The sequence below is a fragment of the Eucyclogobius newberryi genome, unplaced genomic scaffold (genome assembly GCF_026437365.1).
Source record: "Eucyclogobius newberryi isolate DKJ021-1_F unplaced genomic scaffold, fEucNew1.0.hap1 SCAF_21, whole genome shotgun sequence".
Classification (NCBI taxonomy): Eukaryota; Metazoa; Chordata; class Actinopteri; order Gobiiformes; family Gobiidae; genus Eucyclogobius; species Eucyclogobius newberryi.
The window spans coordinates 16,186,381-16,330,559 of NW_027315846.1; the positions used below are offsets into that span (position 1 = coordinate 16,186,381).

The 144,179-nt window shown below is 40.6% G+C and overlaps 3 protein-coding genes across 4 annotated transcripts in view; all 3 read left to right on the plus strand.

Moving 5' to 3' along the window:
• kiaa1109 (KIAA1109 ortholog) overlaps positions 1–8,853 on the plus strand; it is a 47,326-nt gene extending 38,473 nt beyond the window's left edge. Inside the window, exons 78-91 of the mRNA XM_072457556.1 lie at positions 1–192; positions 268–444; positions 575–712; positions 947–1,183; positions 1,617–1,770; positions 3,002–3,159; positions 3,977–4,166; positions 4,250–4,467; positions 5,102–5,353; positions 5,579–5,782; positions 5,868–6,062; positions 6,544–6,678; positions 7,272–7,437; positions 7,911–8,853. The exon at positions 1–192 is cut by the window's left edge and continues 9 nt beyond it. Coding sequence (XP_072313657.1) covers positions 1–192; positions 268–444; positions 575–712; positions 947–1,183; positions 1,617–1,770; positions 3,002–3,159; positions 3,977–4,166; positions 4,250–4,467; positions 5,102–5,353; positions 5,579–5,782; positions 5,868–6,062; positions 6,544–6,678; positions 7,272–7,437; positions 7,911–8,130 — 2,636 coding nt within the window. The 3' untranslated portion in view covers positions 8,131–8,853. The remainder of the gene's footprint in view (positions 193–267; positions 445–574; positions 713–946; positions 1,184–1,616; positions 1,771–3,001; positions 3,160–3,976; positions 4,167–4,249; positions 4,468–5,101; positions 5,354–5,578; positions 5,783–5,867; positions 6,063–6,543; positions 6,679–7,271; positions 7,438–7,910) is intronic.
• A 14,115-nt stretch (positions 8,854–22,968) lies between these two features.
• sntg2 (syntrophin, gamma 2) lies at positions 22,969–99,494 on the plus strand. Of its 2 annotated transcripts, none has more exons than XM_072457562.1 (17): positions 22,969–23,200; positions 49,635–49,772; positions 49,891–49,947; positions 50,094–50,151; positions 52,630–52,673; positions 53,240–53,281; positions 56,225–56,312; positions 58,266–58,351; positions 70,459–70,583; positions 81,168–81,297; positions 82,695–82,733; positions 83,679–83,795; positions 89,911–89,982; positions 90,198–90,404; positions 97,060–97,152; positions 98,885–98,995; positions 99,076–99,494. In XM_072457562.1, exons 1-17 carry the CDS (start codon positions 23,135–23,137, stop codon positions 99,202–99,204), a joined length of 1,602 nt encoding a protein of 533 aa, XP_072313663.1. In that variant the 5' UTR covers positions 22,969–23,134; the 3' UTR covers positions 99,205–99,494. The 2 variants fall into 2 exon arrangements, with proteins under 2 accessions (XP_072313663.1, XP_072313664.1); XM_072457563.1 differs by having other exon boundaries at positions 22,988–23,200; positions 49,896–49,947.
• Positions 99,495–105,572: 6,078 nt separating this feature from the next.
• On the plus strand, positions 105,573–118,501 carry tpo (thyroid peroxidase). Its single transcript, XM_072458293.1, has 8 exons — positions 105,573–105,709; positions 106,817–106,946; positions 107,702–107,881; positions 108,467–108,934; positions 115,713–115,971; positions 117,519–117,689; positions 117,943–118,180; positions 118,259–118,501. The coding sequence occupies exons 1-8, from the start codon at positions 105,573–105,575 to the stop codon at positions 118,467–118,469; spliced, it is 1,794 nt and encodes a 597-aa protein (XP_072314394.1). The 3' UTR covers positions 118,470–118,501.
• Positions 118,502–144,179: the final 25,678 nt, after the last annotated feature.

The window sequence follows — 144,179 nt, forward strand, 5'->3', positions numbered from 1 at the left end:
AGCTGGGAAGCCCTCTGGGCAGGAACCGCCACAGCAGCAGCCAGTCCGACCTCACTGGCCCCCCCAGTAACTCCTCAGGCCTCAGCTTCACCGCCTGCATGTCTGACTTCTCCCTGTACGTCTTCCACCCCTACGGTGCTGGGAAACAGAAATCTGCTGTCACAGGGTTGCCTCCAGGCCCCGGACCCCTCGGTATGGAACAGAGAAATAAATTTTGTAATACACTGGTTCACAAGTATCTGATAATGCTGTAATTTGGGCTTACAGGCACGGTGGATGAGGAGCCCTCTTCAGTCACTGGAAGAAAAGACTCCTTGAGCATCAATCTGGAGTTTGTCAAAGTCAGTTTATCCAGGATGAGGCGCACCGGGGGCCCCGTGCTGATCGAGAGCTTCATCCCAGTCAAGGGGGGCAAGATAGACACTACTCTCATCAATATTTCAGGTACTTTCAGGCTCCAATTCTAAGAGTGACATTTGTTGCGACAGGGGTTCTTTGACATGAACATCTTAAAAAGCTCATTAAATGTTGAAAAGGTGAACCTGACATCGTGTTACTTCCTTCTGTATTCTAGCAGTGTGCGACATCGGCTCTGCTTCCTTCAAATACGACATGCGGCGGCTGAGCGAGATTCTGGCCTTTCCAAAAGCCTGGTATCGCAGAAGTATTGCCAGGCGTCTATTTTTAGGGGACCAGACTATAAACCTGCCAGGTGACCTGTTTTTGTATTAACCTTGATTTGTTTTGTGTTACACAAATATCACACTCCACAAAAACAGCCGCTCTTGTCTCTTTCCATCGTCCGGCCTCAGTCTCAGTGGAATTGTCCTGTGTTCATTTTTAATATCTCATCATGTTGGCGCTCCTTGAGCCAACATGATCCCTTTCTGTTGTGTGTTGACATTTCAGAGGCTGTCCTTTTACTTACATCTCTATTCTGCTCCAGCCTCTGGCCCCGCGACCCCTGACTCGGCTGAAACGCATCATTTGTCACCTGAGTCCAGTCGGAAGGCTTACTGGAGAACGTGGGATGGCAGCAGCGGGGCGCAGCATGGGCATCAGTCCCCAAATGTGTTTTCGGAGCATTCCACTGGAAGTAACATGTCTCCTTCCCTCAGTCATCTCAAGTCACCAGGGCCCGGACGGACGAGGAGTGTGTCCGACTCCTCTGCACCAAGGAGAGGTAGGAACATAACTGCTTTGAAGGCTCTTTTGTTTTTACAAACAACATGGAAATGAATAGTTAAGAACAAAAAAAAATACAATTTTATTTTTGATATTCATTTCTGATCAATTTAGCTTTCACACTGTATGACACCAAACATGGCCATGTTTGAATGATCAAAAACTAAGTATTTTACCAGAAAGGTGATTTATCTTCTCACATCCTAAAATCATTCCAGCTCCTCTGGTCTGTGACTGACAGAAGTAATTGGCTGTTTAATAAAAACAACATTTCTTGTCACAGCAGGATGTTTTTGCATAAGTTTTAATCATCTAAAATTATTATTGTAGAAATAAAGTGCTAAAGTACTAAATTAACAGACAGGGTAACAGGTTGTAATTGGATATAAAAAGCATCTTTCTTAACCATATTTTTAATGTGTTGTTTTCAGATTCAGTGTCAAAAACGTCGACACCATCCTTCGTCAAAAACGGAAAGGTCACCGGGCCACAGGGGTCACCATGGGAAACTCTTGTGGTGTTTGCCATCAACTTGAAGCAGCTCACTGTGCAAATGAACATGAGCAATGTCATGGGCAACAACACGTAAGGACACATTAAAATAGTTAATAGTTAGTTTTCTTCTCGGCGTAATGTAATGTTTTGATAAAATGTCTCCCTTTATAATCAGGTTTTTAAGTCCAGCTGGAGTTAATCACTGTTCTTTGTTTACTTTCATTACAATAAGAAGTTATTGCAGATTTTTCCGCTAGGGTGACTTTTTTCTAATCCTTATTATTTTACCATCAGTTCTAATCAGATTTCCGACCCTCAAAGGCCTCGTATCGCCCCCCACAGTCCACTCCATTCATCTGTTATAATGACTGCTTATGCAGGTGACTACAGAAATTACAGCGACGTACAACTTCTATCCCTCCATTTAAGGTGGCTTTGCAAAAAATCTGCTGAATCATTGACAAACGGGGAGCTTTCATAACAAAGTTTTATGAGCGCTGGGTCCAAGAAAGTCAGAAAGGAATTGTGTGGGCGCATCTTCTCAGTTGTTTACAGCAAGTACCTACAACACTGATGCCTGCTGTTTAAATAATGAAACAATTTGGAATATTTATAAGGGGGAAATGCATTTTGCTTGGTATTTCTGATACATTGTTTACAGCTCTATTCCTTCTTATTTGCACCATATAATCTTGCACCATGAAGTAAAGAGACGTATTATGCAAAATCAATTTTAATCAGTTTTATCACTGTGTTTTCTCATCATTAGTTTACACAAAGTTGTATTTTGAAGTAGGATTCGTGCATGTTTGAGTGATCATGTGTTATCCTTCATCTGAGTCTCGAGATAAAATTCCTGTTTTCACTTACCCCCCAACCCCGCCCACAACCCTATACTTAGTTATACTGAGTGTCACATGTAGGATTTTAAAATGTCACCATCTGCAGCCAATGGACCTGTTTCTATTGCTAAACTGTTTTGGATCAATAATGTGGTTTGCAATGAAAACAATTTAAAATTATTATTTACTTACTAATAATTGTGTACTGTATTTGGATTTCTGATGTGCAAGTATACCTCTAGTTTATAACAGGAAAACATGTTTTGTTACAGTTCCAAATGCAGCACACTAACAGGTGCATTCTGTTTTTGCAGCAAATCCAAGTCGAGCTGTCAATCACTTCTTTGGCCAAGTTTTATTTTTCACTTCAGTTAGCCGTGTTTACGCCGGCACAAGTCCTTGCGAGAGTCATTTATGTTTCATAGAAAGCGCTGTTCCATTATTCAGGGCCCTTTCATTGTGCGTTTTGGCCCCTGCAGCTGGACGACCAGTGGACTGAAGAGCCAGGGCCGTTTGTCCGTGGGAAGTAACCGGGACCGCGAGATCAGCATGAGCGTCGGCCTCGGACGATCCAAGCTGGACTCCAAGGGCGGAGTGGTGGGTGGCAACATCGACGTCAACACTCTGGAGATGGTTTGTAAGTGAACACAACTCGAGTACATGTTGTTTTTCGAATCTTGTTAGCCGCTCGGACTTCTCCTCACATGAGCCACATTTCTCACTCACACGCAAACACATCCAAGGTTGTGGTGTTTTCAGTTGGCCAAGAAGGACAAGTGAAACAATGCGATATGTTTTGGTTGTATTTTGGTGAAACTTGGCATGAGCAATTCAGGGGGGGAAATAAGAACTTTGTGTAATAATTAATTTCATTTTGCATTCATTTTACAGTGTTTCCCATAGATTCTGCTGGGACTGTGGTGGAAAAGGCGAACCCATTTCTATTTCATACAAATGCTGGATTATAAATGTCACTTATTTCCTCTATTCAATCTTTAAACATACATTTTTGACCTGTGTAGTATCTTTTAATACATCAAGCCAAACGTATTATTCGTCAGACTAGTTGATTGTTTAGTTTGTTTTAGACTATGGGGGACACAAGTAGACATTAGAATTGAAGTAGAATTATACTCTCTAACAGTTGTAAAAGGTTGGTAAAGGAATGATTGAGCGGAATTATTTTTTACTCTAAGCAAGGGCAAGTGTAGCTCAAGGGAGATAAATAGTTTGCACAAGGACGGTGAATGTACCTCATTCTGTATTCTACTCAATCTCCGAGTATTTTAAGGTGTTTATTTGAATGTGTTTGAGATTTGTTGCTTGCAATACATTTCACGTACACAAAGAAGTGATAAGTGGTTATGTCTGCTAGTTAAAGCCAAATTTTGATATCTGTTTTTGTGTGTGTTTATTACTTCAGTGCAACTAAAAGCGTTTTTTTTTTTCCGTAGCTCACATCTCTGAACACCCAAACCAGCAGCCAAGCCATAAAATCCAGATCACCATGGGGTCGACTGAGGCGCGAGTGGATTATATGGGCACCAGCATTCTAATGGGTGTTTTCAGCAACGCCGATTTACAACTGCAGGACGAATGGAAGGTCAACCTCTGCACCGTGGACACCAGCATTTCGGAGAAAAGGTGTGAAATTTGAATATAGATGTGCGCTTGAAAGTGTCGGATTACTGTACGTCCGCTCATCTTGCTCCCTTCGCTTCTTCCAGTGAGATTTTCATCCACGGAGACCTGCACTGGGACATTTTCCAGGTGATCATTTCACGCTCCACCACTCCGGACCTCATCAAGATTGGCATGAAGCTGCAGGAGTTTTTCACTCAGCAGTTTGACACCAGCAAACGGGCTCTGTCCACCTGGGGCCCCGGACCGTACCTGCCTCCAAAAACCCCCGTCATCAACAATGAGAAAGGCACCGCCGAGCTCTGTAAGCATGCTTTACCTGCTAATGCTTTGGACAGAACTGTAGCATCAGCAAGTGCGCCTTGGAGACTGTAGCGTAAATGAGCAGGGATAAGTTACAGTTTTGTCTAGTAAGTAATAACGCCTATAGAATAAAGTTGGATAAAAATGGCAGCTCGAAACGCTAAAGGTGTTAGTTCAAAGCGAAGTGCACACTGGTTAGATACATAGAGTATATAATATTAAATCAGGTCGTCATTTAGTCATTTAATCGGTTGACAAAAATGTGTGTTATTAGACTCCTTAGTTTTCGTTTGATTATGAGGATTTATTAGGAACAACAGCGAAAAGGAAAACACATGGAATGAGCTTTTCTTTTACAAATAAATACCGTTTCCCGAATCCACTTTTCTGCATAAACAGTAAAATATTTTGCAACTGTAGTGTTCTGAGTGCAGTTTGGATCAGGTACATAGAGATTTTGCCGCGCCCCCTTTTTAGTCGACTAATTGTAATCTTTAGTCGGCTACAGCCCTATATTAAATCACAGAGGAGTAATTATTGTCACTAGATTCCTTGAAAAACAATTTCTTTACTGCTCAGTTGAAGCTGATTTCTCTGTGTGATTTTTGCTCTCTGTCTCATTTTGTGCGCCACAGATCTGGATGCGGCTCACCACCGCCACTGGCCCGAGGTGCTCAAGGTGATTGCGGGCTGCCACATTTCGCTGTTCCAGATGCCCCTGCCCGAGGACGCGGTCCAGCTCGGGGGGTCCATGAGTCTCCACGGCAACCACATGACCCTGGCCTGCTTCCACGGACCCAATTTCCGCTCTAAATCCTGGGCTCTGTTCCACCTGGAGGAGCCCAACATCACTTTCTGGACTGAGGCGCAGAAGTTCTGGGAGGATGGTGAGAGGAGGAACAGCTATAAATGTGCAGAATAAACTTTTCTTTGTTTTTGTTTCGTTATAATTCTTCCATGAGTGGTGCGTGTAGATAAATAACCACGAAACAACCTTCAGCGCATGTTGTGCTGTATTTGATTTGAAGCATTTCAGACATTCTTAAGTGTAGACATACAGTATTTTTTTATTTTCAACTTCAAATGACCAATGTCAATCTTTTTACCTCCAGGTTCTAAAGATGATTCTAGCTACATAGTTCAAACACTGGATTTCCACCTCGGTCACAACACTATGGTCACAAAACCCTGTGGAGCACTTGAAAGCCCGATGGCTACAATCACCAAAATCACCAGACTACGGCACGAAAACCCACCACACGGCGTCGCCACTGTGAAAGAATGGTTCAACTACGTCACTGCCATGAGGAATGAAGGTAAAAGACCTACATAAGACATTTGAGTTAGTTTAAAATGACTTTGGGAACAGTGCATAGTCTTAAGTGTAAGCTTCTCTTGCAGAGTTAAACCTGTTAAGGAACGTAGAGGCCAACAATCAGGAGAACGGAGCCACCGCCAAAAGCTCCAGTCTTCTGAGCAGCTTCCGTGGCTCCTCCAGCTACAACCACGAGACAGAGACCATCTTTGCTCTTCCCAGAATGCAACTGGACTTCAAATCGATACATTTGCAGGACCCAGAGGAGCCAACTTTAGCAGGTACAAGAATAAGTCACACATTTCAGAAAGAACAATGAATCATGCCGTTATATATACGGGACGAAACAGGTTTGAACCAGCTGTACATCCCGAACGGGTCCTGACTAGAACCAGTTTGTGCTCAAGTGTTAAACCTTTAGTCCTGAAGTGTTAGTGCCATATGAACCATCTCGGACTCAGGACCTCAGGGGCCGGACTCCTGCTGGTGCCAGAGTCGTCTTCCTGAGGTCGCAAGTCTAGGCTTAAAACAATTCTGGGGAAATGTTATCAACATTTTACTCTTTAAAGATTTTAATGTGATTGTTTATGCTTTATTTTTGCATTGTGATTTTAATGTATGTGTGAATGTCTGTAAAGGACTTTTTGTACAAATTGTTCTCTACAACAACAAAAAAACCTGATTGACTGATTGATAATCCTGAACACCAGTCAAAGTGTGCATTCTATAGTCAATTACACCCTGGTTTCTTCTCTTTCCCAGATGCCAACAGCAAGCCCAAAGTGGAGTGCAGCGTGGTGACAGAATTCACCGATCACATTTGTGTCACGATGGACGCTGAGCTCATCATGTTCCTCCACGACCTGGTCTCCGCTTACCTCAAGGAGAAAGAAAAAGGTTGCAAAAGTCTTTCTTGAAGCTCAATCCCAGTATTTTAGCTCAGCACAACAGCAGGTCTATTAATAAAACAGCATCTTTGAGGGAATTGCGGTAGTGGTAATGCTTTTTATAGGATTGTACTTGGCAACAAACCCGGGCACATCTATACGACATCTATGCCATTAAAGTTGTTTGTTACTCTGCAAGTATTGGCAGCAGAATTTGAATGCCTTTGCTCTATGTTACAAAAAGATACTTCTGCAGTCAGTCATGCAACCCACTGTTTTACATGACAAATAAAAGCACTTGTTTCTATTGATTTTATTTATTTAGTTTTTCTAGCTGAAGAGAATAGAAAGGAGTGAACCTGTTGAGCTTTTCATCTGTGTTTTTATTATTTCTGATTAATTAAGCTGTGGACTGAATGCAAATGGATTTATAGTTTCAAGGTGACAGCTCTCAAGGCAAATACTCATTGTACTTCTCAGTTGGGAGCTGCTGCTTTTATTTTCAACACTTGTTTTGTCGAGTTTAAATGAAAACATCAATTCACCGAAGCGTGGAAAAAACAAAAACCTCATTGTTTTTCTTCTTGGGTCTTATTTGTTTAGCGCTTTTTGCCCCGCGGATGTTTGCAACGCGGCCCGGACAGAAGAGCCCGACTGCCCTCCATGACGAGAGCTCCTCAGATAAAGACAAGGACGACAGCTCCAACTACACCACCGTGGACTGGAGAGAGTTCATGTGCAACACATGGCACCTGGAGCCCACGCTCAGGTGAGCTGCACGGACGCACCAGCGTTTATGTGACAGAGTCACAACACGTCAAAGGCTGGAGCTGCCAAGTGTGGAAATGAACACAGAAGTTTCTTACAACAACATTTCTCGGGCAAACTTTAGAGCACAATATGTTATTTTAAACTAATGCAATGCTTAGGGATTTTTCATGTATTTGCTTCTCCCTAGATGCTTGATGCAACTTTAGTTTTTTTGACAGCCAATATATTATCAAATATGGGAAAGATGTTCAGACTTTTCTGGTTTAACTTAAATGGTTAATTTGAACTCTGGATCTAATCCATAATGTTGCTGATAACAAATGTTGAGAAAGAATGTTTCTAAAGGCAGAATATGAATTCATTACTCTACTGACAGAAGTATATTGCTCTCTCTACATACCTGAATTGTAGCGTGCTTTCTTGCCACATGCAGTGGTGGTTCTGCTCTCACTCACATCTCTCTTGTTGCAGACTCATTTCCTGGACAGGGCGCAAAATTGACCCGGTTGGTGTGGACTACATTCTACAGAAGCTGGGCTTTCATCATGCTAGGACTACTATTCCCAAGTGGCTACAGAGAGGAGTGATGGATCCTCTGGACAAGGTGCTGTCTGTGCTCATCAAGAAGCTGGGCACAGCTCTGCAGGACGAGAGGGAGAAGAAAGGTCAGCGAGACAAGGAGGAGCACTAGCATAACCACTGCACTGGAATGTTCTCAAACAGTCACACACTGGACCTCCCGGAGCCACTTAGTGAGGAAAGTAAGGATTCCAACACCCTGCGATTTTGTAAGTTTTCCCACTTATGGAGGGCTCTGAAATGTTTGCAGGATGTTCAAACATTTACTTTCCTCACTGTGAGGACAATATTAATCATGTGAATTTTAACTTGGTTCATTATGGGGCATGCCACTACAGCTCTGACTGAACATTTTGCACCTACTGTATGTTTTTGTGTATATTTGGAACAAAGTAGCAGATGGTAGTATTATTTCACTGCTTTAATGGTGAGACCCACCTCTTGTAAATGACCTTAATGAATTGCTCAAGGCTTGCGACTATTTCATCCGAGATGATTTTTAAACCATTGCCTTTTCTTTGTTTCCCATGGAACACATGCTTAGATGTGTGTTATGTACTGTATAGTGTAGGTTTAGCCTATTTAAGAATACTTTGATTATGTTACAATGAAAGATGTTCTGGAAGCACATCATCCAAATGAGGATGCCGTGACGACCTGTAATCATTATTTAAATCCGGTTCTTTATTTAAGGGTAGGTGAAGTGCAATGTTAACATGTATGTATGTATTTAAAAGCTTGGCGTGACAAGCTTATGTTTGTCTTTTTTAATCTAAACAGTAGAACCAGTGTACATATTGTAATTTCCTAACTCAATAAAAATACCATTTGATTTTACGTGCTTTTGAAGTGTGTTGTCGAATGAATGAATGAATGAATTACTCTGTGTTTTATCACATCTTGTTTGAAAAACGGCTTAAAAAACATTCATTCTTGAAACATCAGTTCGCTTCTGTTGTGCTCTTTAGGCCCTTAATGAGCTGGAGCATAAGCCTACATGAAGCCTTTAGTAATTCATAACCGCTTCCAGCGGCCTGCTCTCATGTATGTCGACCCATCTCATAATAACCCTGCTGTGTTCACCGTGGGGTACAGAATATAATGTAGTCGGGCTGAGAGAAGCCATCCACTGCTCTGTTTCCACTGCACAGTTGTTTTTTTGCATTTTTGATGGGGCTGGAGTGCGAGGAGGACTGGAGCTCCGGTTAACTCTGTGATGCCTGCCGACAGATCACAGCACTTCTAGCCTCAGGAATCCCTCCACCGTCTGAGAACAAAGTTTCAGCTCCTGCGTGGCTGGTCTGCACATTATTTTGAATGTTACTCTAATGTAAAACTCCCTTTGAACTTGATTTGGATATTGTTGTGTCTTTTGTCAATGTTTCATGGCCAGTAGGGGGAGTCAAAAGTCAGACGACCAGCTCAATCCTCCTCCTCCCTGTTGGTGCTGTCCAACACTAAATTATGAACTACAAACATGAAGAAAAAAATGAGGATGAGTAAGTCTATATAAGCCCACAGAGGAATTGTTTGAGATTGTATTACTTCGCATGGTAAAGAGAAAAGAAAATCTTCCAGGGAGTTATGCAGAAGAGAGTTTTTTATCTAACATTTTCAGATGTTTTAACAGAACAGGCTTGTGTTTTGAAGTGGGCTAGAGAACTCGTGCTTTTGACAAGTACCTTTAGACTTTTATTCATTTTTTTCTTAAGTTTGGTACAGAAGTGAACTGGCAGAATAGATAAGAATGTGTAAATATGTTTTGTACTGTTACTGTGATGGTCTTTAAGGCTTTAAATCACTGAAAAGCTGTGAATGTTTATTTCTAGAAGTTCTAAATGTATTTCTTGTTTCTTTTTCTGTTTGTAAGTTAAATTCCTACTCTTTTTTTTTTGGTCATAATGCACTATGCCCTTGAGCAAGACAGTCAAACAAACAAACAAACTTAAGAGTAACATTTTAAATAATCATAATTCTATAACTACTCTGGGTTCATCTTAAATAAAGCAGAAGCCATTCCCACTACTATGTCATAAATTGGTAGTACAATGGATGTTACTCAGCCCACTTCTTCTACACAACGCTACTACTACACCAAATGTATTGCTTTGCCTGGATTGTGCCACCTTTTAGTATTAAACTTCTCTATCTTCATGTACACAATCAGGTCACGTCAGATCATATTTATAAAGAGTTTATACGTACAAAACTTTTACATATGTGCTAAATACAATACAAAAAATTATTTAAAACAATTATCCCAGAATCCGCATTTTTTTTAGGTTTATAATTTCACATCCTGTTTGTAATTGATGACATCGAACTAGGAAATTACCCTGGGAAAAAAACTCATCTAATGGCACAATTTATTTTATTTGACAAATGAAAATACACAATAGCGCCTTTATTTTGTTGAATTATGTTTAGAATGTCCGAAAAGTCATTTATTTTGCATAAAATTTGTCTGTGTGCCTAGTGTGATGTCACTTCCTGTCATTTTCTACAGATTTTTTGACTGCTCCACAAATAAAACATAATTTATATGTACAACAGGCATAAATACACCATATAAAGTCAAAATGATAAAATCCTGAAAGCCTGTCATACACACTTTAAGTTTGTGATCTATTAAAGGAGAACTCGGTGTGGTAATGAGCGGTCGGGTCCAATTATGGTGAACTTTGCGCACTTTCAGAGATGAGGCTGAAGGCGATCTGAGCCCAGGCAGAACTAAGGCGAGTTTGAGAAGGTTTATGGACATTTGTTTTTCTGTACAATCACCTTTAGTTAGAGCTCCATGTAAAGTTTTATAAATGAGACCCCAGATCAGTGAAAAGGTGTTTTTCAAGGTATTTTTGAGCAATAAAAACAGCTGTAATTGAATAAATATATATAGATAAGATTAATGTTTAACTGTGGAACATTTTATAAGCAGGTGGCGGACCTTTCCTCCAGAAAATGACACAGTGCGCCTTTTAGGTTTACTTTATTTGCTTGATGGACATATTTTTTCTATCAAATCAATGCCCGATAGTGGTCCAATAAAGACCGGGGTGCTGCAAATGGGAAAGCACCGTGCGTTGCTATGACGCACAGCAATTAAAGTGACTTAATAGTAATGAGCAAATGAAGGTTTCGGCTCCTTTCTGATTGAGTCTCTAATTGCCTGTTCCACTTCATTGGCTTTACTTCGATTTAATAATTCGCCTTCACAATATGGTGCTGAATGGGGCGATGTAGTTAGCATAAATCAAATGTTGCGTGCTTTAGCGGGACTCCAGAGAAATGCAATGTAGTCCACAGTTGGCAGTGTGTGTGAATCCTGGATGTGCGCTGTCTGTAGTGAGGCCAATGTGGCAGGTTCAGGCTTTGTGCTGATGTGAAGGCTGTCTGGGCTCAAAGGCAAAAAGACCACCATTCAACTTTTATAAATGCTGGCATCATTTGGTTTTGTTTTATTTTAGAAGGCACATCTGACGAGCATTAACTGTATCGTGGTGATTTACTGGAGAAACATACAATCCAACGTCAAATTTTGGATATTTTATTATTTATATTTTTGAATAGATCAACTTAAACGCTAAACATTAACATAAGATGATTAAATGGAAAACTGTGAATTTGAATAGTTGTATTTTTGTGTGTATCTTCATTGTGGCTCAAAGAAAGAAAGAAAAAAGAAGATCTGATGAAGGCTATTTGATGATAAGTAATAAAAAATAAAGTGTTAAGCGTTCATTCATTTTATCTATGCAGGGAAAGCCTAATAATTCTGTCATATGTGCAATTGCTGTTGGAATTCATGTGCAATTCATGTGCAACCTATGTGCTGTCGTGACACATATTCATGTGCAATTACTGTCGTGATCACATGCAATGGTATTTATGTATTTATTTATTTATTTGTCTATGGGAGTTTTTATTTATAGGAGATCTTCTACTGAAAGTGTTTTTCAGACTTCCTATAAGTGATCTGTTCTTCTGTATCTACCTCTGCATCTACCTGCGTTGCACCAATGAAATTTCCCCATGTGGGACAATAAAGGAATATCTTATCTTATCTTATCTTATCTTATAAGAAAAGATGACAATACTAGAATAAACACTTTAAAATACTTTCGAATAAACAAAAAAACAAACACAAGACATCTGCTCCTCGAGTGTGCGATGTTTAGTTTTTTCAATTTTTTTTTAAGTCACTGTTCCTTGTATTTGCACTAATCCAAATATTGGTGTGCGTGATTGTTTCATTTGACAGATGCTCCAGGATAACACACAATATTCATGTCTTCTTAACAAAACGTGACTCATTTCTAAAATTCCAAACCTTTTTGAGCATTGAGAATAAAGTCCAACCGCAGACATAATATACTAAAGAGATAACCAGTCATAAAAGCGACTTACATGTGAGTATCTGGACACACTTGGGTTCAAATGACACTCCTGCTGTAGACGTGAGCGTGTTCCCTAGGCAAAGTCTGACCGCATCTCTCTCCAGCTCGTCTGTCCTTTCTGTGTCCAGTCCCAGCCCACTGAACGTCCACCATGGCCAGGACCAGAGGGCATGTCACGCCAACGACTGGACTCACATGGGTCCAACTTGTGCAAGAAAAAGTCTCACCCAAACACAGACGATTCGCCCACTGGACAAACACTGGACAAACACTGGACAAACACCGGACATACATTGTTTTGTTCAGCTTTTAACTTTTTAGATGAATTATTATTATCAACCAATCCATCTACATCACACTAATTTAACATTTCAAACATTAGCCGCAGATTTTGGCGCCCGGGGCTGTTTTTGTCGTGGTGTTTGAGTCTGATTACTTTATCCAGGCTTGTGTAGCCATGGGCCCCATGTGAACTTTGTGTCTGTTACCTCACAACGTGTCCACATTATTCAGATGTATGTAAACAAGCCACAGCAGAAGGAGCTCGGATATTCAAATTTCTCTTTTAATCTTGCGGGCATACTTTTCTAATGTCACTATAGACGCAGGTCGGATTCAGGATGATGAGTTGTTTCTATACAATGTTTGCAGTAGTTTACGCAGTAGTTTACGCAGTTTAGTCTATTTGGAAGTACTGGATGGAAATACTTGGTAATGAGAGAAGCCGTTTCAGTAGTAGGTAGTGGATGGTCGGATCTGATTTTTTCAAGCCGATACCGATATCAGATATTATGCAATGTTGGGAAATGGGATATATCAAAAATACATATTCAGAATACTTTAGAGTAACTGTTTTCCGGTACAGTAACTCTTTCATTTGGCGGTTTTCAGAATTCTCGCTCCTAAAATCAGAGGAATACGGTTTGGTATTGAATTATGAAAATTTGGCTTTGAACTGCACAGAATTAATGACAAAAATAGAAAATGCAGCTCTTGTAGTGAAAGCATATGCAAATTTTCCTTTTCCAATTTGTGATAAAAGTTCTTAACAAATAAAAAAACAAAATTCCTGCATCATGTTTTTTCTCAATGCTTTCACGTTGTTATTCTAAGTATTCAGAATACACAAATTAACCAGAATACATTTCAAAATACATTTTGATTCTGATATTCTATACCCACTTTAAATAAAGTATTCTTCCCAACACTGGATTTACTATGTCTTACTGTTGTGCTCTTTGACTGATATTTGCAGATATTGATAATAACACCACAAAATTCACAAATTAACTTTTCAAAAAGATTATCAAATTGTGTTCTGGAATATAAACCCATGTGTTGTAGTAGGCAGTAGGGATTGCAATTGTATGCAAATATATTAGCAGCCATTTTTTTTTTTTTTTTTAGTATTGGTTTCCTTTTTGCTCCTCTGACATCTAATTACACTGCAGTACTCAAACTGTGTGTTTTGGATTTGAATATAAAAACTGAACTATTATTGCTGCAATAGCAAATAGCATTGTCTCTTCAGTAGTGTTATACTGGGGAGTCCCACAGGGCTCACTTTTGGTGCCTCTGTTTTTTGGAATAGGACGTGTTCGCGTGACATCACAACCTTCTAGTTTCCCCATAGTTTAGAGTTGAGCTGGAATTTGATGTTGCTGATTTAGGCCTAGGCCCGACTAGGCCTATCCACATGAAACAAAAACTGGCACACATTTCAACATTTGCATCTGTTAGCAAAAATATCAAAACAGCTCCAGAAAGCCCAAATATGTGATTGTTTTTACATTATTGTTGAGTCATTGGATCATAACTTTGCATGTTTTTAGTTTCTGAAATTACAGTATGACAATCAAATGATATACGTGAATGGAACGTAAACATCACTGTGCATTTCACAGACATGAGCGTTGTAGTTTTGAAAGTTTATCTTGAGCTTTCCGTTCCTTGGTGAGCGCCTGATGGAAATACAGTGACATTGTTGCATGAGCCTGAGCCGTGCAGACCATATGTGCTGCCAAACTCCCATCAATAATGGAGCTGATTGGAGATGATTGCACCCCGTCCCATCAGCAGACAGCAGACCCCCCCCCCACAAAGTATTTATCTGAAAAAGGTGGGTAGTGTGCTGCCCGGTGGTCGAGTGGTTAGGCACAGCACACGTACGCCAGGCTCCAAATGCAGCCGTGTCGTGTTTTTACTATTTACTGCATGTCCTCCCTTCTCTCTCACCCCCCTTTTCAAAACTGTCCTCTCCTGTCTAATAAAACCTATGACAAAAAAAAAAAAGCTTTGTCAAAGTATTCCTTGTAATATTTCTTTTACCCCACTTTGACATATTTTCTAAATGATCTAATTGATTCAGCTTCCTTCCTGCTGAACAGAACATCATGTCTAGTATCATTTATTTTCTATTGCGTATCATTAATATGCTACTGCTGTCTGAAGGCCACGTATTATATCCCATTGAGGATAACCTTGATTTTAGTCAGAATAACTATAGAATTAACATAGAAATGAAACCCGCCACTTTCTTTGTTCCATTTAGAATATGATTACATTTTATAAGGTACTTCATATTATGGAACACTTTTAATGGATAATAGATGTTTTATTGGGCTCACGTTTGGGTCCCACTTTCATCACTGAACTGCAGGAGAATTGGCTTATTGTGTTTTGTGTACTTGAAACCCTAGAATAAACAGGGAGAACATGCAAACTCTTCACAGGGAGAGTATCTTAACACTTCACAGGGAGAGTATCTTAACACTTCACAGGGAGAACATAAAAATGCGTCACAAAAAAGGTTTCCATCTACTCAAGTTCCTGCCCACAAATGGAGAAACACTGTTTAGCCCTTCACTTGAACTTGGCTGAACCTTGACCAACTCAGTGTCTTTTTAAAATAACTTTATGATGAGCTTTTTGTCTGGGGGGGAAAGGATTTTGGGAAAGAACAAGATATGAGCTCAACCAATTTCCAGATGATTTTCTCAAAGCTAAGCAAGATTTATGGGGGCACAAAGGCTGTGGCGTGATAGAGACAGGTTCTTGTGGATGTTTGACCTAAAATCCCCTTTATTTATCATTTGACCCCAATAGTTATTGCAATCTAATTTAATACAGTAATGAGTTAACATAAAGCTGATTCACTGTAAACCCAGAAGGCTGTAATATGCAAAACACAAGCTTAAAAGGAGCACGTTTTTGATTGGAATCAAAGAAGGGAAGTTACTTTGAAGCTTTTAACATACGTTTTTCAAAGTTCCGTCAGAACTTTTGCTCATAGGCTCAGCATAAACTTAAAAACAAGCATTTAAAGCACACATAACTTTCCTCTCTGAACTGTGGAGCTCTACACTATCTTGTAAAGCGTGTTTAATATTAAACAAAATCTGGAGGTTTTGGGAAATATTAAACTGGATGTTGAAGAATGAAATTAGTTTTTAAAACAATTTAATTGTGGCAAGGTTAAGGTTAAGAAGATTAGTGCAGTAAATTGCTTAAAAAGGCCAAAACTCCATCTCTCAATTCTGAACATAATGATTCACCAGATTCACCAGTTCAGGGTAAAAGCGTGAATCAAAAAGCTTTTATTTACAAAAACAAAACTAGTTTGCACACAAAATATACAATGTACCATATTTGGAAGTTATCTGGACAATATAATATTATAGAACTGCAGTGCAAAAGTTCAGCCCTCAAATATGCAAGTGCACTTTAAACTACCCATTACACCAGTGCCGCTGATCCCATTATGCACATTACACACATTGCGTAGGGCATCAAGAGCCGCACCACCAGCTTGACCAGGCAGTTTGGAGTGAATGTCATGGGCTATTTGTGCAGCAACTGCACTGTTCCTTTTGCATTTAAACAGTGAGCCTACAGTAGGCAGTCTATCTTTAGTTCTTTATCAAACTAGGACTCAAGTGTTGCCTCTCTCTCCAGCGAGATGATGATGATGTTTAGATGATGTAAATTGGCCCCATATTCAATTTGAAACTGTGAAAAATAGGGATTTAAACACGACATTCGTCAGCTGGTGCCATGAACCGTGGAAATGACACTACTGCGTGCGTAAAGTCAAAGTGGTTCAACTTCTTACGAATATCTAAATCATGTCTTTCATAAATGCAACAGAGAGCGTTGATAGTTTGCAGCCTATAGTGTTTTCTAGAGCCTTGATCTGATCTGCAGAAGAGCAGGAGAAGAGTTCTGGGTGTTCTGGGGCAGGGGCGGCGCAAGAAAATGTAGGGACTGAGTAAGGAGTTGCTAATAATATTGCATCTAAAATGCACCAGAATACAGAGCATGAAATGAGTTTTGTTGAAAACTTCTTGTTTGAGGACCCCCAGAGCCCAGTTAGGATTGTGAATTATGCAACAATTACAAAATAAAAGTCATTAAAACTAAAATGATGTTTGTAATATAACTTTAAGGTTGTATTACAGACATCGAGCCCATACATAATGTTTAAGATCAAAGTGGGTTGGGGGGGGGGATTTCATCTCAGGGCACACAAATGGCTAACAGTGGCCCTGCATTGCACTCATATGAACATTTCTTAATTGTATGCACCGTAAGTGTAAACTCTAACTTATTAAACATTTATAACATCCAAATTCACTTGAGCATCTTTCAAAGTAAAGCTTTACACTTAAATATTTTATCAGGCATCGTACAGCTTACTGAAATGTGAAAGAAACTTAAGTCAGTTAGTTCTACCGTATATGAAGATAAGTTTGTTATCTTAAGTTCGGGAGCAGGACCACGCCCCTTCCTGCGGCTACACTACTCAATCATCCAGATCACACACACCTGTGTTCGTGGTTTTCGTGTGATACAACGTTCTATCAGCCGGTTTGGGGGTTCTTTAAGACCAATGCTATAAGGATTGCTGTCTTCCTGTCGGGCCATTCATGTTCATGGCCGTCCAGTCCGATGACCCTGTATCATCAACAAATACATTCAGAACATTTACTACCGAGGTGGAACATCATCGACCCCAGTTCCTCCAACCTCAGCTACCACGTTTCACACATAAGCTCCGCTTCAGGTGCTTCAGTCCTCCTAGACCATCCAGCTCAGTTAACGTTCCTTCCATCATGGCTTCATTCTACCCTCACCACGTTTAACAGTCTTATTCTTATCTAACTAATTACTTCCCATTCACCTTCGACTACCAGTCACATTGCAAGTACTCAAACCTACCCGAGTGGCATCGACGTCTCTTCAGGCGCGTTCCCCTGCTCAGAGGCCGTCTTGTCCACAATAGTTCTCCTCACCCCGGCATCAAGGACCTCCAACCAACGCTTAAGTCTTCCCCTAAAACAGCAGGACTACTGTGGTAACACAATCTATTCCGAGCCCCTTTGCAATCCGTCCAGACCTTGTGCACTGGTCGTCAAGTGGCACTTCCCATCAGGACTCAGGATCTGGTTCATCCTTTACTTAAAGTCTGGTCCCCACATTTCCTACCAAACTTTTCCCACATTGGCGCTGCCACATCTGCCTCCAGTTAAGGAGTCGTTGACCGCCTCATTATATCGTGGAGCACTGGTTCTCCATGACTTTCCAGGTCTACACACACCATTACCTCCTCGTCCTCCATTCTGCCAATCCGCACTGCCTCGTTAAGCTTCTTTTGGGGGTATCGAGGCCCGGGAGCCTTCAGCCCTCATCGCAAGAAGAGCCAAAACGGCATCAACTTCTTACATTCGTGTTGTTCATGTTTCTCCCCTGCCAATAAACACCTTGCATCGTATCTGGGGTTGTGGTCCTTGCTAGTGAAATGAAGATAAGTTTGTTATCTTAAGTTCGGGAGCAGGACCACGCCCCTTCCTGCGGCTACACTACTTAATCATCCAGATCACACACCTGTGTTCGTGATTTTCGTGCCCCTCCCTCCCACCCTCTTTAAACTGTTCTAATTCTAATTCATCTCCTAGATGGGGGTATCGAGGCCCGGGAGCCTTCAGCCCTCATCGCAAGAAGACCCAAAACGGCATCAACTTCGTACATTCGTGTTGTTCATGTTTCTCCCCTGCCAATAAACACCTCGCATTGTATCTGGGGTTGTGGTCCTTGCTAGTGAAATACCTTAAGGAGATGTGTATATCCAGTATATTATATGTTGTTCATTGTAGATCTAAAACAGCTTCATGAGAATTCATAAATGTGCAAAGATATGAGGTCATTGTTTCTGAGCGCTCAAGCCTCTAATGCAGGACATGACAGAAATACTCAAACATGCATGAATCATCAAAATACAGCTCGCAGTAAGTTTATGATGAGGGACTTTACATAATATGTCCCCTTTAATAAAAGTTCTCTGCACATTACCAAAGCAATGATCCCAGGGCATTAGAGTTAAATAGAATCAATAGACCATTTTCTCATATTTTTATAGACTAAATTGTCCCTGCTGTAAGGAAATTTGTCCTTTACATTATACAACCAGCGCAGTGTGCGAGTGTAAAGCCCATGTCCAGATCTTTAACTACATTACACAGTTTTACAGTCATTCTGGCAGTAAAACATACTGGGCTTCTGTGATCAATATTATGGTCAAGCGTAAGCTCAACTGTTGCTTTTAAATATAATCAAATCAAATATAAATTTTATAATTATTTACCGTAAAAGCTAGTTATTTTCTTTTAAAAAGGTCAAGATTTAAAACAACATTTAAAGAACATGGCATTTTATCAAAACAAAGGAAAATGTTAAATTCACCATATTATGTATTGTTAAAAATACATTGTTGCTTCTATAATTTGCAGTACATCGATTTGATTGCCAAATTTAAACCGTAAAAAATGCAACTTAATTTTTTTAACTTCTGACAACCCAGCTACCCATTTTGTACTGTAACATATACAGAGAAAAACTTTATATTTGCAGTACAAACCCGGCAGCAGTGTGGTGACTGACTACCAGACTGCAAAACACACAATGAAACACTTTCCATTTTACAGTGTAGCCTATACCAGTGGTTCTCAAACTTTTCACCTCAAGTACCACCTGAGAATATATTTGTCCTTATGAGTATCACAAGATATAAGCAAGGAAATTGTTGTAAAATAGTGCTAAACCAACTGCTACTAGTTTTAAACCAAAGTTAACCTAAAGGAGACAGAAATGTGGATTAAATTTACTCTAATCTCAGCAAATTTGAACTGCAGCTGGATCCGCGTCCCACCTAAAGAAGTTTCCGTACACGTACCACAGTTTGAGACCCACTGGCCTATACTGTGCACGTTTTGGTAAATGGGGATCGTACCTGGAGGTATGGGCAATAATCACTAACATGTGAAAAGTTTATGATGTAACGTACATATAAACTAAAGGGCTATATTTTCCAATTTGTGAAAATCTAAAACAAATATCTGCAAGAGTAAATATCTTAAAACACCATCTGGCTCTCTCCGCCACTTTCAACTCCAAATCTGACTGATATTATGTATGCATGTAATAACCCAGTTTGTTCATTAAAACTTTTCCAGCAAAACAAATATCTATTTATCGTTGCAATTGCCTCTAGAAATATTTCCATGACTAAACTTGCACTGCTTAATGACTCCTCCCAGCCTCTCTGTATTTCAAATGTTGACAATAACAACTTGTATATATTGCTGTGAAAAGCCCATACCTTCTGCTCCTTATTTCAGAATGCACCTGAGCGTGGCGTAATGCTGGAGTGTGGCTGATGATTGCTTGTGGTATATGTCGGTATGTGGAGTCCAATCCGAGCACGTTCACTACAAAGCCTTTTCAAATCCACTGATGATACCTTTTCTCAGCTCGTGATGACAGAGCGGGGCTGGCACGGTCTCTAGTACTATACGCCACATGATGCTAATCCTAAAACTAACTGTAGATTTGCAATAGGTCGCTTTTGTAGTGCTTTTAGTCTGATTTAGTATGGCACAGAAAACAAACAATGAATGAACACACTGCTTGTGTTTCAGTGCGATATGTACTTTGAAAGATGGCCCTTTAAAGTCATTAACTTCTTGGAATCCATCTGTTGTTTTCAGAGAGGTGGCAAAGTGAATTCTATGCTATGGCTGGTTGGTCTTCTTTGGGTGCTAGGAGGTTTACACATCGCATACTTTTAGTGTATAAGGTTATATGCGGTTGTGCACCTTCCTATTTGTGTGCCCTGGTGCGGAGAGTAGCCATCACGCCCTGCGCTCGTGTGATCTGTTTTCTTTGTCTGTCCCTCGTGTAAGGACTGACCTGAGGGAAGCGAGCTTTTACAGTCAGAGTAGAGATTGCGTGAAATGGTCCAATTAAGGATTTTTGTTTGATTTTAAATGAAAAGAAGTTTGTTATTTTAAGTTCAGGAGCAGGACCCTTTCATGCCCCTTCCTGCGGCTGCACTATTTAAGCATCCAGGTCACACACATCACTGTTCGTGACTTTGTGCCCCTCCCTCCCACTCTCTTTTAATTATTCTAATTTATCTCCTAGATGGGTATTGAGGCCCGGGCGTTGTTCATGTTGTATGCCATTAAACACTTTGTATCGTTGCTGGGGTTGTGGCCCTTGCTAGTGAAAAGACAAAGAGAGTGAATCTCTGTGCTATTAAATGTAGATTTTGTTTTAATTGTAATGTTTTAAAAAATGTGTGTGCTGTTATGTATTTGCTTTGCCCCCGTTCACCCGTGAAAAAGAGGTTTTGATCTCAATGCTCTCAATGTTCTTACCTTGTTAAATAAAAGTGGTTAAATAAAATGAAAAATAAATTTTAACAAAATTGTTTCTACAGCAAGAGTTATAATAGCTAAGTTGATTAGGGGTGAAAGAAAACTCTTCAAAAAGCTTTGTCTAGGTAATGATTTTGTGAAAAAAATTAAAGAAGCCATCAATTTGCAACTTCTGATGGGAAAAAAACAATTATCAGGCACCTACTTAGTTAGAAAAATATATATAAAAAGCATATTATTCAATTAAAAACACAGATGCGTGATGCGTTTTTGATGTGTCCTGCTCTCATGAAATAAAAGCTGTTTATATTTGTTCTAACCGATTAAGTGCCTTCTAGTCGTCCTTTTCTAAATAAATGCAGCCTTTCTCTTGAACACCACTGGTTGCACCATTAGCTTCCAGTCTCTGCTGTTTCTATGCAACTTCGATTTAGTCTAAGCAAAATATGAAAATACACAAACCAAATGGCAATTCAATAACACTGGAAAACATCTGCTCGCAAGGTAAAACTGTACAAAGCAATGCCTTGATGTGGAACATATCGAGCGCTGTTACTAAATAATACATACAGTATGCTCAATGTGTACTTAGAAGGACAAGTACTGTCACTCTTTTGAATCCCTGGCTTTATTAAACCATAAATGGGTAATACACACACATTATATATATATATATATATATATATATATATATATATATATATATATATATATATATATATATATATATATATATATATATATATATATATATATATTGTATATGGAATTGTTGGGTTGAGAGTGTAGAGCAGGGGGGTCCATAATATAGCCTGGGTCCAAATGCGGCCCTCACACCAATTTATCATTATGTACTGTTAATTCAAACACTTTTACCATTAAAATTTCAATCACATTGTATTGGCCTACAGCCCTCAAATGAATATTTCAAGCCTTAGTGAAAGTATGGTGGCACTGTCAATGTTGTCTGGGATCCAGAATATGCTATACTCTGATCATATGAAGAATACTGATATTCCAACTATGAAAGCTGTGTTAATGCACCAACGGCTCGCTGTGTTTACCATTGGTCTGTGGTCCTCTGGCACATGTCTCAATATGCAGCCCTCCGGAACACAGCAGAGCAGTAACATCTCCCCGAAGCCAGTGAGGAGCATGGTCTGACAGCCCTACAGCAACATTCAATAATTCAGGGTTTTGTAATCATTTTATAATAGCTATATAGGCTCAATACCGCTTCAATGCATTCTAGCCCACGGCCCACAGTCCCACACATGAATTATTCTTGCAGATAAGTGATTGTAACACTGGGGATGAAGAATAGGCATCGGATGGAAACTTCTGGTTGTATAATTTGTTGAAGTCTAATACGGAACAATTGAACTAGTTCTGCAAACTACAAGATCTACACAGAGAACAGATTGGAACCAGCCATGTAAAGTTTCCCTAAGCACATTGCACTTCTCCAGTTTCCCTATTCACCAAATATATATGAACACAATATGTTCACAGTAAAACAGAACTCGTAATATGCTCTTATTTAACTTTGCCTAATACGAATAAGAATATGTTGCATGCTTCTAACTTGCCTTTACTGACATGTGATCACGGGAACTCATTAAGTCACAAAGAAACGGGGAAACTTGATTGCTCATTACGCATGCGCCCTGACGGCTGCACGTGGCTCTGACGCAGGGATGTGTGTGCGCGCGGACAGCGGCGGCAGCAGCAGGTGGAGATCCACACAGACACGCACCGATGAGCGGCACAGAGCAGCGCACTTCCCCGGCTCCAGGCTCGTCCTCCGCGGAGTGAGAGCCGCACGAAGCCCCCCCCCCGTCCCAGTCCAGCCGCGCGCACAGCTCCCGCCATGCCCGCGTCCCGCTCCTCTCCGCCCGACACTGTCACGCCGCGGGACGCCGGAGAATCGCCGCCTTTCCTCGGATAAATGACTTGAAAAAAAACTCTCGTCGAAGTCACTGGCCAGAGAAAAGCGGTTTTATGGGAGATGAACGTGGCGGGGAGACAGCCTGAGCTGATCGAGCGACCCGCCAGCCTCCCGGTCCCAACTTCGGTAAGAAAAATACATTCGATTGTATGAGTTTGTGTCTTCACTGATGTCATGCAGTCATCTCAGAAGGAAGTTTCAACTGTGTCACATGTTTGGCTGCAGGGAATAGAAAAGTAAACCATAAGATGCGCACAGATTTCTATTTATTCTATGATGAAGTGTTTAAACATGAGCCTGGCATGGGGACTGACAGTGCGGGGTCACGGCTGGTGAAATCATCTGACTGCTGCCTGTAGTATGATTGTAATTCTTTTTATATTCATTTAAAAACATATGTCACACGTTATATTATTCACTCTCTAACTCCAACAGTGGGATTGGGTCCAAAACAGGGTCATGGGGAAATTATATTTATTGTTTTAAAAATAATCACTTTAAGAGTCAAATTATTGATTGGTTTCAGAGTGATATCAATCCATCACTGTTGTCATAGCACCCAACCATTCTAAATTAAATATATTTTTGATGGCCAAAAGTCCTCATAATATCAGGCCATGAGCTGGATCGTCTTGCCCTTGCATCTAATGATGTTGCATTATTTCTGTTGTTTTAATTGTCTCTACTGGGGCTCTACAGCACCATGTGTTTGCGTACACCAATTCAATTATTTCAGTGCTCATAGCTGCACTGTGTATTTTGACCTCAATACTTCAGCTTTACTACAACGCCCTCTTTCTTCATACCTCCACTCCACTCTGAAGCTGCCGTTTTCTTTCATGACACATCGCACAGACACGCAGCACCTTTAATTCCGCTGCTCCCTCGGGTCCCGCTCGCACTTTTTCGGTCATAACGTTTTCCTTTTAGCCCTGATCCTCTCGGGCTTTTCAGTGTGAGGCGGCTTAAGCCCTCTCAGCGTGTGCTCATATGTCACACTTCCATTTAGCACTGACTTATAGCTGGAATTATATGGTGGGTCTTTTGAAGGCGGGCTCTGCATTCTCTCTGGTCACCTGGCACGTGATGGGAGCTTTCACTGTAATTAATGCCTGGTCCTTAGCCGTATTAAATGGGTTTCATTCGTTAAAGGGTGAAGGTGAGGGATTGTACTTGGTAAATGTGTAATCAAATGGGCTCGTAATGGATGTTAATGGGCATGTTTGCGGGTTTTCATGCCACAGCAAGGCTTCAACTGTTGGCGTCTTTGCAGCAATGGCATTATTTTCATCAGACGAGCCTGTCCAACTGTGATCTATAGTGGAGTCTGAAAGCTTATCAGAAGAGCCAGCATGAAACCACACGGGCCATCCATCGCTTTTCACGTATCACCTGTGCCGGTTCACTGCTGCTCCTTCTTTGGACCACTGCTACGGCCGGCCAGTTAATCGAGATTCAGTCGTTTCTAATCGCCAATGATATGCTTGGGGATTTTTATCGAGAGGTCAGTCAAAGCGTGCGCGATTTGGAGCCGAATTCAGACCTCGGAGCAAGAAATGTGACAATTTTTTTGTGTGCTGGCAATGATAAATTGAGATTGATATTTTTTTTGTCGTATCGCCCAGTCCTAACCACTGCAGACAGAGAAGACGTCCTTCACAGGAGCTGGTGTTGTGGTGGTATTCTGATGAAATACTTTCTAGGGCTCTAGTTGACAAAAGAAATTCTTGGTCGACTAACCTCATCACTCACCTCATTATTCATCCCGTAAAGTCAAGCTAAATCACTCCCGCTTTCTCTTTTCTCTTGTGGTCCATGCAAATCTTTTATAATTCAAAAACAAATCTTAATCGACTGGTTAAAAACTCGACTAAGACCGATTAATCAACTAAACTACTGAAGGCTAGTCCTATTTTCGAATGATTTATGCTTTTAGTAACACACTGTTGAAGGGTAAATGTTTCATGTCCTAATTTAATGTATCAGGTACTATGCTGTGTGTGACGGGTTGTCAAAAGAATCAGTTGATACAGATAATAATGAATAGTATCAAAACTAGATAGTAGTTTTAGAATATCAGAACTAGTACAAGACCACAAGGTAATCACAAAGAAGTATTTCTGTGCTGTGTGATGTCCAAAAAAATATTTTTGGACATCACACAAAATAGTATTTATTTTATTAAAGGCGTAATGGACGATTTTTCGCCGATTTGAGAACTCAAGCGGAAGTGCGCATGTGTAGAAGCATAGAAAAGACTCGCGGCTACACGTGTGTTTGTTTATTAACGCGACGAATCGCATCGCATCTCTCGTCTCCTGTAGATTTCGGTCTCTTCTGCGTCAGCTCGAACTGTCTTTCTCTGTCTTAATTTTGTCCCGTACACTGAGGGAACTATATTATGATAGATCCATGCGCTTAGACACGCGCAAACGTGCTGCTCTCATGGGGACGAGTCAGAAGGCGGCTGCAGGTGAGCGGTAGGTGCGTTCTATGATTGATATGTGGCAGGACTAATCAGCAGTCCACGCCACGAGGAAATAAGACTCAGATTTGGCCCAAAAAATCGTCCATTCCACCTTTAACATTGTCAAAATTGTATTTAATATCAAGGCTTTTCCATAGTACTGAAATTGGGTTCAAAATGTTTGTATGGTGACAACACACTACTGTGTATCAATTCAATTTCCTCCACAGGCAGTTCTAACAAATAGTGGGGAAAACCAATCAGACAAGCAGCGCACACGGCCCCTGCAGGGCGATACTAAAATGTTTTGTTAAAGCTAGATTTTCTGATTTTCAAACTGTGAAAGGAGAAAGTACTTAAAACTATCTTATTCCTGGTTCTCACAAATCCTTTATATCCTTGTGCAAGATATTTGGATGCACAGCTTAAGAACTGCTTTTTTCAGACTGACTGAAACAGCGACAGAGCGTCAAATTGCAGTAAATCCTGCTAATTGCTCTTACTTCCGGGTTTATAATGCTTTATTATTACATGCAGAAGTGAACAAATTCTCAGTTGCCCTGGGCACTATTTTGATTGTCTTGAATAAGGGACCTTCACATGAAGGTTCAGGGTGACGCTTCAGGCAAACTATGTGTCACGGCAGATAAAGCGCTATGATAGAAAATGAACACAAACCACAGTGAATGGCAGAGCTATATCTCAGGGACCATTTTCTAACTAAAGTTTCACACATTTTTACTTGTTGGTGGTCAGGATGTTATGGATTATTGGTGGCACTTTTAGTTTTTTCTTCATCTCGATCTGCCCTCTCAGACTTGATCTCCAAGTTAGGCTATTATGTATCTAATAGGAATGTCAAGATTATTAGGTCAATCGATAATTGTGATTATTCAGGTCCCAATATAATTGTAAGAATTGTAAAAAAAAAGAAATGATTTTGACAATTTTAGAAGCAACTATTCTAATTCAATGAAAAGCCCAAAAACACATCACTTTACTTTTCTTATTTGGCTGTTTGGTCACATTAACTTTATTTTTTCTTTCAGAAAGTTCGATTTCATGAAGCTGGTCACAAACTTGATGAGTAGTAGGTGTTGGAAAATGGGAATGAAAAAGAGAAAAGAAAAGTTCACTGCTGTTTAGTTCTGGCCTTGGCAATCATGAATAATTCTACAAGATGTTTTTTGTATTGTCAAAATACTGTTAACATGACACAACAATTTGATATTGTGACATCCCTAGTCTCTAAGAAGTCATATCTTACTCAACCACAAAAAAATGCTAATACATGGTTTATATGCAAATATTCTGAAAAAAATCTACATGTATTTTCATTCATAATTTAGCCGAGTAATTCCCATGACATCCATATATATATAATATCTTGTATGCAAAACTTTTTATGTTAAAGTCACCTGAAATTTGCACATTTGATCCATTTCCCTTCGCACCACTTTGAATCTAGCTTTTAATCAGAATGAGTGATCCCCATTTGGCATGTGGAGTTAGAAGTGGCAATCACTGCGGCGCTGAAGAGACCTACCTTTTATCTCGCGTCAAAGATGATAATGTGCTTCTAACGATCGTCGAGGAGATTATCGGCAAATGGCTGCAAATCAGGTCACAGGAGACACGTGTCGGCGGATCTGATGTGCAGGGTGCAGAGAATGACGTGTGGAACATGCGTCAAAACTCGACATATTGTTAATTTCTGCGGGTCAGGTTTGCATGGGTCATCGGGTGTGCGTTGTCAATGAGGTGACCATATGATGAGGCAGTTGTTATGGGTACCAAGCTGTTATGAGCACCAAGTGAGTCTGTGAATGTGTTAACTTCAATGGAAACAGAAACTGGCAATGTTTTTTTTCTTCATTATTTATTTATTTATTTCCTCAAAATGTATTTATTATCATTGGATTATTGGGTCATTATTATTTTATATTTAAATTAAAAAAAGGCAAAAAACTAAAACACGACCCAGAGAACAAACAAAGGACATCAAGACATCCAATAAATAAAACAAAAATGACAGCACATGAGTCCGATCTGGTCCAAAGTTTGTCAAAAATGTAAATGTTCAAATCAGGTCAGAATGTGGTTTTTCCATTTTTCATTTTGGACAGAGTTTTAGTTTTGTTTTTCTGTCTTACATAAGATATTGCATAAAGTGAAGAGTGGTGAAGTATTTGACTGAGTGGAGTGTGTGCATGTATTTATTGACCATTGGAGTAGACTCTTCTCTGCTAAAGGTTCTAACCATTTTTATACCATCCACGTCTAAAATTGCAAAAACTGCCCAGTGGCTACAATATTGAATTACTTTGTGTCTTTACATTGTGCTGTTGTCACATTACAAAAACTTTAACTTTTACCAAGCCTTTGGAGAAGGACTTGATTTTCAAGACTAGAATTTTAACGCTTATTTAGATCATAGTGAAACGTTCAATCCTAAATAATAGTAGTTTTAGTTGTTGAAAATGAAATCCCTTCAAACCTCCTTGAGAATGCCAGATCTTGTAATCTGAGCTGAATGGGCCTGGTTAGTACTAGCCTGGGCAGCAGTGGTAAGAGCACTTTCCTGCACAGAGTGATGCATACTGATGGAAAGTGTGTTAGTGAGAGTGAATGAGGGACAACAAATGGAAAGCAGCCCATGGCAACAATCTGGCGCGCGAACACTTATACCATATGTTAAAGACTATTCTAAAATATTCAGCAAAATACAATTTTTTCATTTTTGTGTGATCCATTTTGATATTAATACTGAAATGAGTATAGTTTCAATATTAATACTAATACGTTTTACAACCTCACTTTACTTAGTATTGGCTTAAATACTTTTCCGTTTTGAAGCACTTGAATGATATCACTTTGCTACAGCAGATGATTAAAAAATGTTTCAATCACATAAAAGGTTCAATATAATGCATCAGATGCCAAATTATGATACTCCCATTCTTCAAATCTGGCAAGGCTCACATTGGCCTATAGATTTGAACAATTCTATTTCTGCTTTAAAACATATTGATTCACTATATATGGTACAAGAACAAAACGAGTGGACATTTCCGTTGCAGAACAAAAGAATAACTCATGTCAGATCATGTCTGTGGGTCTCTTTGACACGAGCTATAATTATTCTATAAATGAACGTGAAAGTGTGTGCTTTTGTCTGCAGAAAGTCAGTCATTTAAGCATGAACATGGATTCTGCAAGAGCTCATTTAACAGAGACAAATTGATTTTTACCACATTGAATTCTGATATTTCTGTCTTTCAGTGTTAGAAAAGATTTCATTTTATTACCAAGATGTATAATTTCTTGACACAAATAAGTTTCTGCTCTATTTTATGTAGGGTTTTTTTACTAGTACAAGAACTGTAGTGTATTCATGTCCTCCCACTTATGGAAGAGGGTGACATTCAAAGTTGATACTGGTTAAAGATTTCAAACATGACACTGCACAAGTGTGGGTTGTTTATTAGAGTTTATTAGAGTTATATCTAAATTAATGAATTTATTAACATTTCATTTAGCTAGTTGATCTGAAGGTTTGTGAGAACATAACTGTGACATTGACCCATTTCTGGAAATGAATGAACACTTTACCAAATGTGGTTTATGAAGATTTATTTACCAAAGAATTAAATGGTTAAATATGATTTTTTAATATGCAAATGAGTTGATAACAGATGGAGACACTAGACATGATTGTTCTAGATCTATTTAGTTGTGTGTTAGTTAATCTAAGGTGATCTCATCAGCCACATTGTGAAATGCATGCATTTTTCCTACGACCAGAAGCAGGAGCTGGGCTTGTGTGTTGGTGTCGCCCCCAGGGTTCACTCAGGGGTCACGCTGGGAGAGACTGCAGCAGCTCGGTCCGCACGCTGGGCAGGGCACGGACAGTGTCAGGCTGAACAAGCCCTGGATCAGGTTCAGTGATCTGCATCCTCCTTGGCTCTGAGGCGTTCCTCAGATAAAAAGTGCTGTTGCACTGATTCACAGATGAGGCTGGTCTGAATAGTCCTGAATCTAAGTTTTGTTGTAGACTTTAAAAGTTGCAAAAAGGTCCTTTGCTTGAGTTTGTATGACACGTCTAAAAAAAACAGGAACTAAATTCTTATTTATGAGACAGAAAAAGTAGCTTCCGTGTCTCTCTGGAATGTTCTTTGTTCCGTAGGTTAGCTTAGCATTGCTAGGCCAGAGATGAGCCATTCTCTTAAGATACTTGGATGAAACTGAGTCTTCTTTCCTCTCTCTCTGACTGACCCCTGCAGGACACGTAGTTACAAAGGTACGATTATTCACAAAACGAGGTATAAAACAGTTAAATGAACATGCAGAACACAATAACATTATGTACAGTAAATTAATCTTGTGGACAAAGTCTACGTCTACAGTCAGATGATGGTTTACTAACACTATTTTTAGTGTTTGTTTTAACATTTGTCTTAGGAGAGAAAATGGCTCTGTGAGTTAATTTTAATCCAAAAGCAGTCATTCCATGGAAAAAGTTTTTTTTCGAGTTTTTAACCAGTCGTTTTTTTTCAACGTTCAAAGCGTTAAGTCTCTGTTCCTGCAGAGACATCATCAATCTCCACGCGGGGGTTGTACATGGTACAACCTTACTGCCTTACTGTCACCATGGCAACACTCGGAGGTCATCGGCGGTTCGCTATATGAACGTTTTGCGCTCGATCCACTAATCCAACAATTTCCTTTTTGATCACCAACATAATTAAATGTCTATATTCAGACTCTGGTCTATATATCGATGCAAAAATATCTGCAGAGTATTCCGGTTCTAGTTCTCTGGACAGTAAATCATTGGCAGGGATCGGTCATAGAAAAATCCATATTTGATTTAATTGAAAAGTCTATGCTAAGACTTCTGGTTTATAGGCTCTGTTATTTATTTTTAAAAAGGCTAGCTCAGTGTTAGTACTTCCTGTCTGATTCATCTGTAAGGGGTTTTGAACAGCGAGTTGTGGTGGATGTCTCATGTTAAAGACAGTAGGTGAATAATTCACCAAAGGACACTAAATGCCAACAGTTATTCCACTGTTGAGGCATAACAATTAAAATAAATAAATAGCCAACTGCCGCTCTGTGCACAGAGCCAATTTTATAACCCCCAAAGACAGATTTTTAAAACCTTGTTTTCTTTCTGACGGGTTTTGCCTTATACAGTTGTACAATGAGGTAGCACATATTTTGTCCAAATGCCAACTAACCACTTACAGGCTGATTCCACATAATGCAGCTCCGCTCCACTGCACCACAGACTTCCTCTGTCTGAGGGCGTTCTGTCCCCTCAGGGCCGCACCATACAGGGCTGTGGGGCCCGAGGAGCTGGAGAAGACCATGTGCGGAGAGCATAGTTCTAGAATTAAAAGTCCTCATTTGGGACCAAAATAACTATTATTACATAATATGTACTACAATATTATGTCATTGCTGATCTAGATTGTCTGACCGGTTACTAAAAGTGGTTTCTGTGTGGATGCGGCGATGCTGCGATGCTGCGATGCGGCGATGCTGCGATGCGGCGATGCTGCGATGCTGCGATGCTGCGATGCTGCGATGCGGCGATGCGGCGATGCGGCGATGCTGCGATGCTGCGATGCGACGATGCGGCGATGCGGCGATGCTGCGATGCTGCGATGCGACGATGCGGCGATGCGGCGATGCGGCGATGCGGCGATGCTGCGATGCGGCGATGCTGCGATGCTGCGATGCGGCGATGCGGCGATGCCGCGATGCGGCGATGCTGCGATGCTGCGATGCGGCGATGCTGCGATGCGGCGATGCTGCGATGCGGCGATGCTGCGATGCTGCGATGCGGCGCTTACGTACTGTTCTGCTTTGGTGTAAACTGGGGGTTTGGCACACAATGACTCTCTTGTCTTATAAGAGCACTATTTTACAACAATTTCCACATGTAATTTCAGAAAAGATAATCAGTGTAAAGTTGCACAGACACGGGATGTGGAACAGCTCTCAGTCACAACGGTAGCGTAAAAGCTGCAGAGGTCGTGGCATAGCACTGCAGAGCGGAGCTGCAGGATGGAGAATCAGTCACCATGACAGGAGTAGACAGTATGCATGAAGTTTCTTGCTCACGGGCACAGCAGCATCTGTTCAGTCAATTATAAACCACTTCTTTTCTGGAATATTATCACCCAATTATTAAAGCTGCAGTACTCAATTTTCAAACCACATTATACTCTATGGGGAAAAAACAAATTTGCAAGGAAAGGAAGCCTACCTTAAAACCATGAGCAGCATGGACATTCTGTAGTGTAGACCCACTCACTGTAAGAATGGGGTTTTCAAGTATTTTTGAGCAATAAAACGTCTGTAATGTCTAGATTTTCTTCCTCAAAAGAACTAATTACATTGTGCATTAAACAGTATTCTTTGGACGACTGCTTTATTTAGATGAAGCCTCCCTCCAGTGGTGGACTTGTGCTAAAGCCCGTGGGACGTGAACACTGGGCCAAAGGGCGCACTTTGGACTTACATCATCAATGAGCTGTGAATGGACTCCTAATGAATCCCTGTAGGAACAGAACACACACTGACACACACTGACACACACACACACACATACACACACTCGCACACACACGCACACACTCGCCATCCCTCTTTATTCCATTATTCAAAACCAAGTCAAAATTAGCCACTGCTTTAATTTTTCAAATGTCAAGAGGGACGCGCCATGTCATAAATCCAAGTGCATCAAAACAAGTTGCGATGTCACTGCGTAGAGACTGTCTTCTTGAAATGTTTCCTTAGCAAATAAAAGGAAAATTGTGTCCCCCTGCATTATTAATACCCACGGCGTGTCATTAGCATTTTTATTTAGATTCAAGGCAGGGAACTTATGCATTTTAATATTCCCCATTCATATCCAATGGAGATGGAGAGAAATGCACCTTGTCTCATTTTTTAAACAGCCAAATTGTAGCGGACACTTCGGAAATAGCTCACAAAAGAGTTGGTCTATCTTTATCTTCTTGGAATAAATGACACAAAACAGTTTTCAAAATTTGCATTCACCCCAACTTAGCCGTCCCGTTGAGTCACAAAAGTCTGATGATACAAAGTTTGCTGTTGTTTCCTCTGTGATTTGAAGAGAGCAACACTTTGAATGGTCTAATACAACAAGCTAAAGGTAGTCTCTCTTCCATGGTGATCGCATTTACTGGCCGATAGAGATTTGCTTTAATTATTATTTTACACGTTGCCTGCGTATGAATGTACTGTGATTGGTGGAGGTTGAAGACATCTAGTATATATCGGGCTGATATTTATATATATATATCAGTACAGACTATTTTTTCCTTTACAGTCTTTTTTATTACCAATGTGGTATCAAAATCCAACTGAGGTTTTTCTGGATTCTATTGTTTTTTTTTTTAATAATTATTGACAATAAAAAAACATAATGATTGATCGTCATTATTTCTAAAAGTAAGGATTTGAGAAACAAACTGTTTTTTATAATGAATATATTGAGTTCAGTGCTATGTACAAACACATTGTCAGACCAGGTTTGCTCCTCTTTTTTTGTGATTAAACTTTGACAAAGAGAAAATTCCCACAGAGATGTCTTCACTGAGCTCTAAGACATCATGTCAGGTATTACTAGCTCCTCCTGTTCTAACACATGAGGAGGGAGTGTATCCCTCGTAGTCAGCACTGCTCTTATTTGAACAGCTCACAAAGACTGGGAGCACGGTGCATACAGAGTGATGCTACAGGAGGTGTGTGACTGCCCCTGATAGAATGTCATGTTTGAGCTGAACAGTCTCAGATCAGGTCTGAGCCTTTGACCTTTAGGGTTTTGAAATTCACAAGACAGCCAAGACATTTCCTGATGATTGCAGTTCTTCGGTTTGAAAGAGACATTCTTTTTTATTTTTTATTTTTTTTAAAGGGAGCAGCGGGTGCAGATTGGGGATAAATATCATGCAAACAACTGCATAATATTATTATTTTAATAATCGACCAATTATCAGGTTAGAATTAAACCTGTTTAAGACACTTTGTAGTCAAAAAATGTCTCTCAATAGATTATATTTACAAATGAATATGTCCTTAAAAAAAGTTGATGTTATTCTTATTTTGATAAAATAATGCATTAATTTGTTATTAAAACTTTTTTCCTTGCAAAAGACAAAGTTGTTCATACGTATAGTATTGTTTATACTCTAGATACACATTTTCAATTACGGTATTAATATAGTCAACAGTTAATTCAGTCATTGTTGCTCTCCCACACCTGGAATAATGTAGTGAAGAAGTGGGACTGCAGATGCTGCTTTCATCCTGTAAAAGCAGACACGTTACAGCAAATCCCATGACTACTCTGAAGAAGACTTGTGAGAGTGAGTCAGGCATGAAAAACAAACACACTTTGGTTACCAGAAGACCAAACTAATCTTGTTGGACTTTTGTTATTTTTTTAATGACTGTTAACACCACTTTACCAGCACATTTTGGAAATGGCCATCTCAGCTGTAAATGGAGTCGGGCTGTGAACAGACGTGCTATGATAACTAAATGCAAACATCACAAATTCCGTTAGTCTCTCGACTGTGAGAGGCAGCTTCTGCATTTACTGTACCAGAGGCTTAAGCTTCTGCTGCACTGCAAAGTACATGAAAACCAGCACGCTGACACATGGGGCCACAATGATGAATATAATCCATCACACTAAACGCTGAGTTTCACTGATACAGATATGAACAGACTGGGCAGAATCATCAGAGGCATTTGGACAAGATCTAATTTCATTCTGACATGTTTAATACGTACACAAGAAGAACAGTTTGTTTTAGTTCAGTGAACAAAACCAAATGCAAGTCTTACCAACCATTGCTAAGCGCTTGAGACATAGATGTTTCACTGTTGTGTTTTCATTTCTCTTTTCCAATTCTATTCTATGCGCCGTACCTAACATAAACACCTTTTATATACAAAATTATTTAGCGCCATGAGCAATGGCTAACTGGGCTAATTAGACTCTTACAGCTTAAGGCCAATCATGAATAATGTAATCTGTTACACTATGCTACTACTATATGATGCTCTTTTCCATAGAAACACATTATGATAAAATTATATATTTTTAAAGAATGGATATGCACAAGCGACAGTTGAAAGGACTTATGTTATGTGGCATAGAACAGTGACTCTAAATGGCAGACAATGAACATTTTTGTCCTTGACACGTTCTTTCTATAATGCTATAATAGATCCATTACGGTTTGTGTTAATGCCATACAACTCTCATGTGCTAATAAAATCTCACTGCGGAAAGATTATCGGTACTTCTGCATAATAAAGCAATGAAGTAAAATAGTTACGTGTTTGCGTTTTGCTGTAATGGGCATATATACACACACTTTACAAACTAGTCATAAATCTATCTGCTGCTGCTGTATGTAAATTTGTTTTTTAGTTCACCCCTCCTGATGAAAACACGCCAAACAGCATTTCACTTCATCAGGTTATGAATGGCCAAGCTGGAGGAAATCCCAGGCAAGAGCACCATAATAAATAAGATGATACATTTCAGCATAATTTTCAAAGTGTGCATTAATTTGTGGAACTGACACAGCCACTTCTGCTGATCTCACGATGATAAGTGCTGTAGACGTGTCATGCGGAGTACTACTCCTGCTCAGTAAACTAATTAAATGCAAAAAACATAGCATCTAAAACTTTGGGAATACAGCCAAAACATCATATAATGCCATTTATAGCCATTTACCAAAGGACCTTGCCTGCAATGCTATTCTATTCTGTTTTATTTGTTCATTTTTAAGACAACATGGGCTGTTATTACTTTGACATAGAGTATTTCAGTAAATCACCATCCTCAGAAGAGTTTTTAAAATTTATTTTATCAAGTAATCCTTCCTTCCAAAGGTCAAAAAACATGTCCCTTCTGCTACACTGTAATCCCTGAAGCGCATCTGGCTTTGTAAAGTCCAGTCACCATCACCTCTTTTTCTATTCATTTTACTTCTATTCTATTGTATTATTATTATTATTTTTAGCTTTCGTTTGTTTACTGTTCAATCTTCAAGCAAATGCAGACTTAGCATCCTCTGCTGGTTGTGTGTAAATACAACACGAATGCGCCAAGGCATGATAATGTGCTAAAAATGTAAAGCGAGCACATGGCTTATCTGCATAAACAGAGTTTCTTCCAAACGTCCACCTGCTGCACAAAAGCATTGTAGATTATTAGTGTTTAGTACAAATCCTTTGGCTGTTTGCATTGTTTGACTAACCATATCCAGTGGACATGCTCTGAATTCTATGTTATGAGAGACACTCTTGTATGACTCGTATCTTTGCACTTGAATCATTGTATGTATAATGCAGTTAATACATTGGGTGTAGTTAATCTGAAAATTAGAATAAGAAATTAATTTAGGATTTTAGCCAGACATGTTTTATCATCAACCTTTATTTATAGAGCCCTTTACAACAACAACAAGTGACCAAAGTGCTTTGGTGACCAAAGTGCACCATAAAATTAAGGCAGTACAAGTAAAAACAAACTGTACAAAATAAAGTGTCATTACATTACAGAGTGTTAAAAGCCAGTCTGAATAAATACGTTTTAAGCCTGGATTTAAAAAGGTTCAAATCCGTGATGGTGCACATGTCCAGTGAGACCAGTGACAGAGAAGGCTCGATCACCCAAATGTTTGAGTCCGGGGACGTCCAATAGAAGCTGATTAGTTGACCTTAGAGCCCTGCTTGGGTTTTGAGCAGACAGGAGCTTGGCCAGATAAGGAGGTGCCAGGCCATTTAGAGCTTTAAAAACAAAAAGTAACATTTTAAAATCAATTCTAAGTAAAAAGAAACGGGGTGATGTGCTGACGTCTGGGTGTGTTGGTTAGAAAACGTGCCGCAGCGTTCTGTACGAGCTGAAGGCAGCTGAGGGAGACTGGGAGACACCGACATAAAGTGCATTGCAATTATCTATTCTTGAGATGATAAAAGCATGAATAGTCCTTTCAAGGTCGTCAAGGAGCATCACTTTTGTCTGGAAGCACAGGTAAGTAAATTTGCAGATCGTCTGCATAGCAGTTAAAAGCTAAACGGTGCCTGGCTATAATTGACCCCAGTGGCAACATATACAGAGAAAACAACAATGGGGCCCAAAATAGAGCCCTGGGGCACTCCACAGACCAGCAAGGCAGCAGAGGAGGACAGGTCCCCAATAATGAGCGCAGTGCCACAGATACCAACATCATTTTTAAAGCTGCTGTTGAATCTTACCGTACAAGGACAATGGGGCTCTTGGCATCCACAGACCGGGCAATATCATTGTGCACTTACAGCAATGCAGATTCTGTGCTGTGACCCAGATGGGGTTTTCTAGATTAAAGATGTTTTCTAAAAACTGTTGCAATTGCATAAAAAACACTTTCTCAAGAACTTAAGAAATAAAAGACAAGTTAGAAACAGGTCTAAAATTTGACGTGAAATTAGTATCGTCATTAGCAGTTGTTTCTTAAGAAACCACAACATCAGTCATCATTATTATTGTGAGGAAGGGTCTATATGTGCTTACCTGGCAAGTCCAGAATTATATCTCTGTGTTTTTTAAACAGAGTAATATTAGTCTGCTCACCATTTCCTTGTTGTGCATAAAGCTAAACAGAACCATGCAATCAGATTTGTTTATGTCAGTGACGCATGTGAAATGAATGAGGGGTTGTCGTCTTGTTTAAGCAGCTGAAATCTCCGGCTGGATTGTCAGTGAGAGCAGGCGGTTGAAGCCGAGGGGCGGAAATACAGCCCGGAGTCAACTTGAACGCTCCACAAGCCCGAGAACACTGAGGCGGCTTCAGATCACAGAGAAAGGACAGATCTCACGTTTCTTTGAAGTGTGGCACTGAATAAAACTAAATCAAACTTTGTGATTGATCCTGTGTCACTCACACACCACGGCCTTACACACACATCACCGGTGCAAAGAACAATGAGGTCACACTTAAGTTTAGGCTTGGTCTTGAGCTATGGTGAAAATGACATTGAGCACAGCAAGATCATATATTAATGATGCTGTCTGTAATGCACATCAGCCTGGGCCTTTACTGTCTCATTTGGAAGAACTGCAGGATGCTATGTTTCTGATGAAAACAGATCTCATCCAATCAGTTGAGTCTCTTCATGTGTTACACTACATTTCCCATCATGCCTTTGGAGGCGCGGCACTTCCTGCTCACCGGCTGCACCGCCTTGCCTTAAGCTGCCTCGATCTCGTCTTGGGCTGTGTCCCAAAGATGAGGCGCCTTGCCTTGGTCTGATCTGAGCATCCACGTCATCCAAGCTGTGTTCCAATGTTTATGACCTCGCATTTATTTATATAATGTATCACGGATATGAAGCATTTGCTGCCTTGAACTGTTGAACCATAATGCACCATCATCGTTTTCGAAGATCAAAAATCAGCGCTTGTTTGTACTAAACATACAAACAATACTATTGTTATTTTTTAATAAGACCATCACGCCCCGTGTTTTTGCATTTAAATGTATTTGTGTGACTGTGGTGCTGCTGCTTGTTTCCTCTGAAGCCTATACCATTTGCCGAGTTTAGGGTTCCCATATTTCTGTGGTCTGCCACAAAATTGCTGCAAAACCACAGCCGGACTCTTTCCAAACCTGGACTCCTTCAATCATAACTCCAGGAATGTGTGGCGCTGATGGTAAGTGCTCCAGTACAATGACAAACATGTTCTCTCTGTGAATATCGACTGGGATACTCACCTGCACTTGCGTCAGGCGTAGATTTTATTTTCTGAAATCCACGTATGATGTGCTGCTACGGACGCGTGTCTTTTAATGCCGCCTGATAAAAACTCTGCAAAAATGTTTACGCAGTGGAGCTTGGGCCCCAGGAGCGTTCACACTGCAGCGTCAAAGCGTCCAGTTAACAGTCAAAATGTATGTGGACGTCCTGTGTCATGAGCGTTGACATGAGTTACATAGACAATATAAAGGCCATAATATAATACAAATCCAGTATTTTTAAACAGAATGGCTGAATTATTAGATTTGTATGTGTTAACTTGACTGAACTCTCTCATCTTCTCTATTCAAATGCACTGCTCTGACTTCTACAGGCTTTGGTTTTTATCTCCACTTCTGAGTTTGTGGCAGTAATCAGGCGCTCCTGGCTGAGGCGGCATCACTTTGGCGGCTGCTGCCTCTCAAGGTTATCAGTGTTTGAGCCGTTTGCCTTCACAGCAGCTAAAGTAAACCCAACTGTCAGCCACTTTGACATTTGAAAATAGGAAATTCAGGAGACAGTCAAATGCTTAAAACAGCTCCCCGGGTCAACACTGCCCACGCTGGTAAAACAGCTGCAAAGATGTCTGTTTTACAATAATTTCACTATTGTGAGCTAGCCTGGGGGAGCATTTGATTTCAGAGATAATGTGTCCACTTGATGATAGCATTAAAAAATCGCTGCTTTCTTTAATGGGGCTTTCATGGCATAATTTACAGTATTCACAATGTTTTGGACTACGTCTGACAGATCGACACTCATCATTGTGCTAATATTACAGAGGACCATAACACAAGAACCAATGGTTGTTTATTTTAATCCAAATATTCGTGTTTTTATATTGATTTATTTGACTTGAGTGGCTGCAATTAGCAAATCCCAAAGACTACATTTATATAAAAGATATTTATCCATCGCAAGGCCCACACGTTTATGTTCAAAGTGTTTAAGTTATACATTGTTAATAAATAAATCATTAATGTGTTGTATAATTTGTTGCATGATTGGGTAAACGTGCATATTTAAATTGCTCATCTTTTTGCATTTTTACTCATTCGACTAATCTGAGTATGACACATGGGAACACCGAGAATGGACATTGAGATGGATAAAACCAGCTGATGTCAATACTGGAACCGATAAATCACCCATCACCCATCCCTAAAATATTCTGTTGTATGAATCTGCTAAACCTGCTGTTCATATCTACAGTAAACTACTTGGATTAATTTAAATGTGTATTGTGAACCAAATGTTGTCATCTATAATCTCACAGCCCTAGAATTAAACATGACTTGTACAAAACTGAAAAGCACTTATTCAACATGGCTTTTACATCCAGTATTTCAGGTATTGTCCCACCCTCCTCCTGGTCCGCTGAGCATAACACAGTGCCTTTTATTATTTTGCACTGGAGTTTTGGTAAACCACCCTCCTCACCCCAATCTTCACTTCTTTGCTCTCCTCTCACTCTCGCACCCATGGCACCCACAGCTGAGGTGCTCTGACTAAACCTTTTTCTGTTTCAGTCTCACACAATTTACAAGTGCTATTGTCAAAATATTTTTCCAAGCCCCCACGGCTTCTTCGCTTGTCTAAAAACGGATCTCTTTTATGCCCTGCAAAAATTGGAATTATTTTCACTTTCTGTACTTTCTGCGATACGTGTGTAAATATTTCATGCTGTGAGTGGACCTTTAGAAACAGAGAAAAGTCTTTTTTCAATATAAAATGAATTCAGGTTTAAACTTGTCTATGTTCTTATACAGATGATCCTCAAATTACTCCGTTTTATGAACGAGGAATACTTTCAAATTGTGGCCAAAGGGAACAAAATCTGTTGATGTATGTTCTGGTACTAGTTTTACAAAGAAGATTCAGTTGTTCCTGTTGAACATGTTCTCTGTAACTGGGACAAAAAAATGCTTTTCTAATAGGTTGAATGTCTTGGCAGGCTCTGGGTGTGTGTCTGTCTGCCAGCTTGTCTGTAAGAAAGGGTCTTGTGGAGATTTGTCCTCCTCTATCTCTCTAAGCTCTGACATGGCTGTGCTCTCTTATGAAGCTAAATGCAGGAGATGAGCCGTGTTGTTCAGTAGAGCACCCTCTGTGTAGAAGGCTTTGGAAGTATTTTAACTGTATAATTAACTTACGAGCTCAGTAAAGTAAGTAAATAATTGTGAGCGTAACACACTCAAAGTTGATTTACCCTATGGTGATAAAAGAACAAGGAATCATTGAGCCATTAAAGGCGCTGTACCTGATTCATTTAAAACCATTTGCAGCGGTGACAGTTATTCCTTTCTCTCATATTCCAACCCCTTATTATTCAGTGCAATGAGTTTATAAGCACTTTTCACAACTCTCTGAGGCTACTTATTGCTTTTTTATGTACATTTTTTAAATTATATTATATATTTATTTTCTTCAGTTTCACATAAAAGAATATTACTCACTGGTTAACCAACATTTACAAATGGACTCACCCCACCCAATCTGATATTATATGGCTGTAAATAGAACAAAGCAAAGAACTAAATATAGCTGACATACAATTTCTCACCAAATCAATAAAACAACATGTTTTATGCTAAAACCATAGTCTCTACTCTGACAGCCTGGTGGAAATGTCACCAAATCACAAATTCTACTCTTGCCCCATCTAACTTCACCTTACTTTGGAACAACCCTGACTTCATAAGCAATACATAACATTACATTTCTGCATATGGGCTGAAAAGGGTATTAATATTTATAAAACATATTATCAATATTTCCCCACTTGGTCCAGGAGTTTGGCCACAGGAGCAATCAATTTTTTAAATACCTACAAATCAAATCATTAGTTATGGAAAACATAGTATAGAACTCTGTTCTGCACTTTCAGACTTGATTATACCTCTCCAAAGAAACTTCTCTCTAAAATATCCTAAATATTTTTTAGCCATCTTAGACCATATGCCTACCAACACTAAAATGGGGAAATGTCCTTTCAACGGCGCCTGATGCCAACTTCTGGACCCAAATGGGGCGGCAGTAGCTCAGTGGTAGAGTGCTCGTCTTCTGATCCAAAGGTCGGCAGTTCGACTCCCGGTCAGATCCACTGGCCCGCAGGTTGGCGGTGCGATTGCATGTGAATACTGCCGTTGTGTCCTTGGGCAAGACACTTAACCCAACTCGCCCCCCAGTGTCTGCGAATATCTGGGGTGTGAATGTGTGTGTGTGAATGGGTGACTGGTTCCTTGATGTAAAGTGCTTTGAGTACCTTGACAGTAGAAAAGCGCTATATAAATGTGACCATTTACCAATTGTAAAAATATGCTCAAAAATGCCACCTTTAAATTAATACAATAGAAACAAAATTAACTTAGGTAAAATGGGTTTCACATCAGAAATTTGTACACATTGCACTTGAAATGTATAGACACATATATCCACACAACCTGGCACTGCCCTCCAGTCAAACACTTTTGGGAATCCCATTATCCCCCTCTCTCTGCCTCCGAGGGGATCTCACAATAATTACTGATAAAACAATAAACTTACAAACACTCCTCACAGCTCTAATTATCACCAAGAAAACTATCCTCATGAACTGCAAAACCCACAATAACACACACACTGGAAAAATCTTCTCACCGACTTCATTACAATGGAATATACGTCTCCTCCTATAATCACCCTTCTGAATCCGACCTCTCCCACCCAACGCTCTCTGACCTTTTACAACTCTATTCTCTTCCTCCATCTTCCACTCTTCAGACATTTCAATCCTCTACAAACGTGATGTATTTGTCTGTGAGCCGACTCCTACACAACCACCACCCTGCCACTCAAACTTGTTATTAACACAGACGGGCCTCTGGTATAAGGTGAATAGCAATGCGCCACATCATTTAAATTGAATACAAATGGTGCTTAACTGCACAGTGTAACCCAGGAAACCAAGCTCACAACTCAAGAAACAAGCAGTGATACTGGCTTTACTCACACATACGCCTTTTCCTGTTCTGGAAATGTGCCAGGTAAATTCACAGGTGCATGTGTGAACGGGACTTTAGAATACTTTAGATTTCAAAACATGCAAGACGGTTTAGTGTGCAATTCAAGTTTCTGTTCATTAATCAGCTCTTTAAGTTATACTATAATAAACTGGATATTCTAATTTTGCCATCAAATACAAAATCCATTTTTCTCAAATCTCCCAACTCTTATGTATATATGTAGTATGGCTGACCAGGCTACAGGATACTGTATACTATGTTCTAAAGTTAGTTCCTTGTTCCATTTATCTTAACTTTCCTACTTGATGAAGTAATTACTATTTGCCACTCAGTTTCTCAAAAGCACACACATGCAACAATAGATTTATCTGTCCTTTCCCTTGTGTGAAAACAAGTAATCTTGGACTAAACGTTGCTCTGTTCTTGCTTACAAATCATTTAAAAACGGCCTGTTATGTTGTCGTCCTCTGTAATAGAACATCTTAAATGCCAGAGCTCTCCTTACCAGAGTACGCATGGGTTGTCAGATGATTAAAAATTAGGAAGTTGTTATCACAGTGCAGCAGTTTGGAAAGGCCTTGGTTTTTGCATGGAGCGCTGGTAAATTACTATTTCATTGCCGTTCCTTTGTCTGACAACTGAAAGGAAAATATGCAAATGAGAATAAGCTTTATAGTGAATTGGGGTTTATTATTATAACAGCTTGAGCAGCGAAAGTGACAACTATACTAAACAGCAGTGGACACAATGGCCCCGGACAGTGAGACAGCAGGGACCAGGGCTGTGAGGCATCTAAATATGACACATACTGCTGTCACAAAAGATCATTCAGAACGCCTGTCATCACTGAAGATTAGAGAAGTTCACAGCAAGTTCAGACTAAACTATTGTGGAGGCTTTTGCACACTTTGGGATTAGGATTCTAGTTTAAATGAATCTTTCGTTGGTTAAAAAGAAGTAAGAGGATTTTGTACAAGCACAAATGCCTCCAGTATTCAAGCCAGTTCATTAGTGGCACAGTGGCAAAGGGATTGTAATTCTCACCACAAAGTTCCTCCTCTGGTCCTGACAGGTTTCCCTCACGACAATGAAGGATGAAGAGATGGATTCATGCATGTTTAATTATTCTTGTGTTGGCTTTCCTTCTAAGGCTTGAGTGCTCAGAAAATGTTAATTTAACCTAACCCCTATTTCCACCCACTGTCCCACTTGCGATTATACTCTGAGTTGCACATGTAGAGCTCAAGTAGAGTTTAAATGTCAAGACTCTTAGTTCTGTGGTGTAGAGGAGGAAGTCAATGGATCTGTTTCTACGGTTTGACTCCCAGGCCTTTCTGTGTGGAGTTTGCATGTTCCTCCCCTGTTTCCTCCGGGCACCCGAGTTTCCCCCATTAACTTAAAACATGCAGCATAGGTAAAAATACTCTAAATACTGGTAGTCATAACCAAGCCCAGCACAAAGACCTGGAGATGGGTCCTGGCTGCTAAACTGGGGCATCCAGAACGGGTCAAAGGCAGAGGACACATTTCTGTACCTTAACCACAGTTCTATTATCTGGGAATACGTCAGGGCAATTCAACTTAATTTTCCCAAGGGCCCGATTTTTCAGAGAACCAAGGCCTCTCCGCTGGAGGAGCACAACACGCCACTGTTATAATAGTTTGGGTCGCACAAAATATGCCCAACACTATTTCAGTTCATACAATTCAATTACTACAGATTTTTGTCAACATAACACCAGGCTGAGAAATAGTTTTTCAAAGTTAGGGGCCAGGGGGGCTCCCTATCTAAAAAAGTTGGGGCCCCCCAGCAATTTCAGGGGCCCACATCGCGGCGTCATAAGAACAAGATACATTTGTTGTTTTAAACCTTGTTATTAGCATGTAAAACAATTTAAAGTACTTTTATCTTTTATTTGATATGAACGACACAAATACTGAATTCCTATAAACCAGAGATCATGATCTTTAATACTGTTTAATTCAATATAATAATGTTTCTTAGATACAAAATAAATACTGTATACAGCATTTGACACAAGGAGATCTTGTGGAATATATAAAATCACAGCCTACAAAATAAACATATATACATTGCCCCGATGCGAACAACTCCAAAGGGGGCGGGGCCCTTGGGGCCCTTGGATACTTCCACCTTGACACAGCTTTTGTTGCAAACAACTTTAAAAAGACTGAATTCTGGTCTGTGTAGATTGACGCCCGCCAACCTAGATATCACTTTTGGGGCAAAATTAGACCGGGTATTCCGAGTACATCCGAACGCGACCGAACGCAGCGGCCAATCAGGTGCCCGCTTTCATCAAAATTAGATCACGGACACCACTCGGCCAATGAGAAGCGAAAATTCTGCGAAGTGGCATGTCTGTCAAAACGATGAAAATGCCCCAAATATGGCCAAATTACTAGTTAAATCTTTATTTTTTTTTTGAGGAATTTCGATACAGGGGCACGGCGGGCCCCTTCCTAATTCAAACCTTGGGCCCGCCGGCGATTTGAGGGCTTACGGGCCCCGGGCCCCTGTCTATTTCGCAGCCTGTACAAAATGCTTTACCAACATTGTTTTGCTAAAATGCCCTTCAAGAACTGAACCAGAATTAAACTAGGACTAGACTAGAACCAACCAGGTCTGAACCAGGACTAACCCAGAATCAAAACGGGTCTAAACTAGTGCTCACCCAGAATTAAACCAGTAAGCACCTGTATTTATTTATATATTTTTTTAAATATTTGGCCAGATTAAATCACTTGGCGGGCCTCATTTAGCCCTCAGGCCTTAAATTGAATAGCCGTGACTTGATTCTTAGCAGACCAGAATTAGAAAAAAGTTTTTATAACATTGTATGTGAAAAACAGAATTTGCTTTAGCAATGTGATTCGACATAAAACAATGAATAATAATAATACATATATAAAATAAAAATGATAAATAAAATAAAGAATAGCAATAAATGCATGCATAAAATAAGGCACAGTATTAGAACAAAATCTGTTTACTTAGACACGTTTGTATTTACCTCAGAACAAATTCAGTTTGCTCCCTAACCGTTGCTTGGTGCTTATAATTGTGGGTGTTTTTTTTTGTGTACATACGATACGATCATAGTCAGGACAACGTAATCGTCAGTGTTAGAAGAACAGACATTGGGGCAACATCTATCTGCACAGAAAGACAGACCAAACTTGTGACCCTCTGGCTGTGAGGCCCTAACCTCTGCTCCAACAAGAACTAAACTGTAGCACAACAACAAACACCAGCACAGCTCTAAGCCAAAAAAATACTCAGTTTCAGAGTTTGCGCCATGCCACTTGGGAGCATCCAGTACAGTTCACATCTGAGGACTGTGCGGAGGATTTAGCTGCCTGTCACTGCACACTCCCCACACTTCTGCCTTTCAAGCAAAAAAAGCTGAGACTTTGGTCCTCAGTCAGAAAAGTACACAACACTGTCCCAAAAGTTTACGCCAAAGCAGAAAATGTATTTTGGTTACAGATTTAGAATATGCTCACATTAAGCCCCGTATAGAGCCCTAAATGACCCGGGTCCATCACAACCAGGAAATAATGACATGCTTTGCACTCGATGACAGAATATATTTTGTGTAAAGGGTACAAATACACATAAAGTTTAGTTCATTCACACAGTCAGGCCATATCTCATGTTAAGGCTCAGAACCTCCAGAATCCCAGGCTCACTGAGCTGCAGAGGCTGCACTCAGGGCCGGCCCAAGCCTTCAGGGGGCCCTAAGCGAAAAAAAATTTGGGGGCCCCTCACCACGTCATCAGAATCAGTTTTATTGCCATTGTCAGTAAACAATTCACATATGGGAACTTTCTTCAACGCAAACAAAGTTCACCAAAACTCCAGGGCATCCGTTTGCCAGTTAGTTTATTCTCAGCACCTCACAAGCTCAAATATTGATAACTTAAATCCCACAATGCAACTTGGTATTCCGCTGACATCACCTCGACTCCCTGTACAAATAACACACATCCCAGATATGTTTTTGGGCGTATTTGTGGGCGTTAAGGGTCGACAGCCACATTAGCACATTAGCAGTTTAAACTAATGAACAGGGGGGTCTGGGGGCCCTCCCCCAGAGATTTTCAGACCTTTTTCGTGTATTCTGTTGCATTTTAATGTGGTCCAGCCGGCTAAAATAAGAGTAAAATGTTGAGGTTGTAATGCTATAAAATGATGATGTGATGAAACTGTGCCAGGAGAAAGTGACTAAAGCCAGTTATTAATACATTAGTGTACTTAATTACTCAATACAATATTGGCTATGAAAATAATTATGATCAAATTGATTAATTTTAACTGAAAATGTAAAAATAATAGTTATCCTTACTAATTTATCTTTTACAGCTCCCAACTGTTCCTTCTTGCCAAAGTGACAAAACAAGTTATATTAAATTAAACAAATGGCATAAGCATTGCTTGATTAACAATTAACACTGATAAAACAGTGCAAACATGTTATTCCCAGAGAATGAACAGAACTAGAAGTGAAGGTCCAAACCCAGCTATAGTGAAGAGACTGTGTTTCTGCAGCTTTGCCACTTTTGTATAAAAATATATAGTATTATTCTATAACAGACGTAATTATAATATGTCTGGTTATTTTTCACTATCAGTTTATTATAATTTATAACAAATAGTCTAATGATGCTTTTTAAATAAATTGAAATGTTTTATTGCTCTATTAAAAGTGAATTACAATATAAATGTTTGTTCTGATCAGAACATCACACACTCCTGCATGAAACAGTGCTGCGATGTGATTGGCTGATGGACCTTACACGCATAAACCTTTACGTTCCTCTCATTGCACGTTAAGAAGTCAAACAGACATCACGAGTCACGATTGATCTCACACATGGTGATTTGAGAGAGAGAGGGACGCAAACTCAAACCCGCTCATCTCTAAGTGAGGCTGCACAGGGGCCCGGGACAGGGGCCCGGGACAGGAGCCGCACACTGTTCACTCCAAAGTTTCACGTCAGAGGTTCTGGACGAGACGGCGCTCGTCCGGACCGGATCTCCGCCTCTTAGTGACCGGGGCACAGACGCCACCTCCGCAGCTCACACGGGCTGGTGTAAATGTTAAGTTTAATATCTTTCATTCAGACATATTGTGCGCGGGGCAGAGCTCTCGTCGCCTCCAGCCTGAGCGAACTAACGTGACAGAATCGTGTTGTTTCAAACAGCAGCATTAACCGTCTCTTTGTAAGAGAAGTTCAATACCTGGAGAGTGTTGTTGAGTTTGCAGTTTCTTTACATCGTCAAGAAGTTTCTTCTTTCGTTTTTCGGCACCAGGAGATATATTCCTCTGGACATGAGGACCATGCAGGGACCATGTTCTGTTGTGTTTATGTTTTGCTCTCGTTCTGCTCGCGACCAATCAGCGCAGGTTTGGTGTCTCGGTTGCCAGATTGTCATTACAAATAAATGCGGTTTGTGTGTTATGTTACCGCTGTGTGCGCTGCCGCGCCAGCAGCGCTACTACACTAGTGGCGCACGCTGCGCTTGCACTTCGCATAAGACGGGTTGCCAGATTGGGGGCCCTATTAACGCCTCGGGGCCTACGCGGCTGCTTAGTTCGCTTATAGGCTGGGCCGGCCCTGGCTGCACTAGCACTGACTCATGAGGAAGCTGTGAGGCTCATATGTTCAATGATTTTCTAATTAAGAATAAAACTTTACAATTACTTCTAAGTAAAAGTAATTTAATTTCGATTTTAACATGTTCTGGACACAATTAAATATGTTTTCTTTATTTTACCAGAAAATTACTTCTGAGATTTGTAATCTAATTTTCAGGAGAGTCCTGGCTTCAGAGGGGAGGAGCCTATTGTACATTTAGTGGCAAATGAAGCTCCCAGAGGAAGCGTATGCAGACACAGAGAGAACATGCAAACTCAAGCCAGAAATGCCCCAGACCGCCCCTTGAATCCAGGATTTTCTAACCACTGTGCCTCCATGCAGAAAACAAAGATGGGACGTCCCTCCCTTTAAGGAAAAAGAAAAGTGTGCTGCCATTTATCAAGTAGGAGGAGTTAAATCCGACACTAAGCCTGAAATAAATCCAAGGGTGGCACAATAACTCAGAGAAGCATAAGCTGCTTTTTTATCGTCCACTATGTACATTTTCCGCTATAAAGTTGCCAAGTGCCCTTTGAAGAAGTATTTTTGGTGTAGTGTAAAATGTACCGATGCTGTCGGAGAGGATTATTTGGGAAATGACTTTATTTTGAGAATTGATTCTTGCTTTGCGAAAAATCTTGAAATAATAGTTGTTTTTAGATTGTTAGAATATTTCAATACTTTTCTAGATGCAAATGACTAAAGCAGCAACTGAATACTGTTTTCTTCAATGTTGCTATTCTTTAAGTCATCTAGGATCTCAACAGCTTTCAAACAGAAGACATATTGTTGCAAGTGTAAATACATTTCAGCCCACTATTGACATTATTTGTTCTTGTTTGTTTTTTTATATATGAGACATGTCTCATATGTCACATTGATGTCACTAATATGAGTCATGTTTTGTTGGTAAAGAATGTCGATGGTTTTGTGCTTTAATATAAATGTCCACGGTCACATGTGTCTATTTGCGTTGGTCGTTTTATTAGTTAGGTATTTTATGACCTTTTGTGACATTTCAACATCGTTTATAATATTATTGTAACAAGCTGAGTTACATGTTAAAACGTGGATATATCACTTGCACTGATATAAATACAACTGAACAAATGATGAAAATCTCTGAACCACAGAAAATGAATACGCAAATACTAGACTAAAATAACAAAAGAATGAATCAAGTAGGACAACATTTTATCTTTCCTAAAGAGATTTAGCTTAGTCTCTTGATATTTCAGAACTAATTTCCGACCACACTATGATATTATTTTTTGTTCATAAAATTCCTTGTCTGAAAAAAATTGTAAAAATCTGTTCTGAATATCCTGCCTTTTCCATTGTATCTAAATCAAATTGGAAATTTCTGTACCGTGACGACATTGCTCCTTTCATCTATTTCTCAATTCCATTTCCATAATCTCCTCCATCAATGATTCCTTTTAAATGGCTTACAAACAAATTAACAGCAAACTAGTGTGGCAAAAGATGATGTGATGCTGAAGTGACGCACTCGCTAAAGAAGATTAAAATGTCCATTGTGTCTATAATTGCTCCGCTTGGGCGAAAATGTCAATTCTCCTCTCACTTCTTACAGACAAAATCGGGGATTGCCTTGCTCTACAATGCGGAGACCAACAATACCTACGACGTCTGCCTGAAATTGACCAAAGAGGCTTTAACCATTCAAAGGCTGGATGTGGTGTGCACCCAAGGCAGCGAATCCCAAGTCAATGTAAGTCGCATTGTCGTTCGTACGGCGTAACTGTACAAAAAATAAAGAAAAGTGCACTTCTTTTTGAATGTTGTCGATCTCCTTTTTGCCAATAAGAAACTCTCCCCCTTTCTTAAAGCACAGAACTGTTGTACTGCGAAGACATGCGGCTGGCGGGCTGGGCTTAAGCATCAAAGTAAGCAGTTTTTCTTATGAAGAGTCGAAATGAAACCGCTTTGGGACGCACGGATAACGCTCGTGTCTGAGAAAAGCTGATTTGGCAACTTTGCGAGTAGTGAAATTCAACTGCTCCTCACTGCTTGTTGTCGTTTTGCCTTTCAGGGCGGCGCAGAACACAACGTGCCTGTGGTGATATCCAAGATTTTTAAAGATCAAGTAGGTAAGAGACTTTGCCGTTTAACATGGAGCCGTTCTGGACGAGCAGAAGCTCATTTTTCGGCCCTGAGTAAAATATATATTCCATACAGCGCCGTGATATAAAATAATCAGTACTGCTCATGAATTGAGAGAACTTTTCGCCATGGCCAAACATGCCAGTCGGTCACACTTGGGACGTCGTGAAAAATTAAGCAAGTATCGATTGGAGCTTTTTAAAGTAAATCTAAGCTGGAAGAAGTATTCTGCTCAAAGTTTGTACTCGAGTCACTCGCTTTTAATTAATACAGAACAGCGAAGTAACTTGTACTATACCACTGGTAGTGCTGCAAATATATCAATAACCAGATACTAATCAACACATGTATTGATCCCGAAATTACATAAATCACATCAACTGGACAAAGTTGGACCTTTCCTGAATAGTTTTAGAATCAGTTCTGTGACAAAAGGACTAAAACAGGACCGCATTGTAATATTAAATAATCTATTATCTGATTCTGACAATTACATTCTATTGTATAAAAAAACAAAAAACAGTATCAAGTCTTCTCCTCAGTATCCTAATACTACCTACCAACCTACTTTTTCCGTTTCTACAGATTTAACTACTGCTGCTTCTAATAAGCTACTACAACAACTACTTCTTCAGACACTATGATTACCACCACTTGTGCTCTGCTGTGACTACTACAGCAGCTAATGTTTGTGCGTGTTGGTGTTAAGGGTTCTGTAGTTACCTCTAGAGTGGGATCAGCAGCATAATCAATCATAACATGGTGTTTTTCCTCAGGGTTAAACACCTCTTCTGCTCCGGCTAAGTTGGGAGTGCGTCCTCTATTGATTTCTTCCTAACAGAGGCAGAGTGCATTAATAGAAGTGCTGTATGTTAACCTAGACCAGTTAAAATCAGGGATTTGTATGTTGCTGATTGGATTTGTATGATGGATTTTTGCTGGAGGATGTTTCTGCTTCTCTGTCTCTACACGCATCACAGGGGAAAGATTATTTCCTAGCTGTTAGTCTTATTCAGATGAGGTGATAACTCTTTTGACGGATCGCCGTGTGAATGGATCTAAGCTTGTGTACTGACCGTACCAATGAAACACTATTACTAGATCTGTTTGAGATTAAGCTCAGCCTTAATAAAGTTACTTAAAAAGCACTGTGGTAGACGAGGCTTCGGAGGCTGATGAGGGATGATGAGGGATTACATCGCCTTAAAGCACCACTGCATAACTGTCTGAAGGTGGCACGTCACCTGCATGGATTTCATGGAGAGATAGATCAGTTTTAATCCATATTGTGGAATATTATTGCCAGAAAAACAACCTCTTCATCGAGACAATGAGCTGAGGCCAAATGAGAGTCAGGTCACTGTAAGAACACTTGTTTTTGAGTATTCAAAAACATAATGCTGGGACTTAAATGGTGCTATGTGGCCTCTTCACAGATCCGACATATAACTTGGCCATGGGGCTAAATCGGGTCAACCAGGACCAAGCCATTAAAGCAGTACAAACAGAATGTCAAAATATGGTCCAACGCAGGGCTCCCCACGACATGGATCGAGGCAGTGGGGGTCGATCCCAAAGCCCTGTCGTTGTGACTAAACGTGTTGAACGCTCAGCCTGTTAGACACAGATCACATCAGCCTGAGGAACGTGAGTGTCAGCGAGAGCACCACTGTCCGCACGCTGTAGTGCACAACACCAGCCAACAGCGGCTCCGTGGAACACACATGCTCAAAAGAAGGGAGGACTGGAAAGAGAAGGAGTCAGGGTGAGGAGCAGATGGAGGAGACAGATAATCCCACGGGTAATTCTATCTGTCTATGCTCTTTTTGTCCCCCACAAAGCAATTTGTGACCTGGGCCAAAGGAAAGTGGAAGTCTCAAGCCCCAAAGCAAATTATTAGGCTTATATTGTGTTTCTATAGCATGTTTCTATGTTTTAGCAACAATAATAACACCCTGTTAAACACTGGAAAGAAAATAGAACCAAATTATAATATACATGTATAAGTAGATCCTCGGGCTTTGCTGAATCTAAAAGTAGCTTCCGAGCCAAAAAGGCGTGGGCACCCCTGGTCTAACCTATGACCAATATATTCAGAGGAGGATCAAAACCAGTGCCTTATTGTGCTTCAAACTTGAAATAGACTCACCTCAATCAAAATCATATTAAGAATTCCATACGAGCTACATGGCTGCTTTTGTCCCAGCAGTTGTCCTTGGGAGAGCGAATGCACTATTCTCTATGAAAGAAAATGTTCAAATCTCCTTACAATATCTGTGTCTTGTTGTAAATGAGTTTTCATTACCATTTCTAAATTTCATGCCTTTGTGTGTCATTTTTCCCTGATTCTTCTGATTGCTCCGACAGAAACACTGATTGCTGTTTCCACTACATCTCCCCGTGTAACAGAAGAGCTATTATTCGACCATGTTTATATTAACCTCTGTCATTTTACTTCTCTGCAGCCGATCAGACTGGCATGCTGTTCGTAGGCGACGCAGTGCTACAGGTCAGTACTCACATTTAAAACAAGCTTCAGTCTTATCAATTTGTTGGCGTTCGGCATGTAATTTCACAGAGGAAATTAGATCATTACTTCTGTTGACAAGAATATTATTGTTTCATACAGTCGCCGTAATATAAGCTCATTTCATTTCTTCTAATTGGTTATGTCTAATTTACATTCAGGAAACTACTAAAGATAACTTTTGATTGTGAAGCAGTCCATACACACACACTAAAAAAGTCTTATTTAATGATGAAACTCATTTAAAGTGAGAGTATAAAGTTAATTTGAGCGCGTCTGGCAGGAGCCCGCTTTATTGGATCTGCTGTTTATCCAGAATATCAAGTAGATCCATCAGACAGCTGAGCAATATTAAACATTCATATTGCACTTATTACAATCTGAATTGCTTTTCCTTCACCTTTGGTTCATTACGATATTATGTTTATTTGCTGTTTTTTTTCAAATATTGCATTTATTTACATATTTATTCTAACTCTGCCAGAGGGGGATGCCTTTTCAAATATTCATTGCCATAATATTGTAAGTGACACTTTCTCTCTGTTCAGGTCAATGGCATAAATGTAGAGCACTGCACTCACGAGGAAGTGGTGAGTAGACTTTGTTTTTATTTTTTTATGGAAAAATGTGAACACGATTGTTTGTTAGACAAGCTTCACTGTGATACAATTTAAATTAGACAAAGTAGTTCAAGTAAAAGTGAGAGGTGGTTCAAATTACTGGCTTGACCTTAGGCACAAAGTGGCTGCCATGTCACTTTTTAATCTACCATGGGACAGCTATAGGCGGTGGGCCGAGAGTATCTGCCTATATTTCCTGATACGGTATTGGCCGAAGGCAGAGGAACGTCATGCAGAACGTTTTGCCTCAAAAAAGACTCGGGCTAAAGACACGATTAACAGAAAACGTGCAATTTATATGAGTGAGGGCAAATTTATATAGATTCCCTGATAAAAGTAGATGATGTCAGCAGAAGACCGCAGTGGAGATCTTTCCTATGCATGAAAAGGTCTCTTGGCTCACCGCTTATGGCCACATATGAACCCATAACTGCAAAGGGAATGAGCAGTGAATGCACTTAATTGTTAACCGACTGCAATCTAAAGAGAAGACTCGTGTTCTAGGACTATAATTTAACGGCTATTCGCACATAAAGTCATTCAAAGTGCTTAACATAACAGGAAGAGATGCATTAAAATCACAGTGCGTTACAATAACATTCTGATTTGGAGATAACTTCATATCCTGAAAGATACAAAAGTTCCAATAGTTCTCAAAGTTACTGCAAAGAAAGTTAAATAGCTTTAATCAACGTACTTTTCCACATCCGGATGCTCACAGATCAAATTGATTTACATAAAAAGCGCACAAAACTGAGACAGCTGTATACAATGAAAATCCCGTGGAAGCATTCATGTTTTTTGGAAATACATCAAAGTCATGCAAAACAATGGAGCAGTCCACAGATGGAGGGTCAGCTATTGTTTTTCCCCAACGAAACCTTTTAATCAAGACTAACACATGCACAATACAGACTCTATGGAAGCCCATTTCTCTTTTGTGAGTCGTTTATTTGAGGCGGCAGACGAATTAAGGCCCGTAATATTTTGTTCCACTTTCTAAATGCCGTTCACTTCTCTCAGGTGAGTTTTTGTGTTTGAACACTCGATCACGTCTGTCAGTCGTCGTCTCCTCTTCTCAGCGCAGACAAGCTGTTCACTGTCTTCTCGGCTCCTCCAGCGCATCAAAACACACACGATAAGCACTTTCTCGTCACTGACTGGGCTGTAAAGGCAGAATGCCCCGCTCAGAGTCGACAGATGGGGAAGGAAAAGCACTGCAAAGAGAGAGGACTAGATTTATAAAGATCAACTCATATGAAAGTGGATTGTAGTTAGTAAATTGAAATAACCAAAAGAGAAAGAATTTGGTAGATGTTGTGTTAGATAATACATTCTAATCATCACTAACTGAGTATCTCCCACTTTTGACCCATACTGACCTAAATACAATGATTTAAAGTAGCAAAAAGTACTGTATTCAAATGGATTTTTTTTGTGTGTACTCTTTGTTTTAGTACATTTTAGACGTTTACTTCACTACATCTGACAGCAAGATTCTCTACATTCTACTCCGCTGCTATTTTGAACTGGTCTGAAAAGTAAAAAGTACTTTTCCTCGCCCGCTGCAATGGCTGCTGGGTGTATTTGTTTGTATGTCCATGGTTTGACATTCTGCCAAGCAGTTTTGATTTCAAGTCTTGGCTTTGAACAAAAATAATGACAGGAAACATGGATATTCAGTCGCTTTAAAATTATAGACCAGAACCCTTAAAAAACGACATTACCGTTATTATTATTTATTAATTATTACTTTTACTAAACGTCAAATGTATCATGAATCTGTACTTTTATGTAAGACACACAATGGAGTGTTTCTTCCACCTCTGCCCAAATCTAACAAGAACAAAATATGATTCAATAAACATGAAAATGAATAAAACATGTTCAAATCAATCCAAAACGGACGTGCAAATATTGATAAAAGGTTAAAAATAGTAAGATTCACATCACATTACATACATTGTTTGCAAAGGGAAATGCCATACACGTGTTGTAAATGTAGATTATTGAGTTTGTGAGATCCCAAAATATAAAATGTAACCATGATATCAGAAATGAAGCCTGCGTAAATTCAGCCTGGAAGACCTAACTCCACCCATCTACGTCAAGGCCTCCATGGAAGGACCCCTCTCCCCAGCGCCATCATCGCACTCAAGCGGCGCCCGCCTGTCCGTCTGTGAGAGTCAGATCCCTCACTTCACCATGGACTCTTACAGGTTTCTGCGCTTATCCCAAAGAGGTTATGCAGTTTTTCCCGGCCAAGAAGGAGGGTGAAAGGTCAGGGGGCGTCTGCACCATGGCCCCGCACCTGCTCCTCATTCCCAATCAACGCTCTCAGTGACTCCTCCCCGCTCCAATCAGCACCAGGCGGTCGCATTTAAGCCCTCAGGCAGATGGCTCGGCCGCTCAAACCGTACTGCGACCCACCGCCTCCCCAGCTCCTCCTCTGAATTCCCCTCATCCGCTACCTTCTCTTCACATCTACCACCACCAGTCTCCAGGCTCCGGGGGGAGACATCTAATACAAATAGATCATGGAGTGCCCATGATTGCAACCTCTTCCGCCGCGGTCTGAGCGCCAAATAACTCACGAATAAAGCTTGCTCAACAGTCCATTCTCGTGGTCTCTTTGTCTCTCCAGGGTGAAATAGGAAACTTATTAATTTGGGTCGACATTTTACCCCTGAACTAATCCATAGCGCTTTACTTTTACAGAAATACAAGCTTAAAGAATTGATTCCCCCCTTTTAAAGTCTATTAAAGCCTCATCTCTTTTCTCCATCTTATTCAATCTTTCACTTTTACAGTTTACAGTTAGACATTAAACGCTCTTCTACAGTATATTATTACAGTTTTATCACTCTATCTCCCTCTCTGTCTTCCTCTATCTCTCTTTTCCATCTCTGCCAGGTACATCTCCTGCGGACGGCTGGAGACGAGGTCACCATCGCCGTGCGCTACCTGCGAGAAGTGCCATCCTTCCTCAAACTGCCTCTAGGTACAATTCCTACACTTTCCTAACCATGTGAATCCACTATGAAACTGCTATTTTATGTGGCACTAAAAGAATATGCCGCCTGTATAGGATTTGGGGGCCTAGACTTAACACGTTAGTTTAGTTTGCGGTTATAAATTGTTCTGTTCACTGGCCCGGCACAAGCTGTAATGTCAGAAACACCCACAGCCTTTGGTCATGATGTACAGTAAAGCGGCTCAAAGTGATGAAAAAGCCTTGAACCGCCGGAGCGGGAACACTAACAGGTTGGAAGCGAGCGGGGAGGGATGTGTGGACAAGATAAAAATGTGGGGAAGATAAGAGGGAGAAGCCACATGGTGTGTCGGAGAAAAGAAAGTTTGAATGACATTGACAATGACAAAAAGTAGGAATGTAGTTCTGAAAGTGCTCTTTAAGGTTTATTTCCAAAGGATCTAAATCACAATCGAAAAACATAATTTAACTTCATTAAACTCAGACCTACAGATGAAAGGGTTATTTTTTCATTATTTTGAAAAATAAATAAATAAAAGGAACCGCAATTATATTTTGGAGAGGGCATGAAAGTGGACATAGAATCATGAAAAAAAATCTCAGCTTTGCAGAACTCATTACCAGTTGCTTCCTGTTCCATCATCTGGTCTATTTCCCCTGGGATTGTGCATGAACCTCTGTGTGTCCCTGAAAGGACACTCACCCGACTAAGGCAGATTTGAAATAGTATTGTAAAATTGTAAAATATACTTTTAATGTACCTAAAATGTTATAATCTACAGTGTTTTTGTATTTAATATGAATTGTTTACCATGAAAATAACATATATTGAATGACCAGTTTCACCTTAGAACATGCAGTTAGTCTCAACTAGAAGTGTTCAAAATTCAGCTACAATAACATTACATTACAGCGTTTATAACTCATACATTCAAACTTGAGTCAAACATGGACATGGTGGAGAGTATGTGAGACGTTCTGTTTTGTTTGTTAAAAAGTTGTGTTTCTTCTGCAATAATACGATTTTCAAACTTGATTTTGATGCCAATTTCAATACCACAATCAATACAAAGCACAATTTTTAAATATAATAGAATAATTTTCAATATAATATTAAAACAGATTAAACCATACACAGATTAGAATGTATGTGAGTATCAAAACTCAAATGAGGATTTATTTTTGTTGCCGTCATCTACATTTGTTCTTAGGAGGGAGGGAATAACATTTTGCGCTAAAATAAATTTGGCTTTTGAAAACGCTGCTGTACAGAAAATAACGTAAGCCTTATTTATTTTTTTATTTGTACATGACTCTCCAGTTACAGCTTATAGTTCAAGCTCCATCATTCACCTAAACTCAAACAGAAATGCGTTTGCGAGTGTTCACGGAGACTCTGTGGGCGACGTTTGCTCTAAGCCCTTCCTTTGTTTCTCGGTGGCACAGACCGGCACAGAAGGAGCCAGGAGTGTTTCGCTTTGCCACATTTTACCAGCGCGTGACCACAACCACATTCAGGCTCGTGGTATCTTATCTAAGGGGAGCATTTGTCTTACCTCGGCACTGATCCTCACTCCAGGGCAGCTACAAGTCAATAATAATTCTGGATGGAATGGAAAATGAAACTACGCAGTACAGTTTGAAGCTTATCCCCTTTTGACTTCAAATACACATTGCTTGTTTTGAACATAACTACAATGCTAGCTTGGCTTGAGGTTGGATTGTTTTTTACTAGCAAGGACCTCAAAACAAGCTCAAAATACGGTGTAAATAAATAATGTCTCACCCATGACGATGATTGTAGTAGACTAGCTGGTATCAAAGAGGCAATCGTCTCTCAGGCTTCTATATTCCTCTGCATACTTGAAAGATAGAGGGAGTAAAGAGTAGAAAAGAGGGAGGGGACAGGGCGTACGTGAGGTGTGAACTTAAGAAAACATCAATTATCCTCATTTGTTATAGGTTCTCCAGGGCCGTCCAGTGATTACAGCAGCCGAGTCTCGTCCCCGCTCTTCGACAGTGGAGTTCATTTGAATGGAACAAACGCAGTAAGTACCACTACCACAGCATATGAATCAGTTAGCTTGCTTGCCTATTACAAGGAAAATTAAATTGGATCCCTATTTCTGTAAGTATTATGTCCAGTTAAACCTAAAACTATTTTGCCGTCATCTGATGTTGCAAATTGAGTAAAATACAATGGTAAAAGTCTTTAAACTGGGCTGTGATATCATTTGCCAAACCCTGCTTGATTTTTTGAATATATTGTAATATTCTTATGACGCTGTTGTGCAAAGATTGTTTCATTTTCTTCTGTATCTACCTCTGTATCTACCTGCGTTGCACCAATGAAATTTCCCCACGTGGGACAATAAAGGAATATCTTATCTTATTTGTTTTTGTTGCCAGAGCAGAACTTTGTGCCATCATGTTCTTCTACCATAACGTTTTCGCCTCAATTTTTTAAAAGTTTCCATGTCAGGTAAACCTATTATTACATTCTTCAGTTTTCTGTATTGGCCAGTGAGACATGTTTTATCCTTCCAATGACTGGAAGTGAATGACAATTCACTGGCTCAGCACTCTCCAGGTTGTTGGACACATCACCTCCTCCCAAAGCCCCTGGACTTTGCCTGGTACAAATCTAGGAAGTGTTATTAAAAGTGAACTAATCCAAGATGTCCTCAGCATAGTTTATGTGTGTCCGGTGTTTGGCAGTCCAGTCCACAGCTAGAGCAGAGGAGAGGACATTACTCTCATATCAGCCACTTTGGCCTGCTGCTCTCTGTGGGACAATGTTAACAAAGGTCACGCAGCCTTTGTTGTCTCTGGACTGGCTCGCTGGCACTCATGGAGGTTGTAAGGGCTTGGGTGACAGGCTGTTAGACCGTTTGCTTGTGTGAATTCAATCCAATATTTAAAGTAAATATCCCCCAGGTTTTTAGCTTTGTTGAAAATGCTGACTGTGGATTTCCTAAACTTTTTTGCTGTGTTTCTGTGTGTTAAAGCTCAACAAGATCAGCCTGGTCAACCGTTTTAATTATACTGTAAACAAGGGTTTAGTTTGGTCCCTGTTGATTCGGTTAAGTCGTCTAAGGATGTGTTTTCAGTAGTAATTTCTCGTGCTAGGCAAGTGCGTTACTGTGTGTAGAGACTCCAATTATTGAATAACAATAAACTACAATCATCAAAAGTGTAAATAAATGATCATTGTTATAATAATGATGAAAGTATTTAATTACACATAAACAAGCACAAATAGACAAGCATAAATTGTCATCTGTTGTCTCTGTGTTGGTCCTGCGACGAGTTGGCCACTGTCCAGGATGTACCCCGCCTAAGGCCCAAAGTCACTGGGATAGGCTCCAGTCACCCGCGACCCCGAAAGGGAACAAGTGGTAGAAAATGGATGGATGGATGGAAATTGTCATCTGAGTTCTTAAAAAATAAATTACAATCACATGATGCTTTGGCTTCTAAGTTCACATTAGCTGCACATTCTTTTGGTGACCGGTTCTTGACTAAATGAAAGGGGGAGAGAGAAGGAAAAGACTCTCTGCAAACTAGTCAAGGGTTGGAATTGAGGCAGCAGCAATCACACACGTACGATGCCCCTCTCACCGTCAAAAACACCTAATTAATATGATCAGAAATTGAATCATGAATTACTGAAAAAAATATTAATTTTAAACTCAATTAAATGATGGCGCTAACATCACAAAGCAACACTTAACATGAAAAGCAACCCATGGTTTTGTATGCAGCAACTAGCCATACTTGAAATATGTTGCGATCAAATAGATGGATGCAAAATAAATGCCATTATAAAAGGAGAAACATCAAAACATCAAACGTGAAAAGTAAATAAATAAAAGAAAGTGAGTAGAAGAGAGGGCCAAAGTTACTCCAGGGCTGAGGGGTGGGGGAGCAGGGGAGCAGGGGAGCAGCAAAAGACCCTGAGGGGAGGTTCAACATGAGAAAGAAGTCTGCTGATCTGGTCACACATGTAAGGCATGTGTGGAAAATGCCAATAGAGCGAGGAGAATAGCATACATTTCAGCAGCGAATTTCAGATATAGAATCAGTAACTGTCCTTGCCTGGGGTTGGACTGAATCTCTAACAGTGAAGTGCTAAGTAAGGGTGATATTTTCCATTTACATCTAGATGTTTCTTGGTATGATCAATGTTAATAACAATGTTCAGACGATATTTTAACAATATATCAGGATTGTGCTAAATGTTGCTGTAAATATCTTATTTTTAGGTTCAATTAAAACCTCTCTTGGGGTTGTTTTTTATAGTTTAAATTATAGACCATACACTCAATATTCTCCATAACAACAAGTGTAATATAATCAATTTTTAGATACTTCTCCCACCTTTGGGATTGACTGAAGCAGAGTTCAGCACCACTAGCCAGCGGACAGCTCCTGAACCACATGTGTTTGTTGCTGTTTCTGTGATGGGATTATGAATCCGGCAAAGAGAGGGATTGTGGGGTCTGTCATCTGGCTATTTTTGTCAGACTGACAGCGCTAATTAAACAACCATGTTCTTTGAAAATGTATAAACCCAATAAGGTATGTAATTGCTTATTTCATTTTAATCTTGTTTGGCACTGATGCTTGTGAACCTGTCTAGACCATTATAATCAGTCAGAGTGCTGTATTAGATGTTAAGGGTCAGATGCTAAACAAACAACCTTATCTTATTAGTTTGCAGCAGTCTGGGGTTTATTGGCTTTGGGTGCGCTGGATGTCGGAGCGGTGATGGCTGTAATTGCACTGTGGACTTGTGGGACTTGTAGTAGCACGAGCTGCGCTGTGTTGGAGCAGATGGGTTTTGGACAGCTCCACAGAGGAATATTACAATCTTTGTGAAGCATAATATGTGACAGGATACAGTCAGAACAAAGAGATCCACACACAAGAGCTTCTGCATTTAGACTTTTAACTAGAACTGGTTGAGGCTGAATTATTACTTGTTTTAACTGCATACATTTTATTTATATTATGGATTTTGTCTTTAAAATGGTCCCGTTTTTCGTAGAGTAGAAGTCTTAGGACAGCATAGCTTATGTAAATGTGTATAAATGTATTTGAATGTTTTAAGAATGTTTTTGTAAGATAAGATAAAAATATTAACTCTCTCTCAAAGTATATTGAGAAAATTATAATTATTTCAAATTAGCCCATTTATTATGTAATATTTGGAAATGACATTTTCTCCACAACTAGGAAATGAATGGTTTGAATTCAGGCTTTTGTGTTTCATCCTTCGCAGGATTGTGTTAATATTATCCAATTTTCAAGTATATTATATGAATTTCTTTCTCCATGTACTCCTTGTGGTGGGTCTTTCTATGTCTCCCGTCTTTCTGATCACCACTTACTGCTAACGACTGCTGCAGAATTCAAACCCCCAACCTTCTGGTCCGTGGGCATACAACCTTGCTTTGTACTGTGAAATAAATATCGTATCTATAATAAGTCTGTATCTCTGACTCGTATTTGACATGAATAATTCAGTGTTGGCGCGGGGGGCAGCAGGTGGCCACTTTACCCTTTCACAGATAATCTAGATTTAAATTCTGAGCAGAAAATCCTGGCAAAGGAAATGTAATTCAGTGTGCACTTTGGCTTTGCGTGCTCTGCATTTCTGTGGCGGCCTCGCGATGGGCTGGCATTTATCTGAAAGCGAGCAGGCGAATGGACTCTGACACACTTCTACCAGGCTAAACATACTTTGACAGGAGCTGGCACCGCAGGTCATGTGACTTTCGCCAACCGCATTTTTCTCCCTGATTTCAGCATCTCTCTCAAAGATAGTTAGCACTGAAGAAAATATAGTAGAAAAAAAGTGCAAATTGCTGGTCTGTAGTTAGTTTCCAAGTGTCAGGGAAGATTCAGGACGATTATAAAAGTGTTGTTTTCTTGGCTTGGAGTAATTGCGTGTTGCTTCTATACAGTGTTGCAGAAGTTCTTTAAAGCTGTGGCTATAATGATGAGGAGACAGCAGACAGTGGAGCACAATAGTGAGAGCATCTTAAGGTGGATTTAATCAACAGGCACAGTTTGTAATGGAAGAGGTCACTTTAGTTCTGTTGGATGTCTTCACTCAAGACTAAACAGGCCATTATGGGAGTTGGAATTGCTGTAATGGGACAATTTGGGAAACAGAATCTGCCCCGGAGAACGCTGGGGAAATGCAGAAGAATATATTTTAAATGGTAGAAACACTTTGCAAAGAATTATTGGTTTCTATACTGCCCACCTGTGGCTTCACCTTGGGTTACTTCCAACTTCTCCGTGTTTATGCTCTCAATAGCTCAGTTTGTCTATATTTTTGCAATGCTGCTTAATAACTACATAAATGCATCCGTACAGTTTATACAGTATATACAGTCTATACCTGCACAGAATTTCTTACAACAATCATTACAACAATCATGATTATTCTTCAGGTCACAAAAGAATAATAATAGAAGCAAACAGTAGTTCAGTCTACAATGCACAAAATAAACAGGCTTTCTATCACACAATAACTAATTCATAATTCAGAAAGTTTGATTTCATAAAGCTGGTCACATACAAGAGGAATTGTGATGTATTATGGAACGGTAATGAAAGAATATGAATCTTGCTGTTTGGTTTCAATAATTCCAGAATAATTGTGCGCTTGTGATGTTTCTTTTTGAAATAATTGTCTCATCGAAACTTCCTTGTCTGACCAGTCAAGACCACTTGCTTTGACAGTACTGTACAAAGACGTTTTTGGTTTGGAATCATATTTCCAATGAGCATGATTGACAGGCAAATTAGCCAATCAGAGAAACGCATGGTCTGTTCAAACATAGAAAAAAAAGCATACGAGAATAACACGGAGGACTGAGAAACAGCACAGATTTCTGCAGAGTCAAAAAGCAGAGTACTAAACCCTATAAATCTGAGGTAAATTAAATATTTTGTTCTGAATTTTATGAGAATATATGAGAGGAGATGTCATCTGCATTTGAAGACAAACACGAGCAACAAATTAGCGGCGACGTTTGGATCAACCAGACCAAGTTAGGAGAGTTTTTTGACAGCCTGTTTTGGTCCAATTCCAGACCCTTCTGCATTTGAACATAATGTAAACGGCTGGTCAGGCCTTAAAAAGTGATCAAAATCTTAAGCTGGCGGGTTTATGATTGAAGTTTTGCACCAAACAGCCTAAACCTATGATTTAACCCCTGGATAACAATAGGTATATATGTTTTCACCAGATTGTTAACAAGAATTAAATAACAAGTCTTGATCATTTCAAATAAAACACACAACAAAGGTTCTAACGAATAAGGAGCCATTAAAACCATTAATGAAACAAAGAAACTTGGACCACTATAACTCTCTGATGGGGGTTATAGGCTAATAATATTTAAATGTATAAATGCATTAATAATCTGGACAGCCCTTCTACTAAATGTATTCACTCTCTCTCACTCTCTCTCACTCGTCATTTTGTTCTGGCAGGGAATGCATACATGGAGCGCCATAACTAACTAGTGTACAAGGGCATCTGTGCAGAGTATGGGCTGGACACCCCAATGTCAAAGATGGTAGAGAATGATCAAGATCCTGTGGAACTACCAGATACAGACAAACCAGACTTTGTGGTGGTGGATAAACAGCAGAGTAAAGCTGTTGTAGTTCACGTGGCAATATTAAGTGATTGAAAAAGGAACAAGAGAAACTGGAGAAATACCAAGGGCTCAGAGAAAAGCTGGAGAATGTGTGGAAGGTGAAGGCGAAACAGCAAAAATACTGCGTACTGCGTATACTGAGTCATCAAGGTCCCAGGTCTCTGGTAGAGGATCTGAGCTTAGAAAAAAGGTGCCCACTTTTCACAGTGAAATACTACTTTCTTGAGAAACTGCAGAGCGGTCCATCATTACGTGTTGTGGGATGGTCTTATCGTCCTTAGATATTGGCCTGAGATCAACAAAACCCTGCAGTTTTCATTATTGACGTCCCACTGGACTTCAGAACTGTGTGTCTGGGCCTCAAAACTCCTGCAATGAACACAATGAATGGATACGTTTGGAACATATTCGTGCTGGAGTAAAGACATCACAAAAACATAGACGACACAAACTTAACCAACTATGATAAAATGTGAATATATGATTATATTTCTGTGATGTATTTTATCTGCATAATAGTGATATTTTATCTGCATCATTAGTCTAAGAGAAGAACGGGTGTGTGACAAACTGCATTGTGAAGGGGTCGTAAAGATGGGCCAAAGAATGTTGCCCCAGGGGGGAGTTGCACCCCCCCTTGCAGGCTTTATCTCTACGGAAAAATACCAGCTCTAAAACAAGTGCCTTGATGTGAGGCTGACCAATGAGAAATGTGACCCGCCTATTCCAGAATATCTAATAAAACCAACCAACATGAGAAAAAACGGGGTGAGACGCAGGAGGATCACGCAGGCTCCTTACAACAGCTTGCGTGATCAGTCCCCGCGTTTTCTCCCAAGCTTGCCATACAAACGTCTGATATTTCTGTGTCGTTTCATATTCTAAGTTGAATTGTGTTCTCGATGTGTTACGGAATAGCATCGGTATATTGTCTGATTCCATGACACCAACATTCAAGGATTATAATTGACGTTCGAAAAGCTGAGAGAATTACATTTAATCGACTTTGGACTAAATGGAACAGACTATGTTTAGGACTATGTTTAATTCTCACTCTGTCACAAATCTGAAACTTTGAACACATTTACAAGGCTTCTCAAGTACATGGAGGTAAAATAGTCATGTATGTATTTTATTGGTTAGCTTTTATGGAACAATGGAACTTTTTGTCACAAAATCAACAAAGCGATTCGTATTTTATTTTTCAGACGCCACGTGAAGTCAGTGAGTGCTTTCTAACCATGAACATGTCATTCAAAATGCTTTTCATTTTTGTTCGGCTCATGATTAACAGACTTGTCAAGTGAAGCATTTACAATAGTTATAATTTGTTGGTTGTGCTGTCAAAATCAGCACAAAGCTCTCCTAATTTTGTGGCCATTATTCCATTTTTCCAACCCATGGAAGCTGTAATAGAATCTTTCTGTGACTTCAAATAACAAACACAGTATTGTGCATTAGTTCCTGTTGAATTGAACATTATGGATGGCATTGCATTTTGAGCACAGGTTGGTAGAGTAGCATAAAACTGTACAAACTACAATAAAAAATACAATAAAGTTGTAACAAAGTAAAACGTTCATCTAATGTTGTGACTTTTGGATTTCGTAACAATGTCATTAGCCTTTTGTTCATTGTGTGACTAAAGCTTGTCTGTTTGTCTGTTCTATTGTGTGTGTGTGTGCGTGCGTGTGGTGTGCGTGTGGTGTGTGTGTGTGTGGTGTGTGTGCGTGTGGGTGTGTGTGTGTCTGTGGTGTGTGTGTGTGTGTGTGTGCGTGTGTGTGGTGTGTGTGTGCGTGTGTGTGGTGTGTGTGTGTGTGTGCGTGCGTGCGTGTGGTGTGTGTGGTGTGTGTGTGTGTGTGTGTGGTGTGCGTGCGTGCGTGTGTGCGTGTGTGTGTGTGTGTGTCTGTGGTGTGTGTGTGTGTGTGTGTGGTGTGTGTGCGTGTGTGTGTGTGTGTGTGTCTGTGGTGTGTGTGTGTGTGTGTGTGTGTGTGGTGTGCGTGCGTGCGTGTGTGTGTCTGTGGTGTGTGTGTGTCTGTGGTGTGTGTGTGTGTGTCTGTGGTGTGTGTGTGTGTGTGTGTGTGGTGTGCGTGCGTGCGTGTGTGCGTGTGTGTGTGTGTGTGTCTGTGGTGTGTGTGTGTGTGTCTGTGGTGTGTGGGTGTGTGTGGTGTGTGTGCGTGTGTGTGTGTGTGTGTGTCTCTGGTGTGTGTGTGTGTGTGTGTGTGTGGTGTGCGTGCGTGCGTGTGTGTGTCTGTGGTGTGTGTGTGTGTGGTGTGTGTGTGTGGTGTGCGTGCGTGCGTGTGTGTGTGTGTGTGTGTCTGTGGTGTGTGTGTGTGTGTGTGTGGTGTGCGTGCGTGCGTGTGTGCGTGTGTGTGTGTGTGTCTGTGGTGTGTGTGTGTGTGTCTGTGGTGTGTGGGTGTGTGTGTGTGTGTGTGTCTCTGGTGTGTGTGTGTGTGTCTCTGGTGTGTGTGTGTGTGTGTGTGTGTGTGGTGTGCGTGCGTGTGTGTGTGTGTGTGTCTGTGGTGTGTGTGTGTGTGTGTGTGTGTTGTGCGTGCGTGCGTGCGTGTGTGTGTGTGTGTGTCTGTGGTGTGTGTGTGTGGTGTGCGTGCGTGTGTGTGTGTGTGTGTCTGTGGTGTGTGTGTGTGGTGTGCGTGCGTGCGTGTGTGTGTGTGTCTAATCCTGTCTGACAGGTCATAGTTTTGTGTTTCCTCCTCCTCTTCACCTGCTCAGGCGCTGCTCTTCTCTTCATACTCTTTACCAGGCTCTTTGTTCATGGCTGACACAAGTGGAGCAGGGGTGATCACTTCTGCACAGATAATTACAGGGGAGAGGCTGACACGGGGCACACACAAAGGTATAGAAACTTTCCTTCATCATTGAATGCTTTGCTCCTAAAGGACTAGTTGGATCCCTGCAAAGTATAATGAGTGTATAGTTCAGATACAGCGCACACCCACCAATACGAACAGTAGCCGTCCTTTGGTTAAAACCTAGCTTGCCAATGTATTAATGTGGCCTGATTGGCAGGCTTGTTTCTGTCAGTCTGTCCCAGGGCAACAGTGGCTACAGAACTACCAAGTGTGGGCTGAATGACTTAAAACTACAGTGCAGTACTTTGAGAGCTGCACAGTCTGAGTATGAGGACCACAGGAGGACGGTTAGGGTTAGAAAATGAATGAATAATTCATAAATAGATAGATAGATATTTATTTATTTTTCCTATCAAGTAAATACAATGTGGACATACGGGTGAGATGCATAGTTTGAGTGTGCAGTATTTGATGTCGTCCTCCTGGGTCCTCCGCTCTTACCTCATTAGATAATGTGTAAAACATCTGTTCTTCATTATGTCGTGAGAGTGATTAGCATTTAAAGTGCCAGTCTTTCAGGACTTTCCAACTCCAGATTAACAAAGTTTCCAGTGAACAATTTATCACACATGAGCTGACTACAGTGTTCAGCAAAACTTTACACACGCCTTCTGTGGTGCTGGCTAATAGAAGACCGTGATAAAGGCTTTTATATGTCTTTGTTATCACTGTATCCTTTCATCCACAAACCTTTTCATCAAAGGAGTCATGTGTAACTCAGAGATGTCTCACATTTTCTTTATAAAAAACTATACTATATACTGTGATCATTTAAATATATACATCTCCAAAGAACATTAAAGAACTGAAATGAGTGATTAATTAAGTAATTAATTGCTGAAGTTGATTGAAAATGTCACCAGAAGCCAGCCGACTCTCCAAACGTCTTTCCAACATTAAACCACAGTAAATGCTCCAGAAAACCCCACATCGTGGAAGACTCTCCTCGGCTGTTATCCAACTGGAATCATCATTTAGCCTGTGCCGGTGTCTACTATTTACATGTTATCTCATCTCTGCTGTCCTCTACTGTCCTTTAGTGTCCTTTACTGTCCTCTGCTGTCCTTTACCGTCCTCTACTGTCCTCTGCTGTCCTCTACTGTCCTCTGCTGTCCTTTAGTGTCCTTTACTGTCCTCTGCTGTCCTTTACGTCCTCTGCTGTCCTCTGCTGTCCTTTACTGTCCTCTGCTGTCCTTTACCGTCCTCTACTGTCCTCTGCTGTCCTCTACTGTCCTCTGCTGTCCTTTAGTGTCCTTTACTGTCCTCTGCTGTCCTTTACGTCCTCTGCTGTCCTCTGCTGTCCTTTACTGTCCTCTGCTGTCCTTTCCCGTCCTCTGCTGTCCTCTGCTGTCCTCTACTGTCCTTTACTGTCCTCTGCTGTCCTTTCCCGTCCTCTGCTGTCCTCTACTGTCCTTTACTGTCCTCTGCTGTCCTTTCCCGTCCTCTGCTGTCCTCTGCTGTCCTCTGCTGTCCACACGTGGCCTGATGACAGTCAGCACTTGTTTGGGTCGAGCTCTTGTCCTCTCGGCTGGACTTGCCTGTTCTTCCAGTCGTCTCTTTTCTCTGGAGGCGTCGCAGTAATAGAATTCAGTTTGTGGAAACCATTTTCAGCCGCCCCGGATTAAACTTTCCTGAAAGTGAATTCAATTTGTTTTGTGCTAAGCTGTATTGACATTTTCTGTCATTGTAAAGACCACTTAACGTGTGTCGTCTTTGTTATTTGGTCATCCATCCATCACGCTGTTTTAAAGCTCTCAGGACTTTGTTATCAGCAGAGTTCAAATGTGACTGCAGAGCTCCTCTTCTGTTCAAATAGTGTTGACCCTGAGGACAATTCTGTCAACAAAAGCTGTAAAGTGTTGATTTGTCCTGGAATAAATACAAGCTGTGAATAATTTTGTAAAACAAGTGGTACATATTTTGACCTTTTTACATAATAATAAATGCACATTATTTAGCGTGGTTCTGTCACTGTCTGAAATGATTGTGAGCTTGTGAAACGTTTACAGCAAATTGAGATCAAAAGTGCTCTGATTCTGTCATTAGCTGGAGGTTTTTTACCATTATTTTAGCGTTGTGCCAATTGTCGACCAATTTCAGAAACCACTTGTGTGTGAAGAGGACTTTTTGTGAATTGATGGACCAGTAGAGAAAAAAAAACATGTTTTATCACTGCTTTGAAACTGTATCTGTGCTTACATAGGAGCACATCTATCTGACTGCACATCTAAAGCACATTTCAGCACAGAAAAAAACGTTTAAAAATATGAATGATAAACAACCTTCATATGTGTTGGTCGGTACATTTCCCCTTGTCAAACTTCTCACCTCAGATTAACGGAGTGTTGTGCTTTTCAGAAATCTATGATGTTTTTCATTCAATGTGATATTTCTTGCCTTGCATTTTTGTTGATGACTGTTTTTGATACGGACCACCTGTCAATCATGCTCCTTGGAGATTACAGAAACACCAGACTGATGTCCATCTTTATGAAAAGATATCAAAGACGTCATTCTGGATTTTACAAGCAACATTTCCCCCACCAGATTTCACTAATATTAATTATTCTTTGTTTGAGTGAATGGTAGTTTGACAAATAAAAAAAGTGTAACAGGGATGAAGAATGTATTTCTTTTTAAACTAGTTGTATTTTCTTTCTATTGGGAAACTAATGCCTGTATACATTTCATGAAAATGTCTTCGTAAAAAAAAATATTGTTGCATTACTGTATAAAGCCGGTGTGGACAGTATATCAGAATGTAATTGTGAATGTTGATTTGAAGGTATGCAACATTTATTTAAATGTTTGTATTATATATTTTTTCAAATATGCTTTATCATAAGAATCAAGTTAAAACAATGAAGACAACAACATTCTGCCTCAGGTGCTCTCCCCCTCAGACATTTTGCACTTAAGAAAACCAATAACATGTTCAAATACAGGTGAAAATGATTAACTTCCCACCCCTTATTACTCATTGCTTAATAAATAATATGTTATACCTTCCATTTCAAAAAGTATATAAATACAATCAAAACATTTTTTCCCCCTATTCATTACAATAATTATATTTTAATGCACAATAGTATTATCCTTCTTGTATTAATTAGCATTTTCAGCACTCTAATATCTCCACAAACCACAAACTGGAGCACGAAAGCTACAAAACATACTATCAAGTATATCGTTTTTTTAATAAGAAAAAAAAGAGTTCTGCTACAAAAAGAGCCCATTAAAAAAAACATGACAAAAACTTGATATTTCTGCACTTTTGTGACAAACACATTTCTGGTAATTAAACCTCAACTAAACTAAAGACACATTAACACATTTATTTTTTCAATATCGCCCACCCGTATTAAAAAGTCCATGCAATGCAACACTATAACACCACAACACTCACATCTTACTTTTGGAAACTGCAAGAACCTTTAACTTTCCCCCACATTTTTGTGTCAGAAAGCTTCTAAACCAGGTCAAGACGGTGACGGGGAAAAGCTCGGCTCCCATGCAGGGCCCACATCTTTAATGATAAGACGGCTGCTTGGCTGTGGGAAGGCTAACCTCATTGCTTTCTGCGCGTCTGTTCCTCCACAACAGGCTCCCTTGCCTCCGTCGCCCTCCGCTAATGAGCCCAAGTACCAGAAGCGCTGGCTGGACGACGTGTGCCTGCCCCTGACCATGGCCCGGGTCTCCAGATACAAAGCAGGCGCCGACAAATTAAGGTAAGGGCTATTCCAAGCGCGATGCCGTTTCAACCCCAAGGTCCAATCATCGGCGGGCGCACTTGTTTGGTTTAGGCAGAAAAGCACTTTCCGTTTAATGCCAATATCTATGCGCGGACATAAACGGCGGGAGAAGGTCACCAGGAGGGACCGGGAGGGACAGCGATGGCAGGAACAAGACTCTATACTTGTAAAAGCGTTTGATTATTATGCCGGCCCGGCTCCTATTGATTTCCATGTGCGCAGTAGTTTTATAATTGTTTCCCCTCTTTATAAAAGCCTTTTCAATCAGGGCTTGGAGCATTATTAAATCAAGCATTTGCCAAATAGAAATGTAATAACGCTGAGATATATTTAGTCGGTTTAATATTTCAGATGATTCTGTGTTGTATATTGAATAATTATTTTTGCTCAGTTTATTTTGGGATTAACTGGATCATCTGGGAAAACTGCTCTGAGATCGAGTCGGGTATTTTTAGCGTTGCATTTAGGAATTGATCCACAATATAAGGACACAAGATGTACCTCAATCGTATAGAATGCGCGACTTGAATTACATGTTCTCTACAAACAACAACACATATATTTTCAGTATAAAAAAAACCCAAACAGAACAAAATGTTGCCACCCCGAGTAACTTTTTTTTTTTTTTCAAAGTGAAAAAACATAAACAAACAAAGTATGTCGGAGTGCTGTTGTATATATAATGTATGGTAAAATAAAGAAAATAAGGATAAGGAAGTGTGATGATTTCACGCTTTTTTATATTCGATTACTTTTAGAGAGAGTAATCAGTATTCAGCATTCAGATTATTATTATTATAAAGTTATAACTGGCTTTGAGGCATCGAGCACAAAACATAATTTAACATTGTGACGTCTGTATATTTTTACACATTATTTAAACTACATTCCCTCACTGTTGTCTTTCCAAAGTACTTTTTTTATGTATTTGTTTTCTCCAGATGCAAAGCCACTCGACATTTTAAACGACTTGCTAAATGTGAGTGCAGTATTGTTGAAATGTCTGTGGTCACAGTAAACATTTCAACAATATATCCAGATTTGACAAATATTCATAATTATTGACACATTGACTAAATAAACATAAAATCCTGAATTCACTTTCATTTATCTTAAGACCTCCATTCCTCCAAAACTAAATAAAATGGCACTTTACTTGTCGGTTTAATTGTTTGGAGTATTTATTCAATTGAAATGACTCATTTTTGCTTTAAAAAACACCCAATATATTATGATTGTTTTATGTTCTTACAATTAGAATGTATTATCACAATTATTAATTAAGCTTGACATTTATGAGACCAATAATATCATAGATGGATAAATATAAATAGCAAATAAATACTTAATGTGGAAAAGTTGGTTGTCAATTATTAATCATGTTCTTTGATCCAATCCATGTTATTTCTATAGCACTTTTCATAAACAAAAACAGTGTCCAAAGTGCTGCCAATACAAAAGATGAAATAAAATTAAATAAAATAATACAAAAATAAAATAAAAATATAGCCGCAAGCGGCAATGATCGGCCCTCGCTACGCCGCCGCCACGCCGCAAGAGGAGGGGGCGCTAACGCGCCCCAATTGTCCTTTTATTACGCCTACTGCTGAATCTGTGACGCTGTCACATCTTCTCCCCTTTGTTTCACCATCAAAAAGCAATTTTATTTTGAATTCTTGGCAAAATGTGCGGCTTTGCCGCACAGACACCGTGACTCTTTGAATAAAATGTGGATAACTTTTGATGGTCCACCCCTGAAGATGAGTCTCACCAAATTTCAGGTTAATATGTCTAACGCCCTAAGAGGAGTTTGTGAAAGTCTAAAGTGTAAACATGTTCTGGCGATTTCCCCATTGGAATAACATGGAAGGTTTCGGTCATCGTTACGGCAAAGCCATAACAATTATGACATGGGTCTCATTGACTTTTCTGATGGGGATGCCAAAATTGAGTTGTGTGTCAAATTTCATATAATTTCGCAAAACTAAATATTTAACCTCCATATAAAATCTGTAGGGGGCGCTGTGGCTCCAAATTAATTTATTTCACTTCAAGTAGGTTTAGGGCAAAGAGTTTAACAACTGATTCTAATTTGACGCAATTCGGACTTTATCTGCGCAAACGGCAGAAATGTTAAATTTGGGAGATTTCTGAAATTCTTGCTACAGTTTGCGGCTTTGCCGCACAGAGACCGTGACAGGTATCAATGTAATTTGGATAACTTTTGATGTCCCACTCCTCAGTAGCATTTTCACCAAATTTCAGCTTTTTAGGGCCAACACCCTGGGAGGAGTTTGTAAAAGTACGACGTTTGGAAAAACTCCGAAGTCATGTTTAGCCATTTTTGAAGCAATATGGCCGACATTTGGTTGGGCGGACGGCGTTGCCGTAATAATATTTTTTACTTCTCTTGTCACCATCTACCTCTGCACCAAATTTCATGATTCTATGATCAGATTTTTTTTGGGTCATTTCCCATCTCTCAATGCATTTTTGGTACATTTGGGGGCGCTGACGCGCCAATTTTTTTTATTTTAGAAAAGGGAAATAGCCAGAATGTAGAGAGGCACGATTTTTAGAGGTGTGCAAATTTCTGTGACTTTTCGTCAATGTTCACTGGGTGAAAAATAGGGGGGTTGGTCCCGAGAAGAAGAAGAAGAAGAAGAAGAAGAAGAAGAAGAAGAAGAAGAAGAAGAAGAAGAAGAAGAAGAAGAAGAAGAAGAAGAAGAAGAAGAAGAAGAAGAAGAAGAAGAAGAAGAAGAAGAAGAAGAAGAAGAAGAAGAAGAAGAAGAAGAAGAAGAAGAAGAAGAAGAAGAAGAAGAAGAAGAAGAAAGAATAATATTCCGATGCGAAAACAATGTTTCCCATTTTCCAAATATCATAAACTATACATTTTCGGAAAGCGCTCGCGCTTTCCTACCTCATGGTGTGGGTCCCTGGTCACTGACGGGTACTTTCGTTAATTTTGAGTGGGCTCCGCCCACTTTGTGTTTTTGGCCCTCTATACAGTAATAATGTTCATTTTTTGCATTACATGCTTATATGCACGGAACATGCAAGAGATGGGGAACGTATTCGTGAGGTACTTAGCGCAAATGAGTGCTTTATATGGGGATGACGACCGCTTCGCGGTCGTCATCTCAATGTAAAGTGCTCGTTTAGTGCGCACTTTTGCACGGGCTTCGCCCGTTTACAACGGTAATGTTCCATTTTCCTACTACTAATTAGTATGCACGGGGCGTGCATGAGTGAAGGAGTGCGTTAGTGAGTGTTTGGAAGTGGGCGAGCGCTTCGCGCTCGATTTCGTGCGCACTACGTGCGCACTTTCGCAGCCGTGCTTCGCACGGCCTTACGAGATTAATAGGCCTCTCGCCAGCTTGTGGCGCTCGGGCCTAATAAAGCTCTGTTTCTATACTAGCCTTATTTAAAACACTACTAAAACTAGTCAAATCAAATATAAGCCTGGAGGTGAATGTGATGTTCTTCTTGTCAATAAAAATAAATAAGATTCAAATCTGAGGTGAGGAGAAGCTCTGTGGGTCTCAGCTGGTCAATTTGTGAACCACCTTTCACCAAATCAAGGTTAGTTTTCAAGAGCACATTAGCAATTCTGGTACTCAAGCTTCTTCCTTCAGATGGGCAAATTGGAAAACCACAATCATTTGGGGGAAAGAATACTCAATCTCAAGCATATACATCAATACATTTCAAGAAAAATGAATGGAAAGATGTAGTTTCTTATTTCCTGCTATATTTTCAAAACCACCAACAAAAATAAGCTTTTGACCATTTGTATTTATTATTTTTATATTATCTTGTGTGTTTTGAATTGTTTTGACAGACTCATGACAAAACGGTTGTCTAAAATATGACCTGCATTTTGTGTTGACATTATCACTTTAAATTACTTTCTAAATGTTTTTCTTCCTCCAAAATTCAACTCAACAGTGGATATAGGTTTTAGAATTAGGTTTTGTTTAATTTCTTTGGATTTTCAACCAACAAACAGAAGGAGGTCATTTATGGTTCACAAAACTTTTATTTAGCACGATATTCCTAAAACTAAATTTGAGTGGATTTCATCATAGAACAGTAAAACATTTTAACTCATTATTTTGTTTTATTTTTTCGTAAAAAACTTTGCTTCTTTTTATGTTGTCCTGTGGTGCTTTTTTTGGTGAGCCGAAGATTAATTTCTACCTCGGAGGGCTAATTAAAGCTATTCTATTCTATTCTATTCTAAACCTGTGTATTTTCCATTCGTGTTCGACTGTTCTAATGCTCTGGTTCAACAGTCGCCATTACGTTCCAAAACATCATTAGGGCTCGGCTGTGATTATAGTTATTTACAGCTGCTCTTCCTGCCCGTCCAAGGCTAACTCATGCACAAGTGCAGTCAGCGGGCACCATAATATTTGATAAAAATGAAAAAAATTGTTCAGACTGAAATGTGCTCCATTGTATAACCACACTTTTTCATCTCAGACTGAGAGAGAAAACCGACTGAATGGAATAAAGGCCACCCTGATCCGTGCAGGCGTCACAAAAATGCTGCTGTACTTTTCCAGAGAGGTGTAATCTACCTAGAATGTCTGAAATAAAAATGTTCTGTGATCTGCATTTTCAAATTTATCATCTGCCACTGTAAAAAAAAAGCATCTATAAAGGTTTGTGTTGATATGTTGCTGAGCAAGTGCATACTCTAAGTGGCCACTAGAGGCTCACGCCATTCAAAGTCCTGATTTATAAATCATTCTTTTGTGCTTTATAGACGCCACCTGCTGCGTATGTGAACTCACGTCACGCCCTCGCCACACCTCCAGAACGCCACAAAAGGGCCATGCAAAGTGACTTATGAATGAGATTTACCTAAACATGAGTCGATAATCAGTGGGTTTTAATGAGACACGGGGGACAGAGAGGGCGGGGCTTTGACAAAAACAAATAAATGTAACTTATCCCTCTCAAATGAACCTATCAACGATCAATTGGGCTTGACTGACCAGCGTCTAGGTCTGTATTTATTCATAGTCCGCCCTCTAATATTATTATGTTCCAAACTTAAACCTGTGTCTATGCAAACCCTCAGTCCTCCAGGAGAGTTCCATTGCAACAAAAGGCTTGAAAAATGTATCCTTCGGACAAGGTTTTGAATCCTCCAGATGAGTTGGCCTACTTATCGATTCCTTTGATACAAATGTATCTCAATAGGCCAGGTTGGGAAATATGCCTAAAAAGTGCATACCAACGTTTTATAGCCAAGATCACAATTCAAATAACAGACGTATTGTACAAAACTTCAGACCATGGAATGACCCTCATTGAAAATATACCTGGAGTTGTATTTTGCTTCATTCACAAAACAAACTTAACTCACCAATATGAATTGAACTGCAAATGCCCCCCGGCTCCTCCTCTCTTCCATGCTTCATGAAACAGTAGAACCGCGCCACATTTTTACACTCATTACTATTCACAAATAGTCAAATCTCCTCTCTTCTCTGTAAAGCTTCTATGTAACTGCTGCTGATCAAACATCTCCCGTGCTGTCATTACTGTCTCGTCAGCAGGCAGCAGAGGAAGTGCTTTCAGGGAGACACAATCTCTCGGGATGCTTTAGGGGTTGTCTGTCCAGCTCTCTGAAGGAGATCTAACATTTCCCTGAGAGTGATCCACCAGGCAGCTGTCCATAGCTTTGATTATCTCTTTATTGGCGTTACTTTCATCACCAGCCCTGTGCCTTTATCACATGTCCACGCTAAGCACAAGGAAGAGGAGGATCAAGAGGCGCAAATCCCACATGACGTGACACGAGATTGGAGTCACTCATTGGAGTATATATATATATTCATCACCTGCTTCTTCAACTACATCTGTCTTGCATTTAATCATTTACAGATGATTTGTAGCCCAAAATAATAAAGTTATGGCTTGGCTGCCTCACCTTTGTAGGGTAACATACTAGTACAAGTACTGTAAGGTTATGAATGTCCACTCACTTGTGAAGGAGGGGGGCGGCATTCAGGTTTGATATTGATTAAAGAATTGTTCAAGAATTCAAACATGGCACACTGCATAGGTGTGGGTAAGTTTGAATCGTATTTTTAAGAGAAGAATGGGGCACCAGCCGGATAATCGGCAATTTAACAACTCTAAAATCAGATATCTAGATTAATTAATTAATTAGAAATTAATTTGCTCGTTGATCTAAAGGTTTGAGAACGTAACCGTGACATTGACCCCTTTTCTGGAAATGAAAGAACATTTAACCAAATGTGGGTTATGAAGATTTAATGACCAAATAATTAAACAGATAAATATGAATTAGGAATATGCAAATGAGTTGATAACAGATGGAAAACACTAGACATGATTGTTCTAGATCTATCTAGGTGTGTGTTAGAGTTAAGTCTAAGATGAAATTCAGCCTGTGAAGTGCATTCATACGAACGGAACCAGAAGCTGTGATCCTGAGGAGACGGGCCTGCTTGAGGTCCAAGGGCCTACTTGGGGTCCAAGGGCCTGCTTGGGGTCCAAGGGCCTGCGCGGAGTCCAAGGGCCTGCGTGGAGTCCAAGGGCCTGCGCGGAGTCCAAGGGCCTGCGTGGAGTCCAAGGGCCTGCTTGGGGTCCAAGGGCCTGTGTGGGGTCCAAGGGCCTGCTTGGGGTCCAAGGGCCTGCGTGGAGTCCAAGGGCCTGCTTCGGGTCCAAGGGCCTGCTTGGGGTCCAAGGGCCTGCGTGGGGTCCAAGGGCCTGCGTGGAGTCCAAGGGCCTGCTTGGGGTCCAAGGGCCTGCGTGGGGTCCAAGGGCCTGCGTGGAGTCCAAGGGCCTGCTTGGGGTCCAAGGGCCTGCGTGGAGTCCAAGGGCCTGCTTGGGGTCCAAGGGCCTGCGTGGAGTCCAAGGGCCTGCGTGGAGTCCAAGGGCCTGCGTGGAGTCCAAGGGCCTGCGTGGAGTCCAAGGGCCTGCGTGGAGTCCAAGGGCCTGCTCTGGAGCTGGGCTCTGACGTTGTCTGGCCAAAGAAGGACTGGATCGGTTCTGCGATCTGCGTTCTCCTTGGCTCTGAGGCGTTCTCCTTGGCTCTGAGGCGTTCTCCTTGGCTCTGAGGCGTTCCCGAATGAAAAGGCCGTCGTGCTGCTCCACGGATGTGGCTGGTAAAAGGCTGTGGACTTGAAAAGTTGCAAAAGGTCCTTGCTTGATTTTGCGTGATGCAGCATCAATCACGTTTTAAAAAAAACGGGCACAGGTTTCTTAGTTCCGGGAGGGAACATTAGCTTCTCTTGGAAAAGTCTTTGTCCCGTAGCGTAGCATCGCTCACGCTAACTAGCCCCGAGGCCTCATGGACCCTGCTGGTGGACCCTGGATGGAGGGTCGAGCTTCGAAAGAAACTCTGATGGAACTCGCTCTGGAGCTCGGATGGTACTGGTCTGTAACTCCCTGCTCTTTCCTTTTGTCTTACCCCGCGGGGGTTTTGGCGCCATGGCTTCAGCCAATCAGCATGCACGCTGGGGTCAGAGCTGATAAGGCGACGAGATCTGGCTTCAGCCACAAGAGTTACACAAAAGGTAAAATTGTCCACAAAACAAGTTATGAAACAGTTAAAATGACATGTTAAACACGATATCACAATATGTACATGTAAAGTCATCTGGTGGACACATTTTTGCAATCTGATGATTGTCTATTAAAACCACTAAAACCGCATAGTCTTTCAGCGTTTTAGCGTTTGTCTTGGAGAGATCGTTACTCTGTAATCCAAAAGGAGTCATTTGATGAAAAGTTATTTTCAAAGTTCAGAGCGTCTCTGTTGTCACTATTACATCCTCTTTCTTCTGAGGGGTGTAAAACTCCACACAGGCAGTAGATAACACCTAGCCCGCATTCCTGTCACCATGGCAACAGGGGGAGGACATCTGCATATCCTACACCTTCTTGTTTTCATTGAAATACAATTAGTTTAATGCGTTACATACCACAATGGTAATTAAAAAAAATAAAAATAAATCTCACTGTTGAAGTTAGTTTTCACCACAGAATAATAGGGAAACACTTAATAATAATTACTTTTAATCGCTGTAATAAAGCATGCACAAAGACTTAATTCATAAAAAATTGTAAAAACATTTTATATACCGTAGCTATATTTTACCTTCAAGGAACTCCAAACGATTAAAATCAAGGAACCACTCTCCCATTCACTTACCCAAGGACACAACGGCAGCGATCAAACCAATTTGTTGGCCAACCTTCAGAACAATCTCTCTTCCACTGAGCAACCTGAGCCCCATTCGGAACAAACAAATAGTTTATCAAGAATGATTCAAACTTGGTAACTACTTTATGATATCTAACTCACTTCAAACGCAACACTTGTTTATTATGAATTACAACTCTTTGTTCCTGCTTAATCAAACAAGCATTAAACAATGAAGAGCCGAGCATTACACAGTGCAGTTATTCAAAGCACCACACTCCACACTCCAGTTAGCATTGGAACACTCACTGACCATGATCTAATGCTAAGAAATGTGTCGTTATTATAAAGCGGCACCAATTATAGTTTCTTTAACATTAGAATTTGGTGTCTTTATTAGATCAACATTGTCCCAAAACTGTCTATGTGTTCAAATCAGCTGTTTTTGTGTCTAGTCATCAACCTTGACCTTGAAAACACAGACAACACCCAAACATTTCTTTCTCTTTCGTGTGTAATCCTGGTGTCAGTCTTCCTCAGGTTTCAGTCAAACCCTAAACCGCTCCCATTAGGTTTCACTCCAGCTTCTTGCAGAGACGGTGTAAGTGCCGCTCACCGGGGGATTTGTGAGGCCCGCTGACTCTGTAACATCACAGACCACCTGCCGTGTGCAGAGAGGAGCAGACATGTTCACTTTAAGAGCGTGACATGCCTCTGCTCCTCTCCCCCCACCCCTCACTCTCCTTGTGTGTGAAACAAGCTTGTAACGGCGTCTGACACCATCTTGTAAGCCTTGGTTTGTCGTTAATGTCATATTTTTATTCAAATTTACACTTTGACTATTTGACGTGTGAGGCTAAAAGAGTTGTTAGTGATCGATGGGCTGAGGGGAAATGGCACATTAGCAGGAAAACAAGTGTCATTCTGGTAGAGCATCTCATCAGCAGCTCATCAACAGCCTTGACCCCAGTGACCTCCAGGGCTTTACTCTTGAGTCTTGAGGTTATGATTATGGCAAAAATTACTCAAGTTATAATCTCAAAATGTATCTACCAGTATGTAATATGCACGGGTCACAGTGTGTCCTCAGCATCCTTCAATGCCGCCGGGGAAACAATCTCAAGCATAATATACAAGTCTCCATCTTGAACTAGGCTAGGTAGTTGTACCCAGCAGTGCAATTGTCTATGTTGTTTGTTTTAAGTCATTTGTTATGTCTAACTTGGCTGATGCCAGATGAATTAGTGTATCACTCTTGAGTTCTACATGTTTCTCAGTCTGGAGAGGCTCTCACAGCAAGCTATCTGAATGTTCAAACAAATACTCCACACTGATTGGTTGAAGCGTCACAACAGCAGAAGGAACTATAATAATATTTGGAAGATGGATCTAAGATGGCGGTGCATTGGTCTTTATGGCCTGTGCTCAGTGACACCAAAAAAAGATTTTTCTTCTGCATTGCGTCCTAGAATAAAGCCATGATTGCCGTCGTGAAAAGGGGCCGACGCCTCCTACTGTGTGACCAATCAGCGCATTGCAGGCTAGAGCTGGGGTAGGGCTAATGTAACTGTGAGCAGAACAAGCCGAGAATCAAACCCTTGATCTCCTTATTGGGAGGTGAGAGCTCTAACTGCTCTGCCAATCTTTATAAAGCAATACTAAAAAAAACAGCAAAGTTGACCAAGTGCAGTACATAAAGATAAAACAGTAAAACAGTAAGTAATACAGGGAAGAAATACAACTATTGAAACAGTAAAAGTCATGGTCTCAAACTAGTTAAAAGTTTAAAGCAGTTTTAAGAAGTGATTCAAGATGATTTAAGATGTGCATTCCACATCTTGGACCATCGATCTCCTGTAAGTTTTCTCTTAGACTGAGGAACCACAAGTAGAGCTGGGTCAACTGATCTAAGGGAACGTATCTGACGGTCTGGCACCAGCAGGTCAGAGAGGAAACGGGGGCAAGAGCAACATTTTAAAATCAACTCTGCAGTGTATATGTGCCAGTGAAGGAGAATAAAATTGGAGAAATATGATCATATTTTCGTGAACCTGTCAACAGACCAGAACCTGTCTGTAATGGCTGAAAACGTAAATATTGGCTTATTCCAACATGGAGGACATTGCAATACTCCAGTCATGTTGTAACAAAATAATTAATCAAAACATCTAAATGGTTTCTCGAGAGTATATATTGATTTACTTGATTATATTTGCCAGTAAAATCCATTCAAACATTTTGTTGTTCTCTTACAAAACCAAACCAGCCGTGAGAGCAGGCAGTTTCCCGTCAGCCGTAATGACTCAGGCCTAAGTAGTGTTCTCAATCTGCTGCACGGCTTGTGTCTAATTCCACTTTCTGTGTTCCTCCAGGTCTAACTGTTTTCAAGTGTTCGTCTTGGAAGGAGCCGGCACCTATATTCTTCAATTTTGTACTGCAGCGGAGAGCACCGACTGGCTCCAAGCAATATCTACCAATATCAGTGATCTGACACAGGAGAATGTGAGTCCATCACAACACACAAGACAAGATAGAGCCTTTTTTAGTGCTTTTATTAGAAATACAGCTTATCTTGAAAGGCTTTGAAGAAACAGCTCATCATAATGAGACGAGAAGAAAGATAGACCCAGATATACTATAATTTAACAGGCTGCAAGTAGTTTGTGTTTGAACATGTGGCTAAACAGTGAAATCAACAAGTACACAGAAGAGTAAAATGTTGAAAATGTCCAAAATGAGTGCACATCAAAGAAAGCCTCGGTCGAACCCAAGGGAGTGAACCTAACTGAGCTAAAGCATCGACAAACAAAATTGATTTTTCAAAGTGAGCTTTTAATGTGTCCATGAACACCAACATGTTCCTGCTGGGCTTCTGTAGGTGTTAAAGTGCATATGCTGTGAGGGTGCAGCCTGTAAAATGACAAGAGATTATTGTCAAAATAAAACAAAAAAATCATGTTTTAAGTGCCACATTTTTACATTTACCACTCTTATTTTAGCACTTAAGATCAATAGCTCTAAATAGATATAAAACACACATCATTTCTCATTAAATGTACACTATTTAAGTGCATTGTACCAAGCTGGTCTCTTTTTGATTATTTGATAAGCTTGATAAAAAAGGTTGCATTGACTAATTATGATCATGTCAAACAAACAAGGTAACAAATATTCAGTTCTGTTTAAATACATACAATACTAAATCATACTATTGAAATATAGGACAGACTAAACTGAATCGATTCCAAACCATTATGAAGTCATCGAATGCTCCTCTTGTTGTCTTGTTTATTTCTCGCCCTAATGAAGATGAGATTGAGTTGTGTACTGATGTGTTTTGCCGACAGTACATGATCCTTTGATAATTGTGAGGCAGCTGACAGTGACTGGAGTGTAGCCGGCTCTCATCCACAGTATCACCCCCCTCTACCCCCCAAAAAGAGCCTCTCTCGTAGCTAATTAATGAGTGCTAAGTAGTCATTCCGCCGCGCTCTGCTCCTCTCTCTCATTTCCTTCTATTTCACTTTGATTAACGCTCTGATGATGTGCACGTTACTGTAAGGCCCGCGCAGCTGCCTTCTTTAAAACGAGTCATTTATTCGCGTCTGCATCACCTCGTCACGGACGCACAGTGTGATTGCTAAATGGCCAATCAGGAGGTAATTGTGCTGTGGAGAATTCGACAGAGAACACTTTTGTTTAAACGACCTACAACCTCCAAATAGACCGACACACGTGACGCTGCACATGACAACGTCTGGTGGATTGTGAGTATGTTTTCAATAGAAGGGGAATTGTTGATCTCACTGTCGGCGACATGAATGCGTTCTCCGTTACGCAAGGTGATAAACAGATGTTGCATTTTGTGTGTCTAATATGTAATGTTCTTCTTTGCACAGATAAAGATAATCAACAAGTTCTGCTCCTCAGATGATCAGGTATGCCTACATTAATCTAAATAAATCAACATATATTTGTCACCATCTTCCTGTGTGCAGGTTTAGTGAGAACGACTACTGCAATTTTTATCTTCACTTGTATTAATACAAAAAAAAACACCCAGAATCACAAATCTGCACTTGAAGAATATTGAACCACAAAGCTATAATGTTTGACAAGGATTAAAGGTGCACAATATATCTTTTCCCATGGAGAGTCCACCACTCTCACAGTATGGCATTAAAGTTTACTATTGCATTTATAGAATAAATGATGTTACAGGTCAGATCTATGGAGAGGCCACCCTGCTCGCAGTAGGATACCAACCAAATTTCATCTGTAACTGAATAAATGAAAGATAAATAAGTTGACCTTTAACTGGAAGCAAAATAAACAGAATTCTTAATAAATACAATATTTTGGCTTCAGCTCTTTTTATTATTGTTTTTAAATATATATTTTGTGTTATTCAAAAGTGTATTCAATTGCAAACTATTATCCGTCCAAACAGAGATGCATTTTCTTCTCTTCTAGGAAACAATGCTTTTTAAAACCACTTATTTCCATCTATTACGTTGAGTATGTTTTAAACATGAATAAAGCTGCAATTTTGTTTGGTGTGGGAGCTTCAGTGTGGAGAAGCAATCACTGCTCTGCCTTTCCCACACAATTAAAAGTAGCATTTGTAAAGTGCATGTGACTAATGGAGAAATGGAAATGCCTGCACCTCATCCCTGTTCAACGAGAGCGACTGAGAGCGACTGAGAGCTCATCTGTGGCAAATCAAAGCACAGCGGCTCCACAGTGAAATGTGTGCTGCGCCTTCTGATTTATTCATTCACTAAAGCTGCATACTGTTCAACTGTCCACTTTACAGGACTGTAGCGTTCGGATCATCTTCTTAACCGTGTTTTATTGGTGTAAACGGCATCTTGTTTATGCAGGTGGTCCACATGGGATGGGCCTGTGAGAGTCCCGAGGGCAGCAGCACTGGTGGGACAGCGGCGTTCAAGTTCCTGGCACTGCGGGGGCCATACTTTTTTATATTCAGAACTCCACCGGTAAGAAGAGAGTCATTGAAACTGTGCTGCTTATGTTGTGGACGTCTAGGAACTCAGTCTTGTTACATTTCCGTATTTGGATTAGATTAGAACATATGGATGAGCGATTTGAATAGCTCAACATTTTGACAGTGATTTGTGTTTTTCCTCATGGGAAATATTGGGTGTAAAAAGATTGTCTGAGGCGCTACATTTCCTTCATTAGCAACATTTATGTCTTTTTAACGTTTCCATTTGAGCACCTTGTTTTTTCAGCCGTTTCCATTGATGTTTTCAAGTCTTCACACAATGTTTTAGTGTGAAAATGTGAATGTCCTGATTTCAACTGCACTTTAGCTAAATCGACTTTTTTTTCCTGGTGTAGTGCGTAAAAAGTATGTGTTTTTTTCCATATCGAAGACTAGACCAATCAATTTCCTTTTGCCGCAGATAGATCTGCGCCAGTGAAACCCAAGTCCTCATTTAAAACCATAACAAGCTCTCCTCACTCCCCTAACTTCTCTCAAAGGCACAAGAGCCTCTTCCTCTCAATCTAATAACCTTTTTGCTTCATTGAAATTCATTTGTATATATTTAAAAAGTGCTCCTCCTCCGAAGAAGTTCTTTCTTTCATATAAGAAGTGCTCCAGGTCTAAACTTTGTATGCATCTGTCATTTGTTTAAGATACAATGAATACAGTGAAGGGCTGGCATTTGTTGATGTAGTAAAGAGATGGAGAGTCTGAGGTGGCTGATGCTTTTGTTGCTGTGGAGAAGATGTGGTGGAGGAGGATATAACATGTGGGGATGCATTTATGTTGAATGAAAAGCTTAAGGGGCGCAGAGTGGCATCGGCAGCCGGACGAGTTTACCTTGTCTCCAGTGACATGTCAGACGGCCTTCACACTGTGCCACTCCTCATCTCTGCTTTAGAACTAGAGCCTTGAGCTTAAAGGCCTGCCATTAGTGATTAGTGAGTTCTTTTTTCCTTTGTAATTTCAGAGTGGATCAGTGAAAAGCTCTAAAAAGTCAGACGCCTTTTTGCGCTTTGTTTGATTAAACAAGGCTATTTAACAATAAGTTGTTACAGTCACAGCTTAGTGCTCTTCCTGCTTTAATGCTTTAAAGATGCTTGCCAGTTGCTGCTGCTCAGCCAGCTTTAAATTTCCTCTAGATTTGTGCCAGCTTTGACTATAATGTTAAAGCTCCCCGTCTCAAAAGCCTCGTCCTGTCGCCCTGTGCAACACCAAAGTCCTTGATCAAGCGTCCCCTTTAGACCGCTTCAGTGTGTCCCAGTGTGTTCACACAGTCACAATGACGTCCTCGTTCAGCCCACTGCCTCAGACTGTCCCTATGTCTCACCGCTCCTGTGCTCCTGTGCTCATCAAATCAAATCAAATCAATTTATTTTTGTAAGGCCCAAAATCACAACAACAGTTGCCTCTGAGGGCCACAGGGAGAAATGAATCAACAATGTCTGTGGTGGCGATGGAGTCAGACAATGTCTGTGGTGGCGAGGGACGATGTCCCAGGGTCCTCTGTCCTTAGACTCTCCTTCTCGGCCAGGAAAAACTACAAAAAAAACCTCTTTGGGAAAAAAGCGTAGAAACCTGGAGGAGTTCCAGTGAAGGAGAGATCCGACTCTCACAGACGGACAGACGGACACGAGGGAGACTGGAGCTGGACCCACTCTTCAGGCAGATGAGGGACCGACTGAGGCGAACTGGACCCACTCTTCAGGCAGATGAGGGACCGACTGAGGCGAACTGGACCCACTCTTCAGGCAGATGAGGGACCGTCGGAGTCGAGCAGGACCCACTCTTCAGGCAGATGAGGGACCGTCGGAGGCGAACTGGACCCACTCCTCAGGCAGATGAGGGACCGTGGGAGTCGAGCTGGAGCCACTCTTCAGGCAGATGAGGGACCGTCCACATGGGGCAGGGACCACTTCACCAGGAGAGGGACATCTGGGTCCACAGGTCCTCAGGAGTGAGAGAAAGAAAAAGAAGGCGGTGAACAGTTTGCAAGTGGAATTAAAAAATAAATATTGTTTGATAGCATAAGTAGTCAGAAGAAGAAGAGGATAGTGCTCAAGCTGTCATACTTCCCCCAGCATAGTTACTCCTAGGGCAGCGTAGCTAAAGCTGTGGGTTTATGTTTCTGTTCCTAACTAGTCTGACCATAAGCGATTTCAAAGAGGAACGTTTTAAGCCTGGACTTAAATGAAGAGACTGTGTCAGCATATTTAACATGGGTCGGGAGCTGATTCCATAACACAGGGGCTTGGTAGCTAAACGCTCTACCTCCTACAGTACTTTTAGAGACTCTTGGCACCACCAGAAGGCCGGCATTCTGAGAGCGAAGAGCTCTGTTTGGATGATATGGTTCTATAGCATCTTTGAGGTAGGATGGGGCCATGTCATTTATGGCTTTGTAGGTCAAGAGTAGAATTTTGAATTTGATTCTGGACTCGACGGGGAGCCAGTGAAGAGACTTCAGCACTGGCGTAATGTGCTCTCTTCTTTTTGTTCCTGTTAGTAATCTTGCTGCTGCATTTTGAACCAGTTGAAAGCTTTTTATGGAGCTTTTAGGACACGCTGCAAGCAGGGAGTTACAGTAGTCTAATCTAGTCGTTACAAATGCATGGATAAGTTTTTCGGCATCACTTTTAGGCAGGATTCTTCTGATTTTGGCGATGTTGCGCAAATGGAAATAGGCTGTTTTACAAGCTTGATTTATATGAGCTTTAAATGAGAGCTCCTGGTCAAATAAGACTCCAAGGTTTCTTACAGTAGAACTGGAGGCTACACTGACATTGTCCAGTGTGACTATCTGCTCAGATAGAGCGTCTCGTAGATGCTTAGGGCCAAGCACAATGACCTCGGTTTTTTCAGGGTTAAGAAGCAGGTAGTTTAGTGTCATCCAGGTTTTTATCTCCTTCACACAAGTACTAAGTCTGTCTACTTGATCGCTCTGATCAGGTTTCATTGATAAATACAGCTGAGTGTCGTCTGCATAGCAGTGGAAGTTAATGTCATGCTTTCTGATAATGTTGCCTAATGGTAGCATATAAAGAGTAAACAGAATTGGACCGAGCACCGAACCCTGTGGCACACCGTAAATTACTTTAGAGCTTGGTGAGGAGCTCTGGTTTACATTAACAAATTGGAACCTATCAGATAGATAGGATTTAAACCAGCTGAGGGCTGTTCCTCCAACACCTACATCACATTCTAACCTCTGCAGTAGAATGTTGTGGTCAATGGTGTCAAACGCTGCGCTGAGGTCCAACAGAACCAGGACTGAGACCAGTCCATCCTCAGCGGCTAATAACAAATCATTTGTGACTTTAACTAGTGCAGTTTCAGTGCTGTGGTGGGCTCTGAACCCTGACTGGAAAACTTCAAATAAGTTATTGTCCTGCAGGTGGCGACAAAGCTGTTTTACTACAACTTTTTCAAGGATTTTAGAGACGAAGGGAAGATTTGAAATAGGTCTGTAGTTTACCAATAGGTCGGGATCTAGATTAGGCTTTTTCAGAAGAGGTTTAATGACTGCATGTTTGAAGGACTGTGGAACATAGCCACTTTCGAGTGAAGTATTTATTATATTAAGAATAGGGTCTATAATTAGGGGAAGAATGTCTTTGAGGAGTCTGCTTGGAATGGGGTCTAGGACACAAGTTGAGCTTTTAGAGGACATAATGGCTGAAGTTATCTCTGCTTGATCAACAGCTGTGAACCTTTCTAAGTTTACAGGTGGATTTATATGGGACGTTAGATTTACAGCTTGGGCTAGTTCAGGGCTAATAGCGGGGGTAATTTCATCTAATTTATCTCTGATTGTTTTTATTTTATTATTAAAAAATAGGAGGAAATCATCAGAGCTAAGTGTAGCTGGGATTGAGGGCTCTACTGCACTGTGACAGTTTGTTAGCCTAGCTACAGTGCTGAAAAGGAATTTAGTGTTACTTTTGTTGACTTCTATTAGATTTGAATAATATCTGGTTTGGGCCTTACGCAGAGCCTGCTTATAGGACAGCAGGCAACTTTTCCATGGTTTTAGGGATTCTTCTGTGTGAGAGCGACGAAATAATCCCTCTAACTTTCTAACTCTTTGTTTATGTGAACGCAGTTCTTGGTTGTACCATGGGGAGGCGCGCTTTGGCCTAATGACCTTCTGTTTTAACGGCGCGACAACGTCAAGAGCAGACTTCAGAGAATTCATGGTCAAGTCGACACATTGATCACTTAAACTGGGACTAAAGCTGTTCTCAGCAGGATCACATGACATGTCACTGAATATTGGCTCTATTATTTCTTTGAATTTTGAGATAGATTTTTCAGATATTGTCCTTTTCATTATAACTTTATTTTGTGGGACTGGATGATCTTTAAGAATAAACTGAAAGGTAATTAGGAAATGATCTGACAATATAGGGTTTTGAGGGAGGACAATGAGGTCACTAATCTCTGTTCCATACGTTAGGACAAGATCCAGAGTGTTCTTGTGAGTGTGAGTCGGTTTATTTACATTCTGAGTGAAACCAATGCTGTCTAACAAGGCGCTGAAGGCATTACTGAGAGCGTCATCACTCATGTTCACGTGAATATTAAAGTCTCCAACTATAACTATTTTATCCCAGGCTAACACTAAGTTTGATATAAAGTCAGAAAACTCTGTTAAAAACTCTGAGTAGGGACCAGGGGGTCGGTAGATAACTATGAACAAAACTCCTTTTTGGTTTTTCATATTTGGACATGTGATTGACAGCATAAGGCTTTCAAATGAGTGAAATGCATTGTTAGTTTTAGGGCTCATGAGTAGGCTTGAGTGTGAGATCACTGCCACACCACCACCTCGGCCTGTGCTCCTGGCAGTCTGAAAGTTAACATGGCTGGGTGGGGTGGACTCATTTAGTCTGACGTAGTCGTCTTGTTGAAGCCACGTTTCAGTTAGAGCTAGAAGATCTATGTTATAGTCACTAATTAATTCATTAACTAAGAGCGATTTGGAGGAAATTGCTCTAATGTTTAGCAGTCCACATTTTACGTGTTTATTCATTTGTGTATTTGTGATTGTTATTTTCCTTAAGTTATTTGGTCTGACGCCTGAAATATTTTTTCTGAGATGTGACTTTTTGGCATTATTTGTACGAGGGACACGAGGGACACGAGGGACACACACAGTCTCTATCTGTCTTGAATCTGAACACTTCACAGGTAACAGAACGGGCGAGAGTTCAGCGACAGAGGAGCGTCTTGAACTGCTGCTCTGCACCTGGGGCTCATCCCTAGATGGTCACTTAACACGACTAAGACTATCGGTCAAATTCCGAACTAATAGGGATGTACCCTCCGAAGTCGGATGGATGCTCCTGTGCTATGCCAGCTCATGTCACGTAGATCACTTTTAAAGTCATGTCTAAAATATAGTTCTATTTTTGTTTCTTTGTGGAGATATGGCTTTGTCTTACATCATCGGTTATACATACAATAAGTCATTGTCTATTAACAATATCAACAAAGTTATTGTAAACTTGACTCATACACTTAATAATAATCCTTATGGCAATAGTAAATACATCATTATTGTATCAATAGTATTAGTAGTAAGACATGCATGTGTTAGGCAAAATTGGTGACTCTAAATTGGCCCTAGTGAATGAATGTGAGAGTGAATGTTTGTCTGTAATGTCTATGTCTCTGTGTTGGCCCTGCCACGAGTTGGCCACTGTCCAGGGTGTACCCCGCCTAAGGCCCGAAGTCACTGGGATAGGCTCCAGTCACCCGCGACCCCGGAAGGGAACAAGCGGTAGAAAATAGATGGATGGATGGATAGTATTAGTATTTTCCACACATATATTCTGTCTGTGTGGGTGTGATCAGTATCTCACTTATGCTTTTGCATGTGCTGCAGTGTTTGTTAATATGGGATTACACTTGAAAACACAGATTTGCATCTTGAGTAGCCTCTGTAGTCTGTTTGTTTCAGATGCAGGTCCTGTGCCTGTCCCTGCTGTGTGTTTTCTGCTCACCTGTGTAACTCTAATTTGCATGAAATAACTGTGTTGAGAGGAGCGCTAACACATGACTGTTTTCTCTTCATCTCTTCCTCTCTGATGGTTATTTTTCAGATCAGTGCAGCTGACTGGGGACAAGCTGAAACTACATACAACCTCTATGAGGTTCTCTTCAAGGTTCACAAGGTAAGCCTGGCCCTCTGCTGTGAGTGGGCATCAAGGCTTTTGCAGATATAATGAGTGTGTTTTCATCTTGGCACGTGGCACTAGCACTTCTCTGGTCTGACAAACAGAGCAGTCTTTGAGCTGAGTACTAAACAGGACTTTAGGCCAGAGGTGATGCTTTGATGCAGGGCGTTCTCTCATGCTGTGATTGTTCTAAGTGTGCTGATGTGTTGCAGTTGTGGATGACAGAAGACTGCTGGCTCCAAGCGCGCCTGTACCTGGGCTTGGAGCACTCCCCAGAGCAGCAGGACGACTCTCTGTGCTTCAGTATCCTGGTGGGCCACGGCCAGAGCCACAGCTTCAGAGTGGAGCTGGCCTCGGACCTGGCCTGCTGGGAGAAGTCCTTCCAAAGAGCTGCCTTCATGGAGGTACAGCGGATACGAGTAAGTGGGACTGTAACTACACCTCAATCTGAGTACTTACTCAACCTGGACAGCCAGATGAATTCTCACAATATTTGTTTCACAGACTCTTGAGGTTTGAGTCCGGCTGCTGTGGGCCTGACCAATCACAGCGCAGCATTTTAGTTTGGGCATAAGCCAGAAGGATGAACCTGATAATATGATTTAAATTGGCCGTACGGTGATGGTGTGTTTTCTTAAATACAACTCCTATTTAAAACCTCTATAAGAATACGTTTTCACCTCAATGAGCCATTAAATTGCTTCTCAGGCTAATAACTCATGTGTAAAATGTAACTCATGTAGAGAATGCAGCCTCAGCACTTTGGATCAGCTCTTGACTTTAGACATGTTCAGCCTTATTGTTGTATATATTTTTTTATGTTTTTATTGAATATAAACCAATAGAAGTTGTCCAAAAAATGACTGTTTTCTGATATAACTTAAAAAGAGAATAACTGTTTTTCTTCGCTTGCTTATAAGTTTTCACCTCAATGAGCCATTGTCAATAAGATGGCCATTGTCAATATGGTAAATGAATGTATAGTAGTAAGAATAAGTATTTTCTTTGCTTTCAAAACAAGTTAAGCTGTAAGTAGTAGTAGTGGTTAGAATAAGTTTAAATATATTTGTCTTTGCTTTCAAAACAAGTTAGTACCTCTACCATTTGTAGTAAACGTCACATTAAATGTATAATTTCACATTCCCCAGGCCAGCTCTGAATCTCCATGTGTCATTGTTTAATTTTAGCCTAATTTTAACTAATCCGCTCGCTCATGTGCATTCAGGCAGACAGAAGGAGTAAAAGCATGATAAGGCCTGAGGGTTTTGTGACGCTGGACACTTAAGTGGGGACATTTATAAATATTACAGATGCGTGCACCTGTCACGGAGAGTTAAGAATCACAGCAGGACTTCAAATGTGCTCACGTCAAAACTGGAACTTATAACTATCCAATATACATTTCAGGTTGAGTTTTGGAGGGGCTGTGTCTGATGCTTTTAATGTTGAAATACACTCAGAGTCAGCACGTTCACAGAAGAGGGCAAAACTTTATGCTCTTGTTTGGTTGATGAACACGCTGTCAAAACTTGAGAAGTAAGAGTCTGTAAATGGAAATGTTTTCACAGTTCTGTATTGGTTCTACCCAAGCTAGCTACATTTGGCAGGTCTCAGTCCACCGAACATGCGCTGTGGTGTTCTTCTCCCATGTGACCACGCTGTCCAATCAGACCAAGAGCGAAGGCGAGCCAAAACTAATGATTAAAAAGCTGTTTCTTAAAAAAACTGAAGGATTTTTCAACAGAGAATATGTTGTTGATCAGAAGATGTGAGAGCTTTAGGTGAGCCGTCAGCCGAACACGAGCAATTTGTTTTTATATTACATTCTATGGAAAAAGTGGTCGCCGAGGATTTTTTCACCGCAGCTCCAAAGGCCCCTATATATAACAGATTTAAGCTAGCAATACTCGTTAGATCTATGGGTCTGCCTGACTTGCACTTGATATAATCATGGCTCTGAAGTGACATGACTCACTCATTAATACTTCCATCTGGTGGACAAAGCCTCATGCTCAATGTGGGCTGGGGTTCCAGACAAAGGATTCTTCCTCTGTAACATCCCCAAAGACCACGTTTGTCACGTATTACTGTGGTCAGGAGGGACCAGAGGACAAAAGTCACTCCAGACTGTTTGTTTCAGTCATTTGCATCATCTTTACCTTTTTAAGATGAGAATTACATAATAAACCAAGATGTGTCCTTGATGTTTTTGGCCATGGAATAATTGTCTACATAATTAGACCAGTGAGTGTCATCATCAGTTTACTGCTGTAAACATGGAGCTGGCTGAGCAGAACACATTCTTACTGTGGAATTATACATTTTCCATAACCAATAATGAAGCTATTCATCACATAGACTCCTCATGCATCTGGCATGACAATAAAGACTAAGGGATAATAGTATGTCAACACTACTTTGGTTACTACTTTTGGTGTTTTTAACCTGTTCCAGAATTTTGAACAAAGCTTCTTTGAAAATCAAGACTGCTCAAAAACAATTGCCGAAGTCTGGTTTTCCTCATTTCTAGACATAAATTATCGAATTGTTCTTCCCCTTATAATCTGATGTATAAAAGGAAAAGCAAACTATTTAAATTTAAAAACAGGTGCAGGTTCTGTCCTCTGATGTGTCTTTAATTCATCAGGAAATTCAGATTTGTGCTGTTTGTGTCATTGAACTCTAAAACAACTGTGATGATGTCACATTCAACAGCCTCATGAAACACAAATCCTCCATCTCTGATCTCTGAAGTGTTGTGTCAAGGTTACCATGACGACATATTCATGTGAGATGTCACCGAGGTGCGCCAAAAAGTACTGTGGAACTCCTTAGAATGTTATGTAATAAAATCTTGCATATTCCACTTCCACGTGCCCGTTGGTACGTTTAAACACCTACATTTACAATCGCTGTTTCAATATTGAATTGTAAATACCAGAATATTGATTTGAGATGTGTCTTATTCTCAGTGGCAAACGTTCATATTTAAATTCTAATATCCTATTGTTTCTGGCTGGAGGAAGAGATCTGCCTGCCACTGAGAACTGAACACTTAGGAACAATCATATAACACTCTATTACAAAAATGAGAACTGGGGATATTTTCTCAAATTGTGGGAGAAGAAGTTGAGTCAGAAAAGCTGCACATCAAAAGCAATTTGAAATCCACATCCTCTTTGTTGTTTGATCCTAAAATACTCAGTGTTTATTGTCAAAATCTTCAAACTATTTTCAGAGCAGTTTTTCAGAAAGCGCTGAGATTCTAATGGCCCTGAACTGTTTAGCATTGTGCTTAACACGGGACGTAATTAACGCTTTTGAATGACGCCAAACCAGTAGCAGTACATTATTCTATTATTAACATATTTCATTTGATATCTTTTAAACTGTGTGAGAAATGTCCTGTGATATAGGCGTGACTAGGTGTGACTTCTTGCAAATGGCTGTCATGACTTGCTATGTCTGTGAATATAGGTTGTTCTCCTTGAAATTAATTGAAAATGGACAGCTGCCAATAACATTTCTCAGAATGACTCAGCCGCCGTGCCATTGGGATGAGTCCTGTGCTGCTTTGTCTTTTTAGAAACAAACTGGCACAAGTAAATCAGGCTTTTGCTTTTGTTGTTTCTAGGCAAGAAAGTTCCAGAAATTATACAGTGACCGGGCAAAGTGCACAAGAATCATGTTAGAGAAAATGTATCGCATAGCATAACTTATAACAAATATAACAAAATATGTATTGAGTTCAAATTTGTTTCTATAACTCACCCACTCACTCCAACTTTGGCCCGTCATTCGTTTTGCTGTCGAGATAGATTTAGAGTTAGAAAATGTTCGTTTTGCAGAGGTGGAGTAAATGTTCTGTGAAATGTCTACAATGATTATTTAAGCCCTAACTGTGCTGCACAATGATCACTCAGCTATTACTATTACAGTATTGTTAACTTTACACTGTCATTGCTTTACTTCTAGATTCTAGACCAACTACTCAATTATGTACTGTATTATTTAATTCAACTCTGTAATTCACTTCCTGTATACTAGTATTTTAGCATCTCTATCACATTTTATGTTCTGTGCATTCCATAAAGCAGTCTGGAATCTTATTAAACCCAAAGTGTTTCAAAGTGCAAACTGTTCAAATGACCATTAAATATCACTTTCAGCAACGTTATTTCCCGTATTCAACATTTGTCTGACACTCCAAAGAGATTTCACTTATAATATTTAAGTTAAGCTAATTCCTCCTGAAGGGTCATTTCCAATTAGGGAAGTGCAGTCAGCGCCCGCCGCGTCACAACAAAGTCTCACTGGGTGAAAGCGAGAGCAGAAAGAAACTGCTTCGCGGCTATATCAGCTTTTTTTTTTTCTTTTAGCTTTTCATCCTAGTCACAGCTGAATTTGTGCCTGTTCTAAAGACGAGCGGGCCAGTGTCTGTGAGCACAAACGCACGGGTAAAGAAAGCGCCCGCTCTATCCGTCCTGGGAGCGTCCCACTGCGCGCGACTCTGGATAATTAAAAGCGCCGTGCCTTCAGTCAGAGGCACCGCACAGTGTGGCAAAGGAGATCCAAAATCGTTCCGCTTGTTGGTATTCAGCCCGAGAGGCCGGCGCACTGTCACGTTGCGACGGTTGCAGAGCTTTCATGCGGCCGGTTTCCCAAGAGTGGTGAAAAGCCTCTTGTTTGTTGTCGTGGCGTGTGACAAACGACTGGTAAAGATTGATCGCTTCTGATGTGCGTTTTCGTCTTTCAGTGTCAATTATCAGGAGCTTCTCCAGGCGTACACCGGCGCTCCCGAGGTGACAGGACGACGAGTTTAGATACGGCTATTAGATACTCTAGGACGTATCAGTATTTCATATATGTTGTTCACCCATTAATCGTGATGTCTAGAAAAGTGATACAATAATTCAAATGCACAAGTCGAGTGTAAATACATTTTCTACGGCTGGGTGTCAGAAAATATCACAACATTCAGTAACACTTAAATGAAAGTTTCCTAGTAAACTCTTGACAAATGGTTTGTAATGGTTTATTTATTGATAAGGTTAATAAGCCATCTGCAAATCCTAGTAATTGTCTAAGTGCTTATAAACAATTAACCGGTGCTTATTAATGCCTTATAATTAGTTTAATTAGATCCTTATTTTAGGACCGATAGGCCTATATCTAATTGTGTTTTACAATGAACAAAATGTAAAAAATATAAGAATTGATATATGATAGTTCGGACAAAATGCTTATCGACACATATTTGTTTATGTATTGATTCTTTAACTCAAACATGAACAATCAGTGTTATTCTTTCCAACTATTCCCGTGATCTACCGTGAACTAGCTCTATTTATACACAAAACTAAATCTTTTTTGTATGTTTATTTGTGAAAATGCATGAGTATATGGAGCGTTTAAAAGCTGGTTTATCGTTGATTACGCCTGGGCTCCTGCTGAGCTCCTCCAGTGTCTTCAGCTCCTTCTCCAGGTCCTTCTCCATCATGATGCTCCACACCTGCTCCTGGGACCGTTGCCTCTGAAACTCTTTTGTGTTTCAGTGTTTTGGGGGGCAGAGCTTCTTCTCCTCCATGCTCCTGGTGGTGGCACTTCCACAGTCAGTTTGATCCACACACTGACAATGACTTGGGAACTTAACTCTCTTCTGTCTTTTGGAGCCCTCAGCCGGTCCCTCCTGATTTTTAGTTCTGTTTCTGAGATTTCTTGATCTTGACTTGGTTATTCAGTTGAGCCTTCAGACTCTCCAGCTGCTCCTGTAGCTCCTCAACCACAAGGCTCTCCTCAGGCTGAGAATGTGGCTGATGGTGGGAGATGCACTGTCAATTGGCCAAAGTCATTTTGCCACCTGTATTTTAAGATTAGAAATGAGTGGTTTTATTTGTAGCAGGGCTGAACAATATTGGCAAGGATCGTAAACTTACATTTTTCTGACAAGCATTGTTATTTGATTTGCCATTAATGTTTTAACAGTAGGAATCTGGTCATTATGCATATTTTGTTATAGATTTTAGTTTGCTTATTTCTTACAATCAAATACAAAATATGTGAGATCAAATGAATATTAATAAAGTAATAATACTAAACATATTTAGCATAACTGGCTCTAAGCACTTGACTGAAGATACCATTATTTCTGAGGAAATCAAAACCTAACTCAAAGTTTCTCTCTTGAAGTTGCCTGGCAACAAGAAAAGAATACAAAAAGTGTCTGCGCTTAACCAAAGAAGCGTCTGTAACAACACTGCAGAACTGTCCATGTGTGGATGTGAGATTAAAGCTCTTACTTTGTGTGTGGGGGACAAATACTGTAAATGTGAATCCCACAAAACTACAAGATATACAATTACATTTAATGATGTGCTAAAAATAACATAAAAGACATGTTCTCATTAATTAAGATTTTCTATCTGACCTTTCTGAATACACGGTACTTCTTAGAGTAGTGATCCCACTGAATCCTACTTCTGTTCAGTTTACAACCTTTTTATGACATTTTCCTTATTTTATTATAAAGAAGCTTGTATATTTTTGGGAGGAGAGACAATATTTTCACACGTCACTAAAATTTGATACAACACTGATAGAACACTTGGTATAGTTATTTGAGAACCTTTTCCATTAATCAAGAATAAAATGATACTTTCTACAATACTCTTATACTAAACTATACTAACACTTCCTCACACTGCTCTGTTTGATTGAAAGGCATTTGACTTGATGCCAGTGAAACCTTGATCCACTGTGTGACTAATGCTGTTCTTATAATCCTGCATAGGTATTTGCACAGGACAAACCAACAAAACAATGAATGAAACCATGTCTTAACCATGAATATACATAATTTAAGTAAAATAAATATACATCCAAGAGGCTATATAAATACAAAAGGAGGGGTTGACTTTGTGTAGCATATTTAACCATGAGATGCACTGTGATTCCTACAATAATCTATTATCTCTACTACTGTATATTTGAATAAACACGTTGGACAATAGTTCTGACTAATGCTAATGCTAATGCTAATGTTAACCCTAACAAAAGCGTATGTTGTGTCCACAGACCAAAAGCTACATGTGCAGCAGCCAGGGCGGTGTGCTGTGCTTCACTGTGGACTTTGACTCCGGCTTCAGCTGCTCAGAAAGCTCTTCCAAGGTACAGTTTCATCCCCAACACTGCCATTGTCATTGTTACCATTAGACATGATATAGAAAAAAAATTAAGAGCTTGCATTCCTCCAAAAAATGCAAAATATTTCAATGAATAATAATAATATAATGATTGAATTGCTCTGATATCTTTAAGTTCAACATGATTCCTTCCTATTCATTTCTATAAGGCATACATTAATTCACTCCAATAGTTGTTTCTCATCTGATGCTGACTTAAGGCGCTGCATTAAACATACTGAAATAGAAATTGCATTGATTTTTGACAATGTTTTTTGGGGATGATTCATAATCTCAGATGGTGGGCGGAGCCTGTGATTTTTGAAAGGTGAAATCCCATTGAATCGTCTCATTTGTTTGGGATTTGTTCCACAAACTTGTCAACTGGCAACAATCCTGTATTTGACTAGAACCAGGAAGCACGATCACATTAGTCCTGTTCTCAGGTCTCTGCACTGGCTCCTGTGGCTCAGAGAATAGACTTTAAAGCAGCTCTGCTTGTGTACAAGTCTCTCCATGGCCTAGCACCAAAGTACATCTTGGATATGTTAGTGCCATATGAACCATCTCGGACTCTGAGGGCCTCAGGGACCGGTCTCCTGCTGGTGCCCAGAGTCAGGACAAAACATGGGGAATCTGCGTTTCAGTTTCATGCAGCTAAAATCTGGAACAGTCTTCCTGAAGATGTGAGACAGGCTTCTACTCTGACAATGTTCAAATCTAAGCTAAAAACAGTTTTGTTTAGCTGCGCATATGACTGAAAGGATTTTTTCTTTGCACTCTTCTCTTTTGTTTGTGATTTTATTAGTTTAGACAATCAGTTGGATTGATAATTTTTAATTTAGTTAATTTTATTGTATTTCTGTTTCTGTAATTTCTTTGTGATTTGAATGCATTTTTTCTGTTGTGTGAAGCACTTTGAATTGCCTTGTGTATGAAATGTGCTCTACAAATAAACTTGCCTTGCCTTGCCTTGCCTATTTGGGGTAGAAATTGGCACCACTGTCTGAAGCTACTGTGAAAAAAAACTATTTATCTTTTGTTTATTTATATTGACATTGTTGAAATTTGTGCCAGTTGTTCAATCCTGTGGATGGTCCAGTAATCACAAAGAAGTTAACCACAAACCAGAACATCTGTTCCGACATCTGAAAGATAATTAACCATGTAATTCAGGCCTGGAATGTTGGGAAGTCTTGTGAACACTCTCAATCTTTATTTATAAAGTGCACATAGAGTAAAATACATGATACAGACATAAGGCTTTTGGGGTTCTTCACCAGGCTCTGACTCATGTTGCTCATTTATTACATGACAGTGGTTTGTTTAGTCTTTACTTAAGTACTCTGGTGGTCTGGAATAGCCTCCCCAAAGTCGTGAGACAGGCCCCCACCCCGGCTGTGTTTAAATCCAAGCTAAAAACTGTTTTGTTAAGCCGCGCCTATGACTAATAATTTTACCTGTTTTTTAATATTTCAAAATACTACATTATTTATATTCTTTATTTTACTCTGATGTACATTGTTTTACATTTTTATAAATTGCATTGTGTTTTTATTTTATTTTTTTTAATTGTGTTTTAAACAATGTAAAGCACTTTGAATTGCAGTTTGTATGGATTGTGCTTTATACATAAATTTGATTTGATTTGAAGTCGTCTGTAATTCAACAATGATGATATAATAACGACAACAACAAAAATCCCTTTCCTATTTCAGATGGTGCTGTGGCGATACAAGTTTTCTCAACTCAAAGGCTCGTCTGATGATGGAAAAACCAGGGTAAAACTCCTTTTCAAGAACGCTGACAGTCAGCAAATTGACATGAAGGTATCTGTCAATAAATGCGTTGTTTAAAACCAGTTCTGTTTCTGTGGTAAAAGTTGTTTTTGCCTTGTTGTTGTCATCAGGAGCTGGAGTTCGCTAACCTGACCGCGGTCCTGCACTGCATCCACTCTTTCATCGCTGCTAAAGTGGCCTCCATGGACCCTCTGTTCATGTGCACTCAGACTCTACCTGGAAACTACACAAACTCCTGAAGACGCACTGCCGAGGGATTTTTATGCACAATGACGATCATAAAAACATTTTGTCCTATTTTTATACAAACAACTAACGAAAAACCTAATATTGTAAATGATCATGATATGTATGAATCATTTGCTGCATTATAAAGGTCAATATAGTCAACAAAACACTGGAAATGTGATTGGACTGAAACCGGTTTTACATTTGAAGGAATCTGCATATTGTATTTAACAGCCCACCCATTGTATCTTCTGTCAGCTCATGGATTCTCTGCCTTTTTAATAAATTCATATCCAACGTACAGCTGCCAATCATTCAAGAAGCAAATAAGAAGGTCCCAGCTTTCTGGAGTTTGCTTGTTCTCCTTGTGTATGACCACTTTTTTTTTTTCTCTGGCCACTCTGTTTCTCTCCTTCAACCAAAACATGCACAAGCTAGCTTCTCCTAACCTGGATCTTGGCCCAAAAGCTGAGGACTTGGGTGTGTCTTAAATGTGCTCTTAGTTAATAAATTGTATTTCAACCATCCGTTTGTCTGACAGCAGAGGAGCCGGTTTTTGTTTTGGGAAAGTTCCACAAACAGGAAGCACTGAAAGAGCGTCGATGTCCTTCAACACGTTTGATAATAATAATAATAATAATAATAATAATAACTTTTATTTATATAGCGCTTTTCAGTGACCCAAAGACGCTGAACATATATAAAAAGGGGGGTATTTACAGACAGGGGGGACAACACGTACAGAACACATTAATATACAGATAAAATGAACAAGACAGAAGAAGTAGAGAGAAAAAGATGGGGATGTAACGGGGTAGAAGAGTAGGCAATGGGGTAGAGGAGGCTAGGGGTAGGGGAGGTCATAGGCTTGGGTGAAGAGGTATGTTTTTAGGCGGGATTTGAATGTTGTGAGTGAGGGAGAGTGGCGGACAGGTTGGGGGAGGGAGTTCCAGAGTCGGGGTGCTGTTCGGGAGAATGCTCTGTCGCCAAAAGTTTTGAGTCGGGATGTTGGTGCAGTCAGGGTGAGAGAGGAGGAGGATCGGAGAGCTCGGGTGGGGCGCTGGGGGATGAGGAGGTCAGACAGGTAGGGGGGGGCAAGGTGGTGAAGAGCTTTGAAGGTGAGGAGGAGTATTTTAAAGTTTATGCGCTGCTTGATGGGGAGCCAATGGAGAGAGCGGAAAACGGGGGTGATGTGATCACGGGACCGGGTGTGGGTGAGGAGGCGGGCAGCGGAGTTTTGGACCATTTGGAGTCTGTGGAGGGAATGGGAGGAGATGCCAGTGAGGAGGGAGTTGCAGTAGTCAAGGCGGGAGGAGATGAAGGCATGGATGAGGGATTCAGCAGCGGGGAGGGTGAGGCAGTGTCGGATTTTGGCGATGCGGCGGAGGTGGAAGTATGAGGTCTTGACGATGTGGCTGACATGGGGAGTGAAGGAGAGGGTGGGGTCCATGATTGTAGAGATGCAGGTTTCGATGTGGCTGAGGGGAGGGTTTTGGGTGGATTTGGTGGTGAGGTATATCTGGGTGTCGTCAGCGTAGCAGTGAAAGTCCAGGTTGAGTGGGAAGATGTAGCAGATGAAGAGGAGGGGGCCGAGGACTGAGCCCTGGGGGACCCCTGCGTTACTGGGGAGAGGGTGGATGAGTGACCGGAGAGGGAAATGAACTCTTGCCTGTTGGTGAGGTAGGATGTGAGCCAGTCAAGTGCAGAGCCCTCAACACCCAGTTGGCGCAGCCTTTGTAGGAGGATGGAATGGTTTATAGTGTCAAAGGCTGCGCTGAGGTCTAGTAGTAACAGGATGTTGAGGGCCCCGGAGTCTGCAGAGGTGAGGAGATCGTTGAGTACTTTGACCAGGGCTGTTTCAGTGCTGTGAAGTGGGCAGAAGCCAGATTGGAGGGGTTCATAGAGGTTGTTTGACTGGAGGTGGGTGTGAAGTTGGGCGGCGACGATGCGTTCCAGCGTTTTTGAGAGGAACGGCAGGTTGGAGATGGGGCGGTAGTTGGAGAGGTTGGCGGAGTCTAGGGTGGGTTTTTTGAGGATGGGGGTGATGGAGGCCAGTTTGTAGATGGAAGGAACATGGCCGAGGGATAAAGACTGGTTGAAGAGGGTGGTGAGATGGGGGATGAGAGCAGGGAGGCAGGCCTTGGTTAGAGTCGTTGGGAGGGGGTCGAGAGAGCAGGTGGTGGTTTTGGAAGCGGTGATGAGGTCTATGATATGAGAGGAGTTAACAGAGGAGAAGGTGGTGAGGGGAGGGAAGGGTGGGTGGTCAGGGAGAGGGGGGGGGGGGGCAGGGGGGGGGGTGGTGATGGAGTTAATGGAGACGGCAGTCATGGAGCTGTTGATTTTGGAAATTTTGTCATTGAAGGCAAGGAGGAAAGAGTTGCAGAGGTCAGGGGAGGAGGGTGGAGTGATGTCCGGTGGCTGGAGCAGCTTGTTGACGGTGGAGAACAGGGTGCGAGGGCTCCGGTGGGAGCTGTTGATGAGGGTGGAGAGGTGGGCAGATTTGGCGGCTTGGAGAGCATCACGGTAGGAGGAGATGTGTAATTTGAAAGCTTCGGCGTGGACGGTGAGGCGGGTTCTTTTGAGGAGTCGTTCGAGTTGGCGGCCAGTCTGCTTCATGGTGCGGAGTTCAGGGGTGTACCAGGGGGCGGGGTTGATGTATGAGACGGAGGAGGTTTTCCAGGGGGCTAGGGAGTCAAGGGAGTCGGAGAGGGTGGTGTTGAGCATGACAGCATAGTCGTCGGGGGAAGAGGGGGGGGAAAGCAGAGGATATGAGCTGGGAGAGCGTGAGGGGGTTGACTGACTTGATATTGCGGTAGGTGATGGTGTGTTTTTTGGGGTTGTGGGGCGAGGGTAGGGGGGCGGAGAAAAGGATGCAGAGATGATCAGAGAGAGGGAAGGGGAGGGGGTGGGGCTTAGATATGGGTAGGAGAGAGGAACAGACTAAGTCCAGAGTGTGGCCTTTGGTATGGGTGGGGAAGTCAATATGTTGGGTGAGATGGAAGCAGTCCAGGAGAGAGAGGAAGTCGGATGTCAGTGGGGCGTTGAGGCAGTCAATGTGGATGTTGAAGTCACCAGTGAGTAGGAGGCGGGCAGAGAGAGAGGATGCGATGGTGAGGAGTTCAGACAATTCAATTTCAATTTCAATTCAATTCAAGTTTGAGATTTCTGGAAAAGAACGGGACAAAGTGTGTGTGTAAGTTTGGGCTGGAGGAATGTGAAATGAACAGTATGTACAGAGAGCTTGGTGTTCTCACCTCACACAGTCCCAGTTAAACCTGTTCTAGAGAACTCACTGTCAAGTTATTGCTGTTTTAACTAGAATTTTAATTAGTTGAAACTGGATGCTGTGCTGTTGGTTACAGACTGCAGAGGTGTCATAAGATAGAATCATGAATCACCAAAAATATGTGGACCTTCCACCCTGCTCTGGAAACAGTGCCATAACAAGACGGAAATATTATAAGAGCAGTGGCTGATCTGGTCGGACGGCCCAATAACTTTGTCATTGGTTCTCGATATAATCATTGCGTTTGAATTCACGCATTGCTGGTCATTCATGCCAGCCCATGTTTGTCAACAGATGATTAATTTAACCACTAACATGTATTTATTTAATAGTTTTTGGCCCTTCTCTGCAAATATTTTGCCAGGTATTATGTATTTATTTATTCATTGTCTTTTTAAAAGCAGCTTTTCAGTTAGTCATTTCACTCTTATTTGCATAAACATGTCCACATTAGATGGGCAGATTTTCTATCAAAATCATCTGATCATCGTCTGATCTCTCAGTGGACAAGAGCATTATTTCACTTTCCAAAACTGCAAACTATTAAAACCCTTTTTTATGAAGCAGCTGCTGTAACGACGCCAGAGCAGTGGCCCTGTGCCTCCTCTGTGCCTCCTCTGTGCCTCCTCTGTGCCTCCCGTGTGTCTCCTCTGTGCCTCCTCTGTCTCCTCTGTGCCTCCTCTGTGCCTTCTCTGTGCCTCCTCTGTGTCTCCTCTGTGCCTCCTCCTCTGTGCCTCCTCCTGTGTCCCCTCTGTGCCTCCTCTGTACCTCCTCTGTCCCTCCCCTGTGCCTCCTGTGTGTCTCCTCTGTCCCTCCTCTGTGCCTCCCGTGTGTCTCATCTGAGCCTCCTCTGTGCCTCCTCCTCTGTCCCTCCTCTGTTCCTCCCCTGTGCCTCCCGTGTGTCTCATCTGAGCCTCCTCTGTGCCTCCTCCTCTGTGCCTCCTCTGTTCCTCCCCTGTGCCTCCCGTGTGTCTCCTCTGAGCCTCCTCTGTGCCTCCTCTGAGCCTCCTCTGTGCCTCCTCCTCTGCGCCTCCTCTGCCACACAGAAACAGTGGGAGAGTTGCAGCAGAGCTCTGTGGCGCACACAAGTGCTCTGCTCAGCTGTCAATGGGCCGTGACTCCACAGTCAGGGGTCCTGGTTTCTAGCTGGAGCACTTGTGATAAGAAGTCTGACGGATTCAAAGAAAAGGACTGTGGTGGTTTTAATATTACACCAGGAAGACACCAAACATACCATATATACATACAAGCTCATTTTTCAACTATTATTGTTAGTATCAGTGATTCTGTGGATTTAAATGAAGAGAAAAGATTGGTCATTGTAACCAAGAATAATTGCCACATGGGTGTGTTTGTAAAGCAGTGTGTTATGGCAGAGCTCAAATTCACCCTAACACTCTATTCTTCTCAAATTTGAGTAGCAGACACAAACAATTTGAGCCAGTGGAAATGGTAAATCTCATTATAATTCTGACTTGGCCCCGGTTTGGAATAGATGGAATATTTGAACTGAACACAATCATAATGCTTTGTATTTCTACTTCTACAAGTGCATTCAAAAACAAGGAATTCAAATGGTGGACATTTCACAATCATCAAAGTTAAACAGAAAGTGTGTTGATCTGCAATACATTTTCCTGTAGAAAAGACTTGCTCTGCTGTGACAGCTTAAACAAGCACCATCTCATTAGTGTTATTTATCTGTGCCTGAATAGTCTATAACAGAGACACTACTTCTCTCCTCCACCGCTTCAGCCCTGAATGAGCAGCACACATCTCATATATATTGGGCCTCTATAAAGCATCTCCATTCCCAGGAGGATGTCTGTTTCCTCCTGTCTCTTCTCTCTAATTGTTGTTTTTCAAAGTTTTCCGGAGCCAAGCATATTCTGAAGTGGCTGACATATTGCCTGGTTGGGAGTGCTGTTGCGGACCACTAAACCGTAAACACGACGCAGGGCTAGTAGTTTAGCATTGCCAAAAGGGATGGCACTTCTGAGAATATAAAGTCAAGTCCACTCTGTTTCTGGTGGTTAAAGCGCGAGCTTGACATTTGGTTATTCTATCCAATAATGGCCTTTTGGAGTTTTTTTCTTATTCTATTGCATGTACCATATCTGACTGGCAGCCCATTTAACTGTGAGTAAATACGTTTAATTATTCTACGTGTGCTTGGGAAATATGTATCTTAAAGTAGTTTGTTTCAGCCACAACCATGAAAGATTTGCTTGTTTCATCATATCAAGAAAGTCTGGAAATTGTGGACGAGGCATTATTTCATTCCAGGCAAAGGTAATGGACTGTCTAATGTGTAATGTACTGGAACATAACAGAATAAATAGTTATTTTTCTATTCTGTGAGCAGAAGGAGCACGAGCGTGTTCACATTCTTGCGCCGAACAGAGCCACAAACGCTGAAGGTCTCACGAGCCGCCGAAGTATTTCAGACAACTCTTCAAGTGCTTAAGAGCAGAGTGAGACGGAGATACAAGAGTGACGTGGCAATGGAAGGTGCGGACAATGTCTCATGTCCTTGGAGAAATAAATAAACGATAATATTAATAATAAGAATATATTTTATTTGTGGAGGACTTTTCTGGACGTACCGGTAGTTCTAAAGTGTTTTACCAGTTACAGGAGATAAAGACAGGTTAAAAATAGCATTCAGAACAACTATATTTAACACAAGACAGTAAGGAAAATGAGAAAGTTGGTCTAATAAAATGTGTAATCTGACACGGAGCTCCTCAGGCAACTCCACAGTTTGGGGCTTTACCCGCACAGGCCCGATCCCGATGGTGATGAGTCGACAGTAAGAATAGTTTGACCGATGCAGCGCAGGGAGCGGGCGGGGATATACGGAGAGCAACTCCTGTTTGTAGAAGGATGCAAGTCTGTTTAGAGATTTGCATTAAGTATTAAGGACAAGAACAAATCTAGAGACAGTAAACAATCCAGATTTATAGTCGTAAATCCATCTATCTAGAATAGCTTACTATAAATGTCACGGTTTATGCACCACATATTTACTTCTTATCTTAGTATTATGTGAAGGTACAGGTTGTGAATGTCATATTTCTGTGTGTTATAATAATGTCAGAGCTGCTGGTGTGGGAGGATGTAGCACTGCTGTCGGATCTGTCCCAGTGTCCTCCTGCTCCACGACCCGCTCAGTGTCAGGACCACCAGCACCACAAATACAGAAGTGTCAGTGGACTCTGCAACAACAGGTGACACAAACTAAATCATCGGTCATTTGTTTGTTTTTTATCCAGATAATATAAAGTGACAGAGTTGGCAGCCGTTTTGCAATTGTTACAGTAGAAATGGTATAAAATCATCGTTACGTAGATCAGAATTTTACAGATGTACGACTTATCTATAGAGATGTGTCACCGAGCGGAGGCCCCAGAGCTCCCGAGGGCTTCTAATCTCTGTAGATCTATTTTTATAAAGAGCAATTCGAGAAATCACAGGAGCATAACTGATAAATGCTTTAAGTGATTGACAACTGGCAGGTTCATGAACTACTGATCAGATCTGTGACAGGGACATGTCTCATGCCCCAGACTCAGTATTTATTTGTGGGGATGGAAAAAATATCATATCACAATTTTCTTAGCAACTTGGCCAGATCCCCTTATGAGGTCAGCTTCTGTAAACTTCATTGTGATTGGTTACATCTTGCTGTCACTCACTCAAAGGATGACCAACAGGAGAAATGGATGAGCAGCATGAAAAGAGATGTATTAAACTTAAAAGAAGTGGATCACAAACCAAAGCAGATTACATGTAAATTGGGTGCCACTTTATATATAAAAATAGTTTTAATAAAGCATGAACAAAGACGACAAGATATAGTTTATTAAGAGTTATTCAGCTTTAGAAACTAATAATTCTAATCTTAGTTAGTAAACCTGAATTGTTTTTTCTAATCTGAACAGTTTTGATTATGAATTTAATCTTTAAGGCTTTAAAAAGGCTAATTAAGATGTAGTTACATTAAGTGTTAACTCGATATATTTCAAACTGGTCCCCGCACAGTATATTTATAGCTACAATGTCTTGGCAAAAGTCTGTGACCTCCAAATGTATTTATGTTTGTACAAGGAATTACTTTTACTGCCCCTGTCTCCTTCATCAAATGTTTATTTATTTCGCTCGTCATTAACATTGTACATGTTCCCGACTTTACCTTGACTTTGAAAAGATACATCCCAATCCGACCTTACCAAGTGTACGAAAACAAATGGTGGTGTCATTTTGTGTTGGCACAGAAGCCCTGTGCAGTGGGCAGCGCTGCGTTTCTGATGAGCCTCCGTGATTCTTTTTGTCAGGCAAAATCCTCTCTGGGGAGCGGCCAACACTGCGCTGGTCAGATGGCTTCCAGCTGAATATGAGGACGGGGAGAGAGAACCCAAGGGCTGGAACTCGCCGCGTCTCTACAACGGATTTCCACTTCCCTCGGTAATGTGCAAACCTCTTCTCCACCGCAGTCTGGAGACACAATTAGACAAAAGGTCACCTCACCCGAACACCAAAGATAATGTTTAAAAAGCTTTTCATCTTGTGCCCTCCGTCCAGATAGTATCTCTTGGCAACTTTGTACATTTACCCCAGAACTAATAGAACCATAACATTGCCAAAACAGTCGTGTCCCTTGTAAAGTCTGTGCTTCATGGACGTGTTTCCTTCTAATTTCTTTCTCCAACTATAATTACAATCATTGCATTGCGTTAGTAATTTATGCACTCGTTAGCACTATGGTTCTTTAATGAGAAAAGGAACTCATCAAATATGCATTAGTTGTATGGGGCCTCTTTATTTACCTCCATATAGAGCTAAGCTAATTTACTAATGTGTTTGAGAAAAGTAATAATCTTTGATGCTAACGATCCCCTTCGTAATAAGCAGTTGGGTTAAATATGTCATGAATCTGTGTAATTAAATGCCAAAATGGAGTTTGCTTGAAATGGGAACTGCAAAAATCAGGTCAAAATATTTTAAACTGTTTTTATTTTCCCTATAAACTTAGACTTTTGCATTATTATTATTATTATTATTAGCATTACCGGTATATTTAAAGAAGTCCTTTAGATTTCTTGGCTAATCATATGTAGTTTGCTCATTATAACTGTTGACGCTTCTTAACCCGACAAGAAGGAATTCATTAAATGTTTGCAATCAGTGAAGTGCCATTATAACTCATCATAATGTTTCAGGTGTGGGAGGTCAGTAAGACGATCCTGAGGAGTCACCTTAAACCCAGAGAGGACCAGTACTCTCAGCTGCTGGTGGAGTGGGGCCAGTACATCGACCACGACATCACCTTCACCCCACAAACCACCGGCCTGACCTGCCTCAGCACATGTGAAAAGGAGCATCCATGTTTTCCTATTGAGGTGCGTCACAGTTAAACAAATGCAAACAGTTAAATGGTTATAATTGTGATTAAAAAACTAGTCGGGCAGCACAATCTGCGACAAATCTCAAATTGCGATTGTCCTGACTATACTGTGATTGCGATTGGATTTACAAAAAAATTTCAATAGTAAGATTCTGTTCAAAATTCACATTAAATGCATCCAAGATAACTGACAAAAATACTGAAAAAAGCTTTTGAACAGACAAATAAGCTTTTGATGACATTTTGTTGCTTGTGGAGGAAATGATGGTACTTCAAAAATTGCAGCCTTCATTTACTTTTTACCCAGAAATGTGTTTTAAGCCGTGTCCCTAAATGTAATACATTTAAGATAGGCCTTTATTTGTCCCACAATGGGGAAATTGCAATGTTGCAACACAAAGTAGGGACAGAAGTAAACAACAAAGAACAGATAACTTATAGAAAACTTAAAAATAAAAATAAATGAACTAAACTAACTTATCCTTAACCAACTTAACCTTTAATTTTTATTCTTGCACATTTATTTGGTCAGGAGATATATTTATTTGGTCAGGAGATATGTTTTTCATCGTATTCACAGACGGGTGACGGCTGCATGCCCTTCCACCGCTCGTCCCCGGCCTGCTGCTCTCATCCTGACCTGAAACACACTCTACAGCGACAGCAGATGAACTCCATCACCTCCCTCATCGACGCCTCCGTAGTTTACGGCCATAACGCTGAACTCCAGGCCTCTCTGCGGGGACCCCACGGAACCCTGTCTGTCCACGGCGAGTTCTGTGACCCCAGAGGACGCCCGTACCTGCCCCCCGTACCCTCTGTGCCCTCTGGCTGTCTGCAGGACGTCCAGCGGGAACGAGGGCCCAGGGTGGAGTGCTTTAACGCGGGAGACAGCCGGGTGAACGAAGGCCTGCCCCTCGCCACGCTTCACACTCTGTGGCTCAGAGAACACAACCGCCTCGCACAGGAGCTGAGGGCCCTCAATGCGCACTGGAGCTCGGAGACTGTGTACCAGGAGACGCGCAAGATCATCGGAGCAATGCACCAGGTGAGCAGGATCACGTAGGGCTTCCACTGAACCGCACAACCACATGGTGCAGTTACGTCAATAGTAAAGATGGAGATGGACGGGAAAGGTTCTGCTTCCTCAAATAGCTCCTTTTCTCTAGTAAATCTTGAGTTATAAAGACTAAAAAAAGCCAATCAATCACAGTCATCGGACCAGTTTTGTTCACCCGATGCTTTACCCCTATAAGTGAGCAGCCTGCTTGATCCTGTGCCACTGTCACTTAATATACAGTAGTAGAACTTAAGTTGTGCAGAGAATATCACTTTCCACCTCACACCCACGTCTTATTAAAAGGGTGAGAATGTTTAATTTAGGCAAGGCAAGTTTATTTAAGATAAGATAAGATATTCCTTTATTGTCCACACATGGGGAAATTTCATTGTTGCAACGCAGGTAGATACAGAGGAAAAGGACAGATAACTTATAGGAAGTGTGAAAAACACTCTTATTAGAAGAACTCTTATAAACAAAAACTGGAGGGGGAAAATAAAGATAAAATGAAAAAATAACAAAAATAAAAACAGATCTCCATTTGTAGAGCACAATTCGTCCACAAGGCAATTCAAAGTGCATCACACAACAGGAGAAAGGCATTAAAATCACAAAGACATGACAGAAATCACTAAACAGTTTAACACATAGAAGAAAAGACTGCAAAGAAAATCTTTTCAGTCATATGACAATCTGGAACGAGTTGATGAAAGTAGTTTCTATTATTATAAGTACATTCAATAAACATATTCAATGGCAGATGACTCATCACATACTATAATAAACCGGTTGAACTGCTCCAGCGGACGTCTAGTGCGTGTGTTTTCATATTTCTAATTCATTAAAACGGTGTAACAAAACGTTTTTATTTTGCAACACAGTTTTAAAATGATTATCAATGGCAATAAAGGTAACAAGTACAAATAATTATTGGATTGAGTCAAAGTGAGTGATAACAAATGCAAATTGGAGAGAAGCGCAACACAAAATTGTATGTGAAATGGTAGAAAATCTAAGTACATAATGTATAATGTTTCTTTTTGCTGTCACGTAATGGAAATAACTAGCCCTTTGTGTCATGGGAGTTGCCAGGTATCACATCATTCTAAGCAGAACTGATTGATATTGGCAATTGTGCGTTTTGACTGTGACATAACAACAACACCCTTAGTAACCCATGTTACAGTTCTGGGAAAGGTTGCCATTGTCCACACCTGAGAAAACACGGGACAGCAATTATTTTAATCCATGCCAAAAATAACTGGCACGTTTTGTTCTTTGCCTGATGTTTGTGGAAAATGTACTTCTGTGTGAAATGTGTACGTTCTCCTTATGTCTGGGTGATATTCTTCATTAACCAAAACATACATAACCTCCAGATGAGTACTAGGACTGAGATTCATACTGACATTGGAGACATTAATGTGCTTATTACGATGGCATAGTAAACTGTTTGCCCCTAATTCACCGTAAAATAAATGTCTCTGGGCTGTCTCGGGACTGGGACGAAGGAGAGCTAATGTTGGTAATAATCTCAGAAGGAACTGCCAAAGTTACACCAAAAACAACTACAGTATTTGCAATCAATTTGTTTGATTTTCTATTACTTCATTTCCACTTTGTAGTTGAAGTTTGACTGCCCCAGAGGATTAGAAAGACCTCCTACTTTCAGTTGAGTTTTAGAATATTAAAAAGAGAACGGCCTAAGGTGAAACCCAACTGCTTTAAATCATTTGGGAGGATAAAGAGGATTTACATTTACATACTGCTTCTAGAACATGACGTACTTTGGACATCCCCCCGAAACCCACACTGTAAAATGCAAACCGCTGCTTTAGTGGGTTCAGTTACAGTCATTAACATTATTATAGTAACACATTATTTAAACATTAAAACATCTTCGAAGACCACGCCCTCATAATTAGTTCAGTCCACCCTTGTCTGCTGCTCACTCTCTACCGCCCTGTTCCAGATATAGTGGGTAGATTTGATTCAGTAATAATATTTGGGGATTTCAGTATCTACAAAACACTTGAGATCAGTTTATCAAGCAATTTGCAGACATAGAATCACGTCATACCCTTGACCTAGTTATATCAAAAGGCTTTGCTGTAAACCTAATTTATACTCGTGTCGGACTGTCAGACCTCTTCTGCGTTTAATGTTTAATGACATTTCTCTAGCCTCCAAAAGGACATCTATTCCCAAACCAAAAGAGAGACATCTGCACTGAAACCTTTAATACTGCCGGTGATTAAATACACAAGCATTTACAATCAAACCCGGCTCTCTCCTGTGATCAGTTATTGAATTGTTCAAACTCCTTAGTGACAACCATTTTGAACGATGTGCCTCTGTTAGAACAGCATGGAAAAATATTGAAGGAGTAAGATTTGTTGTAGATTTGAGTGCGACAAATCTACAATCCAATTATCTGACCTATACAAGTCAATTTCAATTATAACAGAGAAGTAAGGTCATTTATAAATGTGTTGATCCTCCCAGAGCTATACAATGGACTTTCACTCACGCATGTATGTCTGTATGTATTCTCTATTCATCGTTGTTAAGTACTGCAATGTACTTCTCATCCATGTGATTATAATATGAAAACTACAAAAAATGCAATGAATATGCCACATTCTTTGCCACCACAATAACCACTACTCAAAGCTCTACTCTTCGGTCGGAGCTGTTGCCCCGGCAAAATTCAACATCCCCCCTGTCTGCACCTTCTCCAATTTCTCCACCATTCAGAGGCAACAATTACAGGACGTGGTGCAACAGCTCAGGACAGTGACAAAAGTGTTTCTACTGCAGGGCTGATGGTATGATTGACAACGCCTGTCTAAACATGGCAGCTTCACATCTCATACAAGCAATTACTTTTACTCTCCGGAAAAAATATCTTTACCCGTACTTAATTACTATAGTACTGACAGGGGGAGGGGGAAATGTGATTGAATAGAGTAGAAACAATAGAGTAGAAAATATAATCTATTTCCACCTATGATTACACAATAATCGTCTTGATATTGTAGGACAAATCAATCTTTAGTCAGGGCAGTTAAAGAGCTCAAAATAAACACAAATCATAAAGTTATGTACGTTGAGTCTGTGCCAGTCACATGTATCATTTAAATGACTTGCTGTTGTTGTATCTGATTGGTGAGTGTCTTATTCACAAATAGGAGATAGTGAAAGATGGACAATACCTGAATATCTCAAATATTACATACTTTACTAGGTGTGTATAGAAAACCAAAAAAGATTATACCATGATAGTGTCAAAAATTATGATCTTGCATATTATAAACCGCTCCGTAAATGATAAGAATAAGGTAAGAACAGTTATTTCTAAAGCTGGATTCAAACCTTCCACCAGAACGTCACAACTTATTCCCAGCTATTGTAGTATTGAAAGTGCATTTTTTCTGTTTGGGGACAGTTGATCCCTAAATCCAATACTGTAATGTACCTGCTGCAGTCCTGCTTGTCACAATAAAGGAGACGGAGCACAAACATTCCTGTCAGGCTGAGATGGAGGTGACCTGTTAGAGAGACGAAAAACTTATCAGAACAAATGCATCTGAGAGCTTCAACTATATTTATCTTTTTTGTGTTGACAGAAACCACATCTAATCAATATCAAGCATTGATTCACATTTCTTTTGCTCTTTGACTTGCGCTGCTGCAGAGCCCTTGCTTCATATCATATTCCTCTTTATCAGGCTACAGCTGAAGTGTCCCGCGGAGCTCTGACAAACGTCATGCCGATTTATGCTACTTAGACAAGGCAATTACAAAGAAAATAGGCAGCACAAGTGGCCTCTTCCCACTCTGCACGCTGGGCTCTTCTGCGCTCTTCCAACAGCCAGTGACGCCGAATCAAGGCCATATCCTCAGTCCTTTGTGAAGTGTGTAGATTTTTTATGCACGCACTATACATAGGTGGTACATTAGAATACGGCCATTACAGGGCATATTCCAGAACAAAGGGAAACTCATATGAAATGTATAAGCATGAGGAAAGGCATACATTTACATTCCTGTTATTGTATGCACTCTGTGACTACTGCAACTTGAGCATGTATAAACGAGTGTGTAGATTGCCTGTTGTCCTTTTTATTGGCGTTGTAGAAGTAAAATTGAATGAAAAACATGTTTTATTTTGATTGTCACACACTGTGGGCAACACGCACCCTTTTCAGATCTTGCTCGAAAGAACCCAGATACAAAAATGGTCTTGTTGGAAGTTTTCGATTACCATCAGCTGCCAGAGGTGTGGTTGCACCCGCAAAGTGTCATGGGTTCAATTCCTGCCGCCAACATCTATTCTCACTTTTTCACACTATGACTGTCCTGTTAAATACAAATATTGTAAAGGTTCTTCTCAAATAACCATTTTCGCATGACAGTTGTAAGTACAGTGCATAGTTTAGAGCTGCAGTGATACTTTAAACACCAGCATGAAATATTTCAGCAAGTTGAAAAGTGTTCTTACAGTGAGCGGGGTTTTCATGAAAATGTTGTTCCTTTGCCTATAATACTCCACAGCATGGCAGAAAACGCATCTATCTTAATTGTTCTGAAGTACGGTTTTAACCTTCTATTTCCATCAATTATGTAGGCGATGTGCCACTTCTAGAAAGTGACATATTGTTGTTTCAGAGAGTTGGCTCTTGCAGTTTTTGGCCTGGTTCGGTGTGTTGTTTTGGATTGTCGGGCAACATGCCACTGTCCCAGCCTCTGTCAGTGCACAACGCTCAGGCTGCTCATTCCAATCAGGTAGACGACAGGTATAGGCTTCTGTAAGGAACTATTATACCAAGAACTGAACTATTGTTTTTATACACAATACAGCTTAACCTATAAATTATATCAAATAAATAACCAAATCTAGCTTGAAAGAACCAACATTCAAGGGCTGGGCTCCTCTCTGTCTGTCTTGTTTTGTTTATATGTCTTATTTTATGTGTATAGAAAACTAAATCTAACTGTCAAGTGTTTATGGCATATTCCCACCATCCAAATCATTGCCTTCTTCATTCCGCTTGAAAAAGAGAGCCAAAGTTGGAGTGCGGTTGGTAATGGAGGCCACAGGGCACGAGCAGGTGAATCCATTCATACATTATATACAAGCTACTGTCTGTGGGCTGCCACTTAAACATTCAGAGATGTGGTGCTTCAGGTGTCGAGCAAAAACAAATGATAAGGTCATTTCATTCTCTCTAAAAAACTGATATTTTCGGGGACATAAGAAAAAAGGAAAATGGTGAGTTGCCTGGTCTCATTCCGACCTGCATTTCAATTTGAGCGCTCAAGGCCGCCTCCGTTTGTCATGGGGAAAATCAGCATCACTTTTAAGATTTAAGTGGAAGAAATATTTTGTGAAATAAATATTCTTCATGATTTCTTATCTATTTTGAGTCTTACAATCAGCATCCGCTTTGTTTATTTCATTTATCATGCAAAGATATTGTTAATTATATGATTTATGACGAGATATGACTAGATTCTTTGTCCGGTACTGTATGGTTTGTTTACTTCAAATCATACATAATTCATAAAGACAGCAAGACAATGTTTGGGCAGCAAATGTATTTTTCAATTGTCAAACGATTGTTTCTATTGTATTGTATTTTATGAATTGAGAATTTTTAAGCTACATTTTTAACCAAATAAAGGTTGAAATATGGTGAAGGCTGGTGAAGGCTTCTAGACGGATAAAAGCATTTTATAATTTTTGTTTTTTTTTACTTTTTGATTTACTAATACAATTTTCTTTGTTATGAAAGGTCTTTTGACATGGATTTTAGAGTCTATATTCCTATTTTGCAGCCATATTTTGAGGACTTGGAGATTTTCTTTTTAATTTTAAGATATTAATTCAATCATGTAAGGTTTTCATATATAAATAAAGCATTGAATGTGTTAAAAACAGCCAAAATAGCACCTACATTTAAATCTGAAAACGGAAAATGCCAGGTTTAAATGTCTTGGTTAATTTTGTACAGAGGTGATTTGGGATTTCTATTTAGTTTTTGAATAACTAAATCAGACTGAAAATTTGCCTTTTTTTTCTTTTTAATCAGGCTTGGAATTAGATATCAACAAATCCTTCATTACGTTTGTTCAGTCACAGAGTGTAAACTTTGGTGTGTTTAGGTGCTACTTTAAGGGCTGATCTTTATGTTTCCATACGGCCTTTTTACAACGTCCCAGAGAAATCGATGGATGAAGTGAAATAATGAAAACAATGTAGGAGCAGATTGGACAATTATTGAAAGATATAATACAATCAATTGAAAGAGCAAACTGACAAAAAATGATGAAAATTAGTTTTGCCTGTAGTGTCTTACCTTAAATACCGCTATGGCAACACTCTTAATTTCTTATCATTCTGAAACGTGTGGATAGCCCAGTTAACAATACCAATCAAAATATACAAAATATATAATCCAAATTATTTACAACATGATTATTCAGATCTATCTTTAAAATAAAACCCTCAAAATGTCCAAGACTGGTCTCCTAATTTACACATAGATGACAAAGAGTTATTGATGGAAATTCATATTCTATAGGAGGTTTAATCACCCCTAGAATATTGTGTCCCACTTATATTGGAAAAGCATATTCATAGGTTTGATCATGGAGAAATATGGTCCAACTGCGCTTTAGACTCTGGGGAATGTTAATTAAAAGCACGCATATGTACTCATCAGAACACTGTGGCTCGATAACACATTTTTATTCCCCACAGATCATAACCATGAGGGACTACATTCCTAAGATTATCGGTCCAGTGTCGTATGAATATCACATAGGAGTGTACAAAGGCTACGACCCGGCAGTCAACCCTTCAGCGTCCAACGTGTTTGCGACAGCTGCGTTTCGCTTCGGACACGCCGCCATCGCTCCAACCCTCCGGCGCCTCAACCAAAGCTTCCAGGAACACGAGCGCTTCCCCCATCTGAGGCTGCACGACACGTTCTTCAGCCCCTGGAGGATAGTCAAAGAAGGTCAGTACAAAGCAGTACAGCAAACCTAGTAATGTCATTCTGTAGATCATAATCATAATCAAATCATAGTTTTTAGCAGCAGACACACAGATATTAGATTGTAGATTTTAGACTATAATCCAGAATCCCAACATCTTAATCTGATATTTAATGTTCAGTTGGATCATTTATAAGACTCAAAGAAGGAGCTCATAATCCACAGGGAACTGGTGAAGGCTTCTGCTGCGTTCCACTTGTCCTTGGAGGCCGGCTTTTTTGAGTCCTGACGTGTAACTTCACATTGGAACATCTTTACATCTCAAAATTCCTACTTGGAAATATGGGAAACATTTAAGAACACCAAGTTTATCCGAAGTAGAAAATCCAACATGGCGGCACCCTGCGTTTGGATGCATTTGACATCCGACAGTTAAAATATGTCTGTGAACCTGTGCTAATGTTGCTATTGTCTACATGGAGCGAATCACAATGAAAGCATAAATTCAGATTCAAATTTATCATGTTAGTTTAGTTTATTTATTGAGACAGGGATAGTGCACAATATACATTAACCTCAACAGGAGAGGCTTTGTACCACGTTATAGCTGAAGTTGTCCCAGGGCAGGCTGATGTTATTAAATCCCACTGAGATCTCTTTTTCAGGGTAAGAGCCGATTGTACATGTTTTATTAGTGGGAAAACCGGAGCACCCAGAGGAAACTTCTGCAGACATGGGGAGAACATGCAAACTCCACACAGAAAAGCAGAAAAATGCAAGAACGCTAACTATTTATAACTTACACCACCTCCGAGGACAACTGGAATGCAGCAGTACTGTTCATGGTCTTTTGTTGTCATAGCAATTGGGCAATTCAAATAAAAACGTTATATCATTTTAATAGGGAAAGGACCTCACAAACTCTTTGACTCAGTAATCATTTGCCCGGAGCCCATGAACAGGCACATTAGTGAGCAGTGCTGAGAAGTTACTGCACATACACCAAATATAGATATTCCGAATGCTAATTTAGAGTAACTGTGTTCCAGTACAATTACTCTTTTTTTGTTGTATTCAGAATTGTCTTATAAATAAATGCATCAAACAGTGAAATAAAAACAAAAAGCAGTTTTAATCTTATGCTGTGTTTTTTTCCCTATAATATAATGCAACTTAACGTGAAAGTATTCAGAATATAACACTCTGATTGGACCAAGTAATGGAATATGTTACAATACATTTTAATACAGGTATTCAGTATTTTGGAACTGCATGACTTATCAAAGTATTCTTCCCAACATTGTTAGTGAGTGAGTCAAATTTGCAATCATAATGTTTTTAAATATAACATGAATTCTAGTCATTTTAAAAAATATAAAGAGCTACAGTAAACATTTCAGAGCTTACATTAAGAATATATTTACTTTGTCTAAATTGGAAACGACTATGTTTAAAAGTGTCAACAGAGGAAAGTGACAAGTGGAGGATTGTAGAATCACATTATTCTGTAAATTAAATGTATCTGTAGAAAATAAGACGAGAACAGTTTATTGTCAGTGTCTTTGTTCAGGGGGAATTGAACCAGTTCTCAGAGGTCTAATCGGGACGGCAGCACCAGCAGTTCATGCGGACAAGCTGCTGACAGAGGAGCTCACAGAGGGACTGGTCGTTCTCAATATCCCCCAAAAAATGGACCTGGCTGCGCTCAATCTGCAGAGAGGACGCGACCATGCACTGCCAGGTACAAAAAGCTCTTGATTTACGCGCTTCACTTTGACAGGTGCACTTATAGGTTGGATTTAAGTGAACAAGATATTCTGCCCTTCCCTTGGCAAGCCACTGGTTTCACTTGTACCTCTCAATCACTTAGAATCACAAAATGCTTCAGGTATTACTAATATAAAGCCTTCACTTTGTAACGAAACTCTCAAAGTAAGTTAGAAATACTATTCGAACAGATGACATTCGCTAACATGACATGGATTTGTTGTCAGGATACAACAATTGGCGAGCGTTCTGCGGGCTGAAGTCTGTGAGAACTTTAAAGGACTTCACTGAGATTGTGGGAGATGAGACGGTTGCCAAGAAGATTCTGGGTCTGTACAAACATCCTAACAACATTGATGTGTGGCTTGGGGGACTGGTGGAAAAGTTTCTGCCTGGTTCAAGAACTGGTCCTCTCTTTTCATGTCTGATAGCGAAACAGATGAGAGTTCTTCGTGATGGCGATAGGTATGTTGTTTTTTTAATGAACGTACGTACACAAAATTGCGTTTCATCATTCTAATCGAGTTTTGGTCCTTTTTTTAGATTCTGGTGGGAGGCTGGCGGTCAATTTGTTCAGCAGCAGAAAACTGAGCTGATGAAAACGTCCCTGTCTCGGCTCATTTGTGACAACAGTGATATTACAGGCGTTCGCCCTGACTCCTTTAGACTGGGGAAACACACCTCAGATTATATTCCTTGTGACCAGATACCGTCAGTAAATTTGACAGCTTGGACGGAGCAGAGTCTGTTTTAAATAATAACCATCCCGCTCAAACTTTATCAACATTGTCCAGACTCTGTACTCTTGTTACCATGGTTTCAAATTAGACTGGCTGCTGCAGTTTGAGAAGTGATCAGCTCTCACAATCTACAGCTTTGGCTCAATACTCAAATATACTGGGTTTGGCTGCGAGTTAGTTGCATTGACTATTATTGTCACAATTGGTAGAGTTTGTAATCCATATGAGTTGTACAAATTGTGCAGAGTGAATCTTTACTGCTCTATGATGGTGTATTGGAACACATTTCAAACATCATCTTAGTTTTTTCAATGCAATTTTATTTCTTTTTTTAATCTACAATTTGCACTAAAATTATGAATTCTCTGCACAATAACTTGCTGTATTTTGTGTTATTAACAGTACACATTTGTCTGTACTAAATATAACTGAATGTATTATATTAAAAAGTAGCATTTGATCTGGGGTGGGATTCAATAAGTTTTCTTCTTCCCACTCCTTATCAAGCTTAAATAAGGTTCCAAAATCTTTGTTAATTTGACATTTCTGTTTTATTTTGGTGACATGTATACTTACTCTCTTATTGTATTTATTGACTTGCTCAAAACAAATAAACACAATATATATGTAAAGAAGGGACAAAAGTTGGACTTATTCATTGTTCGAGTCACTTCCTCTCATACATGTTTCTGGCTGCATTTCTCTCTTTGACACTGCACAATGCATGAATGGATATGTCAAAGTGGCATGACACATGATGATAGTGGATTATCTTTGTCCCTTCAGTGTAGCACTGATGTTTTTTTAGGTAATTCTTCATGGAGAGTACAGTCAGTTTCACTGTATTCTTAACAATGCCACACCACCCATGTCACCAAGTTTGCTCAAGATTTTGAAATGACCCGTTTGCATTTTCCTGCTTCTTTTTACATTGCAGCATCAAACTGGCCATATTCATAAACATTCAAATATAACAAGATAAATGTAATATTAACAATAAAATAAATTGTATAAAATTGTTGTTGGAAGCGTAAAAACATTGCAGAATGCTTTTAATATTGTCCAGCAACAATTAGACCTTTCTGTACAAAAAGGATACTCACAAAGACAAATAGTAGTCCCCACTTACTGTTCAAATTGGTATTTTATTCAAGGACACTCAATTTTAAAGCACATGGTAATTAATTCAGAATGCCTCAGCCCAAGTACTACTGCTACACATATATACAAGTATAAACCGTGAGCTGCACACACGTTACCTGGCCAGAACTAGACACTTGCAGGCTAAGCCAATTGTCTCTACACCAGATGAACTGCTCCTCATCTGCCTGGAGGAACTCTCTCCACACTAGATGAACTGCTCCTCATCTGCCTGGAGGAACTCTCTCCACACTAGATGAACTGCTTCTCGTCTGCCTGGAGGAACTCTCGCCACACTAGATGAACTGCTTCTCGTCTGCCTGGAGGAACTCTCTCCGCACTAGATGAACTGCTCCTCGTCTGCCTGGAGGAACTCTCTCCGCACTAGGTGAACTGCTCCTCGTCTGCCTGGAGGAACTCTCTCCGCACTAGGTGAACTGCTCCTCGTCTGCCTGGAGGAACTCTCTCCGCACTAGGTGAACTGCTCCTCGTCTGCCTGGAGGAACTCTCTCCGCACTAGGTGAACTGCTCCTCGTCTGCCTGGAGGAACTCTCTCCGCACTAGATGAACTGCTCCTCGTCTGCCTGGAGGAACTCTCTCCACACTAGATGAACTGCTCCTCGTCTGCCTGGAGGAACTCTCTCCACACTAGATGAACTGCTCCTCGTCTGCCTGGAGGAACTCTCTCCACACTAGATGAACTGCTCCTCGTCTGCCTGGAGGAACTCTCTCCACACTAGATGAACTGCTCCTCATCTGCCTGGAGGAACTTTCTCCACACTAGATGAACTGCTCCTCGTCTGCCTGGAGGAACTTTCTCCACACTAGACGAACTGCTCCTCGTCTGCCTGGAGGAACTCTCTCCACACTAGATGAACTGCTCCTCATCTGCCTGGAGGAACTTTCTCCACACTAGATGCACTGCTCCTCATCTGCCTGGAGGAACTCTCTCCACACTAGATGAACTGTTCCTTGTCTGCCTGGAGGAACTCTCTCCACACTAGATGAACTGCTCCTTATCTGCCTGGAGGAACTCTCTCCACACTAGATGAACTGCTCCTTATCTGCCTGGAGGAACTCTCTCCACACTAGATGAACTGTTCCTTATCTGCCTAGAGGAACTCTCTCCACACTAGATGAACTGCTCCTCATCGGCCTGGAGGAACTCTCTCCACACTAGATGAACTGTTCCTCGTCTGCCTGGAGGAACTCTCTCCACACTAGATGAACTGCTCCTCATCTACCTGGAGGAACTCTCTCCACACTAGATGAACTGTTCCTCGTCTGCCTGGAGGAACTCTCTCCACACTAGATGAACTGCTCCTCATCTGCCTGGAGGAACTCTCTCCACACTAGATGAACTGCTCCTCATCTGCCTGGAGGAACTCTCTCCACACTAGATGAACTGTTCCTTGTCTGTCTGGAGGAACTCTCTCCACACTAGATGAACTGCTCCTCATCTGCCTGGAGGAACTCTCTCCACACTAGATGAACTGCTCCTCATCTGCCTGGAGGAACTCTCTCCACACTAAAGTGTCATAAATGAACTGCTCATCATCTGCCTGGAGGAACTCTCTCCACACTAAAGTGTCATAAATGAACTGTTCCTTGTCTGCCTGGAGGAACTCTCTCCACACTAGATGAACTGTTCCTTGTCTGCCTGGAGGAACTCTCTCCACACTAGATGAACTGCTCCTCATCTGCCAGGAGGAACTCTCTCCACACTAGATGAACTGCTCCTCATCTGCCTGGAGGAACTCTCTCCACACTAAAGTGTCATAAATGAACTGCTCCTCATCTGCCTGGAGGAACTCTCTCCACACTAGATGAACTGTTCCTTGTCTGCCTGGAGGAACTCTCTCCACACTAGATGAACTGCTCCTCATCTGCCTGGAGGAACTCTCTCCACACTAGATGAACTGCTCCTCATCTGCCTGGAGGAACTCTCTCCACACTAAAGTGTCATAAATGAACTGCTCATCATCTGCCTGGAGGAACTCTCTCCACACTAAAGTACAAAACAAGCCTTCTTCCTCTTAAGTAGACTTACTGGCTCCACAGTCCATTTGATGTGACTATTTAGAGTATGTTTTTATTCTTTGTATTGTGAATTATTTTGTGCATTGTTTTTTTATGTGTTTTTATGGCTTGTAGGCACTTTGTTTTTGCTTTCCCTCACCGAGAGGAGGGTCTGAAGACACTAAATCTGAATGTTTGTATTATTAACCTTTAACCTTTAATATTTTAATACATACAATATATTATAGTTTTAAACATTAAGTCTGAATTATAAAAAAAAAATGTTGGTTCACAATACTCTGCGTAGCCCCAAATCTCTGCACACTATGAAAGGTACAAGGGACAATAAATCGAACAATAAAACAATCCCTTGTTTTATGCAGTATGCCGATAGATTTTGAGAGTTTATATGTTCACCCCTAAAAATTTGGGTCGATACCATTTAACATAATTTTGCATTATCTACATTTGATTTGATCTGATTTTCTTTAAAGGTAGGAATTCAGATATTTGATCCAAGAGAAAATCATCTATCCAGAATAAAATCATGCATGTATTTGCAACTTCCACATTTCTTTCTATCCAAAATAAGGTAGGGGTGTAATTTATATTATAGTGCATTTCAAATACTTTACCAGATATTGTATTTATTTAATAAATGTTTGTTTGTGTGTGTTTTAAAAGCTGTTACTGAAAATCAGCATTACCGTTTTCTTCTAACAGGAGAAGTTTCAAGTGTCTAAGATGCAGATGAAGTTTAGTTTGTGGGAAATAGTACCTCTACATCAGTTGTTTTATAAGTCCCGCGGGCCAAATCCCACCAAGCCCACTGAGCAATATGGTCCGGCTCATCATGGTAAAGTGGGCAATGGGCCCAACCATATTGCTTGATAAATGGAGTTTGTCCTTAGAGCACTACAACTCTGTTATTATAGATGTTATATAGCTCTGTTATTCAAGATGTTATTTAAGCCTGACGTAACCAAGAATATGTTTAGTCTCTGTTCCGGACTAGGTCTAGTTCTAGATCTGCTGCTATGATCGGCTCTGGTTCAAGTATGTTTTTTGATTGACACTGGGTTGGTCTTGGCTGAATCTGGCTTTAGTCATGTTTTTATGTGAGTAATATTGTTTTATTTTGTATTTACTTCAGTGTGACAAAAAAGGTCTGGTGAATAGTACCATTGCCAGTTGATTGTGGGTATTGGAAATATAAAATCAAATTGTGGTGCAGTTTTATAGTCCTGCACAGACAATAGCCCTATGGAAAATATAATAGCCCTGCTCTACTTCCTGCCAAGCCAGTAGTGAGTAAGTTGTTATTCTCAAAGTACTGCAAGTAGAAGAATATTTTATCCACCCATCTGACGGCACTGTTAACCAAACAGGTGTGTCCCGTTCAAGAACAATATGGAAAAAAATGCTATTGGTGGAATGTTGTCAAGTCAAAGTGTCAATGTAAGTAAGAAGAGCACCTTTCACGGATAAAAAGTGCTTTACAGGGAGCAATAAAAAAACACAAAAAAATAAAGACAGATTTTTGAAATTTATAAGAAATTGAATAGGAAGCCAATGCAATGAAGATAAAAACCTTACAGCGTTTTGTACTAATTGTAGGCAAGGAAAAGAGAATTAAAATAGTTACTTCAAACGAGACAAAATAAAAGAACGGGCAATCATTTCAACATAACTATTTAATCAAATTTACCTAAGTTTAGTAACTGCAGCTCACTTTGTTTCTTCAAGTAAAAAAATATAACAATAAATTATCTATATTTAAAAATGTAATAATGAAGTAAAATTTACTTGAATAGGCAAAGCATGGCAGATATTTCTAAAGCACATTTCACTCATCAAGCAACTCAATGTGCTATCATTTTAATTGAAATAGCTCACAACCTAAAATATAAGATAATAATAATGATAATAATGATAATAATGATAATGATGATGATGATGATGGGGCACCTGATCATGTCTTTAAACTGTGGGAAACAGGCAGGATCAACAAAACCACACAACAATTCCATTTAATGTCTGGGCATGAAAATTATTCATATTCATCTTAAAAAAATAAAAATATGGCTGCCCATTACACCACAGTAACAATGACTAATTGTTTGGTATAATTTATTTAATCATAACTCATGGTCTTATGACTATAAAAACACAAGAGCCTGGCTTATTGTTACTAAGGTCAGGCTCAAATACTTATACATATTTTGGATGACAGAACTGAGCTCCACCCAAACTATATCTTCCTAACCTGCACCTGCAGCTCTCACTTTTCATTGAGGATGACAAGGACACACAGGTAAGCAATCTCACACAAAGTTTAATGTTAAGTTAGATGCTGTTTATTTGTCAGCTTAGTTGAAATAACTTGCAACACCAATTCAATCTTAAATGTAGCTCTTTATTGGAATGATAAAATTGATCATTTTTTCCCTCAAATGGATAATCAATCTGGAATGATATTTATTATCCACAGTTTCTATTTTACATCCTAAAAAAGAAAGAATATCGTGGGAAAGATCAATCAAAGCGCTTGATTAAGCTCGTGCTCAGCATGGGGGGCTGCAGGACTCTAAAACGAGTCCTAAAGCTAAATCCTGCCTGGCTTGGTAAGTGATTTTTGTCTTTGTAATTTTTATTCCACAATAATATTACAAACAGTCAAGAGATTAAAAGATTAAACAATCATTTTGTTGTTTGATGCAGTTTGTCTTGCGACCCTGGTTTCTGCCTCTGTAAGTTCTTACTCCCATAACTTTACAAATCATAGCTTTATTAGTCAGATGTTGCATGAACAATAATTTTAAAGTAATTTTCTTTTTTTTTTGTTCTTTAGGCAAACACCACACGAGGTAAAATATTTCTATACTTTTCTGTTTTTCAAGTTTTCAAAAATAGGACTAGTTTTCAAAAATAATCAATTGGATGTTTTGTTTTTGCTTTATAGGACCTGATAATTTTCTAGACTCTGGGTCAGTATATATATGTATACATGTATTTATATATGTGTGTGTTTTTATATATGTTTATTATCATAACTGTACTGTCTATATTTCTTTCAAATATTTAGTGTACGCAGTGCGCTCCAAGAAACATGCCAAGAAAAAAATACACGGAATGTGACACGCAAGGTATTTTTTTTTATTAACTAAGATAAAGTATTACCAGTTGCAGTGTGTGAAAGTAAAATGCGCCCTCTGGTGTTTGATCATGCGCAATTCAATTTCCTGATTAGATATCGACCGCGGTTGCTGCACTCACAAGTCAACTGTACTGCAAGAGCAATAACTCAGGATTACCAGCAAACAAGACCAGATATGTGGAAGAAAACCTTAAGCAAATAATGGTTTCCACGCTGAAAGTGGTGCTTGATCTGGTAAAGAAAAAACAGCAGTGAACATAGTCTGAATCACTCAATAGATATATTAAACTCATGTGCTTACTTTTACAGCGGGAGAATAATGAATCTGGGTCGAATACTTTGGACTTGTTTGATGTCATTGACGACCTAAAACATGTCAATTTAAATGACCCTGGATTTATTCGAATGTGGTTCTCAATTAGGATGGTCCCCCTCCTGTCTTTGGCCAATGAAGCACTTTGGAACAAACTGAGCAGCCAAAATTTAAGCTGTAGTTCTTTCCAACAGATGTAAGTATGATTTGTTAATTGAATAACCAAACATACAGGGCAATTTAAATGTTTTTTTGTTTTTTGTTTTTGTGAGTGAACGACAAAATATTTAGTTATTAGATATGTCTATATACTCTAGGTTTAGGGCCATCATTCATAAATAAAGTAAATAATAATTTATATAAAAATAAAGTGTGTTTGGGAGAAAAATTAAAGATTATGTATGTATAATGTAATGTGAACAGAAAGTGTTAAAATATATATCATGCTTTGCTATCATCAAAATAAGTAAAAATGAAACATTGGCTATATGAAAAATACAATATTTGTTGAAGAAATTGTGAGTTATGATGTAATTTAATATTTAGTCTTTGAACGTGATTTGGATATATTTGCATTAGATTGTGCTTAAAAATGTTTTGTTGGAAACCAGGCTTAACGCATATTTTATGTTTTACAGAATCCATATTCTAAGCAATCACATGGCGATTTTTGGAGACAAGGAGGGTCGATCGCTGTACAAAAATTTCATTAAGAAATTTCTATCAAGATCAAATATAGAAGGTGTGTTATTTAGAACATTACAATAGTAATAAATAGTATTATAGTAATAGTATAATAAATAGTAACAGTATATATATATATATATATATATATATATATATATATTATAAATATTTATAGAATTTTTTTTTTTGCAGATCCTGCCTGCCGCTCATCATCTCCAGATAGCAGACGTTGGGTGCAGGACAATTTAGGCGGCTTCGCTGGATTTGCGACACTGCAGGAATTGCAAAGCCTCAATCCAAACATTTCCCTTGTAAGTACTGAATGGCAGAAGAAGTGCCCATGCGGCCATGAAACATTGCCAATGATTAATCGTTGTTCTTCTTTGAATCATCGCTGGCCTCGTTTTTTCAGGAGGAGACATTGACTGTTCTGACCGCTACTCAGGTAGCACAGCTGACTCTGAGCTCGGGTGCCCTGAATGACACACGCACAATTGGCCTGGTATTTGACCGACTAGAGGAAGGAGATGGCCTGGAAAATGTAGACCAGTTTTACAGAGAACTGGAGGCTGGAGGACCGGTAGGCTATTTCTCAACACTGTGGACCAAGAGAGTGTTGTCCAATATTGTAGTCAAAAGTTGAACAATTATCTAAATGTCATTGTTGACTTTGACAGTTGCCTGATTTGGAACCTGCTGCCCGAGATCTCTGTATGAATCGTACATTTACCATCATCAGCACCTTTTTCGGTGCCTTTGGACCTCTAGAGTGGCAACACTGGTTCCTTGTGAGACTGACGCCTGTCCTTCCAAGCTTCCGCCCACAGATGCTCAGAAAAGCTACGGGCCACCTAAACTGCACAAACTATCGTATTGTGTAAGTGCCACTAATACAATCAAAAGCAAAAATTGCTCATGTGTACTTAGGATGTACACGCAGTAATACACACCTGCTTTGCCTTTTACAGTGTCAGAGGACTGGGCAGAAGTGTCAACAAAATGCCTGCGCAAGCACAACGGACACTCAAAAACGTCATGCTGGAATACCTGAAGAACCCTCAAAATATGATCACCAAACCAGGTAAGGGATGAGAGTAAACTAGTCATATTCACCTGTGAAAGTCTGTCCTGAACTGAGATTATGGAAAAATGCCCCACTCAATGGAGAGATGCTAATATAAACTCAATACCTTGCTAGAATGCAAAAGGGGCATTGAGACGGACACTGAATGGCTGGAACAAAACCTTGGCCCATTTAAGGAGTACGTGACCTACTCTGAGATCAGATTCTTCAATCTCTCTGAGGTAATCCATGGATTTTATGCATTATTTAGCATGCACAAGACCAAGATCTATGTAAATCATTTCTTTTGTCAAGTTTATGGTAGAACCTATCAAACATCTACGTTGTTTGTACCACCAGGTGGAAATTGTGGGATCTCTGTCGCCAAATCAAAAGGCAGAGCTTCTTCTGGATCCAGAGAGCGGCGCTTTGGAGGACGAGGCTCTAGTCAGGACAGTGTTGGAGAGCATCACAGAGTCGCCTGAAAGACTTGAACAGTTCTTTGGGGTCTTTTCAAACAACACAGTGCAGGTAACATTCTTTTATACCCAAATGATTAAATGTGGATGGCAATGAAGACACACCAACTGTATTGTATGGAGTGTCCAAGTGCAGTACAAACACTTTGGTGCCGTCCTAATTTTTCAAACTGAAATCTGTTGGTTACAGAGAAACATCACTCACATCCAAAATCAAAGTGTAAGAGACACAATGTTAAATCTGACCTGGACAGCCCTCCTTCCAAGGCTTGAAGAGTTTGAGCTCCAAGACTATGAAAGGTGGTTCGGCTTGTTCTTGTTTCCTTTGATACCAAGCTTCCAAAGTGAACATCTGCAGCGCTTCCCTACAAACATCAGCTGTGAATCATATGCGGCCATGTAAGTGCCAGTGTTTTTGAAACAAAGCTGTTCAAAGGAATGTACAATGATGTACAACTGTTGCTCAAGTTCTGTTGTCTTATACTTTCAGAGACTCTGCCTTTGAGAAAAGTTCAACCTCTGTTCCTCATTTTCTATCACGTGGTGTGAGATCCAACTTAAATGCTCTGAGAGCCAGATTTTCTCGTAAGTACAAAGTTCAACAATACAACACCCCAGTCCCACCAAAGGGGGGGGGGGGGGGGGGACAAACAAGAAGTAATATTGTGTTTATGTATGACTGATGATGTAATGACACAATTGTTTTGGATTCTGTCCTTTTGCAGGTTGTTCAATTCCAGCTTCATTTGTGGTAAGTTTGTTTCATTTACCAACGCCTCTAGCATTGACGGTTCCGATGCCTTGAATGTTCACTAATCTCATTTCTGACATGTAAAATAGGATCAGTTGGTTGTAACTCTTATAGGCTTGTAACATTTCATACACTTATAGTAAATCATGTTTGTTTGTTTTTCAACAGTGCAAAAAGACCAAAGTAAATGGTAAGTTTGAAAAACACAGACATTTCAACTGTGGTTCAGATAGGTATACTCCCTCGATAACATATCATTAATATCATTTTACAGAAGCCTTGATCTGTGCTGGTGTGAATGGGTAAGTCACTTGCTGGTCTTTAAGCCGACTTCAAAAATGACATGTTGTTGTATTTAACACAAACTTTTTTTTGTAACTATTTAGCTCACGAGCGGAACAAACACATTCACCAGACGCATCGGAAGAGACCATATGCAACTACACAGTCCTTGAGCATGCCTGTTCTTCTGTAAGAATGACAGATTTAAACTGTTACATCAAACATGGGCTAACATGCATAACCTCTAAACACTGTGTCCCTTTCAAATGATGTTCTTTTTAGGCCAAAAATATCACAGCTAACAACCTAGCCATGCTCCTGAAATGCTCAACGAATGATACAATGGTATACCCAGAGGTCTGGAAGCTTCTCTTCCAGAAATCTTCACCGGTTCTTGGTGCAGCTCTCGATATGTTCTCCACCATGGTGAGTCTCTTTTCCTTGCTCCACATAAGAAGCATCTTCCATTGCAAGGACACTTTTGATGTGATGCTTCATTTTCGGCAGGTTGGCAACAAGAGCTTTCCATCCTTGTCATCTGCTCTTGAAGCAATCGGAGAGATACAAATCTCAAGCTTTGACCAGGAACAGCTCAAAAATCAGACCTTCATTGGAAAGTGGTTCCAAACAGATATCCGTCCATTTTTAGCCAGGCCATCGCGCAACTTCCTCTTTTGTCTCAGCTCAAAGAACTTCAGCTGCTCCAGCTACCATGCTATGTAAGCCGCAATCTTATGGAACACTTCCAAGCAATGTACAAGTGCTGATGATCCATCAATAAATTCACCTTATTTACTCCAAAATTCTCATGTCACATTATAGCATCCGAGCCTTCAGCGCCCAGAAAACATCCACGGACCAACAAACAGCTCCAGCTCTTTTCACCCATCTGATCAAACCATTCCTTTCGAGGAATGACAGATCTGGTAAGGAATGATGCTCAAAGCAATTCTCTCGATTGTGGAGAGACAACATAGCTTTAAAGACTACATGTAATCAAAACAAAATCTTTGCAGATCCTGGCTGCCGCTCATCATCTCCAGATAGCAGACGTTGGGTGCAGGACAATTTAGGCGGCTTCGCTGGATTTGCGACACTGCAGGAATTGCAAAGCCTCAATCCAAACATTTCCCTTGTAAGTACTGAATGGCAGAAGAAGTGCCCATGCGGCCATGAAACATTGCCAATGATTAATCGTTGTTCTTCTTTGAATCATCGCTGGCCTCGTTTTTTCAGGAGGAGACATTGACTGTTCTGACCGCTACTCAGGTAGCACAGCTGACTCTGAGCTCGGGTGCCCTGAATGACACACGCACAATTGGCCTGGTATTTGACCGACTAGAGGAAGGAGATGGCCTGGAAAATGTAGACCAGTTTTACAGAGAACTGGAGGCTGGAGGACCGGTAGGCTATTTCTCAACACTGTGGACCAAGAGAGTGTTGTCCAATATTGTAGTCAAAAGTTGAACAATTATCTAAATGTCATTGTTGACTTTGACAGTTGCCTGATTTGGAACCTGCTGCCCGAGATCTCTGTATGAATCGTACATTTACCATCATCAGCACCTTTTTTGGTGCCTTTGGACCTCTAGAGTGGCAACACTGGTTCCTTGTGAGACTGACGCCTGTCCTTCCAAGCTTCCGCCCACAGATGCTCAGAAAAGCTACGGGCCACCTAAACTGCACAAACTATCGTATTGTGTAAGTGCCACTAATACAATCAAAAGCAAAAATTGCTCATGTGTACTTAGGATGTACACGCAGTAATACACACCTGCTTTGCCTTTTACAGTGTCAGAGGACTGGGCAGAAGTGTCAACAAAATGCCTGCGCAAGCACAACGGACACTCAAAAACGTCATGCTGGAATACCTGAAGAACCCTCAAAATATGATCACCAAACCAGGTAAGGGATGAGAGTAAACTAGTCATATTCACCTGTGAAAGTCTGTCCTGAACTGAGATTATGGAAAAATGCCCCACTCAATGGAGAGATGCTAATATAAACTCAATACCTTGCTAGAATGCAAAAGGGGCATTGAGACGGACACTGAATGGCTGGAACAAAACCTTGGCCCATTTAAGGAGTACGTGACCTACTCTGAGATCAGATTCTTCAATCTCTCTGAGGTAATCCATGGATTTTATGCATTATTTAGCATGCACAAGACCAAGATCTATGTAAATCATTTCTTTTGTCAAGTTTATGGTAGAACCTATCAAACATCTACGTTGTTTGTACCACCAGGTGGAAATTGTGGGATCTCTGTCGCCAAATCAAAAGGCAGAGCTTCTTCTGGATCCAGAGAGCGGCGCTTTGGAGGACGAGGCTCTAGTCAGGACAGTGTTGGAGAGCATCACAGAGTCGCCTGAAAGACTTGAACAGTTCTTTGGGGTCTTTTCAAACAACACAGTGCAGGTAACATTCTTTTATACCTAAATGATTAAATGTGGATGGCAATGAAGACACACCAACTGTATTGTATGGAGTCTCCAAGTGCAGTACAAACACTTTGGTGCCGTCCTAATTTTTCAAACTGAAATCTGTTGGTTACAGAGAAACATCACTCACATCCAAAATCAAAGTGTAAGAGACACAATGTTAAATCTGACCTGGACAGCCCTCCTTCCAAGGCTTGAAGAGTTTGAGCTCCAAGACTATGAAAGGTGGTTCGGCTTGTTCTTGTTTCCTTTGATACCAAGCTTCCAAAGTGAACAACTGCAGCGCATCCCTACAAACATCAGCTGTGAATCATATGCGGCCATGTAAGTGCCAGTGTTTTTGAAACAAAGCTGTTCAAAGGAATGTACAATGATGTACAACTGTTGCTCAAGTTCTGTTGTCTTATACTTTCAGAGACTCTGCCTTTGAGAAAAGTTCAACCTCTGTTCCTCATTTTCTATCACGTGGTGTGATATCCAACTTAAATGCTCTGAGAGCCAGATTTTCTCGTAAGTACAAAGTTCAACAATACAACACCCCAGTCCCACCAAAGGGGCGGGGGGGGACAAACAAGAAGTAATATTGTGTTTATGTATGACTGATGATGTAATGACACAATTGTTTTGGATTCTGTCCTTTTGCAGGTTGTTCAATTCCAGCTTCATTTGTGGTAAGTTTGTTTCATTTACCAACGCCTCTAGCATTGACGGTTCCGATGCCTTGAATGTTCACTAATCTCATTTCTGACATGTAAAATAGGATCAGTTGGTTGTAACTCTTATAGGCTTGTAACATTTCATACACTTATAGTAAATCATGTTTGTTTGTTTTTCAACAGTGCAAAAAGACCAAAGTAAATGGTAAGTTTGAAAAACACAGACATTTCAACTGTGGTTCAGATAGGTATACTCCCTCGATAACATATCATTAATATCATTTTACAGAAGCCTTGATCTGTGCTGGTGTGAATGGGTAAGTCACTTGCTAGTCTTTAAGCCGACTTCAAAAATAACATGTTGTTATATTTAACACAAACTTTTTTTTGTAACTATTTAGCTCACGAGCGGAACAAACACATTCACCAGACGCATCGGAAGAGACCATATGCAACTACACAGTCCTTGAGCATGCCTGTTCTTCTGTAAGAATGACAGATTTAAACTGTTACATCAAACATGGGCTAACATGCATTACCTCTAAACACTGTGTCCCTTTCAAATGATGTTCTTTTTAGGCCAAAAATATCACAGCTAACAACCTAGCCATGCTCCTGAAATGCTCAACGAATGCGAATGATACAATGGTATACCCAGAGGTCTGGAAGCTTCTCTTCCAGAAATCTTCACCGGTTCTTGGTGCAGCTCTCGATATGTTCTCCACCATGGTGAGTCTCTTTTCCTTGCTCCACATAAGAAGCATCTTCCATTGCAAGGACACTTTTGATGTGATGCTTCATTTTCGGCAGGTTGGCAACAAGAGCTTTCCATCCTTGTCATCTGCTCTTGAAGCAATCGGAGAGATACAAATCTCAAGCTTTGACCAGGAACAGCTCAAAAATCAGACCTTCATTGGAAAGTGGTTCCAAACAGATATCCGTCCATTTTTAGCCAGGCCATCGCGCAACTTCCTCTTTTGTCTCAGCTCAAAGAACTTCAGCTGCTCCAGCTACCATGCTATGTAAGCCGCAATCTTATGGAACACTTCCAAGCAATGTACAAGTGCTGATGATCCATCAATAAATTCACCTTATTTACTCCAAAATTCTCATGTCACATTATAGCATCCGAGCCTTCAGCGCCCAAAAAACATCCACGGACCAACAAACAGCGCCAGCTCTTTTCACCCATCTGATCAAACCATTCCTTTCGAGGAATGACCGATCTGGTAAGGGATGATGCTCAAAGCAATTCTCTCGATTGTGGAGAGACAACATAGCTTTAAAGACTACATGTAATCAAAACAAAATCTTTGCAGATCCTGGCTGCCGCTCATCATCTCCAGATAGCAGACGTTGGGTGCAGGACAATTTAGGCGGCTTCGCTGGATTTGCGACACTGCAGGATTTGCAAAGCCTCAATCCAAACATTTCCCTTGTAAGTACTGAATGCAGAAGAAGTGCCCATGCGGCCATGAAACATTGCCAATGATTAATCGTTGTTCTTCTTTGAATCATGGCTGGCCTCGTTTTTTCAGGAGGAGACGTTGACTGTTCTGACCGCTACTCAGGTAGCACAGCTGACTCTGAGCTCGGGTGCCCTGAATGACACACGCACAATTGGCCTGGTATTTGACCGACTAGAGGAAGGAGATGGCCTGGAAAATGTAGACCAGTTTTACAGAGAACTGGAGGCTGGAGGACCGGTAGGCTATTTCTCAACACTGTGGACCAAGAGAGTGTTGTCCAATATTGTAGTCAAAAGTTGAACAATTATCTAAATGTCATTGTTGACTTTGACAGTTGCCTGATTTGGAACCTGCTGCCCGAGATCTCTGTATGAATCGTACATTTACCATCATCAGCACCTTTTTCGGTGCCTTTGGACCTCTAGAGTGGCAACACTGGTTCCTTGTGAGACTGACGCCTGTCCTTCCAAGCTTCCGCCCACAGATGCTCAGAAAAGCTACGGGCCACCTAAACTGCACAAACTATCGTATTGTGTAAGTGCCACTAATACAATCAAAAGCAAAAATTGCTCATGTGTACTTAGGATGTACACGCAGTAATACACACCTGCTTTGCCTTTTACAGTGTCAGAGGACTGGGCAGAAGTGTCAACAAAATGCCTGCGCAAGCACAACGGACACTCAAAAACGTCATGCTGGAATACCTGAAGAACCCTCAAAATATGATCACCAAACCAGGTAAGGGATGAGAGTAAACTAGTCATATTCACCTGTGAAAGTCTGTCCTGAACTGAGATTATGGAAAAATGCCCCACTCAATGGAGAGATGCTAATATAAACTCAATACCTTGCTAGAATGCAAAAGGGGCATTGAGACGGACACTGAATGGCTGGAACAAAATCTTGGCCCATTTAAGGAGTACGTGACCTACTCTGAGATCAGATTCTTCAATCTCTCTGAGGTAATCCATGGATTATATGCATTATTTAGCATGCACAAGACCAAGATCTATGTAAATAATTTCTTTTGTCAAGTTTATGGTAGAACCTATCAAACATCTACGTTGTTTGTACCACCAGGTGGAAATTGTGGGATCTCTGTCGCCAAATCAAAAGGCAGAGCTTCTTCTGGATCCAGAGAGCGGCGCTTTGGAGGACGAGGCTCTAGTCAGGACAGTGTTGGAGAGCATCACAGAGTCGCCTGAAAGACTTGAACAGTTCTTTGGGGTCTTTTCAAACAACACAGTGCAGGTAACATTCTTTTATACCTAAATGATTAAATGTGGATGGCAATGAAGACACACCAACTGTATTGTATGGAGTGTCCAAGTGCAGTACAAACACTTTGGTGCCGTCCTAATTTTTCAAACTGAAATCTGTTGGTTACAGAGAAACATCACTCACATCCAAAATCAAAGTGTAAGAGACACAATGTTAAATCTGACCTGGACAGCCCTCCTTCCAAGGCTTGAAGAGTTTGAGCTCCAAGACTATGAAAGGTGGTTCGGCTTGTTCTTGTTTCCTTTGATACCAAGCTTCCAAAGTGAACAACTGCAGCGCATCCCTACAAACATCAGCTGTGAATCATATGCGGCCATGTAAGTGCCAGTGTTTTTGAAACAAAGCTGTTCAAAGGAATGTACAATGATGTACAACTGTTGCTCAAGTTCTGTTGTCTTATACTTTCAGAGACTCTGCCTTTGAGAAAAGTTCAACCTCTGTTCCTCATTTTCTATCACGTGGTGTGAGATCCAACTTAAATGCTCTGAGAGCCAGATTTTCTCGTAAGTACAAAGTTCAACAATACAACACCCCAGTCCCACCAAAGGGGCGGGGGGGGGGACAAACAAGAAGTAATATTGTGTTTATGTATGACTGATGATGTAATGACACAATTGTTTTGGATTCTGTCCTTTTGCAGGTTGTTCAATTCCAGCTTCATTTGTGGTAAGTTTGTTTCATTTACCAACGCCTCTAGCATTGACGGTTCCGATGCCTTGAATGTTCACTAATCTCATTTCTGACATGTAAAATAGGATCAGTTGGTTGTAACTCTTATAGGCTTGTAACATTTCATACACTTATAGTAAATCATGTTTGTTTGTTTTTCAACAGTGCAAAAAGACCAAAGTAAATGGTAAGTTTGAAAAACACAGACATTTCAACTGTGGTTCAGATAGGTATACTCCCTCGATAACATATCATTAATATCATTTTACAGAAGCCTTGACCTGTGCTGGTGTGAATGGGTAAGTCACTTGCTGGTCTTTAAGCCGACTTCAAAAATGACATGTTGTTATATTTAACACAAACTTTTTTTTGTAACTATTTAGCTCACGAGCGGAACAAACACATTCACCAGACGCATCGGAAGAGACCATATGCAACTACACAGTCCTTGAGCATGCCTGTTCTTCTGTAAGAATGACAGATTTAAACTGTTACATCAAACATGGGCTAACATGCATAACCTCTAAACACTGTGTCCCTTTCAAATGATGTTTTTTTTAGGCCAAAAATATCACAGCTAACAACCTAGCCATGCTCCTGAAATGCTCAACGAATGATACAATGGTATACCCAGAGGTCTGGAAGCTTCTCTTCCAGAAATCTTCACCGGTTCTTGGTGCAGCTCTCGATATGTTCTCCACCATGGTGAGTCTCTTTTCCTTGCTCCACATAAGAAGCATCTTCCATTGCAAGGACACTTTTGATGTGATGCTTCATTTTCGGCAGGTTGGCAACAAGAGCTTTCCATCCTTGTCATCTGCTCTTGAAGCAATCGGAGAGATACAAATCTCAAGCTTTGACCAGGAACAGCTCAAAAATCAGACCTTCATTGGAAAGTGGTTCCAAACAGATATCCGTCCATTTTTAGCCAGGCCATCGCGCAACTTCCTCTTTTGTCTCAGCTCAAAGAACTTCAGCTGCTCCAGCTACCATGCTATGTAAGCCGCAATCTTATGGAACACTTCCAAGCAATGTACAAGTGCTGATGATCCATCAATAAATTCACCTTATTTACTCCAAAATTCTCATGTCACATTATAGCATCCGAGCCTTCAGCGCCCAAAAAACATCCACGGACCAACAAACAGCGCCAGCTCTTTTCACCCATCTGATCAAACCATTCCTTTCGAGGAATGACCGATCTGGTAAGGGATGATGCTCAAAGCAATTCTCTCGATTGTGGAGAGACAACATAGCTTTAAAGACTACATGTAATCAAAACAAAATCTTTGCAGATCCTGGCTGCCGCTCATCATCTCCAGATAGCAGACGTTGGGTGCAGGACAATTTAGGCGGCTTCGCTGGATTTGCGACACTGCAGGATTTGCAAAGCCTCAATCCAAACATTTCCCTTGTAAGTACTGAATGCAGAAGAAGTGCCCATGCGGCCATGAAACATTGCCAATGATTAATCGTTGTTCTTCTTTGAATCATGGCTGGCCTCGTTTTTTCAGGAGGAGACGTTGACTGTTCTGACCGCTACTCAGGTAGCACAGCTGACTCTGAGCTCGGGTGCCCTGAATGACACACGCACAATTGGCCTGGTATTTGACCGACTAGAGGAAGGAGATGGCCTGGAAAATGTAGACCAGTTTTACAGAGAACTGGAGGCTGGAGGACCGGTAGGCTATTTCTCAACACTGTGGACCAAGAGAGTGTTGTCCAATATTGTAGTCAAAAGTTGAACAATTATCTAAATGTCATTGTTGACTTTGACAGTTGCCTGATTTGGAACCTGCTGCCCGAGATCTCTGTATGAATCGTACATTTACCATCATCAGCACCTTTTTCGGTGCCTTTGGACCTCTAGAGTGGCAACACTGGTTCCTTGTGAGACTGACGCCTGTCCTTCCAAGCTTCCGCCCACAGATGCTCAGAAAAGCTACGGGCCACCTAAACTGCACAAACTATCGTATTGTGTAAGTGCCACTAATACAATCAAAAGCAAAAATTGCTCATGTGTACTTAGGATGTACACGCAGTAATACACACCTGCTTTGCCTTTTACAGTGTCAGAGGACTGGGCAGAAGTGTCAACAAAATGCCTGCGCAAGCACAACGGACACTCAAAAACGTCATGCTGGAATACCTGAAGAACCCTCAAAATATGATCACCAAACCAGGTAAGGGATGAGAGTAAACTAGTCATATTCACCTGTGAAAGTCTGTCCTGAACTGAGATTATGGAAAAATGCCCCACTCAATGGAGAGATGCTAATATAAACTCAATACCTTGCTAGAATGCAAAAGGGGCATTGAGACGGACACTGAATGGCTGGAACAAAACCTTGGCCCATTTAAGGAGTACGTGACCTACTCTGAGATCAGATTCTTCAATCTCTCTGAGGTAATCCATGGATTATATGCATTATTTAGCATGCACAAGACCAAGATCTATGTAAATTATTTCTTTTGTCAAGTTTATGGTAGAACCTATCAAACATCTACGTTGTTTGTACCACCAGGTGGAAATTGTGGGATCTCTGTCGCCAAATCAAAAGGCAGAGCTTCTTCTGGATCCAGAGAGCGGCGCTTTGGAGGACGAGGCTCTAGTCAGGACAGTGTTGGAGAGCATCACAGAGTCGCCTGAAAGACTTGAACAGTTCTTTGGGGTCTTTTCAAACAACACAGTGCAGGTAACATTCTTTTATACCTAAATGATTAAATGTGGATGGCAATGAAGACACACCAACTGTATTGTATGGAGTGTCCAAGTGCAGTACAAACACTTTGGTGCCGTCCTAATTTTTCAAACTGAAATCTGTTGGTTACAGAGAAACATCACTCACATCCAAAATCAAAGTGTAAGAGACACAATGTTAAATCTGACCTGGACAGCCCTCCTTCCAAGGCTTGAAGAGTTTGAGCTCCAAGACTATGAAAGGTGGTTCGGCTTGTTCTTGTTTCCTTTGATACCAAGCTTCCAAAGTGAACAACTGCAGCGCATCCCTACAAACATCAGCTGTGAATCATATGCGGCCATGTAAGTGCCAGTGTTTTTGAAACAAAGCTGTTCAAAGGAATGTACAATGATGTACAACTGTTGCTCAAGTTCTGTTGTCTTATACTTTCAGAGACTCTGCCTTTGAGAAAAGTTCAACCTCTGTTCCTCATTTTCTATCACGTGGTGTGAGATCCAACTTAAATGCTCTGAGAGCCAGATTTTCTCGTAAGTACAAAGTTCAACAATACAACACCCCAGTCCCACCAAAGGGGCGGGGGGGGGGGACAAACAAGAAGTAATATTGTGTTTATGTATGACTGATGATGTAATGACACAATTGTTTTGGATTCTGTCCTTTTGCAGGTTGTTCAATTCCAGCTTCATTTGTGGTAAGTTTGTTTCATTTACCAACGCCTCTAGCATTGACGGTTCCGATGCCTTGAATGTTCACTAATCTCATTTCTGACATGTAAAATAGGATCAGTTGGTTGTAACTCTTATAGGCTTGTAACATTTCATACACTTATAGTAAATCATGTTTGTTTGTTTTTCAACAGTGCAAAAAGACCAAAGTAAATGGTAAGTTTGAAAAACACAGACATTTCAACTGTGGTTCAGATAGGTATACTCCCTCGATAACATATCATTAATATCATTTTACAGAAGCCTTGACCTGTGCTGGTGTGAATGGGTAAGTCACTTGCTGGTCTTTAAGCCGACTTCAAAAATGACATGTTGTTATATTTAACACAAACTTTTTTTTGTAACTATTTAGCTCACGAGCGGAACAAACACATTCACCAGACGCATCGGAAGAGACCATATGCAACTACACAGTCCTTGAGCATGCCTGTTCTTCTGTAAGAATGACAGATTTAAACTGTTACATCAAACATGGGCTAACATGCATAACCTCTAAACACTGTGTCCCTTTCAAATGATGTTTTTTTTAGGCCAAAAATATCACAGCTAACAACCTAGCCATGCTCCTGAAATGCTCAACGAATGATACAATGGTATACCCAGAGGTCTGGAAGCTTCTCTTCCAGAAATCTTCACCGGTTCTTGGTGCAGCTCTCGATATGTTCTCCACCATGGTGAGTCTCTTTTCCTTGCTCCACATAAGAAGCATCTTCCATTGCAAGGACACTTTTGATGTGATGCTTCATTTTCGGCAGGTTGGCAACAAGAGCTTTCCATCCTTGTCATCTGCTCTTGAAGCAATCGGAGAGATACAAATCTCAAGCTTTGACCAGGAACAGCTCAAAAATCAGACCTTCATTGGAAAGTGGTTCCAAACAGATATCCGTCCATTTTTAGCCAGGCCATCGCGCAACTTCCTCTTTTGTCTCAGCTCAAAGAACTTCAGCTGCTCCAGCTACCATGCTATGTAAGCCGCAATCTTATGGAACACTTCCAAGCAATGTACAAGTGCTGATGATCCATCAATAAATTCACCTTATTTACTCCAAAATTCTCATGTCACATTATAGCATCCGAGCCTTCAGCGCCCAAAAAACATCCACGGACCAACAAACAGCGCCAGCTCTTTTCACCCATCTGATCAAACCATTCCTTTCGAGGAATGACCGATCTGGTAAGGGATGATGCTCAAAGCAATTCTCTCGATTGTGGAGAGACAACATAGCTTTAAAGACTACATGTAATCAAAACAAAATCTTTGCAGATCCTGGCTGCCGCTCATCATCTCCAGATAGCAGACGTTGGGTGCAGGACAATTTAGGCGGCTTCGCTGGATTTGCGACACTGCAGGATTTGCAAAGCCTCAATCCAAACATTTCCCTTGTAAGTACTGAATGCAGAAGAAGTGCCCATGCGGCCATGAAACATTGCCAATGATTAATCGTTGTTCTTCTTTGAATCATGGCTGGCCTCGTTTTTTCAGGAGGAGACGTTGACTGTTCTGACCGCTACTCAGGTAGCACAGCTGACTCTGAGCTCGGGTGCCCTGAATGACACACGCACAATTGGCCTGGTATTTGACCGACTAGAGGAAGGAGATGGCCTGGAAAATGTAGACCAGTTTTACAGAGAACTGGAGGCTGGAGGACCGGTAGGCTATTTCTCAACACTGTGGACCAAGAGAGTGTTGTCCAATATTGTAGTCAAAAGTTGAACAATTATCTAAATGTCATTGTTGACTTTGACAGTTGCCTGATTTGGAACCTGCTGCCCGAGATCTCTGTATGAATCGTACATTTACCATCATCAGCACCTTTTTCGGTGCCTTTGGACCTCTAGAGTGGCAACACTGGTTCCTTGTGAGACTGACGCCTGTCCTTCCAAGCTTCCGCCCACAGATGCTCAGAAAAGCTACGGGCCACCTAAACTGCACAAACTATCGTATTGTGTAAGTGCCACTAATACAATCAAAAGCAAAAATTGCTCATGTGTACTTAGGATGTACACGCAGTAATACACACCTGCTTTGCCTTTTACAGTGTCAGAGGACTGGGCAGAAGTGTCAACAAAATGCCTGCGCAAGCACAACGGACACTCAAAAACGTCATGCTGGAATACCTGAAGAACCCTCAAAATATGATCACCAAACCAGGTAAGGGATGAGAGTAAACTAGTCATATTCACCTGTGAAAGTCTGTCCTGAACTGAGATTATGGAAAAATGCCCCACTCAATGGAGAGATGCTAATATAAACTCAATACCTTGCTAGAATGCAAAAGGGGCATTGAGACGGACACTGAATGGCTGGAACAAAACCTTGGCCCATTTAAGGAGTACGTGACCTACTCTGAGATCAGATTCTTCAATCTCTCTGAGGTAATCCATGGATTATATGCATTATTTAGCATGCACAAGACCAAGATCTATGTAAATCATTTCTTTTGTCAAGTTTATGGTAGAACCTATCAAACATCTACGTTGTTTGTACCACCAGGTGGAAATTGTGGGATCTCTGTCGCCAAATCAAAAGGCAGAGCTTCTTCTGGATCCAGAGAGCGGCGCTTTGGAGGACGAGGCTCTAGTCAGGACAGTGTTGGAGAGCATCACAGAGTCGCCTGAAAGACTTGAACAGTTCTTTGGGGTCTTTTCAAACAACACAGTGCAGGTAACATTCTTTTATACCTAAATGATTAAATGTGGATGGCAATGAAGACACACCAACTGTATTGTATGGAGTGTCCAAGTGCAGTACAAACACTTTGGTGCCGTCCTAATTTTTCAAACTGAAATCTGTTGGTTACAGAGAAACATCACTCACATCCAAAATCAAAGTGTAAGAGACACAATGTTAAATCTGACCTGGACAGCCCTCCTTCCAAGGCTTGAAGAGTTTGAGCTCCAAGACTATGAAAGGTGGTTCGGCTTGTTCTTGTTTCCTTTGATACCAAGCTTCCAAAGTGAACAACTGCAGCGCATCCCTACAAACATCAGCTGTGAATCATATGCGGCCATGTAAGTGCCAGTGTTTTTGAAACAAAGCTGTTCAAAGGAATGTACAACTGTTGCTCAAGTTCTGTTGTCTTATACTTTCAGAGACTCTGCCTTTGAGAAAAGTTCAACTTCTGTTCCTCATTTTCTATCACGTGGTGTGATATCCAACTTAAATGCTCTGAGAGCCAGATTTTCTCGTAAGTACAAAGTTCAACAATACAACACCCCAGTCCCACCAAAGGGGCGGGGGGGGGGGACAAACAAGAAGTAATATTGTGTTTATGTATGACTGATGATGTAATGACACAATTGTTTTGGATTCTGTCCTTTTGCAGGTTGTTCAATTCCAGCTTCATTTGTGGTAAGTTTGTTTCATTTACCAACGCCTCTAGCATTGACGGTTCCGATGCCTTGAATGTTCACTAATCTCATTTCTGACATGTAAAATAGGATCAGTTGGTTGTAACTCTTATAGGCTTGTAACATTTCATACACTTATAGTAAATCATGTTTGTTTGTTTTTCAACAGTGCAAAAAGACCAAAGTAAATGGTAAGTTTGAAAAACACAGACATTTCAACTGTGGTTCAGATAGGTATACTCCCTCGATAACATATCATTAATATCATTTTACAGAAGCCTTGATCTGTGCTGGTGTGAATGGGTAAGTCACTTGCTAGTCTTTAAGCCGACTTCAAAAATAACATGTTGTTATATTTAACACAAACTTTTTTTTGTAACTATTTAGCTCACGAGCGGAACAAACACATTCACCAGACGCATCGGAAGAGACCATATGCAACTACACAGTCCTTGAGCATGCCTGTTCTTCTGTAAGAATGACAGATTTAAACTGTTACATCAAACATGGGCTAACATGCATTACCTCTAAACACTGTGTCCCTTTCAAATTATGTTCTTTTTAGGCCAAAAATATCACAGCTAACAACCTAGCCATGCTCCTGAAATGCTCAACGAATGCGAATGATACAATGGTATACCCAGAGGTCTGGAAGCTTCTCTTCCAGAAATCTTCACCGGTTCTTGGTGCAGCTCTCGATATGTTCTCCACCATGGTGAGTCTCTTTTCCTTGCTCCACATAAGAAGCATCTTCCATTGCAAGGACACTTTTGATGTGATGCTTCATTTTCGGCAGGTTGGCAACAAGAGCTTTCCATCCTTGTCATCTGCTCTTGAAGCAATCGGAGAGATACAAATCTCAAGCTTTGACCAGGAACAGCTCAAAAATCAGACCTTCATTGGAAAGTGGTTCCAAACAGATATCCGTCCATTTTTAGCCAGGCCATCGCGCAACTTCCTCTTTTGTCTCAGCTCAAAGAACTTCAGCTGCTCCAGCTACCATGCTATGTAAGCCGCAATCTTATGGAACACTTCCAAGCAATGTACAAGTGCTGATGATCCATCAATAAATTCACCTTATTTACTCCAAAATTCTCATGTCACATTATAGCATCCGAGCCTTCAGCGCCCAAAAAACATCCACGGACCAACAAACAGCGCCAGCTCTTTTCACCCATCTGATCAAACCATTCCTTTCGAGGAATGACCGATCTGGTAAGGGATGATGCTCAAAGCAATTCTCTCGATTGTGGAGAGACAACATAGCTTTAAAGACTACATGTAATCAAAACAAAATCTTTGCAGATCCTGGCTGCCGCTCATCATCTCCAGATAGCAGACGTTGGGTGCAGGACAATTTAGGCGGCTTCGCTGGATTTGCGACACTGCAGGATTTGCAAAGCCTCAATCCAAACATTTCCCTTGTAAGTACTGAATGCAGAAGAAGTGCCCATGCGGCCATGAAACATTGCCAATGATTAATCGTTGTTCTTCTTTGAATCATGGCTGGCCTCGTTTTTTCAGGAGGAGACGTTGACTGTTCTGACCGCTACTCAGGTAGCACAGCTGACTCTGAGCTCGGGTGCCCTGAATGACACACGCACAATTGGCCTGGTATTTGACCGACTAGAGGAAGGAGATGGCCTGGAAAATGTAGACCAGTTTTACAGAGAACTGGAGGCTGGAGGACCGGTAGGCTATTTCTCAACACTGTGGACCAAGAGAGTGTTGTCCAATATTGTAGTCAAAAGTTGAACAATTATCTAAATGTCATTGTTGACTTTGACAGTTGCCTGATTTGGAACCTGCTGCCCGAGATCTCTGTATGAATCGTACATTTACCATCATCAGCACCTTTTTCGGTGCCTTTGGACCTCTAGAGTGGCAACACTGGTTCCTTGTGAGACTGACGCCTGTCCTTCCAAGCTTCCACCCACAGATGCTCAGAAAAGCTACGGGCCACCTAAACTGCACAAACTATCGTATTGTGTAAGTGCCACTAATACAATCAAAAGCAAAAATTGCTCATGTGTACTTAGGATGTACACGCAGTAATACACACCTGCTTTGCCTTTTACAGTGTCAGAGGACTGGGCAGAAGTGTCAACAAAATGCCTGCGCAAGCACAACGGACACTCAAAAACGTCATGCTGGAATACCTGAAGAACCCTCAAAATATGATCACCAAACCAGGTAAGGGATGAGAGTAAACTAGTCATATTCACCTGTGAAAGTCTGTCCTGAACTGAGATTATGGAAAAATGCCCCACTCAATGGAGAGATGCTAATATAAACTCAATACCTTGCTAGAATGCAAAAGGGGCATTGAGACGGACACTGAATGGCTGGAACAAAACCTTGGCCCATTTAAGGAGTACGTGACCTACTCTGAGATCAGATTCTTCAATCTCTCTGAGGTAATCCATGGATTATATGCATTATTTAGCATGCACAAGACCAAGATCTATGTAAATCATTTCTTTTGTCAAGTTTATGGTAGAACCTATCAAACATCTACGTTGTTTGTACCACCAGGTGG

Excerpts from the sequence above, each read along its gene's own strand:
- tpo (XM_072458293.1), top strand. The coding sequence starts at position 105,573 with ATGTCAGAGCTGCTGGTGTGGGAGGATGTAGCACTGCTGTCGGATCTG. Across the intron at positions 105,710-106,816 it reads AGTGGACTCTGCAACAACAG|GCAAAATCCTCTCTGGGGAG; the intron begins GTGACACAAACT and ends TCTTTTTGTCAG. Across the intron at positions 115,972-117,518 it reads CTGGAGGATAGTCAAAGAAG|GGGGAATTGAACCAGTTCTC; the intron begins GTCAGTACAAAG and ends GTCTTTGTTCAG.
- sntg2 (XM_072457562.1), top strand. The coding sequence starts at position 23,135 with ATGAACGTGGCGGGGAGACAGCCTGAGCTGATCGAGCGACCCGCCAGC. Across the intron at positions 58,352-70,458 it reads ATTTGAATGGAACAAACGCA|GCTCCCTTGCCTCCGTCGCC; the intron begins GTAAGTACCACT and ends CCTCCACAACAG. Across the intron at positions 82,734-83,678 it reads TCTGCTCCTCAGATGATCAG|GTGGTCCACATGGGATGGGC; the intron begins GTATGCCTACAT and ends TTGTTTATGCAG.